The sequence below is a fragment of the Heterocephalus glaber genome, unplaced genomic scaffold (genome assembly GCF_053883595.1).
Source record: "Heterocephalus glaber isolate CG9 unplaced genomic scaffold, H.glaber_assembly_v1.0 deba00001458, whole genome shotgun sequence".
Lineage (NCBI taxonomy): Eukaryota > Metazoa > Chordata > Mammalia > Rodentia > Bathyergidae > Heterocephalus > Heterocephalus glaber.
The window spans coordinates 3137-146779 of NW_028258306.1; the positions used below are offsets into that span (position 1 = coordinate 3137).

At 43.4% G+C, this 143643-nt stretch overlaps 5 protein-coding genes and 2 long non-coding RNA genes across 9 annotated transcripts; 2 read left to right on the forward strand and 5 right to left on the reverse strand.

The window, feature by feature from the left end:
• Positions 1–4424: 4424 nt before the first annotated feature.
• Positions 4425–6780, reverse strand: LOC147826908 (defensin alpha 5-like). Its single transcript, XM_087216692.1, has 3 exons — positions 6593–6780; positions 5393–5576; positions 4425–4768 (listed from the first exon to the last, which is right to left on the reverse strand). The coding sequence occupies exons 2-3, from the start codon at positions 5562–5564 to the stop codon at positions 4659–4661; spliced, it is 282 nt and encodes a 93-aa protein (XP_087072818.1). The 5' UTR covers positions 5565–5576; positions 6593–6780; the 3' UTR covers positions 4425–4658.
• A 26318-nt stretch (positions 6781–33098) lies between these two features.
• LOC147826909 (uncharacterized) lies at positions 33099–42358 on the forward strand. The gene is made up of 3 exons (XR_015453329.1): positions 33099–33676; positions 39906–39996; positions 42308–42358. It is a non-coding gene; the product is annotated as an uncharacterized LOC147826909 (long non-coding RNA).
• Positions 42359–48582: 6224 nt separating this feature from the next.
• On the reverse strand, positions 48583–54282 carry LOC101705326 (beta-defensin 33-like). 3 transcript variants are annotated; one of them, XM_004875431.4, is made up of 4 exons: positions 54160–54242; positions 53498–53598; positions 50982–51142; positions 48583–48809 (listed from the first exon to the last, which is right to left on the reverse strand). In XM_004875431.4, exons 3-4 carry the CDS (start codon positions 51037–51039, stop codon positions 48679–48681), a joined length of 189 nt encoding a protein of 62 aa, XP_004875488.1. In that variant the 5' UTR covers positions 51040–51142; positions 53498–53598; positions 54160–54242; the 3' UTR covers positions 48583–48678. The 3 variants fall into 3 exon arrangements, with proteins under 3 accessions (XP_004875488.1, XP_004875490.1, XP_004875489.1); XM_004875433.4 differs by lacking the exon at positions 54160–54242 and adding an exon at positions 53802–53864; XM_004875432.2 differs by lacking the exon at positions 53498–53598 and having other exon boundaries at positions 54160–54282.
• A 3-nt stretch (positions 54283–54285) lies between these two features.
• Positions 54286–57709, forward strand: LOC110347580 (uncharacterized). Its single transcript, XR_002392273.2, has 4 exons — positions 54286–55644; positions 55740–56019; positions 56725–56889; positions 57545–57709. It is a non-coding gene; the product is annotated as an uncharacterized LOC110347580 (long non-coding RNA).
• A 7489-nt stretch (positions 57710–65198) lies between these two features.
• Positions 65199–76966, reverse strand: LOC110347581 (beta-defensin 8-like). The gene is made up of 2 exons (XM_021252566.2): positions 76680–76966; positions 65199–65421 (listed from the first exon to the last, which is right to left on the reverse strand). The coding sequence occupies exons 1-2, from the start codon at positions 76735–76737 to the stop codon at positions 65294–65296; spliced, it is 186 nt and encodes a 61-aa protein (XP_021108225.1). The 5' UTR covers positions 76738–76966; the 3' UTR covers positions 65199–65293.
• A 21375-nt stretch (positions 76967–98341) lies between these two features.
• Positions 98342–105730, reverse strand: LOC101704958 (beta-defensin 1). The gene is made up of 3 exons (XM_004875430.3): positions 105574–105730; positions 100631–104856; positions 98342–100098 (listed from the first exon to the last, which is right to left on the reverse strand). Exons 1-2 carry the CDS (start codon positions 105629–105631, stop codon positions 104711–104713), a joined length of 204 nt encoding a protein of 67 aa, XP_004875487.1. The 5' UTR covers positions 105632–105730; the 3' UTR covers positions 98342–100098; positions 100631–104710.
• A 26704-nt stretch (positions 105731–132434) lies between these two features.
• LOC101704602 (sperm-associated antigen 11A) lies at positions 132435–134104 on the reverse strand. The gene is given in 3 exon segments (XM_004921233.3): positions 132435–132643; positions 132645–132699; positions 134050–134104. Coding segments are annotated over 3 exon segments (198 nt in total). The 3' UTR covers positions 132435–132555.
• Between the last annotated feature and the right edge of the window lie 9539 nt (positions 134105–143643).

Genomic DNA, 143643 nt, shown 5'->3' on the forward strand with positions numbered 1-143643 from the left:
AGATCCAATAAAAATGGGCAAATGATGTGAATAGACACTTCTGAAAAGACGTACAATTGTCCAGTAAACATATACTTCAAATATTATCACAGATAATGATTCCATAAATAAGGTTTCATTAGTTCAAAAAAAGTTAATAAATGTAATTGTAAGACATTAAAAAGTTTTGTGCAGCAAAGGAAAGAGCCAGCAAAATGAAGAGAAAGCCTATAGAATAAGAAACAATCTTTACAATAGTTCATCTGTCAAACAGTTCATGTGTCAGAGTATTAAGTGCCAGAATACAAAAAGAACTGAAAGATTTCACCCTCAAAAGAACTTGTAATACAACTCAAATGCACAAATGATTTGAACAGACATTTTTCAAAAGAAGTACAAATGGCCAGTAATTGTACGAAAAATGCTCAATGTATTTAGCCAGAGGGAACTTGCAATTCAAACTGCATGGAAATTCCATCAAATTCTAGCCAGAAATACTATTATTAAACAAAATAAAGAAATAAAAAAAATAGCAGCAGAAATCACCAAAAACAATAAAGACTGGTGAGAATGTGGAGAAAAAAGAATCTTACAAATAGTTAATGGGAATATAAATTAGTGTAGCCATTGTAGAAAACAGCATTGAGGCTCTTCAGAAATGAACAGTAAAAATATCACACTTTCTGAGTATCCCAGTCCTGAGTACATATCTAAAGGAATGATGTGAGCTTGGACAGCCTGTGTGCTGATATTTATTGTTGCACTACTCATAATAGCTAAGATATGGAATCAGCCTAAGTGCCCCAAGTAGACGAATGGGTAAAGAGAATGCAGAATATTGACCAATGGAATATTATTTGGCCACGCAGAGAACAAAATCTTTCACAGGAAGATGGATACAACTGGTGAATGTTAGGGTATACTAAGCCAGACATAGAATGGCGGTAAGGTAAGTATCACTGAATTATTTCATGTGTGAAAACTGAAGTCATTCAACCAATCTGAAAACCTGAAAGAAGGACTTGGAGTGTTGCAAGGGGAACAAAGGGATGGGGAAGACCTGAGGAAGAAAAGGAGGTAGAAGGGAAAGTAGACATGAAGAACACATGATGTAGACGAGTATGGGAATGTCACAATGAAGATTTTAAATTGTGCAACTAATATGTATTGGTATTTATAATGGTGATAAATAATAAATACCTGATATAGATGGAACAATCTATGGATTATACATACTGACGCAAAGAGTTTTATGGACATGTATGCATGTATAATATGAAACAATATGGAATGGATTCAGTATACACCATAGTATTTCCACAATAATACATAGTATCCATTTGATGTGTACAAAACCCTAACATCCACATTAACTACTTAATTTGTTATATTTATTAGCAGTATCTTTGTATATATTTTATAAAGTAAGAATTATCAAAATATTTGTATGAAAGTGGCTTCTGGCCATAAATAATGGAAATTGTATTTTCAGGAAGAAAATTCAGAGATAATTTCAGATAGTGAGAAAGAAAGGAATCTCCAGAAAACCCCTGTGTTAGGCAGCTTTCCTATTGCTGAGCCACAATGCCTGACCAGCAGAACCTAACAGGAAATGGCTTTGGCTCATGGCTTCAGCCCATGGGCAGTGGAGGCGAGCGAGGCAGAAGCAGCATGGTGGAAGGGTGGGCGGAGCAAAGCTGCTCAGTTCATGGAGCACAGGAAACAGAGCAGAGGAGCAGAGGCAGAGAGGCAGAGGCCAGGGCCGGATACGGTTCCCAAGCTCAAGCCTCCGTGACAGCCCAGACTCCCTCAGAAGGGTGCTTCTGAGCATGCTCCCCCGGGAGGCTCCCCCGCCAACAGTCCAACAGTCCACCCTGACCGGCGTAACTGTAAAGCAGGACCCTGGTCAAGGCAGCCACCCCCTCACCAGCACTCCCAGGTCGCCTGTGGTCGGTAGCAAGGCAGACCTCCATGCACTATGTGCACTCTCGCAATTGCTACTCTCTCTGACTGCTGCAAGCACCGTGGCTCCCAGAGAGCACGCGTGACGCTCCTTTCTTCCTTTTTATATTATGAAAATGTAAGACAGAATTTCCTAATAACATAATAACCAAATAACAGCAGTGAATATGCTGTGTACCATCATCTTCAAAGTAGTTACTCAAAGTGCAAGGCATAAAGGAAAGATCCCTACAAAGAGGAAGAAACAGAAAATAGCACGAAACTTTCTTCTCAATGAACTAAGAGAAATTAGTAGCATAGATGAAACAAATTGGCATACACATTAAGATGTTTTTGGAACAATGGAAGAGGTAACTTGGGGAGTTATTTGAAGTTCTCCCTACTTGCTCTTTAGCTATCATATTCTCATATAAAAGAAACCATATGATGTTTAAGCTTGTGTGTCTGACTTATCTTACCTAACATTGTATTTTCAAATTGCATCCATGTATTCATAAATGCCTGAATTTCATCTTATTTATGGCAGAGTGGTCCTCCATTATGCATACATACAACACTTTCCTTGTCCATTCATCTGCGGAGGGGTATACATGCTGTTTCCAGAATGTAGCTATTATAAATTGCGCTGCGATAAACATGGGCATTCATGGAATCCTAGATTACGATGATATTAACTCTTCTGGGAAGATACCTAGAAGGAATGCTGGATTAAATGGAATTCCAATGTCCGTTTTATGAGGGATCTCCACACTGATTTCCATAGTGGTTATACTAATTTCCATTCTGAACAAAATATGGAAGAGTGCCCCTCATACACACTTCCTTGCCAGCATTTGTTATTATTAGATGTTTTGATTTGGTGAAAGCCATTCTTTCTGGGGTAAGATGCTATCTGGGTGTAATTCTAATTTGCATATCTCTAAAGGCCAGTGACGTTGAATATTATTTTATGTATTTGTTGACCATTTGTACTTCTTTTCCTTAGAAATGTCTACTCATTTTTGGTTGCCTATTTTTTGAATGAGTCTTTTACTTGGGGAAGGTGAATTTTTTTGAGTTCTGTATATATTCTAGGTATCACTGCTCTGTCAAAGGAATAGCTGGCAAAATTGTTTTCCTAGTCTGTAGGCTGTCTCTTCACTCTGCTGGTTGCGTCTTTCACTGTGCAGCTTTTCATTTGATATGGTTACATTTGCTGGTTCTTGGTGTTATCTTGTGCCATTGAGATTCTGTTCAAGAAGTCCTTGCCTGTGCTTATGTCTTTGAGAGTTTCACCTATTTATTTTCCAGCTGATTGTTTCTGTTTTAACTTTTAGATCTTTGGTTTATTTTGAGTGTAGTTTAGTACATGGTGAGACACTATTTGCTAAAAAGGCTCTCTTTCCTCAAGTGTACATTTTTGGCCCCTTTGTCAAAGGTCGGGTTGCTGTGTGTCAGGTTGTTTCTGCACTCTTTATTCTGTTCCATTAATCCACAGGCCTGTTTTTGTGCCAGTATGATCCTGTCTTAAATCCTGTTTTAATCACTGTAAATCTATAGTATAATTTCAAGTGTGTGTGTGTGTGTGGCTGAGCATGTGTGTGTTGGGGTTGATAGCACGGTATATACAGCAGGGGTAGCTGTTGCTGTCCCAGCTCGGTCCCTGCTGACCTAAGATGTTCTGCTTCTGTTGTTGCCATTCTTTCCTCAGCCCCGATTTTCCTGGCTGCCGTTGTTGATCAGTCTGAGGTTCTGCGTGTTTTAACACCCAGCCCCCGGCAACATCTTAGTGTCTCTAGGTTGCTGAGACCATTTTGCCCAGGGACAGACACATTATTTTCCAGGCAGTCTCGGGTGTTCAGCACCTGAAGGCAACTCCAAGGAACACTTTTGGAGCAATGTCCAAAGTGTGGTGGAAGAATTTTCCTTGTATACTTCTTATTTTTGAAAATCACCTTTGTATGTACAAAACCCTGCTTCACTACCTGTGGGTGGAAGATAATAATAATGAATACACCTCAGTCTGTGGCTCCTTGCTTTTCATCTTGCCCATCACGTTTTTCCCAAGAACCTTTGCTAATGTTACTTCAAGTTGTCTTAGTGAAGCTGATACCACCCCTTGCCAAAAAGGCACATGCAGCAGCTGGGCCAGTTCAAGAACCTCCAGTTCTTTTGGAAAACACTGGTCATTGTTCTCAGGGGTGGAGGCGTCTTGACTTTGTAAACTTGAGCCTGACAATAATTGCTTTGTCTATGACATGGGAAATGTCCTTGAGAGTCACTTCTAGTGAAGGCAGATTTCCCAGAGAAGAGCAATAGGTACCAGAAAGTGCATCCTCTTGTGAGGTTTCATATCACTATGTGGACAGAGCCTGTGTTCATCACTGTAATTCCTGGTATTTGACCCCGATTTTGTTTTCAAGGAGGCCATTTAACATTCTAACCATTGCAACTCAGGGTCCTGACAAAGCTACCAAGGAATCATGGCAGAAGCACAGTAAAAGGAGGCTTGCAACAAGGAATTTATTTGAGATAGAGAAAGAAAATTAAGGACATGGCTCAGGGTCAACAGCTACTACCTTTTAGTTTTCGATGCAATTTTTATTTTTATTTTTATTTTTTTGGTACTGGGAATCAAACTCAGGGCCTTGCGCTTGCTAGGCAAGCAGTGCACTGCTGAGCTACATCCCTGGCCCTCAGTGAAATTTTTAGAATCTTTTTTTTACAGCTTTGGATCCTCAGCGGCAGCAGCGACTGTAGAAAAAAAGGCCTACTCGGCAGAATCCGCGGCGCCGTTCCCCTCTCCCGCAGAAGAATCTGCAGCGGCAGATCTCACTTCTCCATACACCTGTGGACACAGAGGGAGCATCAGGAGTCCAGAACAGGGACATCCAGCAACGAGAGTCAATCAAGTTGTGGAGCAGGTGCCTTCTGGGTGGACATTGGCTTCTCTGTCTTACTACGGTGCAGACAGCACAATGAAGAGCCACAGTCAAAGCCTACGAATGCATCTTCCACCTGGAGGCCACACACCAGTGAGAGACCCACTGTCATGTGTCCTTACTTCTGCTTCCCCTGCCCCATCACGCATTATGTGGACAAACCCTTCCACAGATCTCCAATTTCTGAAGCTCTTATTATTAGAGCTTACAATAGAGAATAAGATGTTACAGAATAAGATAATTATTTCAGGTCAGAGAATAGGATATTCTTCTAATTACTGAGCCTTTGCGTGAGATTCGGCTAGAACTAGGCAGTAGGTCTCTCCACACACTGACGCTGGTGATCTTTGCCTTCATGTTTGGAATCAAGTCTATTTCAGAGAACACATCATGGATTCACTTAGCTCTTAATGTTCAGAGATGAAACCCAGGCACAGGTTAAATAAAGTCAGCTAAATCTAAACTCAATTCCAGAACCTGTCTCCCATCCTCTCTCAACCCCAAGCATCTGTCCTGTTGACTTCTCTCACCTGCATCTTGAAGAGCGGAGCTTTCCTCCCCTGGAAAGGAGATGACTGTGACCTGCTCCTCTTCCTCCGCTTGCACCTCGGGCTCAGCCTGGTCAGCTCTTCCTGGGAGACGCTCAGCCTGGGCCTGCAGGGCCAGCAGGAGAATGGCAGCGAGGAGGGCGAGGGTCCTCATGTCTGGGAGTCACTGGAGGGTGGAGAGCAGGATCCCGGTGTGTGGGAGGGAGGAATGAGGCTGTATTTATGGGTTTGTTAGGAGAAGGCTGAGAGGCAAAGGGGCAGTGAGGAAAGGTGTATTTGATGGTCTGGGGCAGAGCTGCCATTGCTCTAGTGTCCCCTGGATGTCCCATGTTCTCCTGGCTTCCACAAGGCTGTGCCTGTGTATTCAATGTCTCTCTTAGTTCAAGCGCATAATGATGATGGACAATGCTATCCTTTTTTGTTGTTACTTATTTTGGTTGAATATTTACTTTTTAGTTATAAAAATAATAGTGCTTTCATTCATTGCTCTAGGATAATATTTGGGTTTAAATTTCGGAATATGGGCCCTTGTACATGGTAGGATACAGACTCTGTATCAAAGCATGACACTGGTGAAGTAGATAGTTGTCTCTTTGAGACCTGCAACCATAGAGGTATAAGAGTCACACACAGAAAGTTCTGGACACGGATCTTGGCCGTCATTTCCTACAAAGGATGCCGAAGGCCCAGGCCACCAAAGCAAAAGCATACAAATGGGGTCACTTTCCACTAGGAAAGCTGCCTAGCAGAGAACACAATCGGCTGAATGAAAGCTCACACCAGGAAATCATAGAATATTTGCCAAGGGTCCATTGGACAAGGGGCTAATACCCAGAGTATGCAAGCAGCTAACACAACTCAGTAGCAAAACAAATAGCCAGATTAAAAAGTGTGCCAAGAACCTGAAGAGACACTTCTTACATTAAAGGAATATTTACAAACCTATTGCTGATTCTCCTGGGCAGGATGTGTAGGTCACCTGTGCTCTGAAGAAAACCTTTCTGTTTATGAGCTTAGCAAGCAGCAACTGTCCTCAGTGGTCACAGAAGTCCCACATGGACGAGCTCTGCAGGGGACCCACCCTGATGGGGTCCTAGGAGCAGAGTCCCTGTATGGCTCAGGTGGCTTCTCAGCTCCAAAGACAGGCACAGCAAGAAGGCACAAGACCATTTCGTTACTTACAGATCCCTGAGCCAGGCAGCGCAGCCAGAGGTGGTGAGAGAGCAGTCCCCCGGCCCAGCTCTCAAGAGGCGACTGTGACTGCTCAGTGGCAGGACAGACTTCTCATATTTATAGGACGCTTGAAAAGGTGCACTTATTTGGGATTCTGTTTTCAAGGCTTCTCTCCTTTGCATCCTTCAACCAACAGTGGTGCAAGGGCAGTTGAGCAATTTGGTGTGGAGCTGGGTCCCTCAGGGCTGCATAACCGTCTCAGGGAGCCGTTTCTGACCTCAGCAGCCCTTGCCCTTATCTCTTCATTACTCCAAATACAGTGGACACGTGGTGTCCAGGCCATTGGCCGAGGCCGAGTGACCCGGAGCAGGGAAGTATTAAAAGCCAGCAGGACACTCCAGCTAGAAGTCATACTTCACCCCTGGTTAATGTGACTGGGACAGACACAGCAGTGGGGATGCAGAGGAGGGAGGGATCGAAATCCAGTGCTCGGTTAGTATCCTCAAGACCTGGGGTCTCATTAGGACATCAAACCAAAACTGTTGGACAGAGCAGTGGTTTTGGACCCCAGATGAGAGTCTGTATTGCTTCCATGTGTGCTGGGCAGCCGGCAGGATTTGGTGGAATCTCCCTGAGAAGCTGATGTGCCTACAGCATGTGGTCTCCTGAAGGGAAGAAAGGCCTCCTGCATGGATGGAAGGGTGAAGGCTAAAGGATTATACAGTAGCATCTGAGCCAAGCACCCCTGAGAATGTGCATGGGGATTAATGTCCTCTGGATGTCCCTCATCCAGGTGGCTCACACTGCAGTGAGATTGCAGTGTGTCACACCTGCTCATGTTTGGCCAAGATTCTGTACCCAAACCAACACAGGTCAGGCTTAGGAGCCACCCTGGGCCTATCATGACCAGCATAAACACTGCTGCACAACATGTGGCCCCTCTTGCTTTGTTTTTATTTTTATCATCTTTTTCCTCAGAGTGAGGTTTCCAGACCTAGTTTGTGCAAAAGAAAAAATGAAAATAGCCTTCCAAGGCAATAAATACCTACGATGAGGTTGCTGACCTCAGTGCTGGAGGTGGCGGGTCACTATGGCCACAGGGATGGTTGTGACTTCTGTTCTCACTGCAGGGTGGTGTCAGATCCATGGTTACGTTGGTCTCGAGGAGCAAGTGTAACACTGTGGATTGACAGCGAGTGGTAAATGGAGGAGCCTCCTCATTTTCAATAATGCACACTGGAAATGTGGAAACTACCAAACAGCCCTCATGACGCAGACCTTTCATTGAACAAGGAAGAAAATTAAGAGCAGATTCTGGTTACTGAGGTGTAGCATGGGCATCAGGCTCCCCAGGGGACTCTGCTGTGGGGTGAGAATGAGACACAGCACTGAAGCTGACTGGCAGGAAACCGGACAGCTGAGTGAGAGAACCAAGGGACAGGGGCTCAGGGCAGGGACCAGGGCTGTGAAGCTGACATTCAGAGAGGAAAGAGTCCAGGTCCCGGCAAGAATTAGAGTGTTGCCAGGGGCAGAGGCTTCAAAACAGTGAAAGAAAAGCCACCGTCGTGGATGGCGCCAAAGAACTAAGAAGCTGGGGAGGTGAGGATGCAGACCATATTGGACCTGAGAGCTTTTCTCCATCATCTGTAGGTTTCTGAAATAAATCATGTGTCTCTAAGGGACAAAGAAACAACCTAGAAGCCTGGATAAAGCAGCACCTGCGCTTTAGGGTGCAGTAATAAATGTAGTACAGAAAACCAAGCACACAAACAATGGACAATGGAAGTAATATCTGTGTGTTGGAGAGAGCACTGTATTCCTGTGTTCATGGAAGTTCTGTTCCCAGTAGGCAAGAGACAATATCAACCTAGGTGTCCATCTGTAGATGATAGGTAAAGGAAATGTAAGGTGTGGATGAATATGTAACACACACACACACACACACACACACACACAGTGGAGTACTAATGAGTCATAAAAAAGATGGAATCCTGTCATTTGCTACAACTTAAATAAAGGTGGAGGACATTATCTTAGGTGAAACAAGCCAGACACAGAATGGTAAAGACCACATCTTACTTAGCTGTGGAAGCTAAAACGTCAGGCTCATGGAAGGAGGCAGTATGCTTGCATGACCACGAGGTGATGGCTTTAACTCCAACTCATAACAGCTAATAAATTTCAGAAGGGGGCTATATGCCAATCAAGAGATGAGTGGCTATATGGCTACAGCTGTAGATATCCACAAAGAAAGATGAATTTAAGCCATGTGTAGGAAAACAGATGGATCTTGAGATAATAAAGCTAAGTGAAATAAATCAGACACAGAAGGTTAAATGTCACATGGTTACTCTTCTATGAAAACTTCAAAATATAATTCAGTGAGAAAAATAAAAGACAAATAATAGGAAACAGGGAGGTAGATGTGGGGGGATATTGGAGGGGATCTGGGGATGGGGGAGGGAAGGATCAGAGGGGAAGGGAAGGTGAAGCGCTTAAGGTGTAACGTCTATGTGCACCATTCTCCAGGATGGATGTAATTACGCACCTCACACATACACCAATAAAAGCTACAGAGAGCAGGACGGTGACTGCAGAGACTGGACATGGGAGAGGGACTGTTCAGAGAGGTTGGTCAGTGGCTCCACGATGACAGTGAGAGAGCAGGAATGAGTTCCGGTGTACTGTTGCACATACATGACTGTAGCCAATAATAAAGTCGTTTATATTTCCTAATAACTAAAAGAGAACATTGTGAACATTTCATCACAACTGAGTGATAAATGTTTGAGGTTATGGTTATGCTAGTTACCCTGATTTGATAATTTCACAATGTAGACATGCATCAAAACTTTACTTTGTACACCATTGTGATAGGTCAACTTGAAATGAATAAATAAATTCTTGCATTTTATAAGAAAAGTTGCAACAAAGACTTCAGAAATGGGAAGGAAAAATGTATGAGACTATTGCAATAGGGGTCAGGAATTTGCAACATTGAGAGAGGTTGGAATCGACTCCCAGGAAACAAACACCGGCAAGGTTATAAGCACAGGGGTAGCTGGTGGAAAGATATCAGAGGACGTTAAGGGAAGGTTGTTCAATGTGATTGTGCCACTGGGTTTGCTAATTGGTACTTATTGAAATTAGGCCCATAACTGTCCACAGAGACACAGAAGCTGTCTCCTTGGAAATTGTATTTTGAAGGGATGAATCTCCATCTGGTGTTGTCTTTCCTTTTTTTCTTAGTACATGAACAACTTCTTTAAAATGAAAGCTGTCTTGCTGGCCATCAGTAAATGTACTGCATATTTGCATTGCATGGTTAAATCTGTGTCCCATTTGAGGCTTAGAAGGCTGCCCTGGTTGGTTTGAGACACTCACCTCTCTACCATCTCTGTCCCTCAGGTTGGCATGTGTCATGGCCCAACCCAGATTGTCCTAGCAACCACCAGATGTGCTGCTCCAGGCATCCCTCCATCCACACGGAGTAGCCAGGGATGTTCCCTCCAGTACAGTTGCTCACGATGGGGCTGCTTCTGAGTGATCTGCTGTGAATTCCATTTTATCCTGTTATCTCGCATCGCCACTTCCTTGAATCTAATGAAGTTAGACCCTAACCTTATGTGTCCTTGTCCTTATGCCACTGCCTAAAATGCTGCTCAGCCTCAATTTTACTCTCCTAAAATTGTCAACAGCTGTTGGGGCCACACGTGTTAGGACTGGCCGTAAAATTTTCCTCGAAATTCCACTCTCTCTCCTCCTGAAGTTCTAACACTCCGTGAAGTCAAAATTACCCATTATACTTCTCTATGTGCCAGTTAGTTTCTTAATGGTTTTAGTTAGTTTTTAAAGGTAAACAGTCTCAGTGTCTGGTTATGCAGATGGAGTTTGCTCTGTAGGTTTCGGTTTTCTTCAGTGAAGTTCAGTGGTAATTTTATATTTTTGTGAGAAATTGGATAGAATAATTCATTTCTCTTCCACCTACTATATGTCAGGCAGTTATCTAGAACTAGGTACTAACGTTCTGGTTTAAGGATACAAATGCTATGTAAAGCATATATGTAAGATCTTGAGATGGTTTGAATCCATACAGAAAAATAGAAGAAGTTGGATAGAGACCAGCAGAGAGAAGGTGATACAATTTAAAATACGAAAATCAGGACAAAACTGAGTGACAAAGCAACATTTTAAAAGAGACCATAGGGCATGTGCCCTGTGAAGGAAGTTAGGACAGCCCTGTTTGCAGCTTGGGGATACAAATAGTTGTATAAAGTTAATGGCATTTGCAGTGACCCCACAAGGCTGCCCTGATCTTCCCAGCCCAAATCCCAGCCTGAGACCCCTATGTACAGAGGGGAAGGTGGGCCAGGCTGTGCCAGACCCAGACTCCTCTGCTCTCCCTGAGGTCCCCGTGGTGTGTCCCCAGCTCAGGTCTGTCAGGGGACTGGACAGACAGATAGATAGACAGGCAGTGTGGGGCTGAGACTCCCATCAGAGTCTGAATGGGGAAAGAAGACCTGCACCCCTACTTGGGTTTTTAGCCTTGTGGGTTTTCATAGTCACTTCCATGCCTGAACCCATTGTTTTCATCCTTGAAATTCCTACTATTTGGAGTGAGGATTTCATTTAAAAGTGTATTATTTAAGATTCGGGGACCTCCATCCTAAAGATCCTGACTAAGAACTTACCAGTATAGGGTAGTGGTTAAGTATATAAGATTTGGAACAATTCTTGGCTGAAACTTTAATGAGGTTAAGTACGATGACTCAACTCTTTAGGTTCCTTTTCTACCACAACTTAGTTAATCAAAGAACCAGTGTCTTCACAATACACTGCAATAACTTGGAAAGCTGCTAAGGTTGTGATCTTTTGTCAATACTGAACTTGTCAGTGCCGCAAACTTCTGTAAGTAGAAGACCTGGGTTCCTATGACATTATTAATTCTGGTTACATTTTTATTTTTATTGACATATACTTACAGGTTACATTCCTCACGGGGAGCTGGTATAATGCATATCACATCTTAGTTCTTTTTTCATCCTTCCTTCCGCCTTCATCCATCTCTTTCCTCCTTCCTTTTTGCAAAAGATCTAGCTCCCTATTTTTCCATTATCGATCTTTCATTTTGTTCTTTACATCTATATTTCAGATTATCCATATGAAAGAAACCATGAGATATTTACACTTGTATGTCTGATTTATTTCACTTAACATTATGGTCTCAAGGTGAATCTGTTTTCCTACTAATGACTCCAGTTTATCTTTCTCTATGGCAGAGTAGCAACAAGCCATGCACTCTTAGAAATGAAATTTCAATTCTATAGACTTCATCTTCTCTTAGCAAAGAAGAATGCTAGTGGACTTTTCTTATTTGTTGTGGGAGGAAGACAGTGTAATGTGACTTCAGAGATACACTGGTAATTGAAAAACTACCTAGGAAAGGGGACTACTTAGGAGATGTAAAAATATTCACTTTGACTAATATTTAGTGATTAGCAAGCACTTTTCATCCATTGTAATAATAAATTTGCACAATAATTTCACCAAGTAGCTGTTTTCAGGACGTAATTTTTGTCATTTGAGAAGGAACTTTAGAGAGGTTAATTATCTTACTCAAAGTCACATACATACAGCAACCAGGCTGTTGTGCAATCCACCGACTTTACCACCACCCCACGTTCTCACCCGATGGCCTGTTCTCTGCAGTGCTGACCACTGTCAGTTGTTGGGCTGATTTGTGTTCTGAGTGCAGAACCTGACAGCCACTGATGGTGGGCACACATTTGCTGATTGTTGATCTTACATGGGCTTCATGGCCTTTCCTTAATATATGTCTTGTTGCTTCCTTCATTTGGGATTTGGTCTAAAGACACTGGGATCTGATGGTTTTCCACACTTTAGGAATAATTGAAGGAAAGCTTGTACCAGACCTCACAGTCATCGTTCACATGCACAGTCATTATTGAGTAAAGAGAGATTATTTTTGCTATGAAATGGTACACGGGAGTCATACCGATCTTTCCACGGACTGGCCTGTGGTACCCTACAGAGCAGAAGGGATCAGCCCGTCAGGGGGTCCAGGATGCAGGGGACTGTGAGCAGAAACAAGTCCTCAAGGCTGTGATTCAACTTTGGGTTCAAGAGCTAATGCAGGACACCAGGATCTGAATATCTGTGAGGAGAGAAGGGAGATTGGACTCTTGTCTGAAAAAAATCAGTCAGGAGCAAAATTCAATAAAGTATTGGGCCATTGGACCTACATTTATGTGCTTTCATGTCAATGTTTTCTCTTTTGCTTATTCTTAAAGAAAAATCATGACACAACTGGACAGAAGAGAAGGAGGAATAACCCAAGAAGTGGCCCTCAGCTGCTCCAGGGTTCCTTTGGTATTGCTCGGACCCCACCCCTCCACTCAGCCCCATTCCTCACCTGCCTCCAGGGCATCTGTGTGCATCATCTTGTGTGAGATGATAAAGATGCTCATCATCCTTCCCAGGGAAGGGTCACCTCCTGTGAGCGAGGCAGGAAAGTGCAAACATGCAGAACAGAGTTGCACAGATTTAACAGAAAACCACAGAGAACTCAGAGACCATGAAAGAAATGAAAAACCTACATAAATATTTAGAACAAACGAAAAAGAACAAAATGCTTGAATGAAATGACAATTTAAAAAATAGTAATGCCTATGACAAATAATAGCTTCCTGAATTTATGAAGAGCTCTAAGCTATCAATAAAAATGTGAGGCCCAAAATGATAAGAAAATACAATTCAACTTCAAAAAGACTAACTGCATATGCTCCTCAGGCATGCACACTTTTCTCTCTGATTTTGGTGGGAAAAGTAAATCAGCACTAATCTGGAATATCAATTTTAACTTATCAGATTGGGAAAGGAAGCAGCCTCACTCACCTCTTTCTGTTTTGAGAAGTATCAAAACAATTTAGGTGAGACAGCACACTTCCGAGAATTAGTTTGGGAACATTTTAGTTCATGCACCTGAACAAAATGTAAAACAGAAAGATTGAGGAGCTCATATCCCTGTCCCTTGCTATTCCAGGAAATGTTTTCACTCAAGGAAAAGACCACAATTTACAAATACATATTATCTTGCACCGTTTTCCCCTTTTTACCAAGTAATGTTATAACCGAGCACTTTGCATGTAAAAACATTAAGAATGATATCAATCTGAATATCTATATTTCATTCCAGTGTTTATGTGTACTATCACTTAAGTATTTACATATTGGTAAATATGATAAAATAAAATATTGTTCAATTGTTACAATTTGATTATTTCTGAACGTTTGTTATAACTAGGAAAATAGCAACAAATATGTTATGTACATATTCATATATATTTATATCTGCCATAAGTATATGTACATATAGATATATATTTATATATGGCATATATAAGGCCTCAAAAATATGTTATATATATTGTATATTAGTTACTCTTCTTTGCTGGGTAAAATACCTGGCATTCACAACTTGGAAGAGGAGAGATACATTTTGGTTCATGGTTTCAGAGGGTTTAGTCCATGTTTGGCTGGTTCCACAGCAGAAACTCATGGCTCAGGGCCACGATGGAAGAAAGCTGCTCACCCAACCTGTACTTTTTTATGTTTTTATCTTTTTGGCCAATTTATGCTTACTGATTTGTAGATGTTCATTATAAACTCGGAAATTAGAAATCTTTTGAAAGTTTGTTATTTCACTTTGTTAGCAGAAACATTTGTGTAGTTTTAACATTTCTTGTACTGTCTTTGAGGTTCCCCTTCAAAATATTTCCCCCCTCACTTCAAACACTGTTATCTCATGATTCTTGCCACTGTCTGAAGCAGTTTACCTTTATGGCAATTTCTGCCAAATAAACACATGACATTGGTCCTTCATTTACCTTACTGTCTGTGGCACTCTGCAACTTCTGGTTCTCTCCCAAAGTCAAACTGACCACGAGCAGGAAACACGATGACTCACTTCAAGATATCTAGCAGATATAGCAGCACAACTAAAATCTTCTATGAGAAAAGACTTCCAGAACCGCTTCAGAAAGCGGCAAGAAAAATGGAACAAGTGCGGGTGAAGTGAGAGGAGTATTTTGAGAGAGAGTGGCGGCCATGGGCCTTTTGTTGTAATAATTTTGTAAAAAACTAGACATTCACCTTATGTTTTGATCACACCCTGTACAGATGCTCAGCGAGTAGAGGAGAAATCTTGCTGTGGGTGGAGCTGCTGGGTCAGAACAGCACCAAAGTGGCACGGGCCCAAAGATGGAGCTGTCTCTGCCTTGTTTGTGCTTCTCTTCTGTCCCTCTGTCATGATTTTCAAGGATAAGCAAATACCGAAACATTGAAATTAAAGCACAGGGGTCTAGTATTTCTGATTTGCATATGACTGGCTTCTTTACTCAAGAGACCGATTTCCCTTCCCACCTCATGGACACTCAGGGCCAGCTGCCCTATACTAGCTGCTGAACTCCACGGTGCAGCACAGCTTTGAGAAACCATTCCTTCACACAGACTCCCATACCCAGGAGCCCTGACTTGCTGATCCCTCCCTCCCCTGTATTATACAGCAGGCCACCTGCCCCGGGAGCCTGCACCTTCCTAGGAAGGGTGGTCAGGATCTTTATGTGTCTGACCTAGGCTGATGCATGTGGAAACCCAGCAAGCACATGGGAAGCAGGCTGTGCATGGAGCTGCTGGTCATAGACAACACAGTGACACTGGAACAACAGAGGGCTTCTGTGTGGCTTGCTCTTGCCTCTCTGCAGCGCCTCTGTGCCATGATCTTCCTTCAAGAATACTCATGTGCAGAAACATTGCAATGCTAGGACAGACGTTTACATCCAATTACCCAGGACTTTGGACCTTGCACCTTATTGGTTTCCCAAACAGGAGATGGATCCCTTCTGCTCTTTCGCCAGTGTTCATATCTTGCTGTCCCACCAGAGGTGCTACACTCCAAGATAAATCACAACCACGAGGACTTGTATTTTCATAATTTTTTGCACGCTGGCACCTTTGATGGACTGATCCTTTTATCCCTCTGTTGTACCCTAACCCAGTCTGTGGCCAAGGCAGCAATACTGCTGGACACAGTTTCCTAACAATGAAATTTCTCTACTCAGTAATCATAGTGCATATAGATTATGACCTGTGATGACTGCTAGCAAGTTTGATCTAGTATTAGATTGTGGAGAACAATCAGGTCCCAATTGGTTCATATTAAGAAAGGAATATAGGGCTGGTGATTTAGCTCAGTGGTGGCACTGCCTGCCTCCAAAGTGCAAAGCCCCAAGTTCTATCCCCGGTCCTTCCTGTAAGACCGAGGGCCTTACCAAACGCTCCGAGGAGCTGACTAGTGAAGCACACCCAGGAATCCCAGCGGTGTCTTCAGAATGTAAGACCAAGAGCCTTACCAAACGTTCCAAAGAGCTGACTACAGCGAAGAACACCCGGGAAGGAACACACTGGACAAGTTGGGAAACAGACCTTTATTAGTCTGGCCAGACGGCACTCCCGAAGCAAAATAGCTTAGAGAGGCAACTGGCTCAGAATCTGAGGCTGTTTTTATAGGGGGTTGAGGGGGAAGTTAACATATTAAAGAAAAGGGGACAAAGGTTAGTGGTCGACTGTCACATATTGATGGTTAGCAGACATCTGCAGCTTGTGCTAACAATTGTGGTGCCTGGAATATCAGTTCCGGATAAACAAAGAGTTGAGTAGTTTACTCTGGGACTCTAGGTCTGTTACAGATCCCTATCTAGTGTCCCTAGACTATCTGGGACTCTAGGTCTGTTACAGATCCCTATCTAGTGTCCCTAGACTATCTGGGACTCTAGGTCTGTTACAGATCCCTATCTAGTGTCCCTAGACTAACAAGCATCTCCATCCATTAACTCACATTTTAATCACAATGGGGCTGGAGAAAAAGGAACAAAGGTTATGCAGTCCCACACTCCCCCTCCCAAAAAAGAAAGGAATATGACAAGGCACACACTAAGGAGGGGCTATGAAACCCACGTGAGATCACCAGTCAGCACTGTCTGTCCACCATCAGCAGTTGTCAGGTTCTGGGTTCATGATAAAAATTATCTCAACAATTTAGATTACCTCACACTTTAGACTGCAGAATAATTAACAGACAGTATATGGTAGTGGTTAAATTATGGGATTTGGCAACAGTCCTGTTGCTTTATTGTTAGTGACTTTGAGTAAGACAATTATCCTCTCTAAAGTTCCCTTTCCAAACCACAAAAATTACTTCATGAAAGCAGCTACTTGATGAGGTTGTTGTGAAAATTTATGATCAGAATGAATGAAATATGCTTATAGGAAATGAATATTAGTTCATATGAGGACAGTGCATATTTTATATCAACCCTAACTGGTCCATCTAGATTTGGCAGTTTTCCAATTAACAAGACATTTCCAAAGTCACACAACATCATCTTCCTCCCACAATACAGAAAGCAACCCCATTAGCATTTTTCTTTTGCATGAGAAGATGTTGAAGCCAATAGGATGGAAATGTCACATCCAAGAGTGGGTGGGTCACTTTCATTAATGCTGTTGGAAACCTAGGACTTCTGTTTCCAACTCTGAGGCAGGTTATGGCACTGGTGTGATCGATGTGGACAAAAGTCCATAGCATAAGCAGTTTTCCATGTTAGTGCACAAAGTCAGCTAAATGACATTGTCGGAGGGTGAGGCTTCGAGTCCTTCTTGGCAGACAAACATGATTTGGCCAAGGAGAAAGGCAAGAGAGCAAATCCCAAGGATGGGCAATGAACAGAGGGAGCTGGAAGGCAGAAAAGAATTCAGTAGGCCAGTGTGTGGGCTGGGCTGACTGGAAAGCAAGGTTGTTGGGAGGATGTTGGAACCTTTGGAGCTGGGGATCTTCTAGTAGACTTTATGGAGAGCCCTCCTTCTTGAAGATGAGCCCGGGACACTGGGAGAGGGTACACTGCACTCATTCCTTCAGAGCCAGATCACCACGGAGTTGTTCTTTGCATTCCAGTTTTTACACAGGGGACTTTGCCCTCCCTGAAGTCCATATGGCTTATTGTTTTTATTTTTATTTTTTGATACCAGGGATCGAACTCGGGTCCTTGTGCTTGTGAAGCAGGTGGTGGAACCACTGAGCTAAGTCCCTGGCCCCATATGGCTTACTTTATACATTGTAAAGGACACCTTCTTCTTTCTTTGTTTTTCTCACATGAATGATAGCTGCTTGTATTTTCCTTACAAATAGAAGAAGAAATACCAAAAACTTCCCATCGGTAAACATTACATTACTGTAAAGATGAAGACTTTAAATATATGTAGTGGGTAAAAAAGAAATTTCTTTCAGAGAAAGTAGACTTTTGAATGGAAATCTACAAGATAAACGTACAGTCAAGACACCCTACTCGAGGGCAGGTCAGAGAGCTTAGCGTTTGTGAAAGAAAACGCCACGTCATTTACCACTGACTAAGACAATTAACCTCACTGAGCTTCATGTTTGCACTAGGAAAAGAAAAACAAAGGTTTTTGTTCTTCTTTTTATAAAAAAGTTTCTTAGTTTGGAATGAGTCACTATAAACTCAAATGATACCTTACAATTGACCTTTGACAGAGAGCACAGAACTGCCAGTTTATATAAAAACTAAGAATCGTTGCAGCTTGGGTTATTTATAGGATGCATCCATATTCAAAGAACATCGCCATCAAAGCAACCTGGGTGTTGACCACCTAAGCAGTTGTCATCACTTATTGTCACAGTGAACTTATGAAGACTGTCCCTTGAGCACTGTATACTACCATGTTATGAAAATCTGCACTGTGGATACTTGAGAAAAATCTTGTCTGAACATCCCATTGATCAAGAAACCCATGTGGAAAATACACACTGGCTCCTACCACCCAGCTGTGGCCCAGCCCACTTTTCAGACTTTGGATTTCTGACAGTGCACGTGAGAATGGAGGAAAAAAGTTTAAACCTGGGTTTAATTCCAGACCCTGGGTTCACTTGACAAACTAATTTCAAGTGCTCATCTTCAGATGAGGAATTTTCTCTCCAAGGTCTGCAAGAAGAACCCCAGCCCAACATCCACTCCAACGCACCCGTCACTGCCCACCCCAACAGCCTTGCTTTCTGGCCGTCACAGCCCACACATTGCCCTACTGAATTCTTTTCTGCTTTCCAGGTCCCTGCATTCATTTAGTAGCACATTTCGGGGCGAAATGAAGGAAGGGACAAGAAAAATGTGAAAATAGAAGGAAAAAGGGAAGCAAAGCTTTTGCACGGGGGAGGGGTGCTTGAGGGGAGGAAGGGGACAAAATGTATTAAAGAAATAAGTCCATTTGATTCATTCGGATAATGAATTTTCACAACAACCTCATCAAGTAGCTGCTTTCATGAAGTAATGTTTGTGGTTTAGAAAGGGAACTTTAGGGAGGTTAATTGTCTTACTCAAAGTCACTAAAAATAAAGCAACAGGACTGTTGCCAAATCCCATAATTTAACCACTACCGTTTCTTATCTGTTAATTGTTCTGTACTCTAGAATGCTTACTACTGGGAACTGCTGGGTTCCTATGTGTTTCGAGCCCACAGTCTCTAAGAGCTGTTGCTAGTGCACTGGCGCTTGTGACTGGTGATATTTCATTTTTTATTAATGTCTGTTTGTGATACCAGCAAGTGCATCTGGCTGGAGAGTTGGCTCACAGGCATACGGACTCGTGGGCCTTTTACTCCCCTCTCCCTTGCCTTCCTCCTGTCTCCCCCATTCCCTGACCCATTCCCCATCTCCTTAGAAGGTTTCTTGTCATCTATTTTTAAAAATTATTTACACTTTGGCTTTTTCATATAAGACAAACCAAGTGGTACTTTATCTTCTTTGATTTATTTCACTTGACTGGTGATCTTACATGGGTTTCATGTCAGATACTCCTTAGAGTATGGCTTGGTACATTCCTTTCTTTTGGATTTCATATAATACCTTGGACCTGTTTCTTTCCCACCCCTTGGAATGGTTGAAGGAAAGCTCCTTGCTAGATAGCACAAGTCAGAGTTTACAGCACGGTTATTACTGAGAAAGGAATGCACACCCTTAGTGGTGGCTGTGCCTGCTTGTGACCCGCCCACGGACTGCCTCTTGGTGCAGCACAGGGTCCGGGGAGATCAGCTCATCAAGGGACCCGGCATGCAGGAGACTGTGTAAAGAAACAAGTTCTCAAGGCTGTGGTCCTTCTTGGGGTTCAAGCTCGGCTAGGGCAGCAGGGTCTGAATGTCTGTGAGGAAAGAGACATTGGCCTCTTTTGTGAAAAGGTGAGTCAGGTGCAAGGTCAAAAGGAATGGGCAACTAGAGAGAAATATTTCTGACCTTCAATTGCAATATTTTCGTATTTGCTTACTTTTCAAGGAAGATCATGACACAGAGGATGGAAGACAAGTAGGAATAAACCACAAGATGCTTTTCCACTGTCCCACATCACTTTGTGTCAGTCTGACCCAACAGCTCCATGCACAACCTAGTTTCCTATCTCTTGCCGGGCATCTGTCTGTGCCGTTGAATGTCGCAGTAATAAAGATCCCAACTGTCATGCAGAATGCATGGCCCCCGGGGGAGGTCAGCAGTGGCCAGGAAAGGCAACACGGACTCAGGCACGGACATGGTAGGAGTTACGTTCCTGCCAGGGAAGCCAGAACACGTGCAGTTCCAAGCTTTACATGTTCAGTTGGGAACGGCATAGAAGTTAGAGATCTAAAAAAACCCTTAAAACTATGTAAACATTTCTGTACAGGAAAAAATGAAAGCCAAAATGAAATAACAAGCTTTAAAAAGGTTTGTAATATGAATGACTGTGGGAAATGGTAGAATTCAGCTATCTAGTTGTAAGAATAGGTCACAAGAAGTTTGTTAACTAAGAGAATGAAGTCGTTTCTGGGAAATTCCACAAGTCTGTTTGTTAAAAGAATGCCAGAAAACTTTGAGACCTTGAAAAAGTCTCACAGAAGAAAAACAGGTTTTCCTAGTTTGCTTATTTACCATTTTCTGGGACCAGAGGACGGCAACCCAATGACTCTATGGGTGAGACTCACTATGCACATCTGTGATGTTTATGGTGGGCCGGTGGGCTTGATTTTTGGCTAAAGTCGTCCTGCTCTCTTGATACTGTCTGATAAAAAGAGGGCTGTGGTGTGCTCTTTGATGTACGGGATTGGTGAACGGAAACAGGGGACTTGTGAATTCGCCTGTAGCTTTTATGAGTCACTTAAAGTCATTTGTCACCAGAGGTGAAAATCAGAAAGGCGATAGCCAGAACAACTAAGCTGCTTTCCTACATGTATAAAAGCCTTGCTTCTTTCCTTTGTGATTGTCGAGCAGTGCCAGAGGAATTAAATTGCCTTTAGTCCCCAGGCTGTCTCCTTTTCTTTCTTTAAAAGTCGGTGCTTTCCAGGATTCCAGGTCTCCCTCAAGAGAGACCTTTATTAAAATAAAAATCAACAGATGACAAAGACGTAACTTCCAGAATTTACAAGAAGGTCCTTCAAATAAGCAAAAATAAATGAACCAAGACAAACAGAAAAGGGTGAGCTTCAAAAACTCAAGTAGAAAAACAAGTAAACCTTTGACCCAAATTCATAAGGAAAATGCAAACCAGCCCTCACTCCGGGTATTAATTTTTAATGATCAGATTGGGAAAGATGATAACAGCTGCACAACACATGCAGAAGGCTGAAGCCACAAACACCAGGAAACTCCCAACCAGCAGAAAATGGGGACCATTAGACACTAGGGCCTTCTGAAATAGTATATATATACCGAAACCAAATCTATGAAGGTCATGTCATAATATCTCTAAGTGTAATACATGCTCTTAGACCCTATCAGCCTATTCCAAGAAATGTACTGAAAGTGTATTGTCACTTACGGGCAATATAACATACAAATATATACAAGTGTCATAGGAAATACAGACCTGAATGTACGTCTATTTAGACTATACATAAGCATGTATATATGATTATATACAGAATGTGGTATCCATTGTTATTTCTCTAGTTACCGCAAAAGTTCAGAAATAACCAAATTGGTATAGTTAAACAATACTTTATTTTCTCTATAAATTGTCTATTTGAGATAGTTACCTTAATATACACAAGCAGTAGGGTAGCATACCCCTATTAAAATTACACTGTTGTTTGTGTTTTAGTATAAAAAGTAGCAAAATATAATACTAACTAAAAAAAGAGAAAAATCACGGAATAATGTGTCCTTGTAAACTACACTGGAGCTTCTTCCTAGCAGAAACAGTGCCTGAAATGGCTGAAGACAGAAGCAGGAGCCCCTCAGTCTGTGCTTTGAACTTCCTTTTGCTTTTTGAATAGCTACTTGAGTAGTTTTGACTGTTCTGTTTTTGAATTTATTCATTGTATCTTGTGAAAGAAAAATTTTAAGTCTCATTTTATTTGTCATTATATTCTTTATATGAGATGTACTTGCTTTTCTCATTGTCAAGTTTTCACATTCATTCATACATTATTTTACAAATTTCACTTAATCTTTTACTTGTAAAACTTTTGAAATTCACTGGCCCTCTTTAGGAGGATCATCCTGAATTCCTTTTGCACTGTTTCAGAAATCTTCCTCCTTGGAGGTCCAGCGTTGTTGGAGCTTTGGTATTTGTTTTGGAGTTGGGATGCTCTCCTCTAATCACTGTTACTCTTGTGTCCTCTTACTGGTATTTGCACATTTGTGGAGCTGGCCATCTTTTAGGACTTTTTGGGTGTTCTCTGGAGGGAGTGGACCCTCGTGGCTCAGTCTCGTCTGTGGGTGTGGACTAAGCAGGAGGTAAGGTCCCTGGGCAGCAGAGCTTTCTTTCAGGTGCTCTGCGTGGCTGGGCTACAGCCTTTGCTCAGAGTTTGGGTGGCCCAGAGAGTCATGGTATGCTACTTTGCAGGACCCTCGTCTGAGCTGCTGTACTGACATCGCAGTCACCTCTGGTCTGGCATGTCCATGGTGTCTTCCCTGGTCCTCAGGCACGTTCATTAAGTTCAGCAGTTGGATTGCTTCTTAGGAGGAGCCCTGAGATTTATGGCCCAGAAAGGGCGAACCAGCAGCTTTGGTTAGCATAAATTCCTGCTTCAGATTTGCTTTCCTCGTGGAGCATGGTCTGGGGTGGGATTTGAAATCATGAGAAATGCTGTTTCACTTCCCAGAGGTTGCCAAATTAATCCCTGCTTCCTGTTGAGATTCACTTGTGTAGTCACCTCCCTCAATAGGTGAGGTCTGAGGGTGGGATCTGAGGGAAGGAAGAAATGTAGCGGAAGCCTTGAGTCAGTGCTGGATTCTGACTTGGGTCTGGTGTAATTTTGTATAACTCACATGACTTCAACACACCTCTATAGAGATACGGGGTTTTCAGTTGCACTTTATAGAGATAAGGGTTTGAGATTATAAATTTCATTTCATTTTCTTCTTAAACAGAACTTAACTCAACTTTGCTTGCACACTTAAGCAATTCATTATGATTATACATTATTGTCCTGTGGATGTCTAAGTCTGTGAGTCTCTCTCATAGTGTCACAATTCCTAGCTTGGGTTTATTGTTTTTCTACATAACCAGTGCGTGAGGCTTCATTTGCCCCAGCCAGAGCACTGAAAATTCCCCTAAATATGTTGCTTAGCATGTAACTTGAGAAGATAAGTAGACACTTTAAAATAGTTATAAAGGCCATCTATCAGGCCTCTGAAGACCAAGCAGGCACAGGAATTTCCCAGCTTGTTCTCCTGCACGCCTTCCTAGATTACCTACACCAACTTCCACGTGAAACACTGGGCCATTAAGCATCACCACATCCTTCATTTCTCATTAGTCAAAAACACTGGTGACAGACCTATCCCCACTGCACAGAGGAGACGAGGAGATGAGCTGGGGCAATGAGACTTCGGGCCGGAAGGCTTTCAGAGAAAGGCTGGGTGGGGTATTTTTAGTGCCTACATGTCATGCGTGAGAAAGTGCTAAAGTGAGTTTGGTTTTTAGTTTATTCATGTATTCAAAGTCTAACGATAAATTGGCTGACTTCAGCAGGGGATTTTAGAAGCAGCCGTGTTATCTTCTCAGGCAGGTTAGACAGCAGAGGCAGACTGGCAGCTGTGGGGTTTGCGGAAGAGCCTGCTGCACATGATGTGTGTGTTTCTCAGCCCACTTTTGTCATCTCTTCTTTTTACTATGGATGTGTGAGGCCCTTGTCACATGGAAACAAGTGAGCCTGAGCCTTTCTGTTACACAAATTGCCAGTTTCCTCTTCTTGGTTTCATTTTCAATCCTAATTTATATGTGGTGTGTTGTAGAAAAAAGGTTTCTAAGTTTTAGGTTGTCCAAGTTATGGATCCTTTTTCTATGAATATCTGCAATTTTAGAACAATCTAAATTATTCCACCCTAAACTCCTGTGTGGATTTAAAATCGGCCTCTGGTTGGTTCTTTCTCCCTGGGTGCATCAGTAAGAGTGGATGACCAAGAGTAGCCCTGGATTCTGAGACGGCATCCCAGGAGCTACTTTAGTTAAAACCACATAGTACTGGCACGGGAAGAGAGGAAACAGAAGAATGTAGGCGGATGTCCCCCGCTCCGTGACCGAGGAGTCACTGGGCAGCTGACCCCGGGAAGGCTGGCCCTGAGAGCTGACATGTGCAGAGCGTCCTGCTGCTCCTTGGACTCCCTGCCGGCCGCTGCTCATTTGTCCCCGCCTTTGCCCCGCGGGTCTGCGCCGCGGTGGTCGCAAGGAGGCTGCGCGTCCTCCTCGCTGCCCGCCCGCCTCGCCGTCTGCCGGGTGCGGCCCGGTAAATACAGCTGTCTCGCCCCTTCGTGGCCCTGCTCTGCTTTTCCCTTTCCCTCACTCCACAGCTGTTGGAAAGTGAAGCTTTGGGTGGCTTCTTAGGGTCACTGCTGTGCCCCAGAAACTGTTGAAAGGTCTGGTGAGAGACTCTGGCCTGGATCCCTAGCATCAGGGGGGCGGACTGGGGGCGGGGAGGGCCGCCCAGCGTTCTCCAGGTCCCGTGGACAGCCAGCTGCCCTGTGCTGGGACGTTAGAAGTCTCGGTAGGTAGCTGTCTTCCACCCCACCCCTCCCACAGGTGAACTGGGTGGTTTTGGATCCAAGTCTGTCGAATGACTTGCTTGGCATCAAACAGAGAGGCCAAGTCTGTCTTAGCAGCCTGAGCTCTGCGCTGTCAGCACAGCAGTGAGCTTGAGCTGCCCAAGGCTGCATACAAACACCTCCTCTTTCCTTAGCCATCACCAGGGGCCTCCAATTTGAAAGACCCTGCAACCTTCGGGGCGGAATCTGCCTGGAGCTGGGAACCCCCAAACGTGAGCCGTTCAGAGGCCCCTGCAGAGCTTTCGCTGTCTGCTGCAGGATGAGGAGAGGCTGATGGGAGCAGGCTGCGCGGCTCTGCAGCTGCTCCTCCTCGCCAAGGACAGCAAGATGCTCCGCGGAGTCCACAGATCACTGTGCTCTTAGGACGGATTGAGGGGAGATTTGTTTCCAATCAAGGGGTAGCCAGTGAGAGGAAAAAGCTGTAGGGATTAAGCTTATATTATGTGTTAAAGCTTACAAGGCATATTTTTATCCACATAACATGTGCCGTGAGAGTAGTAGTGAATTTAATTTTTGAGAAAATCTACTACAATAAAAGACACATTGCCATTAATCTTCCAGAATACTCTCCCGTCCTTCAAGTGCACTTATTGCGCTGTCCTTGGCACTTTCTTAAAGAATCAGAATTTGGAATATGCTGACCTTTGACCTTCCTCAATTCCCTTTGGTCTTCATTAGATAGCTCTATTATTGCTACTTTTTATTCACTCATTTACTTCAACTTATTTATTCATTTGTTTAAATCATCAAATAAAAATATATAGCCTATGGTTTAGGATATGATGTTTTGACACAAATACATTGTGGGATGGCTGAATCAAGCTATTTAGCATATATTCCTGACTTTTTGTTTTGTTTTGTTTTGTGTTTTGGTACCAGGGATCGAACTCAGGACCTTGCACTTGAGAGGCAGGCGGCAGCACCACTGAGCTAAATCCCCGGCTCTTTGTTTTATTTTTTAAACCTACTAACTTATTAAGTAGAAGTTTGTGAAATATCTCTGTTGCATAATTTCTTAATGTAAACTTGTTTACACTTAAATTCTCAGAGGCAGTTGCTTAAAATAACTTACTGCAGTCCAACCCCTAGAGTGTCAGTTTCACAAAAACTCCATTGCTATGTTGTGTAGATCAGAAACATGCTGAGACCCAGTGACATTCTAAACCAGGTGGAAAGCTCTCCTGGAGGAAGTCCTCCACACGTCAGATGACGCAGGAGCTCCCTCTGCTGGCATGGTTTCTTTGGGGCAGATGTTCACGGGGAAGTCCCAGTTTACTCTTTTACTGGCACAAAAGCCCAAGAGCTCATGCTATGAGCTCCAGATTACAATAAGGAAGTCCTCAAGAAGATGGAAGCCAGCAGACCTGTCCTCTGGTTCATGGTTGTCTGTCATGTTTGGTTGTGCTAAGCCAACCTGGGCAGTTGACTTAGCCAGAGCACATGTAGTGAAATTTCTTTCCTCACATGAACCCAAATCCCTTGCAGCTGGAGGGTAGGAAAAGTAAGACCTGGGGCTGTGCTTTGGGGACCTGCTACTCAGGGCTCCAGTTCTGTCCCCGGTAATGGGTACCATAGTAGCATGGAGGAGCCAGCAGGGATGAGGGTAATGGTACCAGGCAAGGCACATATTTTTAACTTCTCTGTCCACACCAGAGATCAGGAATGTTTGAAGTCTATATTCACTGTGTGCTTAGCCTCAAAGATATACTACCTTTACATTGACTGTCCTTTCTATATTCTCTACAGCTGCTTGGCTCCTCCATCCTTGTTCTCAGATGGAAGAGTCAGTTGATCTCAGGGCTCATCTTGCTGGAGAAACAGGGCTGGGCATAGAAGCTGGCAGAGGCACTGGACATAAGTAGGCTTTCGAGGAGCCCATCAAGGAGCTCCAGGTTTCCGGCTCAGGGTTATTGTGCCCGCTTGGGACAGAGGGGTACATCACACCCACCTGCAGCCGCCAGGAGGATGGGAGTGGAGTGACAAAGAGAATCCTCCGACTAGAACTGGGTTCAACAGAAAAAGAACCATGTGTTACAGTGGATTTACAGTAATTGATCCAATACAGCTGTGTTAAAACCAAAACAAAACTCCCCTAGTAGGGAAGAGCCATGGGATGGGAATGAAAGAGTGGTGAGGGGTTTGTAAGGAGTGAGAGATTCCGGGTAAGTGTTGCACTACTGTAATCCAGCATTGTGGGGGGCTGAGGCAGGAGGACTGAAAGTTCAAGTCCGGCCTTAGCAACAAATTAGTGACTTAGCAAGGCCTTGTTTCAAAATAAAAGGGGCTGGGGGCGTAGCTCAGTGCTAAGGCCTTGGATTCGATCCCCAAAACTGCAAAATAAAAATAACATGTGAGACACTCGTTTTCAATTTTGTCAACACATCAAGTAAGCTATGGTTGGGGACAGAATGCCAAGAGCCTAGGTCGTCTTGGTTCATTGATACCACTTCTACCTAACCTCTGCCCTCTGGACATAGAAGAAGTGCGGTAGCCATGTCCTTGTAAAGAAAGAGGAGTCAGGTGTTCTCATAAGCACAGCCTTCTCTTTTTGCCACATCCTTTCCGAAAGTGTAGAGAGCTTTACTGCCTCTTCCACCTGGGATTCTTCAGCCTGGAGGAGTCTGCAGCACCTAGAGGAGGGCACGGAGCAGAAAATGTCGCCACCTCCTGGCAGTTTTACAAGAGGGCATTTTGAGGGAAAAGGAAATTTCAAAGCTCAGTCTCTAAATCATTGTTTGTAATACTTGGGGTAAAGTTATAATAATAAAAATGGATTGTTTACCTGAAGAGCAAATTTAATTGGGTATATTTTATTTTATTAGGCAAAACTAAATCCACATTTTACAGATGAAAACGTGTTCCAAAGAGTGGGAAAATATTGAGGGAGAAGATAAAAATAGAAAGTGGTTTTTATTCTAAAATTGCAATGGAAAGGAACAAACAGAATGAAAAACTCTCGAGTCGGTCAGGCATGGTAATGCATGCCCACAGTGGAGAGACACTTTGGAGGCTGACACAGCAGGCTCTCATGTTGGGGCCCAGTCTGGGTAAACTAGTGACCTAGAGAGACCCTATCTCAAAATTTAGAAACAAAACAATACAAATGGAGGGGGTGTATCTTGGTATAAAGGCCTTGGGTTCAGTCCTCAGGACTGCAAAGCAAAGCCAAGCCAAACAACATGAAACAAAGCAGAAGTATCTATGCAGGCATTTTAAAGTCTTGTGCTCGTGACTACATGGGCAGAACAGAAAGGAGCAGCTGTGAAGCTGAAAGCTGCAGAACTGGAGGTGGTTGTGGCCGAGTGTGTATGGCGCTGGGTTGGGAGGATGTTGGCGGAATGGAGGGATGGTGACCACTGTCACCAACTGAATCGTGGTAGCTCTCAGTGTATTTCAAGTTGCCAGCCTGACTGGAGGTTGTGTTGACCACCACACATGGAGGCAAGTGGAAATGAAAACTCAGAGATCTCCTTTGTGCAAGGCGGGGACTCCAACATGGGTGTTCCTAAGGGCAGGACAGAATATATTGGCATATACATTTCTACTGATTTTCATTGACTCATTTTTTCATTTTTTATTGTTTTAAAACACACACAATGTGAAATTTACCACCCCGAGTATCCAAGTGTGCAATGGCGTTAGGGACATTTGCATTGTTAAGTGATCATTACTACCACTATCCATCTCCAGAACCTTTCTCAGCCAACTTGCAAAAGCAAAACCCTGTACACACTGCACAGTAATTCCCCACTACATGCTCTTCATAGCCCCCCGGCAACCTCTTTTCCACTCTCTGGCTCCATGAATTGCCTGTTCTGTGTCCTTCATTCACCTGCGTCCTGTAACATTAACCCTGTGGCGTCTGGCTTATTTCGCTGAGCACAATGTCCTCAAGTTTCATCCATGCTGTCCCAGGTGGGAGGATTCCCTTTCTTATGGCCGAACGTTATTCAACCATAAAGATTACAATCACATACCTTGGCTATTTTGAATAATGTTGTCAGGAGCATGGGCGTACAAAAGAATCCATTCCAGTCTTTGCTTTCACTTCTTTTGGACGTATATCTAAAGAGCAGAATCGCTGGATAATATGGCAGTGCTATGTCTCGTGTTTTCAGGAATCTCCGTGCTGTTTTTGATAGTGGGTTCACCATTGCACATTATCATCAGCAACGCACAGGGATTCCAATTTCCCTACATCCTAACCAACATTTTTTGTATGCTATTTATTTTTTTTAAATATTAATTGTTATCTGAGTGGACTTGATGTGGTATCGAATTGAGGTATCTAATCAGTTTGGGATAGCTAAGTATATATTTTCCAGTAGGAGCATGTCAATACATCATGTGGTACGGTTGTCAGTCGGTGACTAAATATAGATGTGGCGCTCCGACTTCTGGTGAGGCGGAACAACGAGAGTGTGGTGAGGTCTAAGGAGTAAGCCTGCTTATCCCTACTGAGCCACCTGCCCGGCCGTATCCAGGCTTCCCCTCCCAGCCCGGGCTGCTGCTTTGTATAAATATTTTGCAGCACTCACTCCCTGAGCTACGTGTGTTTTGTCACCCTGACACCTCTCCTCAACATGACTCTTATGACCTGGCACAGTTACTATATAATTACCATATCAACTTAATACTGCCTTCTCAAAGAATCTAGGAATCGGTCAATGCCTCAAGCTTTCCTTCTGCTGCTGTCTCTTGGTCTGATTTATTCTAACAGTAGTGCCTTCCACTTTTTATTTCTTAAAACTATACAAGTCTGTTTTCTTTTAGAATATCTGATAACAGGATTTGTCTGAATATTTCACTCTGATTAGGCTCACATTAAATATTCTTGGCAACAATGTAGGACAATAGTGCCATGTTTCCCCAGCTAATCCCATGCAAGGGACACATAATAGCTGTTCAGTTCATTGTTGCTGAGGCTAAGTTGAACACTTGGCTGTATGTGAAGGAAATTTTTCTTCTGCACAATCAGTAGATAGAAGTTAATGAGGTAAAGGGAAAAGCCATTGCCACTCATTGCTGGCAGTGGCTTCTGACTTGGTGTGAACCATGGTACATGGAGAAGCAGCTTTAATTGAGCTTGCATGGCTGCCCTGTCTTCTAGCTCCTGTAACTCACCATGAAAAACCCATTTGCAGGCCACTCTTTCTACACCCTGGATTCTGGGATAAGACAATGCAGCCGAGACGAGCTGAGCTGAACTGAGCCCAGGAGGGCTGCACTCCAAATACACAAAAGATGAGGAACAAAAGCTTGTTTTAATAATCTCCTGAGCGACCTGGGCTAAATGTTGCCCCAGCAAGAGCTGAAGAATGCACGTGGTAGGCTGGATTATAAAATGTCTAAATGTGCATACACGTGTGCACACACATATGTATAGGAGTGTGTGTACATGAGTATGTGCATAGAGTCACCCAGCTAAACCCTCAGTTCCACACCCATGAGTGCTCCATTCACAGATCTAATTGACCACAGATACAAAATATTCAGCAAAAAGTGCACCTACACTGAACATGCACAGTAGAGTACGATAGCTATTTATGCAGCATTTACATGGATTAGGTATTATAAGTAAGCCAGAGATGACTTAAAGTACTGCCATTTATATGAGGGACTTCAGCGTTCTCAAATTTTGATATACGTGGTGGTTGTGAGACCCATTCCCTGAGTACCCAGGGGTGAATGTATAGCACACATACACACGTGTGTGTAAGTCCATATGCTCAATTTTGCAAAAAGAAGCACAGAAGTAACCAGAAATTAGTGAAAATAATTCACTTAGCTCATAAAGAAAGAATGCATTTGACCAGAAGAAGCCAGAAGACGGTAACGTTCTGCAGTGTTCATACTGTTCTCTCTGAGGCCCATACGGAGGTGGGGACCTGACTTCTCTGGGCTTCACCAGCTGTCAGCCTTTGCTACCTGAGCCGTGACTTTCAGTAATGCCATTCTGTGTGCCTGTGCTCTGCCTTGAGCAGCAGCTCATGCTCCTGTTCCAAACTCTGAGTTAGTTAAGTGACAAAGGAAAATGCAAATGGCAGTGGCTTGAGAAGGTAAAGCTTGGATATCTCCAAAGTAAAGGAAATCTTCATGCACATGGCTGGAGGTGGCATGCTGCAGCTCTCAGGGCAGAGTGAAGCTGCATCTACCCTGTTGCTCCACAGAAGACGGCTTCAGCCTCACGACCCAGCAGGATCTGCAGGCTCCGTGCTGTCCAGATTTCGGCACAGGAAGGAGGAGCTGCTTTGAGCTGCATGCGGCTGAAATGTTGGAGCAGGAACCACAAATCTGTCTGCGTCTGTCTTGAGAGCTTATGTGTTTCCACATGTGCACTTCATGTATGTCCTATCATTCTACCTCTGAGTTGTAATTAATTTATAGAAGAGCTTTATTTAATTGGCTTAAATAAGCATTGACACAATTTAAATATACTTTCAGAAAATAAAGCTAATCTTCATGTTTCCCAGTTTATGGTGTAAGTAATAATTTATAAGTAAGAATTGAGTAAAAAGGAGGTCTGCCTTCAGAGTTATTACACTAAATATATTGCAAGTACACAGGGTGTTAATAATTCTACCTGAAAACAGTTCCCAAATTCTCTTGATGACTTAAAGTTAAAATTAAACTAACTTGAATTAAATAAGAGATAATTTGCTGCTAAGGTAAACTACCAAAACTAAAATTGCTAAATATAAGCCAAAGCTCATTTATTTTTGGAGGAACTGAAGATACACGGGCTGCTAGTAAATGTGTCCTGTGCTACATAACAAAGTACTATGAGGAAATTATCCTTTATGAAGATAATGAAATCCTGTACTTCCTAGTTTTCAATAGCAATTAAGGTTCCAAAAGTTAAAATCATAATTATTATATGTGGATAAAGATACTAGATGATAAGGATGAAAGAAAATAATTATTTATGAAAATGTACATAGAATGAAAGATATTTTTTAAAAGTAAACATGTTATTTATTTTCTTTAGATAAAAAAGGGAGTAATTTTATCCTAAAACAAGATAAATGGTTATTCCAGAAAAGAAAAAAAAGTAAGACTAGAACTAACTGGAAAAGGAAAGTTGTAAAATGTTGGTGGAAAGTTGATTTTATGTCTGGTTATATTATTAAGATAAGAGCTTTTAAAAAATGAGCTCAGTGTACTGATAAAAAGCTAGAATTTGGTTTTCTTTCTCATAAAAGGACAAAGTTTTCTTGGATTATTAGTCTGGTCCTACTTAGAGATTATATATAAAATATTTTGCCCTATCTGGTAAATAATTATATCTCCAATGTTTGCTTTCTCTTCTTAAAGAAAGAGACCTGTTACCCTAATTAGGCTTGCTGGCTGTACTAAGCCGCGGGCTGAGCATCGTTAGGACCGCTGAGATCTGACAGATGCCTCAGGCCCTTAGCCAGGGCCACGGGAAGCCCTCTGTCCCCCCAGACACCCACTTTACCCTCAGGCTTTTCTGAAAGCTTTTGTGAGCAGTTTTGATAGAAATGGCAACAGATCCCTGAGAAGTACTGGAAAGTACACATTTCTGGTAACGTTAAGACTGTACTATTGGACTAGATGAGAATTTTCATCTCTAATGGAAAAGGGATGGGTTCATAAAACTGATAACTCAATATCAAGCCAAACAAAATTAATTTCATGGGATCGAATGAAGTAATGAAGATAACTATGATTTTTATGACTTTGTATTTGAAACATTGTTTATCCTTTAATGTCTCTTCCCTTTTTCTTTTAAACTGCATATGACAAAGTAACAATAAAACATTTTCTAAATTAAAATAAAATTTTTATCTTTTTCTCTATACCCGATTACTCCAGAATCTGGAAATGCTTATTGAATATTCTTATTGTCATCACAATATGAATGCTTGCATAAGTTTAGCAAGATTCTAAACTCCATATACAGTATAATGACATAATTAGGGAAGCCCTTGACTTGCTTTCTTAGTGTAGATAGCTTGTGAAGGATCTAATCTGAGATAGTATCACATACTTAAAAAAATACTAAGGTTCATGTTAGGAGGTAGTAAGGTCTCTTGCGTATTACTAAAGTTTGACTGAAGTGTAATATTTAAAAATATGCACGGGAACTATTGTTGTGTTGCACTTATGTGAAGAATCAACTCAAATTTTATGAGCTAATGTTTATTTTACAAAGAAAATCAAGCTTGCTGCGGTTATTTTTTATGAAAGTGTGAGTGTAGCAATACACTTCTTCTATAGAAAACTGCAGTGTACTCATTGTCAAATTCTAGTTATACTCATTTTTGGGGTTTTCTTATTTTTCTATAAACTTGAGTCCTCAATTCTTCTAGATTCACTGAAAACTAAAACTGCTCTTTTCCCAAGCCCCACAAGCTGAAACTGTACAACTTGGTAAAACTGCAGGTAAATAACCACCACAGGTCATGTGCATACAACCTTCCCACACGAAGCTGCACAGTTCACCCAGAATTCACCAAAACCCTTACGACCTGGTAAGACCTTCCACCTGCTGACCAGAGGTCTGTTAGATGTGCACACTTGCTCATCACGTCGTTGAAAGCCAGTCAATTAAGTGCCCTCCACACTAGAAACCTAACATGATGATCTGTTCCCACATTTAGCCTTTGTCTCTTTTGCTTTTATAGAAGGATGCCTTGAATTTCTTTAGGAAACACAGTGAGAAATGAGCAATTAACCTCAGTAGTATTTGAAAAAAAAGCTTAAGAGCTCAACAAGGAGCAGTTTGTACTTTTACTAATTAAAAACATATTGTTTCTGTGTTAATAAATCAGGAATGATTGCCCCCAGTTTCGAAGTTCTTCAGGAAGAGAGATATCTTCTTCCAAGATGAAATGAACTAATAAAAGTGTATGGTGGGGGTCATGAATCACTTTGCATGGTCTTCCCACATTGAATTTCCACATTCACAGGTATGTCTTTCTGGGCTATGGAGATTATGAAGATTTCTAGGATTGGGCCTAGGAGCTATGTGCCATATACAGCAGGGAGTTGTGTGCAGCAGAACTGTGTACTCTCTGCAGTTTATGGAGTAAGAAGTTCACTGAGGATATTGGTGAGCCTGCAGAGTTCGGAGGAGCATGCAAATGCTCTGTTTCTTGGTATAACTGAGCAGACAAGGCAGCTTCTTTGGGTCCCAGAACTGCATTGCTGCTCCCCACATCAAAGAGCTGCCCCAGCGGAGGCCTTAGGAGCCATTGTCTTTAGATGATGAGATACCATAGCCATGGGTGCCCAGAGACACAAGGGCCTTTGCTTCTGCACTGCCTGGTAGTTCTCAGATGCTGCCACTTTTCTGTGAACTGTACGGTGAGTGAGTACATCTACTTGAGGTATTGTAGTCTGTACCAAGAAGGTGTGAGGTTGTCCTGGAAAAGTGAGGTTCAGCTTTCCCATTAGTGGAGCTCAGGAAGATGTGGTGATTCGTGTGCAGGTTTGTATCTTTAGCCACTTGTAACCTTGAGTGAACTTTTCCATGTGAATTGCCGTAAGTCTTGGTGGGAAACATTTTTGAAAAACAGTCTGTGTACACAATGACTCATATCCAATCCATGCATTTATTTAAGCAATCATTCGACCATATATTCACTGGGTACATTATCAGTAACAGGCCCAGGTTACAAAAAGTTAGTCAAGAACTTTATTTTATCCTGATATTTGATGGAGTTGGTCGGGGAGAGAGACCGAGAGAAGCAGATGGCTATTCTGCTGCTCACTTAGAGCTATGACAGAGCCCAGTATAAATTACTTTGGCAAATATCTTTTCACTTTAAATATAAGAGCATTTTATTTATTTTTTTCCTCATATACATAAGGCAGTTGGATAAAAACTAAAAGTTTTCTTGGAATAGTACAGGGCTTTAAAAATAATTTTGTGTTAAAATATTCCAAAATAATGAAACAATTCTGGATGATTCAAAATCATTATTAAAGTTAAGAACTAGAGCAGAGAATCATAGATTGTCATTTGCTCATTTGTGTGTGGAAATAGAAAATATGAAGAAGGAAAAGGGCTCTGAGGGTGCTTTCAAACGTTGCACATTCTACTTTGGGAGTCCAGACGATAATTATTCCAATCTACATTTTCTTCTGCATCTTTGATTTGTACTTTGATCTTCGGCTAAAACTAGACATAAAGATCTTGATCTCAGTTGCTCCAAGGGTTTGGGGAGATAAAACTACAATCTACGAGATGTCTCCTCTGGTTATATTATTGCTAACAGAATTGTAAGCATATTTTAGAATTCTTCAATTTTCCAAATTTATTGCATATTTCATTCATTTCTCATGACCACATCGCATCACAGCTAGGCAGCCTGAGAAGGAGACAGCAATTTACCCAGATCCCAAGACGCTCATGGCCCCAAGCCTCCCGACTCCTCAGGGTGGTGTGGTGCATGTGAGAAGGCACAGTTTTGGAATAGACAGAACTGGATTTTAATTTGGGCCGCACCACTTATTTGCTGAGCAACATGGGGGCAGGATATTTCACCTTTTAAATTCCCTTACACATGTATGGCCCTCAGATTGTTAAAAAAAAATGCACTAACATAATGTGCTGAATTTACACCAGAAGGCTTTCACCGATGACAGGCTGTTGAACTATGTTGAACTTTCACAGATGACAGGCTGTGGAACTATGTGACCAGATCAGGCTTCCTGCTGTGAAACCACTGGTCTCTGCATGAGACTCTCTCCTTGGGAGCCTTCTGGACGTACAGGAAAGCCTCAAGACTGGAGAGTGAGGTCAACAGGGAGCAAGCACAGAGCAGGGATTCCCCTGAAGAGTCACTGCTGCCCTAGCATTACAGCAACTCGCTGCGACTATCATCATGTCCTACCCCAGGGGTGGGGAACCCATGGCGTGCGTGCTGCAGTGGGCTGCATGTATCACTGAAAGCTCTTAAACCTTTGCCATCACTGCCCTGGGACCATGAAGATGCAGGGAAGTCACCTACCAAGGTTAAGAAGGCTAGTTAGAGTAACCTGAAGGTTGTTAATACCCTGTGGGTTCCTAAGAAGGAATCATTCTCAACCGTGAGATATAAAATTTATAGGTTAAAACCATTCGTGACTTATCATTCAAAGATTACCAAACAGAAATATATCACCATAAAAGAGTCAATAGGAACAACACAAATAAGATTTAGATCTCATTAGACCACAAAAATCTTAAAATTGTAGAGTTTAAAATGTAAGCCAATTATCTATTACATGTTTAAATTTTTAAAATATGAAGTCTCCAAAACCAGAAACCCATAAGAGATGATGAAATGATCAAAAATATTTGATTAATAATAAATGCAATCATGAATTAGAAATTTAGTTTACCAGCTAAACATTTTTGATGCAGCTAAGGACAGAATCCCTTGACAGATCTGAAGGAGCTTCAGTATCCAGCTTAGAGCCCAGAGAAACAAGATTAAGAACAGGAAACAAAAACGTGAAAGTTGGAATGAGAATGTCTAATGTTGTTACAAAGAAATAAAGAATGGCAGAGACAACCAATGTAATGCTATTATAGTATTTTATGTTTTTAAATGTTTAGCTTATCATTGAGTTTTATACCTTCATGTACTTTAATGATGCTATTTATTTTCCTTTCATTTGAACTTTAGGAATTCTCTTTATCATTATATTGTAAGGCAGGCCTGGTGTTGATTAATTCTCTATTTTGCTTGGGTAAATCTTCACTTTTGAAGAAAAATTTTCTAGGCACAGCATTTTTGATTGGCAATGAAGGCTGAGTCTTTACTTCAAGGAGAACATGGAAGAAAAAATTCAATGGTATGTTTTAGAATAGTGGCTCTCCAACTTTTTGTTTGAGAATTCTCTGGACAATATATTCTTTTAAAAATGATTGAGAACTTTAAGTCACTTTAATTTATAGTAGTACTATTTGTTGACCTTTGTCAAAATTAAAATTAAAACTGTAAAATATTTGAAATTATTTGATTATGTTCTTTAAAATAATAACAAACCTATTACAGTTTTATATAAATGTCTTCACAAAATAACTGTATTTTCAAAAAGGAAAATTTTTTGAGAATACTGTTGGTTTTCATTTTTGTAAGTCCCTTCATTGCCTGATTTATTGAAAGATAGCTGGATTCTTATATTTGTCTTTGCAGTCAATCTTTTAATTTCCATGACATTTTATTTATTTTAATAATAAGTATTAGGTCTCTTAATTTTTCATTATGGAAGTATACTTAATCACCCTTTTTAAAACATTCAAAATCTAAATAATATAATGGAATGAAAAGTCAAAATCTTTTTCATCTTCTACTTGGAATATAAGATCATTTTTCTCTAGATGTATGGTCAATAAACCCTGCCTGATATATTGGAGAAACAATCTACTGCTCTCCCTCCTCAATATTGGAAAGTAGTTACTCTCGACTAAATTTTAGTGTCCACATGCATCTGTTCATGGTTCCTCCTTTCTTTTTAAAGCGCTTTTATCCTAATTTTGTGACAATGTCTCATATTTTGAGCCTCAACGTCATTATCTGTAATCACAGATATTATGTTTCTTTATTATATTCTTGTTTACCTTGGACATTTTCTTTGTACTGTGACTTTTAAAACCAAGTCGTTAACATACTAAAAATCTGTATTTTTAAACTCAAATTTCCAAATTATCACACCTCCAAATGTAACTATTAGCTAACCTATCATTCTTTTGAATTGCACAAAGATTTTAAGTAGCCTTGTAAATAGGGAAGGGTGGAGGGCATGAAGGGAGGGCTAGGAATGGGGCAAAAAATAAGAACCAAGATGCATTATGTAAAGGTACAATTCCCAATGAGAAATGTAATTGTGTTGTATACCTACAATGTACCAATAAAAGAATTTAATAAAAAAAAGATTTTAAGTAGCCAATTCCTATGAAAAGAGATCAGTAAAATATCTGACAGGAAGGAAAAACCCAGGATCTGGAGCCAGATTCCTGATTGTAGATTTAATTTCACCGTGTATGATAGTTATCACCGTAATCAATAGCTCCACATGTGTTTTCCTCTTAATTCAAGGAAAATATCAGTACCTTGATAAGATACAAGTAATTGTTTCTGGCTGTAAGAATGCTACATTTTCACATGACTATCTTGTTCATGATTGGTCCTAAACAAAAGATAATTGGTAATCAGTCATGTTTTAGGGACAAGATGGAAAGGCACAAGAATCCTTGAGTCAGCCACTTCTAGAGACAATTCTTACTGGAAATGCTTTATTAAGGAGGAAAGTCCCTGGGCTTTTACTTACCTCGGGGCTGTGCTTTGCAATACAAGAGCCCAGGGCATGAGGTTGTGTGGGTCACAAGACACCATTGTTATCTGAATGGGACCAGTGGGTCCTCCCAGGGACACTTGCCAACTTTGATTGGTTGGTGTAAGTGGGACCAGTCCTCCCCAGGAACAAATGGCAAGGAGGTTCAAAGGCAGCTGGGTGTGGATGATTTCAGATATCTCTAGAGACCAGAGCAACTAACTGCATATCATTGGAGAGAAGAGCCCTTGGAGGGACGTTCATAAGAGGTAGGCATGGTGTTCTTTCTGCTAAGGTGTGTGAGTCTTAATCTATTAAGAGCTAACAAAAGAAATCTCTCCAAATGTGCATTAAATGTTGTTAAGCAATGCCCTTGATTATTCTATAGGCATCCATTGTTCATTACACATTTTTAAATTTATATATTAATTGGTACATTTTAGATATACAATACATTTACATTTATCATTGGGTGTTTGTACCTGAACATGGTGTATCTCAGTTCTTATTTTTTTCCCCATTACCTGTGCGCCCTTCACCCCCACCAACCTTCCCTATTTACATAGACTTTGTTTCCTTTTTTTTTCTTTCTCATAATTTTTCCTTTCCTTTCTTCCCTTTCCTCTTCCCATCCCACCTCCCCTCCACCTTTGGACCTTTTCCTATTTCAAATTATCAATTATTCGTTTTAATCATTTTCATCCTTATTTACACTTTCAGTTTCTCACACTAGAGAAACTGTCCGGTATTTACACATGTGTGTCCTATTTATTTCACTGAAGAGAATGGTCTCAATATGCATCCATTTAGCTATAAATGACTCTAATTTCTCATTCTTTATGGCTGAGTAGTACATCATTTTATAAAAAAACCAGTATTCTGATCACAAGTAGGCATTCTCTTCCACCTTTTTCTTTTCTTTTTTTTAATTAAATTCTTTTATTGGTACATTGTAGGTAAACAACGTAACTACATTTCTTATTGGGAATTGTACTTTTACATGACTCATCTTGGTTCTTGTTTTTTCCCCATTCCTAGCCCTCCCTTCATGCCCTCCACCCTTCCCTATTTTCAAAGACTTTATTTCCATTTTTTCCGTTTCTCATCATTTTTCCTTTCCCTTCTTTCCTTTCCCCTGCCCCTCCCACTACCCCTACCCCTTTGGACCTTTTCTTCCTATTTTACATTACCGATAATTCATTCTAATCATTGGTACATTTTAGGTATACAATATAGTGACATTCATCACTGGAAATTTGCACCTTTACATAGTCTCTCTTGCTTCTTATTTTTCACCCTTGCCCAGCCCTCCCTTCAACTCCTCCAGTCCTCCCTATTTACAAAGATTTTGTTTCTATTTTTCCATTTTCTCATATTAATCCCATTCCCTTCTATCCTTTCCCCTAGCCCTCCCACTTCCTTCCCCTTTGCCCCTTTTCTTCCTATTTCACATTACCTATTATACATTTAGACCTTATTTACACTTTCAGTTTCTCACATCAGAGAAACTATTCAGTATTTACACATGTGTGTCCTATTTATTTCACTTAAGAGTATTGCCTCAATGTGCATCCACTTAGCTATAAACGTCTCTAATTTCTCACTTTTTATGGCTGAGTAGTACTCCATTTTATAAAAAAAACCACATTTTCTTTATCCAGTCTCCAGTTGATGGGCATTTGGGCTGTTTCCAAGTTTTAGCTATCACAGTCTGTGCTGCTATGAACATGGGTGCACATACATCACTGTGGTATGATTCTTTTAATTCTTTAGGGAAGATCTATTCCACCTTTATACATGCTGATCAAACCTATAAAAGAGAAGCTTTATTTTGTTTCCAATACTATCGTGCCTCTGTTTCCTTTTGTCCAGGAAGTTCAAGGGGGTCTCCACACAACTGGCACCATGAAATTATTTTTCCTTCTCATCTTTGTTGTCTTCTTTATCTCCCAAACCATGCCAGGTAAGCCCAACTTTGCATCTCCCCTTCACATCTATGGTTTCTCTCCAACCTGTTATCTTTTCAAATGGATACCCTTGGTTACTGAGAACCAGAGTAGGATGGAAGGTCATCCAAGGGAGTCTCCAGTGCTCCATGGAATTTGCATATTCCAGCTCACTTCATTTGAAGTGCTATGAAGAAATGCTGAGACATAGGAGGGAAGAAAGGGGGAAAAACTGGCCTTTCTTGACCAATCTGATGACCCCTTACAGATCTGCTCTCTGTCCCCCTCATGTGTCCTTGAGCTGATGGCAATCTCTAAAGTTGATTGTTCGCCTCCTCCTACAGGCGTTGTGTTTAAAGACTGTGTGTAAACTCAGGAAAAGAAGGAGGGTACAGGATTTTAGGAGGCATTAATGTATTTGGAACCATTGCATTTTGAAGGAAACATGAGACATACTCTGCTCCATATCTTGAGCAAAGGATGCCAAGAATGATACGGTAGAGGAGACCGAGGTGTGGCTTTCTGCCCGGGCTTCATCTCTTGCATCTCAAGGCTGGGCTGAGGGCCGAAGCAGAGCTCAGAGGACATCAGAGCACTCTGACAACTTGGCTTTTCAGATCGCTGAGAAATGCAGGGATCACCCACCCACCTTACCCTGCCTATTTCTTCACTCTTTACCTGCATTGTGATATTTTACATGTAAACTCATATAGTCAAGTATTCACAGTCTGTGTCTCTCTGCTCAGGGCTTCTTTGGCCTCAGAATGTCAGTCATGAGACTGATGGACACTGAGCTGAGGACTCTGGTGCTGAGTGAAGTGGTGAGCTCCCTCAGCACGGTCCTTTTGTCCTCTGTTAGTTAGCAAGAGCTGCTGACTGTGAGCACTGGGCATGAGCAATGGCTTTGTTTCACCGTTCAGAACAGTGATGCCAAGTTACTTTCATCAGTGAGATGACTTCTGATCAAATAGGAGAGTTGAGCTTCTTTCTTTCTTTCTTTCTTTCTTTCTTCTTTATTCCTATTTCCTCTTTCTTCCTCTTGATCCTCTTCTCCCTCTTCTTCCTCTTCTCTTCTTTCTTCCCCTTCCCCTTTCCCTTCCCTTTCTCTTCTCTCTTCTCCTCTCCCTCCTCCTCCTCTCTCTTCTCGATTTTCTTCTCCTCCTCCTTCTTCCACTCCTCTCTTCTCCCGTCTGCCCTCTCTTTTCCTCTCTCCTTTCCTCCCTCTGTTGCCAAAGACTCCCGCAGCAAGTCTCTAGTCCCCACCTGCCCAGTGTGCAATGCAAGGTTGAAGAAAAACTTAAGGCTGAGTTAAAGAGAAGGTGTGAACTGGGAAGGCCAATGCTCCTTTGGCAAAAGGCACTGACCCGTCTCTCCTACCAAATTTTATTATTCATCAATCAGAGCAAAGGTGCATGTGTACATGTGCAGTACGTGAAATGACCATGGAAACTAATGCAGGCAAGGCTTTAAAGAGAAGTCAAAGCATTTTCAAATTAGAAGCAAGATAGACAAAATATATGGTTGTAATTAGAGCATTGTCCTTCAAGCTATGAAGGCGCTAATTGTGGGGATGGAGTTTGGGTGTGATCACTCCAACCTCAGCTATGGATGTTATCTCGTATCAGCTCCACAGCTTCATAGGCCATAACTCTGGCCTGGGCCGTGGCCGTTGGCAGGGAGGTCATGTTGACCTGCGCGCTACTGCAGTGCTCATGAGGCGCTTCTGTGAGTCACGAAGCTTCAGTCAGACTCGATTCTTGAAGTAAGCCAGTCGAGGGAGTTAACTGTTTGCAGCCTACACTGCTTACAGAATATTTTGGGCATAATCAGTATTGCTGGCTCTGGCACTCTGTCCTTCTCTCCCTCTCTTTGGAGAAGAATAAGGAAGAACTTCCAGAAGTTCTCATAATAAGACACCTGGTTGTAACACTGAGGTCCATGTGAATTGTCCCCAGGGAAAGGTGGCCCAGATGTCAGTTTCTTGGAAGCACTAGAGGCACTATGCTAAAGCCCGGCAGAGAAGGCTGCTCATCAGCACCTCATTATGAGTGAAGATGGGGATACAGGACCTCCTGAGAGACAAGTTTGTGAAATATCTGCTAAAAGCACAGTTCCAACCACATTTCTTGCACTGTGTAGGTTGAACAAGATACCTAAATAAGTTAAAATAGTGTTGAGGTTCATGGGTGGGATGAAGTCGGCTTGGTGTTGGTTACATGCATGGTGGGCATAACCTTGACAGCCCCTACAAGGACAATGAGAGCCTCTCTCTGCACAGCAAGATTGAATATGTCTGCATAAAACAAGTACTTTTCATTCTCTCCACAGGTTATGGTGATGGACTTCACAAAATCCCTTATTATTGTGACTCACTTACCAGTGTGTGCCTGAGGAGGAAAAAAAATTGTGTTTTTCCCATGCCAGGGCTATGCCCTGGCAGAAGCTTCTGTTGTTTGAGAACATGGTGATCTGAAGAAGTCATGCTTCATAGATCTATCTTGAATTATATTAAAACCTGATATGTCATTTGCTTCATTCAGTGACTTTGTCATTTCTTTAATGTCTACTGAGAAACCACCATGTTTCGGGATATGTGTTTGTGGCTGGGGATATGCTAATGGTTACTTTACTAAGAAGCTTACACACATGAAATTCTATCCAGGCCGGTTGTGTCAAAGACGTATTTCCAAAAAGAGCCACATCTGAGCAAAGGCTTAAAAATGAGTAAGAATTATCCAGGAAGGGTAAAAATGGTATAAATGTGTTCCAAGGTGTAGGAAAAATATGCAAGGCCTTTATGCCAGAAGTATCCCTTCCATAATATTAGGGGCAATCTGGAAGCTAGATGGTGGTTACAGAGGAAATTTGGGAAATAATGACCAAACTTTGGGGGACTTTAGAATCTCAGGATGTTTTAATTTGCCTTTTAAGCTACATGGAAACACCGAGAAACTTAAGGAAGTATGAAGGGGACTAGGAAGTAGGGAGACTAGAAGCACAGATAAAAATGTTAGGAGTTACAGTGTACGGGTTAAGACAGTGACGCAAACATGGCAGGGTTAGGAGGTTAGGTATCTATAAGACATTCAGGAGATGGAAGCAGGCAGTGTTAGTCTTTGGATGTGGAAAATGGAGGGAGGAAGATTTCCACTTATGGCTCACTGGATGATAAACAGTCCAAGAGTTTCTGGTCTGGATTTTTTAGGAGAGATCAAAGCTGGAGGGAGTGATTTCTCAGACACCGCTGCTCACTCTGGGTGGGGATGAAGCCTCCTTAGCTATGAGGACACTGGACCAGAGGGAGGGAGAATAGAGGGGGAACAAAGCCCTTAGAGCACTAGCATTCAAGGGTGGACATGGCCAGGGCCAAGAAGACCCTGCAGAGCCAGAGTCAGGGATGAAACAGCACCTGAAGCCCGGGAGGCCAAGGTGAGAAGTGAAATTCGGCCAGCAGGCAAGGGTACAACCGTAAGTGGCAATACCACCATCAACTCAAACTTGCCAAAGATCTCTGGGATTAAAATCGTTCCACTTACAATTGCAACTCTGTTGTCTAGTGCAGCAGTAATATCCAACTTAAACCTAGAGCTTTAAATACTGCATTTGTCTGTCCTCTGATAATCTACCTGCTCAATGGGCTGATTCCAAGCAGGGAGCTTTCTCTACTAATCCCATGCAATGAAAGCAGGCAGGGCAGATCTGCACACATTCTGTTGTTCCTCAGTCTGATGAATTTCCTAATGCTGTGAGGAAGGCAGAGCCCTGTGGGAGAATGTATCTCTGAGTCACAGAAAATGAATGATTGTCAACATTTTTAGCTCTCCCTGCTGTTAACTCCTTCCTGTAAGACGTATTTTGGAGAATTCTGGCTTTACAACCCTGTTTGTCATGTCACTGACCTCAAAGTTAAGGTAACCAAGCATTCATTAAAGCCAGTCCTGGCAGAGTAACTCAGCACCACTGATTACTTTATATAGACCCATGTATTTGGTCCAATCCAATGCTTCTTTACTTCTATGACTCTCATAGTAGACATTCAGAAACATATTCCTTATGTTTATGCTAATGAACCTTTCAAAACCTTCAGTACTTTCATATGTAGGTAAATCGTGCTTCACTGTCAGAAACCTTATGGTCTGTGAAGATTTTCCTGGCCATGCACACAAGTTGACAAGTGAAGTTGATAAGCTATGTCTTGAGAAACATTAGCAGGTACCTGAAAGGCACCTGCATTATCAAGTCAGGTTCATTGGCAAGAAACACTAAGATCTGGGTGTTCAAGGTACTTATAACTGTCAAAACTTAGAGAAAGGACCCCATTCCAGTTTCAGGTCCCATTCCTTAGTGAGCTTTGCATTGTTCATGTGACACCAGTGAGACTCAACTGAGGCTGACTTCAGCGATCTTGAGTACCACCGAGAACACTAGCCCGACAGCTGCAAGAGCAAAGAAGTGGCCCATTGCTTGGGCTCGGTGCTACCAGAGGGGCATGGGACTCCCCACCAGAGCTGAGCCTGGAGGAGAAGTGGATGCCAGTGATTTCACCTTAAACATTACAAATTTTCACTTCCTTTACCTGGTTCAGATCAGAGCCACATTGCCACCCTCACTTGGCTGTGACTTCCAGACCCAAAGCCTTTCTGGATGGACCTTTCCCAAAAGTAACCCCCCCCGCCCCCCAGGTTTCTGAGACTTCCTGAGAAACTTCTCCTCATTCAGACCTGCGTCTGCTTCCCCTGCTCTCAGCCCACCCCACCCCCCCAGGCTCCCAGTCCCTCGTATTCCTCTGTCTTCTGGTCCTCTGGACACAGGTGGGTTTCCTTCCTTTCAACTAGCTTTCATTTTTGCAAGCAGTTGAGCTGCTTTTCTTTCTTGTGCCTTCAGGGCCATGTATATATCCACCTTTGCAACATTTAAACAAACTTACATTTTAGTTAAAATGCTTACTTACAGAAAAGTTGTAAGTTTAGTACACCGTTCCTATACATCCTGGACCATTTATTTATTATACTATAATAATTAAAGATTACATTATCATGATGCCTTTGTCCTAGCTAAAGAACTAATGCTCACATATTATTAACCAAACTCTATTCACATTTGGATTCCATTAGTTTTTCCCTAGTACCATTTTCTACTATAAGAGTCCATCTGGGATATCACTTTAACATTAGTAATCATTTTTCCTTACTTTCTTGGCTATGAAAAAATTCACAGGCTATATGTGTTTTTTTTTTTAATTAATTTTTTTGGTACATTTTAGGTATTAAAACAATATAATGACATTCATCATTGGAAATTTGCACCTTTACATAATCTCTCTTGGTTCTTATTTTTTCCCCATTCCCCATTCCCTTCAACCCCTCCATCCCTCCCTATTTACAGAGACTTTGTTTCCAATTTTTCATTTTCTCATATTAATTCCATTCCCTTCTTTGCTTTCCCCTACCCCTCCCACTTCCCCTTCCCCTTTGCCCCTTTTCTTCCTATTTCACATTATCTATTATACCTTTTAGTCCTTATTTACACTTTCAGTTTCTCACACCAGAGAAACTATTCGATATTTACACGTGCATGTTCTATTTATTACACTTAAGAGTATAGCTTCAATGTATATCCATTTAGCTATAAATGTCTCTAATTTCTCATTTTTTAATGGCTGAGGAGTACTCCATTTTATTTAAAAAAAAACACATTTTCTTTATCCAGTCTCCAGTTGATGGCCAATTGGGCTGCTTCCAAGTTTTAGCTATTATAAATTGCGCTGCTATGAACATGGGTGCACATATATTACTGTGGTATGATTCTTTTAATTCTTTGGGGAAGATACCCAGCAGGGGAATACTGGGTCAAATGGGACTTCCAGTCCTAGTTCTTTGAGGTATCTCCATACTGATTTCCACAGTGGTTGCATCAGTCTACACTCCCACCAGCAGTGGAGCAGGGTTCCTCTTTCCCCACAGCCCTGCCAGCATTTGTTATTGGTTGGTTTCCTGATAGCAGCCATTCTTTCTGGAGTGTGGTGGAATCTCAGCATTGTTTTCATTTGCATCTCTTGAATGATCAGTGATGTTCAACATTTCTTCATATGTTTATTTGCTATTTCTACTTCTTTGAGAAATGTCTGTTCATTTCAGAGGTCCATGTTTGGATTGGGTCTTTAAATTTGGGAGGTCTGATTTTTTAAAGTTCTTCATAGATTATAGATAGTAGACCTTTGTCTGAGGAACAACAGGTGAACATTTTTCCCCACATTGTGGGTTTTGTCTTCACACTTGTGGTTTCTCTTGCTGTGCAAAAGACTTTTAATAAGAAGAGATCCCATTTGTTGATTGTGCTAGTTCACAGGCAACTGAGGTTTTGTTCATAAAATCTTTTCCTACACCAATATCTTCAAGAGTTCTACCTAACCTCTGTTCCAGCCAGTTCAATGTTTCTGTTTTAATATTTAGATCTTTAATCCATTTCAATTTTAATTTAGTGCATGGTGAGAGATATAGGCCTACTTTTAATCTTTGGCAAGCTGAAACCCAATTTTTTCAGCACCATTCATTAAAGAGGCTATCTTTCCTCCAGTGAGGGTATTTGGCTTTTTTGTCAAAGATGAGGTGGCTGAGTGTGTCTGTAGTTGTTTCTGCATTGTCTAATCTGTTCCACTGGTCCTCAGGTCTGTTTCTTTTCCAGTACCATGCTGTTTTTATCATGGTGGCTTTGTAGTATAATTTCTAGTTGGGTGTAGTGATGCCCCCTGCTATATGTGTGTTTTTAAGAATTTGGCAATTTCACGTAATACTGGAACAGTTAATTCTTGAAAAACTGAGCTTGTAGAGTCATGTAATTGAAGAATGAAAACACAAACCGAAAGGAGAAAGTTTGATGAGTATTTATTGGATATAATAATAAGAATAGCTCCTGGTTTGGCTGGGGATTTAGCTCAGTGGTTCCACTTCCTGCCTTGCAAGCGCAGTTCCCAAGTTCAATCCCTGAAGAGGGGCTGGGAAGAAAGAAAGAAAAGAATAGCTCCTGGATTTTGAATATCTAGGAAGGGATTCCTAATGGAGGTCCAAGCTATATTCTTTGTCCTGCCTATAGGAAGAGCATGGAGCATGTGTGGGGTATCCTTTCAAAGAAAAGAAATTCAAAGGAAACATTATCTTGCATTTCTAATGTGCTCCAAGTCCAGTCCAGAGTAGGGAGGAGCTGTCAAGAAACTTAGCATATCCATAAGAACCTTTTGTCCTGTGAGGAAAGGTCCTTGTCTCTCCATTCTTATCCTAACCTTTTATCTTTTGTTGTGTATTTGTTTTTACATTTCTAAGCATAATTAGCTGCTTGAATTGACTTTACTTGGTGTGTGCTATTTTCTTTTATCCAACTCTATCTTTAGGCTGCCCTGATTGCTTACTCATAGGTTTAATAACTATGGCTATAGTATTGGGACTTGTAGAATATTTCTCAATTTTTGTATTTCTGATATATTTCTCATGATTAGTTTGAGGTTATGAATAATCAAAAGTACACAGTGAGATGGTGATTGGAGGGCAAGGAACACCTCCATCTCCTTGGAGATAGCTTTGAATAAACCCTTTTTACCAAAATATATGGCCTCGCAGACAGGGATTTAGCTCAGTGGTTTGGCCGGCTGCCTCAAAAGTACAAGGTCCTGAGTTTGAACCCCGGTACCAAAAAAACCCCCTTTGATTTGATCTGTGGTAAGCAAGTGAACATATGTATATAAATCTAAATGTATGAACCTAAGTGGACAGTAACAATTTGAGTTTGGCAAAGCAAAAATGACCCTAAATGGTAAATATTTTTAACCAATTCAGGACATTGAAGCAGCCATGATCGCATAAAGACATTCACAGAAGAGGACTTCTAAAACTGCTTCAGACAGTGGAAAGAATGGTTGGATAACAGTGCTTGAAGAAAGAGGAGGTATTTTAGGGGGATAGTGAGCAGTGATAATGTGTCTTCTATTGTAATGATTTTTTTTAAAAATTTAAGCATTTCAGCTGTGTTCTGACCACACCCCTAAAACTGTCAATATCACTTGAAATGAATTTACCTTGATCCTCGGGCTCGGTCACTGCTTTCCTTCTAAAAAGCTCTCTTTTATAAAATTCAAATCTCAGCTGTGTGGACAAGGATTCCTTGGGTCCTAAGGAGATGGTTCCAAAGCAAGCTGCCATTTGGAAAGGTGTCTTTTGGGAGCAGAAAATAAGTAACCACTGTCTTGTAAGACTTGGTAATGGGGTTGGTTTCGATAACCTGTGAGTTCTGATTCCGTGGGTTGGGGTCTCAGGACCAGCAAATCATGACTAAGTAGCATAGGGCACAACACAGAGACATGAGCTTAAAATGTGTTGAACTCTTTCCATGCATATTCAACACACACACGCACACGCACACGCACGCACACGTCACAGAACGTTTGCCACAAGTCAGATGGGAAGACACATTACGTAGCTTGCAGAGGTCTTGAAGAATAGCCACTCACAGTGAGACCAAGAGAAAGCAGCTCCCTGGCCAAATCAATCCCCCCACTCCCCTCTCCAGCCCGGTGGCCTGTCACTCAGGCTCCCCCTCAGGAAGACCAGATGCAGGGTGCGCAAGGGCAGCAGGGCTGTCTTTATTAAGATGGAGTCAGGGAAACTGAGCTCCTGCCAACCCTCTCCCGCGTGGTCTGGGTGCTGCAGCTACAGTCTGCAGCAGTGCTTGTGGCGACTCTTACACTCCGCGGGCAGGATGGAGCAGCCTTGGGTTTTTTGGTGTTTGCAGGCTCCGCCCATCTTCCCACATTCCAGGTAGATATTGTTTCTTCTGTACCCTGTGGAGGGAGGGGCAAGGTGAGAGAGCAAAGATGCAAACATACTAGAATTTACCTAGGTCAGCAGGGGTGAGCAAACAAATGCCAAGAGGGCCAAAAGAAAGTGCCAACTGGAGCATGACCTGCGAAATCAGAGTGGTTTTCACACTGGTAAATGTTTGAAAAAAATTCAGAAGAAGAATATTTGGTAATATCTTAAAATGATATGAAAGCTAAATGTCGGTGTCCCTTAATAAAGTTTAATAGGCAGATAGCCACTCACACATGCACACCTTCTCCACGGCCGCTGTTGAGCTAAACGCAGACATGGGTTGCTATGTCAGAGAGCTTATGGGCCCCAGAACCCCAAATTTCTGATTCTTTATAAGGAAAACTCATGGCCCACTGTACAACAGGCCCCTTCCTTTTCAGATAAAGAGGCTCTGAATCAGAGAAAGCACTTAATTTGACTGTGTCTCAAGATTTGAATTGTATTTCACTTCTGCTCACATGTTCTCAAAAAGTTTCCTGAAGTGCCTGCCTCCTCCTTTAAAGAGCAAGCTTCACAAGTGTGCAGCACAAATTAGGCAATAAATGTTGGGGGGAGTGATTAACTGGAGGGGTGATCTGGCTGTGAACACTGGGTCTCCCTTACTTTATGCAGTATGTGTGGTTTCACATACTGCATAAAGGATTTAAATGTCGAAGTCATGGCACATAACAGGCACCAGTCTTCTGTGCTCTAGTGAGTGCGTCCGGGAAAGAAATGATATGTGATGCAGAAGGTTGACTAGAGCAGTTGTGACAGCAACGGGAGAGTAGCGAGAGCTTGAGCCATCTCTACGGTCCAAGGAGCCAGAGCGGTAATGCCAGATCACCAGCAGGAAACCATGACAATGAAAGGTTTCCATCAGAGTAGATGGCTTCTAAATGCAAAGCATACTCAGGTAGGAATTAGGGGATGTTGCTTCTAATTCCTGCCACCATAACTATAGTTGTGGGAGAGCAGATTGTTTTCATAAAACGGGAAGGATAAATACAGACCTGTAGATGTATGCCCAGTCTGTATTTATATCCACAACTCTTTCAGTCTGCTCTCTCTCGCTCTCTCTGTCTCTCTCTCTCCTTATCTAACCAATCTATCACCCATCTCTCACATCAGGCTGCTGAACATACACCTCTCACTTTAGGTTTTCTTTATACCAAATAGCATTCTCTTCTGATCCTTAACTGGGGACAGCCATGACACTGCTTGGTAATGAATTTTGAACAGAAGTGACATGTCCTTTCAGAGGTGAAATATGTCCCTAACTGCCAGCGCGAGACTCCTCAGAGTCTTTCTTTTGCACTGACCAGCAACCTGGCCGCAGGGGCCTCATTGGCTGAGTATGATCAGCTCCAGAGAGCAGGGAATCCTTGTGGCCTTGATGCATTTGGACCACAAATCACAAATCAACGGCTAAATCTCCTTTTCAAAAAATCTCCTTTTCAAAATGCTGAGTTTTGAACATTGTTTTCACTAGAGCAGTGCAGAGCCAGAGCCAACACGCGAAGCATCAGGTGAAACTGGGGCCTCTTCAATTTGCATTCCAATGAAATATTGATGATCTTTAGGGTACGCATGTGCCAGACGTTGTCTGAGCCACACTCACACAGCAAGGCACTCACTGCTTATGTAAAACACAGTGAGGAAATTTATTCTTAGGAATTGTTGGGTGTTTAGTAAGAACATTGTCTGCTGTTCTAATCCAACATGCGCTTAAGTCTGGGGTACATTACGTTTAATCTGTGTGGCTCGGAACCTGTTTTGCCATTTCTAAGTCTCACACGTGAGGCGCTGTACGTGCATGTTCAAGTCTGATTTGTGATTTTACTAAGGGAAAGATGGCCGACATTTGCTCTAATTATATTTTTCTAGTTGCTGTTATTTTTATTCACATGGAAATGCTTTGTAATCTCTGGAGCCCACAGTAAATATAATAGATTACAATTTGAAACTATGTCAGTAATCTATTAGGACTCATCAGAGGTGATCTTGGGCAAGTCTTTTTCTCCAAGCTTTTCTTTCCTCATCTGTGAGGTGGAATGTGCTTCACATTCTGTGCCTCCCCAGCTCTGGTCTTGTTCTCTTACACACTGTGGTGCTGCAATGGGTTGAGAGCCAACGTGGCACACTGTGGATTTGCAGCTCACCTGATGCTGCCTGGGTAAGGCAAACCGGAAGGAGAACCAGAAGGGAGAGCAGCCTCATGATGGGAAGCGAGTCTCAGGGTTCCAGGAGGGCCCGGAAGTGTTTGAGGCTGGCCCGGAAGTTTGAGCTGGATTGATCCTCAGTGCACAGTGGCCACAGGAGTCTGGAAGAGATTGCAAAGCTCAGCTGATGAGGAAAGCTTACATTGGGTGGACTGATACTCAGCTCAGGGCCTGAGAATGTCTCGTGATTGAAACCGTGATTACAGATCCAAGTTTCTTCCTGTGAAAAAAGGAAGGGCTTTATAGTATTGGATTTTTATTTTGAATAATGTTTTTAGAAGAGAACTTTACAAAAGAATGTTATTTGTGAATCCCCACTTATTCATCCATCCTTCTTGTATGACCCTGCTTTTGGCTTTCCCTTTAGAAATACAAAATAATTAAAATAAATCCTCCCTTATTAAAATCTACAAAAGGAGAAGCGGGTTTGTAACTAAAATTACCTTCACTCCTTATTCACTCTCAGTTACTTTTTTGCTGCCCGATTAAAGGACAGACTCTACCCACAGGCAAGGGAAGCTCTGACGATGAGGAGCTCTTGCATAGACCCCAGGCATTAGCAAGCGGGGAATTTCTTAACAGAGATGTCGCAGCAATACTGTCTTGGAGTAAAATGAGTTAAATAGCAGAGTGCATAGAAATAAACCACTGACATGCCGCTTCATCTCTTCTTCTATTTTGCATTTTCCCCTTAAATTATGTCTCCCTCCTTCACTGTAGTATGAATTTCTAAAATAACAAGTCCTGTTTCATTATCTTTCACACACAGCACCTTGAATAGTAGTTGGTATAAAGAATGTACTTAAATAACATGGTTTTAAAAATGAGTACATTTTATGAAGGACTCAATGAATGGATGAATAAATGGATTATGGAGAAGGAAGAAAGGAAGTGTGTTATGATCTGCATGTTTGTATGCCTCCAAAGTTTATGTGTTGTAATGCGAATCCCCAGGGTGATGGCCTTAGGAGCTGAGGTCTGAGGTGGAATTAGGTGACAGAGTAAGACCCCTCAAAATGGGATCAGTGACCTTAGGAAAGAGCCAGCGACACTCATTCATTCCTTCTGCCATATGAGGGAACACCAGGAAGGCATCATCTATGAGCAGAAAGCTCTCAGCAGATGCTTTGATCTTGGAATTCTCAAACTCTAGGAGTCTGAGAAATCAATTTCTGGTTTTACAGATTGCCCAGTTGATGGTATTTTGTTGCAGTAGCTTGAAGGGACCAAGACCAGAAGGAAGGATAAAAGGAAGAAAAAGACTGAGGAGGTAGAGAGAGAGGGAACTCAGGGACCCAGGCCTCTCTATTTATCTGAAATTGGTTCCCGGAATTGAGTAACCAGTGCAACTCTTGAGGCAGAAGTAGATTGTGGCTGATATTTGAGATCAGAGAAATCACACAGTGTCTGAAGTAGAGGGATAGAGAAAAAATGAGTTTTGTCTAACAGTTAAAAGATCTCTGGAGTCAGATAAACATAGTTCAGTCTTTGGTTTACCACCCACTGATTGTGCAAATAACATTTTGCAGCCATAGCTCCTCTTGTGTTCACTGGGGATGATTATTTTGCCAGCCTCCTTTCTTGCTGTCAGAAAAATGAGGCTGAGCAGGTTTTCATGGCTGACCTGCAGCATTTCCTAGAAAAGGTCTTGCTGAGTCTAGGATCACCACTGGGACATTCAACCCAAACACTAAACAGGGGCTTTTTAGTCAATTTATGCATCCATAGAATCACACAGGGTGTTAGTGTCTTTCATCCTTTGAAGAATATTGAAATTTGAAAGTAAACAAATGTAAATTCTTCCTTTTTAAGCTCATGAAATTAGACATTTGTATTGAAGGTGTGAAGATTTTTGTTGTAGAAAAAAGTTGGTCTTAGAAAGAACAAATGTTTAGCAATATTCATAAATCCAGATTGAATTTTAGTTTCTAAGTATTAAACCTTAATAAGTTTGCATAATGTTATAAAGTAATATTGACCCTCCTCTTATCACTCCAGTAAGAAAACGTTCTTAAACACCTGGTGTACACTATGAGTATTGAAGATGCTATTTTAGTTCATATAAGTTCCACGTGAGATAGATGATCCCAATCACATTCCCTTCCTAACACACACAGAATCATACACATTATTTGCAATTCCAGAGGGAACCCCAAGAGGGCTTTTCTGGTCACATCAAAATTGACTTGCTGTCCTTATTAAAACTTCATGGCACTAGGGTAAACTCAAATTATTTTTTGAACAAAATTAAGGTATCAGTAAAAGACTTCTTTAACATTTTAGCCCAGGTAACAGCTACTGGGCTTCTGGGGGGTCTGGGGAGGACCCACTAACCTGCTCTGTGTCTCTGAGCACCTGCACCCACTCGTTGCTCCTTCCAAGACCTCACAACCCACAACTCCTCCACCTTCTCCTTGGGAACAACAAGGTGTGCTCAGTACATGAACTAAACTCACTTTTCACATTTTTTCCTGGTCCAGAAGTCACTTAGGGATAAGAAGTTCTCCACTCAGACCTTTCAATCAGCAGGAATCTATTTAATTGAGTGATCTGGAAACTAAAAGTCAAGTGTTTATACTAAAATGTTCAAATGAGTCATACTTAGTTCAATTCAGAAGCTTTGAGGGTTTTATACTCCCTATCTGAGAAACAGCACATTTACAATATGATGACGATAATACTGGTATTTTGGTCCATTCGGGCTCCTACCACAAAATTCCTTGCAGTGAATAATATGCAAAGAACAGAAAGCTATCTCACACAGGTGTGGAAGCTGGGGAACCAGCTGACTTGGTGTCTGGTGGTCACCCATTTTCATAGAGGTGGCTCCTCCTTTGTCCCCAAGGGGTAGAAGTAGCCAACAAGCCTTCTTCATAAAGGTATTATTCCATTCAAGAGTCACTTCCTCAAACCCCACCCTTTAATACCATGATTAGGGTTTGTGTTTCCATGTGAATTTTGGGGACAAAACTAATCAGACAGAAATACTGATGCTGCTGCTGAGAGTGAGAAAGGACACATGGAAAGCTTTTATCCACATTCCTATTTCCTTTACGTGTACAGTGAAAGGAATCCCCTCAACTGTCTCCCACCAAAAATGTCTCTGGGAAAAGCTTACTGTGTGTTGTTCCTCCACATACACAGGCGTACGCTGCTCTTGAGGCAGGGATCCTGAGAGCAGGGACCCATTACCACGTGACTGTGGGGTCATAATGACTTGGGGAGCTGTGTGACATCATACGAGGTGCATTGTGATGCCGCGGGCCACAGTGAGTGCTGAGAAGCACGAAGGCAAAGGAGGCCAAGAGGAAGTGGGGACTGGGTAGACACCATTGCAAAGGCTTTCGCTGAAAATCTGAGCAAAACTGAGAGACACTAGCTCAAGGACGGGTGGTGCAGTGTTAAAGAAGAGGAGCTTGTTTTGGGTTGATTGAGTCAGTAGGGGAAATATGACAGGAGAGATGGTGACAGAGGAGTCACTGGAGCCATGTTCGTAAGGAAACAGGAGAGATTAGCTCCAGAACCCAAGTGTGAAGGGCAGCTACTGCCTAGAATACGTGCAGTTCTTCCTGGGGACCCGCCACCTCCCTGTTCACATAGAAAGCAACTTTCTGCTGCTGGAGTCAGAAAAATATTCCTTCCACACAACACCCTGAAAACAACACCCCGGAATACTACTATGATGAAATATGCATAGATTTTAAAGGATAAAACTTACCCATTAAAAATGAGTAACAATTCCAATAACAATGATGATTGGAAATTAATAATAAAATCAAATTACACTTGAAATCATTGAATAAGAGACTGTGAAATAAGCCAAAAGTAAAGAACAAAATGTAAAGGGGGGACTATGATATGAGATGGGATTCAGAGAGAGTGAATAATGCAACAAACTGAAAAGGTAGAGTCTAAGAGGGAAAGCTTGTTGTTATTAAGGAACAAAAATTCCAAATAGGAGAATTGAAATGCTGTGCATATAAGAAGTGGAGTTAAGATTTTGTAAGGCACGAAAAAGCTTGAGAAGAGACAAGAAGTAAGATCCCTGACTATGAAAAAGGAGAGGCTGCAGAAAAGGGATTACCTTTCCTGTTGTGGATCTTCTATTGGTACCTAGAGGCCATGTCTCTTGCTGGCACAGAATCTAGAAAAATTCCCCACCCCACATTCTCTCCTTGTTGCCAGAAAATTGGGGGAGAAAAGGTCCAAGCAAAGTATCCTGGCATTTTCTAAAAAGCATGACAAGACCAGAGTGGATGGATGTGTAGAAACAGAAGGGATGCTGAAGATGCAGCCACCTGATGGAAGATCCAGACAGTGCCAAGTCTAGAGGCTGCCCCGGTGGAAGGGCCTGCTGCAGAAAGAAGGCTCCTGAGCTGGGCCTCATCCACAGCCCCTTTTCTATCAGCTTCTGCTAGGCCTCCCTTCACCCTGGTCTCCTCACGTGTTCTCTTCTTTCTTCTCTTTCCTGCTGACATCTTTCTTCTCTCTTTCAAGCCAGCAGTCAATTATCTTGGGGCTCTAGACTAGTTTTGATATCACAGTCCTGTGAATGGACAGAAGGTAGCCATCATTCCAGTTCTGTATCTGTTAAATAGTTGAGGTAAATGCTTTCACTTTTCCTTCCCTCATCACTTTCTCTTTTCTGTGTTTACTAACTTCTTCCTTCACTGACTCTTTCCTATTTTTATTCAACAGATATTACTGAAAAATTTACTTTTACCAACCACTTTACTAGGCATTAAAACGTTAAAGTAAGCTTCAAGAGATGAGTATCTTATCCCATGAGACTCACCGATGGCAATTCTGACACTGAACAGACAATTACACCAAGGGATAAATAAGAACAAGGAGAGTGGAGAACAAGCCATTCGGGCAATGTCAGCTCCTGTTTGAAGGAGTCTGGAGAAGTCACATCCTGAGGAAACAGGGCCAGCAGGAGGAGCAGAAGCTGTGGCTGGGAGGCAGCAGCCACATGGTGAGAGCAGGTAGCTGGAGGGAGGCAATGCAGGGGCCGCTGGCAGATGTGTCAAAGCCCAGGTATCTGAGTGCACTTGAGGGCAGCTGAGGACACAACTCTGTTGTTCAGTGCAGGCGCATGATGGACTTTGTGATAATAATAATGAATCAGTATGGATGACCACGTATGTACCTCATGGCTATGCAAGGTGGCTGTTTTGTCTTACTGTGTCTCAGAAAAACTGATAATGGCCATTATAAGTGGTATGTTGTAAAATTAAAGTTTGGTTCTTGTTCTTTTGTGATGTCTGCTCCACATGTGTTCTTTACTTTGGGAACCTCATCTAACTGTGCCTCCTTTCAGCCCACTGGCCCAATAGGCAGGTACCAGGCTATACCTGCTATGTTAGCATTTTGATTATTTCTGAGCCAAGGAAACTATTGGACGGCTCTAGGAAGATTTGTTTTCAAATATGATCTGTAAAAGTTTTTGAAGCTGTCACAGAATAATTTTCTATGTAAATGAGAAAGGGCCCAGGATTTAGCTCAGTGGTGCTGCGCCTGCTTTGCAAGCTCAAGATCCTGAGTTCAAACCCTGGTACTGGAATAAAAAAGAGGTGACTACATAAAATGAGAAACTTTGATAAAAATTAATATAATTCTTCGGGCAATAGTGCCTTGTTTGCCAGGAATAAAAATCTAATGGTGTGATTTTATTCCTCAGGAGCTTCCCGGCCTGGTCCCCTGAAATCATAAAATGCACACAGCATGAGCTGCTCCTCAGCCCATGGGCAGCCTATGCAGCACAAACCCTGGTGTACAACTTGAAGTAAGAAATTTTCACAGGACATCAAGTCTGGGATCACCTTGAGGGGCAAGAGTGTAACAGGTGCACCGGGGAATTTTGTGAATAACATAAAATCATGCATATCCTTCAAAAATATTGTCACTTTAAAAAATGTTAGTTTAATTTTATTTCTATGCACTTGCGGTACATAAAGCTGACATTCATCTTAGGGAGCAGGTGCATGTACATAGCACAGCTTGATTCTTTTTTATCCCCTTCCAACCACCTTCATCTTTAAATCCCCTTTCCTCATTTTCATTGTTATTGTTATTATTATTTTTAGCTCATATATATGACATATAGTGTTAAATACCATATGGTATCTCTAATTTGAGTAAGGCAAAGTACAAATAATGAGCACAATGTTGTCACTTTTATATTATCTTTGTGGCTCATTAAAAATATCTAAGTTTTAGATCTTTGGTACTAGTACCTTTTATGGTCACAACATACACATTTTAAGCAATCAAATAAAACTGAATGGCTTGAGAAGTAAATATTTGAACAAAAGCACAACCAATACAGAAACATTGAAATGACTTGACCTTCAAAATCAAAAGCATGCATTTAAGGATGTGCTTTGCCAAATAGGAAGAATAAGATGATAGCATGTAAATTGTGGTTTCAGTAGAATATTTAAGGCTATGGTGTAGGGCTTTGTTTAAAGCAGCACTATGTTTCTGCATTCTTTCCACAGTGTAACTCTGGCACACTGTTCTGTCTCATGGAAACGAGGTGATCCACCCTGCCACTTAGGGTTACCAGAGAGGATGGAGACGCTCCGGAACCGAGTCCAGCACTGCAGCCCCTGACCACACATTTCTCCTGAGCACGTGCAGTGGGGCTGGTGAATGAGGAAGAGGATTTTAATTTTTATTTAATTAATAAATATTCTGTTTCCTTACATTAACTCTTTTTTTATTTTTAAAAATTTTTTTCCATTAAGTTTATTGGTACATTTTAGGTACACAATACAGTTACATTCATCATTGGGATCTTGTACCTGTACATGAGTATCTTAGTTCTTATTTTTTCCCCATTCCTCTGCCCTCCCTTCACCCCCTCCACCCCTCTCTATTTACAAAGGCTTTGTTTCCATTTTTTCCTTTTCTCATGTTTTTTTCTTTTCCCTTTCCTTTCCCCCACCCCTCCCACTTCCCCTGCTCCTTTAGACCTTTGCTTTCTATTTCTGGGTAAGTGCGGTGAGGATTCAAAATAATACCTTAGATTTTCTAAAGTCTCAAGACAGAGAAAAGAAATGACACCTTGTTAGGGTAAAAGTATTTTTCTGTGGATTGATGGATTTAGTTGCATGACCAGGGGAGGGGATCATTGGCCACAGATACAAATTAAATTACCAAAGTGTTTTGCATTAAAAATGATATCATAATGCCATACTTTTAAAATTAAATAAAAATATAAGAAAATAAATTTTGGATCTTACCCTTAAATTGTACTACACAAACCAATAGCTTCACTTTGATCTCAACCAATCATATCCCATCTTTCACCACGTACTTTTAAGTGTTTTTTATTCAAATGTAGATGTGTGTAGATGTGTTGTTTCTAGTGTTTGGAAATATCTATCTTTAATTGTAGTGTAGAGATTAAGTTTAGTATAGTAAACAAAGCAGTCACTATGAGAGAGAGAGAGAGAGAGAGAAAGAGAGAAAGATTGATTATCTCCTTGAAAGGCATACCCCAAATGATGTAATTTCACCTAACCAGGTTGATTTCCAAATAATAAAATCCCCTTCCAACAGCACCACAGTATGGTGACCAAGGCTTTAATATACGGCCTTCAGTGAACATGTAAGACCCAAATAACAGCACATCATGATATTTCACTCTAATTATCTCAGTTGATCTTAGCCAAAAGGCCAAGAAGTGATGCTCTAATTATCTCAGTGAACATTTTTAAGGAACAATGGAAAATTCTCATATATTTCACAGTAGCATCTGCACACTTTAAAAAGGATGAGTGCTAGTAGCATCGAGCATATAGTATTCAGTATTCACATTTCCCCTCTTGTTCCAAGTATAGGCTCCATAGTCATTGTTGTTGCTATTTTTCCTTTTTAAATCTAGAGTTTCACATTAAACATGCTGTTCTGTCTCTATTACAACAAGCTTTTTAAGAACTAATTGTAAATGTTTTTGGAAAGGGGCTTTATTGGATTTCAAAGGTTGAACAGAGATAGTAATTTTTGTATTTCTCATGTTTAGCATTAAACCTTACTTATTTTTAAAGACTCATATGCTTACAATTATTTAAAAAGTAATGCACTCTCATTTAAAAATCCTCCCACAAAAAAGGATGAATTTCCCCTGGACACACAGAGAACAACTGAACAACCAACAGTTCTGTGTGTGTGTGTGTGTGTGTGTGTGTGTGTGTGTGTGTGTACTTTTGCTTTGCCTTGATCTCAGATCACTTGCAGCTTCCTTCTAGAGAATGTTATAGTTTAGATTTACAGGGTTTTCCAAAAGTTTCATGTGTCTAGAAGAGGGGATGTTGGAGGATGCTTTGATGATAGTGGCATTGTTCATTAGTGGATTGATTCATAGCTGAATGTGCTTTCGGAGGTGGAGCCAGGTTGGGGGAAGTGAGTCACTGTGACCTCCACCTAGGAGTGTGTATTGGTGCCCCCAGCTCCTCTCTCTCTCTTTTTCCTGACTGTAGGTGAGCAATATCCTTCTTCCACATCTTCTGCTGGGCCATTCCTGTCTTAGAGCCAACCAAACTGGGAATGCAGCCTCTAAAATTCGAGGCAGTGATGGGTTTCAAGTATTTTGTCATAGTGACAGAAAAGTTGACTAATGCAGAAAATCCTTAACTGAAGTGAGGCTATTGTTGTGACTGTACCTGCAGGTGACTCAAAAGCCTTTGGAGCTGTCCTGTGGGACAAGTTTGAAAAGGTGTGGAAATGCCAGCTGGAGAGGCCCCAGAATGTTGTAAGCACAGCTCGATGGGTAATTCTGGTCAGACCTCAGAAAACCACAGTGACAGTAAGATTGCTAAGGCCAGGCTCATGAGGTTTCAGATGGGAATGAGGACTTTATTGGAAACTCTACTACATCCCATATGTGTTGCAATCTGGAAAAGAGTTTGTCTATGTCCTGCTGATGTCTTTAGACTTTCTGCAAAGTCGAATTTAAAGGTAAAAGGTGAATTGCTCTGATGGACAAAATTTCAAACCATCTCAATATTCAAGCTGTGGTATGAGTTCTGCTGGCTATTTTCTTCCAGACCTGCAGTGAGAATCAGGAGTCAGGAGGACAAATAATTTGAAAATTTTGAAGCATCACTAAAAAGGAAGTGTCTACAAACTTGGGGCAAAGGAGAGCATGGTGGCTGAAAAGTTAATACTGTTTAGGTGTCTTCTCATTTCTATTTTGTTGTTGTTGTTTTTGATTTATTTCCTGGATTGATGCTTGAATACTGCTTATTATGAGTATCTTTACTGCTAGCATTTAGATCCCTTAGAGAATGGCTATTTATGAGATTGTCTTTCAGGTACAGCTGGCCTTTGGGTTGCCCTTAGGCAATCTAGTTTTGGTATACCAGGAAGGATAACTGACTAGAATAATCAAGTCACCTTGGCCAAAGTAATACAATCACCATCAACAACAGCTTCAGACACAGCCTAGAAGGTGACAAACTATGGGAACTATTGATCTACCACCTTTGATCCTATCAACTAGTCTTATGGTTGTACACCAAAATCTAGTAGAGGGCTGGGGATTTAGCTCAGTGGTTTTGCCGTCTGCTGCGCAAGTGCAAGGACCTGAGTTTGATCCCTGGTACCCTCCCTCCAAAATCTAGAACCAACCAGAAATATGTTTGCAGTAAATATGAGCTTCAATATAGTGAGTTTGCCCTCAGGGGGAAGACTTTGAAGGAATTTGGGGGTGGTTAGATAAATAGAAGGAGAGAGAAAGGTTAGAAGTAAGGCTAGAGGACACAGGAAGATGATGCAAACTTTGGGAAACTGGTGAGGACAACAGGAAAAGAGAGAAGGAAGGAACAAAAACAAGAACAGAAGAAATGAGCAACAACAGGAAAACTAGAAACTGTATTCATGCTTCTATAAAAGTAAGAATCGAGAAAACAAAATAAGACAAAAGCAGGAAAAAGACAAGAAACGAAGAAGAGAAAAAGAAAGAGAAGAGAAAAATAAAACAATGTTCCCTTCAAGGTGTGTCTCTGCTCTCAGCTGTGCACAATGTGGCAATGATGGCCTTTCTGCTGCCTCTCACCTGAGGTCTAGATCCCAGTGGTGGCAGGTCCCTCAGGGCGGGGCTCAGCAGAGCGGTTTTCCCCAGGTGGGCTTCTCCAGGCTGGTCTCAGGCCAAGTGCCTCTGAAAAGTGAGTACTAAAAAGAAGAAAATACCTTGCATCAGCACAATAGAAAAGATGGGTTGATGGTATCTTAGGAGATGGCCAGACTCTTTCCTGCATAGGCTCAAAGATGTAATAAGGCAAAGAACTTTGGAAGACTTTGTTCTGAGAAGATATGGAAGAACAGGATGCTCTGTTCATTCAGTTGCCATATTTACTTGAGTTCAGCCACCCAGCTCTCACAGGCACCTGAAACCATGGACTAAGGGGCAAGGCTACTGCTTACATTGGCAGCAAACCTGTGTGCTGTCCACATGAACTTTTAGGCATATAGAATGAAACAATTGCCAGGTCCTGGTGGCTTCCACGCAGATTTCAAAGGAAGGCCTGCAGAGCTGGCAATCTATCCCTGAAAGAGTGATATATGAAATGGGAGAGTGAAGAAAAAGGTGTCCTGAAGACTCCAGGAACATGTGCTCTAGTTAGGGTTTGCAAAGGAATAGATTTAATACAGGGCACATAATTTATAGGATTATTTTATAACATTCACCCAAAATCTTCACCCAGTGAAAGAGATCTGACAACACACTAGAGACCTGAAGAATCCAGCCGAAGGCCTTGATCCCACAGCAGTGTCTTGCACAAGTCCAGGTGAAGGCCTAGAGCCCTAGGTAGAGTCCTCCAGGAATCCAGCCAAAGGCCTGGAGCCCACAGCGATGTGTCTTGCAAGTCTGTATCAAGGATCTGAACTGAGAAGGCCCAAAGGCCAGGGGTGGAAGCTAGATGGCTTGTGCTGGCAGGGTGAAGGCTCTGTGTCACTAGGCTGAGGGAGCTGCACTGGAGTCAGGAGGCACTGCTCAAGGTGATGACCAGAGCTCCCCTGATGAGAACAGCAGCCATCCTCAGTGACTGCAAGGACTTGAGCCAAGTTCACATCAACAAAACCAACCAGGGCAAGCTTCTTCAGGAAAATCAACAGTGTACAATCTTCCCCTCCAGTTCTCCTTTTATTCTGTAGGCAAAATTCTCAGGTGGGTCTTCCATGCCTAGAACCATGCCTGGAACCACTCAGCTCAGCTGTGCATCCCAAGTTGACCATTAGTTACTTCACCATAACATGAAACTGAGGGAGTGGAAAACAAGTGGACAGAATCAGCCTCAGAGAGAGGCTAGAAGAGCTGCAACCAGCAACCCTATATGTGGAAGGTCACCAAAGCCCTTCAGAACTTAAATGGTACCCCAATCTACCCCAGGCACTGAGCCAGGAGCTCCAGAGTTTTCTGTTTACCCTGCTGCACTTCAGACTTGCTTTAGCTCCACTCTTCTTCCTTTTGGAAAAGGGAGTGTTTGCCTTGTGCCATTGAATGTTGGAATTATTTGACTTTCATTTTTGAGTTTTACAGGGACTCACAGCTAAGTTTGCTTTGAGTCTCAAGGAAGATGCTGTTCTTTCTTTGTTTTTTGGTTTTTTTTTTGGTACCAGGGATCGAACTCAGGAACTTGCACTTGTGAGGCAGGCACCAGAACCACTGAGCTAAATCTCCGGCCCTCTTGGACTTTTCAACAATGCTGGAGCTATTAAGATTGTTGGGCACTTAGAACTGGGCTAAAGGAATTTTGGATAATGAAACGGGCATGAGACATTTGGGTGCCAGGGTTGGAATGCTATGGCTTGGGTGTGAAATATTTCCAGAACGTCTCTTGTGTTTGGAAGGTGATGGGATCATGAGAGTGCTTAACTCATGAGTAGATTCATCCTGTGTTGAGTGGAGTAAATGGTGACACAGTTATGGAGTGGTACCTGCTTGGATTTCAGTCTATGGGAGTTGGACCCGGAAGGGTACAGTCTTGTCCCAGATTGCTCCTCTATTGTGCTTCCTGGATGCCGTGAGGTGAGCAGCTTTCCACTGCATGTCCTTCTAACATGTCATTACTAACTTCAGTACAACCAATCAAGGTCTGAATTCTCTAAAACATGAGTCAAAATAAACCTCTCCTTTAAGTTGCAAATGTTGGTCATTTTGTTACAGTAATTGGAAAGCTAACTACTACCAAAATGTTTCCCCAAGAAAAGAGCAGTTTCTTCCTCAGTTTTATTATCCACTGCCAGAGCCCACAGTGTTAGTTATGCCCAAAGCATGCCGTAAGCAGTGCAGGCTGCAGAGTTAACTTCCTCAGTTGGCTTCCTTTAAGTAGCGAGTCTGACTGAAGCTTCGTGACTCACAGAAGTGCCTCATGAGCACTGCAGTACTGCACAGGTCAACATGACCTCCCTGCTAACGACCACAGTGGAGGTCAGAGTAATGGCCTATGAGATAACATCTGTAGCCGAGGTCAGAGTAATCGCATCCAAATTCCATTCCCACAATTAGTGCCTTCATAGCTTTGAAGGACAATACTCTAATTACAACCATATATTTTGTCTATCTTGCTTCTAATTTGAAAATGCTTTGACTTCTCTTTAAAGCCTTGGCTGCATTAGTTTCCATGGTAATTTCACCTACTGCACATCTATACATGGACCTCTACCCTGATTGATGAATAATAAAATTCGGTGGGAGAGACGGGCCAGTGCCTTTTGCCAAAGGAGCGTTGGCCTTCCCAGTTCACACCTTCTCTTTAACTCAGCCTTAAGTTTTTCTTCAACCTTGCATCGCACATTGGGCAGGTGGGGACTAGAGACTTGCTGCGGGAGTCTCTGGCAAACCACTTGGAGAATAAGAATGAATGAGATAATCACAGTGACTGGTTTATTCACTGTACTAAATTTCAACTGTACTGTATAGTCTTCGTAGATTGTAACAAGCCCCGGAAAACAAACCATCTATTTTGAATGAAAAAAATACTTCAATTACCAAAAGTACATGAATAAAGACAGAATCTGATTGCCTGGGGTGGAAGTGGGGCTGAGTAGTGAAATGTCAGGGTTAGATCTGGTCTGTAGCTGAAATCTTGATATTTAATTGATCATGAGTTTTTGGTGCATTAGATTAAATTCATTAAATAATATTGCATTATACTAACATCTATCTTTTGGTAACTTAATTTGAACGTGTGACCAGACCCTCTTGTCAGATGTATCTACCTAGATTAAAAGATTTTTACTCTTACAAGGTTTCATTTCTTTTTTTCTTCCCGAGGCTTTAAGGAATCCATGACATTGCCTGGGATCACAATTCCATACACCCAGAAGGAGATTATATGCCCACTGAATGAAGAGTTAATATAAAGAGACAAGAGCTGTACACAAGTGTGACAGATCAGGACTTAGCCAAGAATGACCTTGGAATGAAGGTCAGGGCGTTTTAAATACCTGGATTCTTTTTACTGCCAATGACCTTTTGCTTTTTGATCTTGGCTCCCATTTCCCTGGATTCCATGTTTCATTGTTGTCCTTAGTGTCTTCCTTAAAGACATATTTTCCCATTTCATTAGCTTATGACATACGTTTTCAACATTAAGAAAAGTTGATGCTACCCAGCTTTGGCATTCAATTTGTAATCATTTGTAATCAATTTGAATTAAGGTCTCCTCTCAGTGGTGAGTGCATAAATGAATAAGAAAAAGTCCACACCCATTGAGAGCTTCCACCCAAGGCGAGAACTCTAGTTCTACCAACATGTGAACAAGGTATCAATGAGAATGATCAGTGGCTGGAGAGAAATGAGGAATTGTGAAGCATGGAGGATGTAGAGTCTGCCTCTTCTGGCTCTGGGAAGCAGTGGACTCAGTGCCAGGACATGAAAGTGGGGACAGAGTGCTCAGGGTAGGGTAGGCTGAGCAACGGGAGGCAGTGGGAGAACAAAGGCCATGTGGTAGGAAAGCACCGAGCATACCTGGAAAGCTTGGAGGACCAGAGGGGAAAGAGGCTCATAAATCTGGAAGTCCCCATGAGCCAACTACAGTGTCCCTGGTCATCCTATATAGTGCTTAAGGGTGACCTGCAAAGATTTCAGATATGGATTTTTGTGAATTAAACTTCAAGAGTACCACAATTATAAAAGGCGTGATTCTTTAATTTCAGCAAAGTGGTTTAATTTGATAGGTCTTTATACAGGGACAAATTTCTGGGTCCATGTCTGTCATGATGGTCTTTCTTTACTATCATCTACAGCATTTGGAGAAAGGAAAGCCACAGGTGCCAATCAATTTCTGACGCTGACCACATTTGAATGTGCACGAGCCTCCATTTTGGTAGCAACTGACAGGATTGTTTACAGCTTCAGAAAAACCTAAAAAAAGAAAAAGAAAAGAGAAAAGTAACTGAGTTTTACACCTTAAATACAACATCAGAACAGGCACAAATCCTAGTGGGTTTCACTGTTAAAGTCGTGTTATTGCAGGAGAATGGAACACCACTCAAGGGTGATTTGCATCCAATTCTTGCCTTTGCAGGGCACCTGCACTTTCCTAGAACCACAGCAATGAAGGCCTTGATCAATCTGCACCAGGCAGGGGCTCTGCAAGCCAGCCTGCCCTGGAGGAGTTCACCTCTTGGGGACTCCACTTATGCCTGCATACACAAGCCAACAGTTTCAGCACTAGAATAGCCAGCAGTGGTCTGTTTTAAATGTCTGTTTTGCAACGTTTAGTTCATCAAACTGAGATGGGAGAAAAACGTACATCTGAAGTACTGGAATTGTTTAAAGAGCTCTTGATGCCTCAGGAAATTTACAGTTGAAAAAAATGAAGTCAACCTAAAGTTCTTGAATATTGTTTCTAGTATCTAATTTCTGGCTGCAACCTCATCCTTCCTTCCTTCATCTTTTTCTCTGTCTCTTTCTCTCCCTCTGTATTTGCTGTTGTTGTAAACACTGGCACATACTAAGGTCCATGGTATTTCTCAAAACCTGTTTGTTCTGTTTATATTTTAGGCTTCTTACATAAGAGAAACTGTGAGATGCTTAAGCGCGTGTGCCTGATTTATTTCACCTAACAGTATGGTCTCAAGGTGCATCCATTTCCCTTCAAATGACTCAAGTTTATCTTTCTTTAAGGCAGTGTAGTACTCCATAGCATGTAAATACCACCTTTTCTTTATCCATTCATCTTTTGATGGACATATAGGCCACTTCCAAGATTCAGCTATTATGAGTTGTGCTACTATAAATATGGATATGCATATATTACTATAATGTGATGTCTTTAGTGCTTTTGGAAAGACACCTAGAAGGGGAATAGCTGAGTTAAATGGAATTTCTAGTTTCAGGTTTTTGAAGAATCTCCACAATAGTACTGGTTGTACTATGTGGGGGGCCTTGCCCCCCTGCTAGAACTCTTGAGTGCCTTTTACGGACATATCCGGGCCTGCTGCAAATCCACCTGGCAACAAGGAAGTAGCCCCAGTACCCTCCTCTTGCTCCTCCCCTCTAGCCCTACGGTATATATGTTGTAGCAGCTTCCGCAATAAACGAGACTTGATCAGAAACCTGTCTTGTCTCCATCTCTCGTGTCCCCTGTCCTTTGTCATTCTCACCCCCCCCCTAGGGTCTCCGTTGACTTACCCGCGGGCCGGGACAAGTGGCGCCCAACGTGGGGCCAGAGAACGGGGGGATCCAGTGAAGAACGCTGCTCGGGGGCCCAATAAAATAAAATAGAAAAAAGAGGATTGCGTCTGACGTGAACCTGCCGTCTTTCCTGCACCTCGGTGAGTTGAGCAGCGATTATGGGACAGGGCATTAGCCAGCATGAGTTATTTGTACAAGGTCTTAAAGAAACTTTACAGGCACGAGGGGTAAAGGTTACAGTCAAACAGTTGTTAAAATTTTTTGATTATATTAGAGATCTCTGCCCTTGGTTTCCCGCCGAGGGTACTATTGATGAGAGGAGATGAAAAAGAGTAGGGGAGGCCCTTAAGGATTACTATGCTACTTGCGGACCAGGAAAGGTCCCGATCACTGCATTTTCTTATTGGAATCTTATTAATGACATTATCTCTCAAAAAACCAAAGATCCGGTGGTGGCTCAAGCCATCCAGGTCAGGGAGATAGCTCTCCGATCGGAGGAAGGGTTGATCACTCTCCCTCGGAGTGAGGAGTTTGTAAATACCCTGCAGGATGCCAAGATGGCGCCGAGGCCCGAGCCCCTGCGGGACGGGACTCCCTCAAAGGATGAAGGAGAAGACTTGATGTCTTTTGATAGCGACGATAACTTAGACAAGAAAAAACAAAATGTTCTTGATGAGGGCTTACAGGCGGGCTCTGCCTCTTCCAAGCCTTTTAAAGAAAAGCTTCGGCGCTCCTCAGCTTCTGCCTCCGCTCTTTCAGCCCCTGCCTCTGACCCTGCCCCGCCTGTTAAGGAGGTACCAGCCTTGTATCCTTCCCTCCGACATTTCAGAAACCCCCCCTTTTCACAGAACGGTCCGGGGGAGGCTGGCTGGGCCAACCTCGAGGAGGAGGCAACCAGATATCGCAATCCTGATTGGCCACCCGTAGTTCAATGTCCGCCTCCTTATCTTCCAGAACCCAACACTCCCATTGCGCCCGCTCTAGCATGCCCTGTTGTTGATCCCCAAAAGGAACTCTGGGACAAAATAGAATTTCTAAAAGAACAGATAAGGTTAGAAAAGGAACATCAAGAACTTATTACCCAGCTTGAAGGCTTAAGAACAGGCAAAGCCCATGAAAATGTCCCTAGAGAAGACACCCTTAAGCCACGACCCCCCATTAGAGGGGCGACCCCCAGGGTGCCATCTGGATCAAGGGTACCCCTAGAACTTGAAACTGTGGAAGTCTTTCCTGTAACTGAGACTGCTGACGCACAGGGACAGGCGTGGAGACACCATAGTGGTTTTGATTTCAAGGTTATTAAAGAACTTAAAATGGCCGCAGCTCAATACGGGGCCACTGCACCTTACACCATGGCTATTTTAGAATCGGTGGCAGAAAATTGGCTCACCCCAATTGATTGGCAGACTCTGGCCCATGCCACCCTTACAGGAGGTGATTATTTATTATGGAAATCTGAATATGTTGAAAATTGCCGAGATACTGCTAGACGCAATGCTCAGGCGGGTAATGGTTGGATACTTGATATGCTTCTAGGGGATGGGGCCTATGCTACCAGCGATCAGTAGATGCAATTTGATGCGGGGTTATATGCCCAGATTCAGACCGCAGCCACTAGAGCCTGGAGAAAGCTCCCTTCTAAAGGGGATGTGAGTGCTTCTCTCACCAATATCCGACAGGGGCCTGATGAACCCTTCGCGGATTTTGTTCACCGCCTGCTCACAGCAGCAGGTCAGATTTTTGGGAGCGCAGAAACCGGGACAGATTTTGTTAAACAGCTTGCTTTTGAAAATGCAAATACTGCTTGCCAGGCCGCCATCCGCCCTTATAAAAAGAAAACTGATCTCTCAGGTTACATTCGCCTTTGCTCAGAAATTGGGACCGCCTACCAACAGGGACTTGCTATGGCTGCTGCCATGCAGGGTTACATGGTCAAACAGTTTTTGTCGCGCTGCCCAGGCAACAAGTGTTTCCGGTGGGGGACAACGGGTCATTTTGCCAAGGAATGTCAGGCCCCTAGGGCGTTGGCCCCTGGGGCCTCACTTCCGGGGCCTTGCCCTCGATGCAATAGAGGAAGACATTGGGCGAGAGAATGTAGGTCCAAGACGGATGCTCAGGGCCGGCCCCTCCCGCTTGTCCATAACCCGGATCAGGGAAACGGGAGAGGGGGCCAGCCCCAGGCCCCCGCACCCAAACAAATTTACGGGGCTCTCAATTTTGCTCCAGCAAGCAACAATCCATTTCAGACCTCTTCAGAGCAACAACGGGAAGTGCCAGACTGGACCTCAGTTCCACCGCCCACACAGTATTGACTCCAGAAATGGGGGTACAGGCCCTTTCTACAGGGGTCTTTGGGCCCCTGCCTAAGGAGACCTTTGGGCTTGTAATAGGCAGAAGCAGCAGCACTATGGATGGGCTGCTGATCTACCTGGGGGTGATTGATAGTGATTATTCCGGAGAGATTAGAGTTACAGTTTCTTCCCCCAAAGTCATTAACACCATTCAATCAGGCCAAAGATTTGCTCAATTGTTACTCCTTCCCCTTCTCTCTACCTCTAATAAGGCTCTTAACAATGCCCGAGGCAGCCAGGGATTCGGCTCATCCGATGTCTACTGGTTGGAGATGCTTTCAGCCCAGAAGCCTCTCATGACCTTGTGGTTGGATGGGAGACAATTTTCTGGATTGGTAGACACTGGTGCTGATGTAACTGTCATCAAGGGAAAAATTTGGCCTCAGGCATGGCCATTAAAAGACACCCTCACCCATCTCAGGGGTATAGGTCAGAGTCAAAATCCTAAACAAAGTGCCAAAGCTCTGACCTGGAGAGACCAAGATGGTAATCAAGGCACCATTCAACCTTATATCATCTCAGGGTTACCCATTAATCTATGGGGGAGAGACCTATTATCACAAATGGGGATGATTATTTCTAGCCCTAATGAAATTGTCACTATGCAGATGTTTAAAAATGGGTACATTCCAGGCAAAGGGCTAGGTAAACACTCTACAGGTATTGTACAGCCCATTGAGCCAGTCCTTTGTAGCTTCAGCTATTCAGGCCATATGTAAATCTTGGGCCCAAATCTATGTTATACACTATATGGATGTCACACATTACCCTAAATTTGGAAATCTTAAATATATACATGTCAACATTAATACATATAGTGGATTTGTATTTGCCACCCTACAATCCAGGGAGGCTACTAAACATGTAATTGCCCACCTTCTAGTTGCCTTCTCAGTACTTGGATGTCCACAGCAAATTAAGACAGACAATGGTCCAGGCTATACCCGTTCTGGCTTCTCAAAGTTTTGCAAACAATTAGAAATAACACACATAATGGGAATCCCATATAATCCACAGGGACAAGGCATTATAAAAAGAGCCAACCTCACACTCAAACTTACATTAGATAAAATAAAAAGAGGGGAATGGTACCCTATCAAGGGGTCACCTAGAAACCTGATATCACATGCACTATTTATTCTTAACTTCTTAAATTTGGATGCCAAAGGTTTATCTGCAGCCAACCATTTCTGGCAACCAGAGATGCAAAAACAATTTGCCTCTGTGATGTGGAGAGACCCCCTGGACCACTCATGGCATGGGCCTGACCCCGTACTCGTCTGGGGCCGAGGGTCAGTGTGTGTTTACTCCAAGGAAATGAAGTCAGCCAGGTGGCTTCCAGAACGCTTAGTAAAACAAGTTGATAAGCGTGTTGGTGATGCCGATGATCCAACATTGTCCAATTTCAACCAGTTAACAATGGCGTCTACAATTACAATCTAATAATCATAAAGAGAATAGTATAATTCAATTTGGCTAGTTATATTTGGGTGCACCCTAATTTATACACTGTATCATATGTTTGTCTATTGTCTGTTGTTTGTGTTCGTACAGTTGAGCTCAATGTTTCCCTTCCTCTTCAAAGGATATTCACCTATTGTTAAATTGACTTATAGATAAATATTATTAAACTAAAGACATGCTTTTCTTCCCAGGTTGTTAATTGATCAAAGTACCACTGAAATTTATTTTATGAAAGTGACGTGCATTGTCACCCACATGCAACAATCAAATTGCAATTAACAGTTACAAAATAAAAAGATATATATTCTTAATTGTTTGTCAAAACGATTATAGATGGGAACTCCCTTTGATGAATATAGAAGTGGCCACCCAGAAAATGATTATTCTGGTCTTAATTCATTAAAGGGACCCCCTAGTAAATTTTATATTATATAATCTTATGGGAGACATATCACAATGAATATTATCTAAATATGTTATAAATTGATTGTATTGGTTGTCCTTGATATTTAAGCACTGAATATGTTGTTACAAAATGTTTACATTGGTTAAGTTCTGAATATGTTATTGTAATATGCCCACATTGGTTATCTTCAAAAGCTTAATCAGGTTAGCCTAACCCTCTCATCTACAGCCCAGCCTTGTTTACATCGCAGGATGAAATTTTGCTTACAGGTTAAGAAGGTGACATCCCTGATTCCGTTGCATGGTCTGTTGCTGTTCCTGGCATCGACAACAAAAAGTGGATTTCAACCAGTTAACAAACAACAATTGCTCATTGCCCTGTATGGTAACCCCTGTGACTGTACTGGGGGTTCTGGCAGGGCTGCACCCACAAGTTACACTCATAGTACTGATTGCAGTGACAAGATTGCCTACTTAGTTTATGAGGCCACATTAGTGGGAGGATATAACCAAAAATGGAAATGTGTCACTAAGCCTAAAATCATACCAACTGTCAATGGCAAACCAGGGCCATGCCCTGCCAGTTGTGTCATGGCCTCAGAGATGCATTCTACCTGTTACACTGAAGCCCAACAATGTACATATTCCGATGGAAAAATATATTTAACTGCTGTTCTACAAAGAACTTACAGGGGCTCCGTCGGAGGTGACTGGGATTTTCCCAGCCCCACTGGATATTCTAAATTTGGCCAAGCCTCTTGCAATGGCGGTCTCGGCAAAGATGTCTGCTGGCCGCCACAGGCCCCAACCCATATATCTGATGGTGGTGGGCCTTCAGATCAGCTCAGGGAAGAGCGAGTGCAAAAACAACTTGAGACTATCATCCAAGAGATGTATCCCTCCCTAAATTATCATCCACTGGTCCTTCCCAAACCTCGAGGCCCAGACCCTGACGCCCAAATCCTGAGTGTCCTAGAGGCCACTTATCATTTGATCAATACATCCAACCCAGACTTTGCTGCGGATTGTTGGCTATGCTTGACTCTTGACACACCCCTGCCCCTTGCCTTGCCAGTTGTTGACCAAACTAACTATGCCAACAGTTCTAGTTATAATTGCAGTTTTTCTCTGCCCTTCAGGGTCCAGCCAGTACAGTTCAATGCCTCAGTTTGCTATCTAAATACGGGCCACAACAATAGTTTCGATATACGTGTTGGAGTCCAAAATTTCTCTCTCTGCTCAGTAGTGCTTAATGGCCCTGCTGCCATTTGCCCTGCCCCAGGTCACGTGCTCATCTGTGGAGGGAGCTTGGCATTCACCTCCCTCCCTACTAATTGGACTGGGCTGTGCGTGGTGGCGACTGTCCTCCAAGACATCTCCCTTATTCCTGGAGATGAGCCAGTGCCCTTGCCCAGCTTTGACTATATCGCTGGGTGACATAAAAGGGCCATCTCACTGGTCCCCTTGCTCGTGGGGCTAGGGGTGTCCAGCGCCCTTGCCACTGGCTCTGCTGGCGTCGGAGTGGCGATACATTCCTATGCCAAATTATCCAACCAATTGATTAATGATGTTCAAGCTCTCTCCAACACTCTTACAGATATACAAGATCAGATTGATTCTCTGGCTGAGGTGGTCCTTCAAAATAGAAGGGGTCTGGACCTCCTCACGGCGGAACAAGGAGGGATTTGCATAGCCCTAAATGAACATTGTTGTTTCTATGCCAATAAATCTGGGATCGTCAGGGGAAAAATTTGCGAACTTCAGGAAGATTTAAACAGATGACGACAAGAATTCACTCAAAATCCCCTCTGGACTGGCCTCAATGGTTTCCTCCCTTATCTCCTCCCTTTGCTGGGACCCTTATTGGGTCTACTCTTGCTCATTTCTTTAGGGCCCATACTTTATAACAGAATCATGGCCTTTCTTAGAGCCCAGATAGAGACAATAAAAACAGCGCCCATACAGGTCTACTATAATAGATTGGCAATGGCTGACCAGGACAAATGTCAGACCATCGATTAGGTCCTTGCCATGGCGAAGTGTTCTCGCCCCACCTGGTGAGTGGGCTGGCAAGCCAATGACGGGCAACTGAGCAAGCGTGCCATGCAATGAGAGAGCCCTTGTGTGCCGCCTAAGACAGGTGCCAGAGCCTTGATTCTCTGGTTAACCGATGACGGGTAAGGTGCACGTTGCAGACACGTATGTTGCTCTGACCCAAGACAGGCTCAGCCCCCGCAGGCTTGGCTCTCCTGACGCCTTTCTTATAATTATAATTTTAAAGGGAGGACCTGTGGGGGGCCTTGCCCCCCCGCTAGAACTCTTGAGTGCCTTTTACGGACATATCCGGGCCTGCTGCAAATCCACCTGGCAACAAGGAAGTAGCCCCAGTACCCTCCTCTTGCTCCTCCCCTCTAGCCCTACGGTATATATGTTGTAGCAGCTTCCGCAATAAACGAGACTTGATCAGAAACCTGTCTTGTCTCCATCTCTCGTGTCCCCTGTCCTTTGTCATTCTCACCCCCCCTCTAGGGTCTCCGTTGACTTACCCGCGGGCCGGGACAGTACTAGTTTACATTCCCACCAAAATGTAGACAGGTTCTTTTTTTCCAGTAGCCTCTCCAGCACGTGCTATTGTTTGATTTCTGGATGATAGAAAACTGATGATAAGAAGTAGGGAGAGATATAGAAACAGAATTTATCAGGAAAGAAGAAAAGGAATATTCTTTCTTACACAACTCAAAAGAAAATGCACCAGCAATTCAGCAACAGAAAAACAGTTACTCTAGAGAAGGAGCTAAAACACTAAGTTTAATAAAAATACATCCTTATTCCAACACTCTCCAGGAAATTCCATTAAATAAGTCATCAGAAAGACTGACAGGTACATTGCTTAAGAAACACAAGAAAGAATATGTTTTCATACAGCCTCCTCAAGCAGAAGTCTCTGTGTATAAAGCAGAGACTCGAGACCCATATAGTAGGTATGGTAAATTAAAAACAAATTTTTTCAAAAGCTTGCTTTGAAACAACACTGAAAGTGAATCCTCTTGAAAAAAAGGAATATGTCAACACTTATAAACTGACTCTTCAAAAAAAACCCTGAAGCAATGTCATCACCATTTCCAAGAATTCCTTATTGCTGTATGCCTAGGGACAATGAAGGTTATTTAAATAGCTCTGCTTTCCCTTTATGCCAGGCTAACACTTTAACTCATTTCAATTTTAAGGCTAAAGAACAAGCAACATTTGACCAGTGTTTTCAGAGATTGAAAGAAAATAATAACAACAACAAAAACCACCTAGTAACATTTGGGCAATACCAAAAGGACACACAAACTCTGTATCTGAGCCAAAATGAAATTTGCAATGAAAATTGTGTCAAGTTTCCTGAATCACAATCATTTAAATATAACGAAGATGAGAAAAATTCTCAGCCATTCTTCTTCCCAGAAGTATTGAAGAGAGAAAATATAAAACTCAAGATTCAGAAAGAAAGAAAATATACTGGTAAACCAAAAAAGTTATCTAACAACATAGGAAGGCTGTTACCAACTGCTCTTCCCACCTTGACCATTCATCTAAGGAAATCTGTTCCAAAGACTTTCCTTCACTGGACTCCAAAAACATCCATACATGATTGTTTGGATGAATATGGGGATTTATATGTGACCCCAGTTAAGCATCCTACAAAAACAAAATCAAGAGCAAGACATGAAGGAAAGAACCCAGATGATATCCATAATCAGGGAAAACATGTTGCAAGACCTTATACTGCTCCAGAGCCTAACAAACAAGAAAGCTACACTAGAAAATTTCCAAGTCCTCGAATGGTTTCAGCAGGCTTAATCCACATCAATGATTCAACTCTAGACCACACTATGCATAAAATGTGGCCCCCCCAAATGAAAAGAAGACATTGAAAAATGTTTACTCATTTGCGATGTTAAAATATTAATGTTAAGTGGATCAGAATGATATGTGAGTCAAAATATTCACTAACAAAATGGTCTGGAGATTGTTCTTGTATATTATTGATTAGAAGTTAGCAACCAAATTCCATCTTATGAGAATCATTTTGTTATGACTAAAATGAAAAATAAACACATTTGAAGTAAAAAAAAAAAAAAGAAGAAGTAGGGAGATACCTGTTTCTCAAAGTGGAAGGGCATCAGGAGATGGAGGTCGGAAGGGTGGGGGATGAGAAAAGGAATCAAGATGTGCTAGGTGTTGGGTGCATGTGCCGACTCCGCGAAGGAATGTAAGCGCTCTGCACCGCCAACATTTTCCAAAAGCAGGAAAGAAGAAGCGGGGCCAAGAGATGCGTGGACGCGAAGTGAGGGACGGGAAAGCGAGGTGGACGGGGGTTAGGCTGCACGGTGCACGAGTTCCAGCTCCCCACGCTCAGCGCAAGCGCCGTGTACTGTAAACGCGGGCTGACAAACATTGAAAAAGCCGCCTGGTTCTTACAAACAAAACCAAAAATGAAGCGGGTTTTCCCAATATAATTTCTATCTGATTCACGATCTCAGGTCCTGGCCTCACACCTTCCTTCCTCTCTCTGTGCCTCCCTCAAACCCACGGTGCTCTCCCCTCCGTTTGCTCCTTCCTTGCGCTGTTACCATGGTAGGAAGGGTGAACTAAAGCTCAGACGCGCAGTCTGGGAAACGGCCCAGTGCGGGGCAGGAGCTGTGTCCAGGGCTGCCCTGAAAACACCCAGGATCCGCGAGTCCTGAGCTCCCTGCCCTCCACTCCCTGTGAGAACAGCTGAAGTACAGGAAGGTACAGCTGCAGCCTTTAGATGTCTGTAGGGTAATGGTCTGCATTTCTTTATATCAATGTAAAATTTCTTTTAAAAAAACCTGGAAAGAAAGAAAGAAAATAAGTCACCACAGGTTTCACCCAAAATGAGCAGTTTTAGCATGCAGAGCAGTGAGGACACACAACTAAAAGCTGCAGGTTGGCTGAGGAGCTGTGAATCCAACTGAGATATTTTTTATGAAACAAATAAAAGTTTTATAACAAAGTAATAAGAGAATAACAAGAGTTAGTACAGTGTGTATCATTATCTTCAAAGTAGTCAGAGAATGAGGCATAGACAGAAAAGATTCTCTTACAAAGAAGGAACAAAAGATAATCTCACAAAATTTTCCTTTCAACAAACTAAGAGAAACTGGTAGTATAAATGAAACAAATTAGCATCAATATTAAAATATCCCCCTTCTAGGTACCTTCCCCCAAAGAGTTAAAATCATCATATTCCAGGGATACATGGATACTCATGTGTACAGCAGCACAATTTATAATGGCTAGATCTTAGACAGAGGGTATGTGTCCATCAACGGAAAATGGTTAAGGAAAGTGCAGAATTTACACACAGTGGGGTACTACTCTGCCATAAAGAAGCACACCGAGATTCTTAAACAACTTTCAACTTCTGGGAAATGGGGATCAGTTCTATCGTGCAATCCATACAATCCAACTGGTCTAAAATGCACTGAGAGAATGTAGAGGAAGGAAGAGGAGAGGGAGGAGAGAGAGAAAAAGGATGACAAGCTGACTGTTCAAAACAATAAGAGACAGGAGAAGCAGCTGGAGACAAAAAGAGATACAGAGAATGCAAAAGAGAATGACACTAATGAGAGAGAGAGAGAGGGAGGGAGAGGGAGAGGGAGAGGGAGAGAGGGAGAGAGGGAGAGAAACAAGAGAGAAAATCTGATTCAGCTCCATTGTGGATTTTGAACTGTTTACCACTTGCCTTCTTACCTGGCAGCATCAAGAAGAATACCAGGAGGATGGAGAAGAGGAAATGCAGGATCCTCATGATGATGGCAGGCAACAGGTGACTTCTGAAGCAGACTGGGACAGGAGGGAAGAGAGCTGCCTTATAAAGGTCCTGGAGCCCGGAGTGGATTCGACAGTGGAGGTGCCCTTGCTGGGCGTGTCAGAGAAAATCCCAAGGACAACAAAGAATGTCCAGTCACCAATATGCAAATTCTCCACAGCCTGGAATGAGGAGTTTCTTCCTTCCTTGCCACTTCAGGATTTGGAGAGGAGGGCCCAAAGGGGTGAGCCTGCTCCTGGGGCACAGGCTTAGGCTGGGACACCTTCGGCTCACTTGTTGCTCTGAGGAGCTCCAGCTCTGCCAGTTTTCTGCTGTTTCTGAGGATCTGGGGACAGTTTCCAACTCATCCTTCCTTGCCTGTGTGTATTTAATGTCTGTGGCTAAACTGGGCAGGCTGAGTTTCTGATTTCCTGGCTACAGAGATACACAGAGGGAAGGGGCTCATCTCCCCAGCTTGTCACAAGATGGTAAAATTCATGGAAAAGCTTTAAAAATTTGCCTTCCACCCAATGGATAGGCACTGAGTCAGGTGGGTGTGCCGTTTCCTTCCTCAGAGAAACACACGGGAAAGACACAACTGAGCATGGCAGGTCTCTCTGGGTTCACACAGGGCAATGTGAGTGATTCATCCGCCATTCTGGCCATGATGAGTTCCAGGAATCTTCTAAACATCCTAGTCCAAGTTTCCAAGACTTCTGTTGATGTCAATGATGACAATCTTGTTTGTCCTTTGGATGTTGTTGCTCAACCCTCAGTGGGGTTCCCAGTCCTTGCACTCAAAGGAGATGCTTTTGTTGGTGCTGTTTCTGGAGGTTCCCTGTAGCTCAAGGCTGTGCAAGTCCTCGGGCCTCAGAATGCCCATGTTCCTTTGTAACAAGGTAAATCCATTGCTGGCCATGGCAATGGACAGAGCTTGTGCAGGAGCTCAGAGGTGAGGCTTTTAGAGAGGAACTAAGAGGTGTGATGCTCCTTCCCTTGAATGAAGCTTACAGAGAGAAGCCCACAGGCAGAAATCTGTATCAGATCATCATTTTTAATTAGAACTATGAGGGAGGTCTAAGCAAAGTCCTGGGAGCATGGACAAAAGGGGAGGTCCTCTTTATGTACAGTGGCCATGCATTAGAGGCCCATGGTTTTCTGCTAGTCAGACTTATTTTTCAGTACTGGAGATTGAACTCAGGACCTTGCGTTTGCTAGGCAGGCGTGGTGCCACTGACCTAAACCCATGGCCCTCAGAGACTTTTTTTAAAAATTGAAGCATAGTAATTATATATCCTTAGGTAATTTAGTGTGATGTTTCAATCACATACACAATATGCAATGATCAAATCAGTTTCATCATTTGTTCATTTGGGAGTATCCCAAATCTCGTCTCTTAGCTATTTTGAAATATACAATGAACCACTGTTAACTGTAATAACCGTAGTGTGCAATGGAATGCTAGGACTTAATCCTCCTGTCTACATTTCCTTCCTCCTTGGCCACATCTCCTCTCCCCCTCTGATGCCCTCCCACCCCAGCCTCTGGTAACCACTGTTCTACTCTCCAGTCTCAGATATGTCCTAGATATGTCCACAGGCATGGAAGGTGATCACGCTGTGTCATTAGGACTGGTAATGGCATTGTGATTCAAAGAGGAAATTTCTGATGGAGTAAGAAACAGGAGGGAATGTTGGGGTGCTCTGGGAAGTAAAGGAGGAAGTCCCATGACTTGAGAGCTACAGTCACCAGGGCACCTCCCCTCATCAGGACTCTGTTTCCCAGTTCCTGAGGAGGCCTGGGGTGACAGAGATACACACTCATTCTTGACTCTAACAGCATTCATTCCAGGCCAAGGAAATATAAAGAAAACTGAATGTGAAAAAAAGCCTCTATATGCTCCATTATTTTGAAGTAAGCAAACATCATGTGTTACTAAGCTTTCTATCACTGTGACAAAATACTTGAGAGAATCAACTTACAAGGTGGAAAGTTTTATTAGCTCACAATTTCAGAGTTTTTAGTCTGTTTTTCATTGACCTCACTGCTTTTGAGCCTGAGGGGAAGCAGAACATCGTGTTGGGGAGGACATAATGGGCTGACTGCTCAGCTCATGGCAACTGGAACAAAAGACAGAGAATGGAAATAAATAAGTGTGTGCCTCAATGTCCCCTTCAGTGGTACCCCTGCTGACAGAACTTCCTTCAACTAGGCTCCTTCTCCAACACTTCTGTCACTGCCCAACAGCACTTTAAGATAAAGATAGCAATCAATCTTTAGCACATGGCTCTCAGTGGACTTCAATATCCAAGGCACAATAAATACATCATGACATTTCACTCAAATTATCGCGGTGAGCATTTCTTAAGAATAAGGGAAAATTGCTATAAAAACCAGAGTAAAATTCATAAAAGTAAATGAAATGAATGTTAGTATAATTTAGTGTACTCTTAATATTGACATTTCTCCTTTGTTCCAAGTAGAAGCTTCTTAATTGTTGTTTTCATCCCCACAGGTCCATTTTAAATCTAAAGTCACACACAGAATCAGGTTGTTCTGTCTGTATTTATTAGTAAGCCATCTTAACAAGGAATCTTAAGGCACTGCTTGGATAAGGCCTTTATTGGATTTCAAACGTTGAACTAAATTAGTAGTTCTTTTCTTTCTCATCTTTTGCACTAATATTTACTCATCCATTTTTTAATGACTCATGTGCTTACAATTATTATAAAAATAATATGCTGTCATTTAAAAATCCTCCCACACAAAAGTATGAGTTTCTTCTCCACTCCTACTGGGACCCCAGAGAATCACCAACAGCACTTTTGTTTGTGCACTTTTAGTTCTGTCTCAAATCTCAGGGCATTTGTAGAGTTCGTGTGAGAGAAAGTTATGGTTAGATCTAAATGTCCCACAAAAGTTTCATGCATTCAGAGGTTTGGAAAGGTGATAGGGTGGTGGTGAGAGTATTATCATTGGTGGATTTCTCCATCGATGAGTGAACACAGATGTGCTTTTGTGAGTCACTGAGGTCTTGATCTGGAAGGATGGAAATAGTATTGTCCCCAAGACCTGTCTCACCCTTCTTGCTCTCCATAATGAAGTGAGCAGCATTCATCTACTATATATTTCCACCAGTCCCTGTCTTGTTTGGGAGCCAACCCATCATGGATTGAATTTTCTGAAACATGAGCCAAAATAAACCTCTTCCTTTACATTGCAGGTTTCAGGTGTTTTTGTTACAGTGACAGGAAAGTTGACTAATGCTGAAAATTGGTACTTGGGTGGGGCCATTGGTATGATTGGCTATACCAGACCATGTGTTTCAGGAAACGTTGGATATGTTCTAGGAGCCAAGATTGAGTCATTTTGGAGATGCCAGCTGGAGAAGCCTGTGATGCTGTATGGAGAGCTCAGTGGGCACTTCTGGTCAGAGTTCAGAAGACCCTCCTGTCAGATCCATTTATCCAGATGAAAATACTTTTATTATAACAGGGTCTCATTTCTTTTTCCCATCTTGAATGCTTAAAAAATCCAAGGTATTATTATGGATCAGAATTGCATTTACCCAGAAGAGGCTTCTATGAAGAGTTAATAAGTGAAGAATTAATGAAAAGAAAGAAATGAGACTCATCCTGCATTAACTCAGACAGGACTTGGAATAAATTGTTTTTTATCCTGTTCCACTTTATATCAGAGTTACGCATTCAGCCAGGTCGTTCTCTTTCTACTTATGTCAGCAAGCCATCTTAAAAATGAATCAATCTTAAGCTTCTTCTTAGAAAGGAACTTTATTAGATTTCAAAGGTTTAATTAAGTTAGCAGTTCTTATTTTTCTTGTGTGTGGGGGGGGTTGGTACTGGGGATCGAACTCTGGACCTTGTGCTTGTGAGACAGGCGGCAGAACCACTGAGCTAAATCCCCAGGCCATTTTTTTGTGTTTGTCATTAATCCTTACTCATCCTTTCTTAATGACTCATATGCTTAAAATTATTATGAAAGTGAAGGACTGTCATTTAGGAATTCACCATACAAGAGTATGAATTTCACCTCCACTCCTATTCCAGCCTCAGAGAGTTACCGCCAGCACTTTTATTTGTGTCCTTCTCGTCCAGCCTGGACCTCAGGGCATTTGCAGTGTTCATGCTGGAGAATGTTGTGGAGATTCAGGCCTCCATACATGAGGCCTTGGGAAGATGTTTGGATGATGCTGGCACCATACTCCTCAGTGGATAAGTTGGTTGGTGAGTTAATAGCAGAATGCACTTTTAGGAGGTGGGGCCTGATAGAAGTTGGGTCCGGGCATCTTTACCTGGAAGGTTGGTCATATTCTGGTCCACCACTCTTCTCTCATTGGGCTTCCTAGCTATGATGATGTTGGTCATATTACTCTGCCATGTCTTTCAGCCAGGCTGTTTCTTTCTTAGGATTAACCAGTCATGGACCAAATCTTTGGAAACATGGGACAAAATAAATTACTCTTGTTTCAAGTTGCAGGAGTTGAGAGTATATTGTCTCAGTGACAGGAAAGTTGACTAATGCTGGGAATTGGTACCGTGAGTGGGGCTTTTGGTGTGACTGATTATACCTGAACATGTGGTTCCTGAATCTATTGAACTAGTTTATGGCATAGCTTTGCATAGATTTAGCCATGCCAGCTAGAGGGGTTGTATAATACCGTATGCAGAGGTCGAAGGGCCCTTCTGGTCAGAGTTCAGAGGACCAGAATGCTAAAATTAAAGGCCAGGCTCATGAGGTTTCAGATAGGAATGAGGACTTTATTGGAAACTAGACTACATGCCATATGGGTTTCATTCTAGAACACAGTTTTTCTATATTTTGTTCATGTCCTAAAACTTTGTGTTGAACTTAAAAGTGGCAGACTAACTGATCTGGAGGAAGAAACTTCAAGGAATCCCAGTGTTCAAATGGTGGCATGGAATTTGTGGGCAATTTTCATCCAAATGTACAGTAAAAATCAGGAGAAAATAGAAGAAGTAATGATTTTAAAATTTGCATCTTTATTAGATAAGAAGTGCCTACAAAGTTGGGAAAAAAGAGAATGGTTTCTAGAAAGCTTAACATTATAAAAGAAATGAAATACTTCACAATGGACAATAGATAAAATGGGTAAAAACTTCTCAGGAATTAGTCTCCTTACTTCACAGTGTCAGGTGTGGAAAAGGGTAAAATGTTTGAAAGACATTGCTTCGAGAAAGTAATCTCAGGGTGTTCTGCTCCTTCAGGGTTGCCTACTGAAGTGTAGCCCTGAGTTCGGCCTCACAGCTCACAGTGGCTGCTGTTGCCAGGGTCAGGGGGGCAGGGTACTGCTTTAGCTGACAGCAGACCTAGCATCATCCACACATTTTGCAAGCATGCAGAATGAAATGGTTGCTTGGTCCTAGTGGCTTCCATCCATATTTCAAAGGATGGGCCGAGAATCCTGGCAATCTACCCCCTAGGGCATGCGTGAAGCTGTGAGAGAGGGGAAAGGCAGGGTAGTAAAGATCCTAGGGAATTAGACAAGCCAGAAACCCAAAACCTTTGCAGATGAAGCCTGCAGGCCATGAGTGGAGCCAGCCTATGAGAGAGGCCACCAGTACAGGGGAGGTCCACGCCAGCCGTTCAGAGCTCAGATCTTGCCACAGTTGGCTCCAGGTTCTAGACAGGGAGCTGCCAAATGTCATGTTTGCCTTTCTGCATGAAGGTCTTGCTTTTGGGCCATTACTTTCCAATCTACTACTTCTCATTTGTTAGCCTGGAGTATTTGCCCTGTGCCACTGTATGTTGAATGTATTTGATGTTTTTCATTGATGTTTGCTGTGGCTTACAGCTGAGTTTGCCTTCAGCCTCAAGGAAGTCATATTTGCATTTTCAGCAGTGCTAGAGCTCTTAAGATTATAAGACTTGTAGACACGGATTTAATGGATTCTGCATAATGAAGTGGACATGAGACTTTTGAAGCAAGGATGAGAAAGTTATTGTTTGGATATAAACTGTTCTCCCAAACTCTCACGTGTTTGCAAGGTGTCAGGATATTTCTGGGGTCATGGAGGCTCTGTACTTGTCAGTGGATTCACCCGTTTGTGAGTGTGATGAGTGGATGTGCTGGTCAGGACTGAGAACTTTTTGGAGTCGGGTCAATGACGGTGTGAGCTGGAAGGGTGGATTCTTGTCCCAGGCTCCACCTCTGTGTCCTCCTTCCCAGATGCCATGAGCTAAGCGGCTTTCTCTGCCTAATTACCTAATTACTAACTTGATGCCAACCAACTATGGATTGAATGCTCCAAGATATGAGGTAAAACAGACTGCTCTTTCTTTAAGTTGCAAGGGTTGGGTATTTTGTCACAGCATCAAGAAACCTGACTACTCCCAAAATATTTCTCAAGAAAGAGCATTTTCTACTAAAGAATGATTTACCATCCTCTGAGAGCTCAAGAGTGAATGAGATGCCAGGAATTTAGCTCAGTGGTGCCACACCTGCCGTGCAAGCACAAGGTCTTGAGTTCAATCCCTGGTACTGCCAAAAAACCCCAAAACAACAACAAAAACCAAGGAGTAATGAGATAATCACAACAACTGATTTATTTAGTGCACTAAACTTCATCTCTGTGCTACAAAGACAGTTACTTCTGGGCATTGGAAAGCAGCTGATCAATTTTGAATAGAAAATACTTCAATTATCAAAGATACATGATTAAAGACAAGCTCTGACCCACTATGTTTGATGTCAAGCAAGTTTATTTGAGTCATGCAATTTCAGGGTGAAATTGAGTCCTGATTTGAAATTTTGATATATTCTTGATCATGAGTTTTTTTTTTTAAAGATGGAAAAAATAATATTTTATTTTTTATTTTATATTTTCTTATTTTTTCCCCTTCGCTTGCCCTCCCTTCACCCCCTCCACCCTTTCCTATTTGCAAAGACCTTGTTTCCATTTTCTTCTCTTCTCATATTTTTTCCATTCCCTTTTTTCCCTTCTCCTACACCTCCCAATTCCCCTGCTCTTTTAGACCTGTTCTTCCTGTTACACAATATCAGTTATACATTTTTTAAATTACAGTATTAAGATCTAGGAGACATTACCACAGATTTTTCAGAATTTAAAAGGATATAGAAAGCATATTACAAAAATGTTTTTGAAATAACTTTGACAACTTTGAAGAAGTAACTTAGAAGACAAATTAATGAAACTAACTCTGGAGGAAATATAAAATTTGAATAGCACCTATTAAAGAAAGTATATTCCTAGATTGAAAATCTACCTATATGACAACAGCAGGCTCATAAACATTTTAACTGATAAATTATATCAAACAATTAAAGCAGAAAAAAGAAGGAACACTTCTCCCCTCATTTTAGGAAATCAACATTGTGCTAATCCTAAAACTGGATAAAGATAATAGAAGAAAAAAGTATGAACATAGATAGAAATTTGTTTAACAAAACAAACTCTTAGAAGTCAGATCTGGCAGGATGTAGAAAGTGGTTTTGTTATAGGGATGGCAGTGTTGGCTCAGCATTGGAAGATCCGTTTCCAAAAGTCATCATTTTAACAGAGGAAAGGAGAAAGCCATATGATCCTGTCACTAGTTGGAGAAAAAGTATTGGACTAAATTCTACAGCTGTTCATGGTAAAAACTATCAGGAGACTAGAAGTAGAACAGAACCTTCTCAACAGATCAAAGACATGTACTCCATACTTCCAACAAAAACTCCTTCTATGAATGGAGATGATACAATGCTTTCTCCCTAAAGTGGGGAACAAGGGAATACATTCCTACTCTTCATCTGTCCAAAATAGTCTGGCAATAAAATGACATAACTAGGATAGGATTGGCACGGCAGAAGCAAAATCTTTATATGTAGATGGAATGATCATCTACAGAGAAAATACTAAGAAATCTCTAGGAGCCCTTAGAACTTGTACTTGAATTTAGCAGGATTAGAAAACACAAGGTATATATAAAAATTCAGGTCTGTGTATACTTGCTATAAATGAAGAACTGGATATTGAAATTGTAAAGTTATGTAGGAGTACAAAGGACCCAGAAAAGCCAAAAACAAAAACAAAAACAATGTTGGAAGACGTTTAGCACCCAATTTTAAGACTTCTTCTAAAGCTACAGTAATCAAGGCACTGTTGGTGTAAGGAAAGACATATAGATCATTGGAATAAAACAGAGAATCTAGAAATAGAACCACACATATATGGTCCACTGAGTTTTGAAAGATTATTTAACATTAGCATGTTATAGAATATAAACTCGATTCAAGAGCTGAGGAAGAGATAGTGTCTTCAGCAAATGGCACTAGAACACCTGGTATCCATATATAAAAAATTAACCTCAACCATTTTTTCCATACATGAAAATAACTTGAAGGGATCTATGAACCTAAATAAAAAAGCCTAAAAGTGTAAAACTTTAAGAAGAAATTATAAGGGAAAATATTTATGAATTCAGGGTAGGCAAGAACTACCTAGGATACAAAAACCATGATGTATAAAAGAAAAAAAATTGGTGAGTTTCCATCAAAATTTAGAACTTTAAATGACATCATTAAAATGAAAAGTAGTCCTTGAACAGACCATATTTACAATGCATATAACCTATGAGCAGAATATATAATGAATTCTTAGAGCTCATTAATAGACAACCCAATTAAAATGTAGACATAAGAAGATGATGATAAATAGCCAGTATAGCACAAGGAATGGTGTGCAATTCTAGAATCAGAAAAATACTAATCAGTATAATAATAAGATTGAATTATACACTCATTAGAGAGATGAAGTCAAAAGTTTTAAAAGCCTTGTCATGACTTTTTCTTTTTGTTGAATTCTCCCCCTTTGTGTTTAACTTGTCGTGACCAATGGATTCATTCTGCTGGGTTTCCTGGGGTTGTGATCCTCATTGTCTTTTCCTAGGGTATTGTCTAAAATTTTTTGGAGTGCCGGTTTGGTGTTCATGAAGTTCCTGAGGTGCTCTTTATCATGAAAGCATCTTATTTCTCCATCAATTTTGAAAGATAGTTTTGCAGGGTACATCAATCTGGGTTGGAGGCTGTTTTCCTTTAGGGTTTGAAATACATCACTCCAAGCTCTTCTTGCCTTGAGGGGTTGCATTGAGAAGTCTGCTGTGATTCTGATGGGCTTTCCTTTGTATGTGATTTGTTTCTTTTCTCTCACTGCTTATAGAATTTTATTCTTCTGTTGGATTTCTGGAATCCTAACTATTATATGCCTATGTGTAGATTTTTTTGATTAAGGTTAGCAGGAGTCCGATATGCCTCATTTATCTGTATGTCAAGTTCTTCTCCCCTCCTTGGGAAGTTTTCTGCCATCACTTCTGTGAAGAGTTTTTTTTATGTCATCTGCACTCTCTCCTCTTTCTTCATTGACTCCAATCAGTCTTATGTTATTCTTCTTTGCATCGTCTAGGAGCTGCTGGATTGATTTCTCATGTTCCCTTACAATTTTAAAGCAATTTTTCTTTTCCTCCTCACTAATTGCAATCTTATCTTCTATATGTGAAATTCTATCCTCACATTGGTTCATTCTGCTGCGTAGACTTTCAATGGAGGTTTTAATCTCCTGGAAATCTGTTTGTATCTGTTTTATGAATTCCATTTGTTTCCTATGTTGGGATTCCATCATGTTCCTCAGATCCTCTATTTTTTTTATCTATGTCCTCTCTAGATTTATTAATCATGTTTTGCACCATGAGCAAAACCTTCACTGTTATCTGAGTAATTATTTCTGATTTCATTTTTCCCAGATCCTCTTTTGTTGCCAGTTCAGAGAGTCCAGGTGGTTGAACATCAGATTTTCCATCTTGTTTCCCTTTGGGGTTGCTGTAGGTGATCTGGAAGTCTGTTTTTGAGGCTTGTTTATGTGTTTTCTCATTTCCAGGTGGGGGGAGGTGCTTCTGGCACCCACGCGGCTCACCTTCTCTGCCCTAGGAGCTTGGGATGGCAGCGGGGGAGCTTCCTTCTGGGTGCTGGGACCAGCTGAGCTTCACTGCCCTACGAGTCTGGGATGGAGATCATGAGATGTTTTTGACAATTGGTTTGAATTTATAAAAAAAAAGTATTGCACTAACCTATCATTAATGTTTTGGTAATATAATTTGAATCTGTGGACAGACCTTCTTATGATTTAGATCTATTGAGATAAAAACATTTAAACTCTAACAAGGCCTCATTTCTTTTCTTCATCTTGAATCCTTGTGAAATTCAAGGTATTATTATGGATCAGAATTACATTGACCCAAATGTAGTTTATATGGATGTTCATTGAAGTGTTATATAAAGAAAGAGGGCTATACACAGATGAGACACCTCATGATTGAGCAAAGAAAGGCTTTGGAATGAAGGTGAGGGCTCTTTCAATATCTGCTTTCTTCTTCCCATTGAAAGACCTTTTCTTTTTAACCTAGACTCCCATTTTCCTGGATTGCATGCTTTATTGTTGTCTTTAGTCAGTGCCTTCAATAAGGACATGGTTTTCTACATCACTAGCTTATATAAGATTCTGCATTTAAGAAAAACTTAGTGATTCAGCCTTGGCATTCAATTTACAATGACTTGTGAAATAAGGTTTCCACTGAGGGTGAGTGCATTAGTGGATAACACAAAATTCACATCCCCTGAGAGCTTCCATCCAAGGAGAGAACTACAATTCTACCCACAGGTGAACAAGGTAGCAGCTTAAGTCTGAGCCCCAAAGACTTCAGATATTGGTTTGTGTGACTCAAACTGCAAGACCACAAGTACTAAAGGCAACATTCCTTGTTTTGTGCAAAGAGGTTTAATATTATTATATTATATAGGTAGTTACTAAGAGAGCAGTTTCTGACTCCTCATTTGTCACGCTGATCTCTGCTTTCTCAATATCATTTACAGCAATCTGCTAGAGCAAGACAGTAGCCAGTCTTCTTCTGGTTTTTCTTGCATCTGAATATACATTTGCCTCCATGTTTGTAGCAACTGTAAGGATTGCTTATAGCTGTAGTAGAATCTAAAAGAAAAAAAAGTTGTTATACCATAAGCACCATGGCAGGAAAAACATAAACCCATGTGCTGCTGTGACCTTCTGTACACCTTATTGAGTTTCTTTCCCAGTGCTGTGGTTATTTTTTCAGGGTAATGCAACATCACCCAAGGGTGATTTTCATCCCATTTTGACCAGGCATGCACTGGTACCTTTGCAAAGGACATGCATTTTTCTAGAGCCAGAACACTCTAGAACCAGAATGTTCTAGATCCAGAATGTCCTAGAAGTCTCTGATCTGTGACCCCCAGTTTGGGTCAGACAAAAGCTCCACAAGGCAGCCTTCCTAGAAAAATGTTGCCTTTCATTGATCTCACCTCCTTCTGTTCACACAGGTCTACCTTTCCAGCATGAGAATAGCCAGTAGGGAACTATTTTAACTGTTTCTTTTCTAAGTAATTTAATTCACCATTTGAACTGAGGTGAGAGAACAACCAAGTACCTCAAAGATTAGACATTGTTTTATGACTCTTGACACCTAAAGTTATGTACAGTTGGAAATAAAACTAACTGCAAACTCGAACTTCTCAAACATTGTACTTAGTATCTGGTTTCTGGTCCTACTCCTATCCTTCCTTCCTTTGCTCCTCCTTCCCTCGTTCTTTCTCTCTTCCTGGCATTGTTTTAAGCATTGGCACATAGCAAGCTATCTGGTGTCTCTCAAAAACTCAGTTTTCTTCAGTTAACACAGAACCATAAACAAGCTGACAAAATGAAGCTTTTTCAATATAATTTCTATGTGATTCATGATCTCAGGTTTAGTTTCCCAGTTTCATTTCCCCATCACTATCTCATCCACTGTGCTCTTCCACTTTTTCATTCCTTTTATTCCATTTCCACAATGTCAAGGGTGAAATAAGGCTCAGACAGGCAATGTCTGACATGCCACTTGAAGGGAGCCTAGAGCAGCTAACTCACAAGAGACCTGTCCACAAGAGCCCCCCTCTGCAAAGACAAAAGAATAGAGAATTCCACAAGTATAGGCTGGGCTTGATTATTCTACAGGATTCTCCAGGGTACCCAATGACTCCACTGTTTGGTGATCTATAAAATATGTTCATCATTTCTATACATGAATGTGAAAGTGCTTACTATTACTGAAAATGTCCTAAGGAAAAAACAAAACATCACCCCAGCCTTTAGTCATAGTAAGCTGTCTTGGCTAGAGGAATAGTGAGGACACAAGACAACAAGTGCAGTTTGGCTTAGATGTAGCTGTGCGTTGACACTTAGACTCTGAAACATTTTTTTATGTTGTTGCAAATGGTGTTCAGTTCCATCAAGTAATCCATACAATCAAATTGGTAAAAAAAAAATCTGCTTAGGGAAGAAGAGGAGGAGGCAGGGAAAGAAGGAAGAGAGAGAAAGGGAGAAGCAAAGGGAGAAGGGAGAAGAATGTAGAGGGAGGAGTGGGAAGGGGAGGAGAGAAGGAGGGAGAGAGAAGAAGGAAGTAAAAGGAGAGAAAGGTGCCATGGTGACAGAGTCAGGGAAAGAATGAGAAAGAAGTAAAAGGAGTTAGAGACAGGAGGAAAGAAAGACAGAGACAAAGAACAAGACTGGCTTGAGGCCAAGGGAGTGGGACAGAGAGAGAGAAAGAAAGAGAGAGAGAGAGAGAATATCAACTCCACCTTATATTGTGAACTCTTCTGTTTCTCTTCCCACCTTACCTGGAAGCATCAGTAAAAATACGATGAGGATGGAGAAGAGAAAATGAAGAATCCTCATTGCTGATAGCTGACAGCTGCTGAACTTGGAGGCAGAGACACATGAGGCAGTGGAGCACAGTCTGCTTTGAAAGGTGCTGGCCCCTGGGGTAGATTTCTGCACTGGCTGCAGGTTTTAACTGGTGTGTCAGGCGAACACCACTTAGAGAACGAAGCACATGCAGGGCTCTTTATGCAAACTCTCTCCTGCCTGGAACCAGAAGCTTCTTCCTGCTTTGTTTGTTCAGGCTTTGGAGATGATGGGGTGTGGGGCTGGGCTTGACCCATGGTGGCATAGATTTAGGGCAGGTGATGGCAAGCTCACTTGTCGAGCTGCTCTCCAGTTGTCTGCTATTCCTGAGACTCAGATGATGGATTCAAGCTCATTCTTCCATCCCTGTGTGCATTTAACAGCAAGGATGAATCTGGGCTTGCTGAGTTCCTGAGTTCCAAAAGGTGATCCTGGCTATGGTTGCAGAGAAAGGGAGATGAGTCCGCATCGTTCCAGTTTACCACAAGATGGTGAAATTCATATGAAAGGTCTTCAGAAATTCATCCATGGTGCAGGGACTGAGTTAGATGTGTGTGCAGCTTCCTTTCATAGAGAAATGCTGGGAAAACACCATTGTCTTTGGATAGGTGTTCCTGGGTTACGTAGGGCAAGGTGAATGAGAGATGCGTGCAGTCATTCTGGCCACATCCAGCTCCAGAAATCTTCCACATTTCCTAATCAAAGTTTCTTAGATTTATGCTGACGTCAATGCTGAGGGGTATGGTTGTCCTTTCGATGCTGCATCCCAACACTGAGTGGGGTTCCCAGCACTTCCACACACTTTCAGACTCTATCGCTGGAGTCAGTTCTGGAGGTGCCCTGTGGGTCAGGGGGTTGCAGCTTCCCTGGGGTCCCCCAGAACCTCTGTAAAATGGAAAAGCCATTGCTGGCCACAACAATGGACAGAGTTTGTGCTACAGGGCAGGGCGAGGGTTTTCTAAGAGAAGCTAAGAGGTCTGATATGCTTTCTACATAAAGGAAGTTTAAAGAGACAAGCACTTAGGAAAAACATCTATTAGTAATGGTCATTTAATTAGAAATATGATGGAGGTCCATGCAAAGTGCTGGGAGAATAGATAAAGTAGGAGAACCTCTTAATTTACAGTTCCATGCATTAGAGGCCGGTCATGGTTTTCTGCTGGTCAGAGATTTTTTTTTTAATCAAAGCGTAGTAATTGTATATACTTATCGAGTTTAGTGTGATATTTCATTGCACACATACAGTATCCAATTACAAAATCAGCATAATTGTTTCTTTGTACTGGATCATCTAGAACCTTCTCTTGTAAATACTTTGAAATATGTCATGGATTACTGCTAACTGTAGAAAAGCTATAGATTGAGTTCACAATGCTCAGCAATCCAGAAACTCGGCTCCTATAGCCAAGAGAGAAGGAAGCCTGGCTACTGCTCCTGCTGGCAGCAGAACTTGATGTTACTGAACTTGATGGTGCTGGTTTTAGGTACATGTAGAACGCAAGAGTTGTGGTATGAGGAAGGTTTCCAGTCAGATTTCAGAACATGGCCTGAGAGGCCAGGCAGCATTCCCCTGAGAGGGCAGTGGGTAAAGTTGTGAGTATGAGGCTGAAGGTGGAGTGGAGACCCCAGAAGGTTGGAGAAGCGAGGCACATGGATCATCTGAAAAAGAGCTTCAAGGAGGGAGCAGAGCGGGGCCAGAGAGAAGCCATGGGAGCTGCAACCACTGATAGTGGCATAGGGGGAGAGCCACCAAGTCCTTTGGAGTTCACATCTTACGACAGATCCCTCTGGATGCTGGACTTGGACTTCACATTTGCCCTGTGGATTCTGTACTTGCTTTGGTCCCATTCCTTTCAATTCCCCTGTTTATACCTTTTGGAATGGAAATATTTATCTTATGCCACTGTATGTTGAAAGCGACTTTCTTTTCATTTGTACAGAGGCTCACAGCTAAGTTCACCTTAAATCTCAGAGGAGATGTTGGACGTGGACTTTTCAGCAATACTTTTCAGTTAGGGTTTTGGCAACACGTAGAGATGGAGCGAATGCCTTTTGTAGAAAGGGATGCACATGAAACCTTTGGGGGCCAGGGTAAGAATGCGATGGCTTGTATCTAGATGTCCCCTCAAAGCCTCATGCTCTATTAGGTGGGGCTTTTTGGAGGTGGCTGTATTTAGGGTGTGTAAAGTGAATTAAGGGTGTGATATTGAGATTAAGGTGTGGATAATGAATGCCCCACTCTGGGCATGACTGACAATCATCAATAGCTTGTTGCTTGGATAGAACACAAAAGGAAAGAAAGAAGACAGGCTGCTGCTCCTGCTTGCTGCTCACTGCCTTCTGCCTGCCATGCTTATGGACTGTGATCCCCATTTGCTATGCTGACTATGGACTGAAACGTCTACAAACTGAGCTGAAATAAACCTTTCCTCCTCTAAGCTTGGGTGTTGAGTATTTTGCCTCAGTCATGCAAAAAGTAACCAGGGTATCATCATTAGTTTATATCATATTATAACTAAATTTAAGGAAAACTTGGTACAACTCAACTATGTTATTTAACATGTAATAATCATTGAGCTAAGGTCTCCACTGAATGGTGAGTGCATGAAGGAATAAGAAACTCAGTACCCACTGACAGCTTCCATCCAAGGAGGGGACTACAATTCACCCACATGTGAACGATGTGTCACTGAGCAAGAAGCAGTGCCTGAAGGAAAATGAGCAGTTGTGAAGCACGGAGGATGGGGGTGGGGGGGGCTCCTCTGGCTCTGGGAGGAGGTGGACTTGGAGTTGGGCAGAGTGTACAGTGTGGATAAGGGTTTGCAAGGGGAAGGAACAGGAGGAGAGCAAGCTATGCATCAGGAAAGCACCAAGACTATCAGAAGAAGATCTGGGGACCAGAGGGGATGATGTTCGTCAACCTGGAAGCACACAGAAGTCCAGCCATGGTGGCCTGGTCACCTTGTGGAGAGATTAGAGCTGGCTCCCAGATGCAGACATTGTGTGAGTCAAACTGCAAGACCAGCACAGTTACTAAAAGGCAAGATTTTTTTGTTTTCAGCAAAGTGGTTTAATCTCATTTGATTTTACAGGTTGTTTTTCAGGGCGAAGATTCTGGCTCCACATCGGTCAAGATGGGCTCTTAGCATCTGTACTATTATCCGAAGCACTTGGTTAGAAGCAGGCTGCAGGTGCAGATCCATGCCTGGTGTTTATCACACTTGAATGTGCGCGAGCCTCCCTTTTTGTAGCAAGTAAGGATCACTTATAGCTTTAATAGAATCTAAAAGAAAACAATAAAAATCAAAGGTAACTGAGTTTCATTCCTGCAACACCATTTCAGAAAAGACACAGCCCCATGTGGTTAGGCCTTTTGTTTACACTAGTGCGTGTCATTATCCGGGCTGGGGTTTATTCCACCAGGACAATGCAACATGACTCAGGGATTGTTTGCACCTTTACCAACAGCCTGACGTTGCTGCTTTGCAGGAGATACTTTTCTCTTAGGATCAGGCTGTGAAGGCTCTGATGCATGCCACGCAGTTCAGGTCGGAGAGCAGCTGTCCAAGGCAGTCTGAGCAGAGGCCGTTTACCTGTCAGTGGCCCCAGTCCTGGACACACAGGCTAGCAGTTTCCACCTTGAAATGGTCAGCGATGACCTATTTTAACTTTTTGTTGTCCTGCTCATTTGATTTATTAGTTATTTGACCTGGGGCGGGAACAAAGGAATGCAACTCCAAATAGAGAAGTTGTTTCATGAGAATTTAGTGTATATGTAATTTATAGCTGTAAGTATTCACTTACAAAACATAAATCTCAATGAGATTGTTTCTTATATGTGACATGTGGTTTAACGGCCTTGCCCCTCCTGCCTCCTCCCTCCCTCTTTGTCTTGCTCCACTCCTGGTATCTTCTAAGTGTTGGCACCACTCAAAGTTTCTGATGTCTCTCAGAACCTCGGAATACTGAGGCCACAGGTGCAGCTGACAGAAGGAGACTTTCCCATGGAAGTTCATCTGATTCACAACCTCAGGTTGTAGCCTCACATCTTCCTTCTGTCTCTCTCAATCCCATCCTCCCTTCCACTTCCTCTTCCACTTGCTCATCCCTTTTATTCTACGTCCATAATGTCAAGGATTAAATAAAGATCAGACATGCAGTTTGGGAAGCCATCCTGCTCAGTGAGACCAGGAGAGCTCTGCATCGAGTGTGTCCACAGGACGACTTCTGCAAAGTCCTGTGAAGTACAATAGATTTGGTCTAAAATTGTGCTTAGAAGAGAGAGAGAATAAGGTACAGAAAGAAGGGAGTGCAGAACTAATAATGTAGAAGACAGCAGAGTGGGGGCGTGGAGGAGACAGGTAGAGGGAGAAGGAGAAGAAAGAAAAATGAGAGATAGAAAGACAGAGAGAGAGACAGACAGAGACAGAGAGAGAGAGAGAGACTCTCCCTCGTCTCCATGGTGAGCAGTCTTATTCCCTAGCTGTCCTACCTGGAAGGGGGAGCAGGAACACCAAGAAGAATGTGAAGATGACATGCAGGACCCTCGTGGCTATAGCTGGTGATCTTCTCCAGCAGGGACTAGAGAGGTAGCCGAAACAGGTCCCCTGCTATAGGTCCAGGTGTGTGGTTCAGGGGTGGCTGCAATTCTAAGCATTACAGGGATTAAAAACTTGATACCTTTTCTGCTGTCAGAAGAACGGCCTTTAGAGAGCGGGGAGCACAGTCTAACTCAGACTCCTGCCGATTTGCCCTGCTGCTGGGGCCGGGGGCTCCTTCCTTCCTGTTCCTTTGGGTCCTGGTGTGAGTGGAGTGGGGGTTTGGCCAGTGGTGGGGGCTTTGGGCTCACTGCCTGCTCAGTGGACTTTTAGCTGTGCTAGATTTTGCTGCTCCTGCAGCCCTGTCGAGTTTCGGTCTCATTGCTCCATCTCTGCTCATATCCAGTGCCATGAAACTATACTTTCTAAATCCAAAAGTTCCCAACCATTGCCCCAGCTTTGGGGTCTGAGGGAATAAAGACAGGAGCCCATCTCCCCACATTATCAAAGATTCATAAAATTCATGTGAAAATTCTCAGAATTTCACCACCCACCCAATGGGACAGGCACCAAGTCAGTTAGGTCTGCTTTTTGTTTCTGTAGAAAAAGAAGCCAGGAGGACACCAGTGTGGCCCAAAGGATCCCCCATTTCCTTGCAGGACAGAGGTGAGCAGATTGTCCTATCCCCTGGCTGCATCCAGCCCTAGGAATCCTCCACACCACAGGGCCACGGTTTCTTGGATTTCCACGGGCATCAATGCCGAGGGCTTGGTTGCACTGAATGCTGTGGGGATTCTGAGGGGAGTCACAGAGCTCTTTCTGTCCCCCAGATGAGGGCTGCTCTGAGGACCAGTTCTGAGCCACCCCACGGTTGGGCTGGAGGAGGCTAGGCTCCCTCAGTCCCCCTGCTGCTCTGTGACATGCAGAAGCCATCTCAGCCCTGGCAGCGTGCAGTCTGTGCTGGAGCTCAGGGGTGAGGATGTTCAGAGAGAAACTAAAGGTCATTTCCTCCTTTCATCTAAGTGATGTTCAGACAGAGCATGGCATAGACAGAAATCTCTCACTTAGGGTCAATTTTGATTTGGACAGTGATAGAGATTTGAGCAGATTATTTGGTAGTAGAGGAAGGAGGAAGAACTCTCCATTTACAGCTTTACACTTTAAAAACACGTTTTTCCATGGGTCAGACACATTTATTTTAAAGTGGTACAGAGTAATCCTGTGTATGCTCATATGCACTACATTGTGGTATTTCAATGGGTGCATTCACTAATGAATGTGACAAAATCAATGTGACCATTTCTTTGTGCTGTGGACATCAGAAACCCTCTCTTCTAGCCGTTTTGAAGTAGGTAGTGAATTAGTGTAAGCGGTACTGGCCCTACTGTGCAGTACAACATCAAAGCTTAATCCTTCCACCTGCATGTTGCCTCTCAACTCCCTTTTCTCGTCAGCACACACACTGCCTTTCCTGGCCTTGTAACCACTTTTCTACTCTCAGATCAGAAATATTTCTAAAGGAAGTTGGGATGACGCTGTGTGTCCGCAAGATGGGCAGTGGCCTCCTGATTCAGAGGGGCTGTTGGAACTTACAGACAAATTCCCACTGGACCAGAGCTGTAGTCAACAGAGCACCTCGGCCTTCGCCAGGGCCCTGGTTCCCCATGAGCTGAGCAGATCGGTATTGGGAAGCTTGAACATTGTACCCAGAATCCAACACCATGTCTTGCAGCCCAAGGGGGCTCATAGAGCAAAGAAGGCGAATCCAGTCTACACGTGCTGAACTCTTTCACTCAGGTTTTGGGGCAAGAAGCAAACATCATCTGCTTGTCAGTTTTCTGTCGCTATGACAAAATAGATGAGAAGATTTACTTAAATGAGGAGGTTCATTGGATCAGGGTTTCAGAGGTGTCCATCTTTTGTTAATTGGCTTCATTGCTTTTGTTCCTGAAGCCTGGAAGGGAGGCAGAACATCAAGTTGGGGGGGCAGATGGTGGGGCAGGGCTGCTCATCTCATGGCAGCTGGGAAGGAGAGAGGGACAGAGACAGAGACAGAGAGAGACAGAGACAGAGAGAGAGACAGAGAGAGACAGAGATAGAGAGACAGACAGAGATACAGAGAGAGTCAGAGACAAAGAGATAGAAAGAGAGACAGAGACAGAGAGAGTCAGAAACAGAGACAGAGAGAGTCAGAAACAGAGAGAGACAGAGACAGAGAGAGACAGAGAGAGTCAGAGACAGAGAGACAGAGACAGAGAGAGAGACAGAGACAGAGAGAGAGACAGAGAGACAGAGAGAGTCAGAGACAGAGAGAGAGACAGAGAGACAGAGAGAGTCAGAGACAGAGATAGACAGAGACAGAGAGAGTCAGAAACAGAGAGAGACAAAAACAGAGAGAGACAGAGAGAGATAGAGACACAGAGAGAGAGACAGAGAGAAGGAAATTCAGGGTCTCAATGTCCCCTTTCAGGGCAGCACCCCAGTGACTTAACCTGCTACAATTAGGATCCAATTCCAGAAGTTTTAATCACCTCTCAACAGCAGCAAAAGATGGCAACCAAGCATAGCACATGACCTTCAGGGGTCATTGAGATAGATCTAAACCACAGCACATCATGACCTGCACCCTGAATACCTCGTGAGCATACTGAAGAATAAGAGCCCCACATGTATAACAATGACGCACCGATGAAAGAATGGCTTTAATATTATTTAGTATGCAATCGATATTCTCAGTCCCTCTGATGCTTCAATAGGGGCTTCATAGTTATTGACATTTTCCTGTCCATTTTAAATCTTCAGTCACACAATGAATCAGATTTTGTCTCTATCTTTTTCAACAATGAATCTTTTTTAAAATTATTTTTTTGCTACAGTTTTGCTATACATAATGATCACATTCATCACAGGGAATTTGTACCTGTACATAATAAGTCTTAATTATTTTTTCCCATTTCCCTCCCCTCCCTTCAATCCCTCTTCTCTTCCCCATTTACAAAACTTTGTTTCCATGATTTTCCTTCCAATCTTTTTTTTTAAACCCTAGTCCCTTCCCCTTCCTTGTTCCTCTTTTTATTTGAACATTTTCTTCCTATTTCTCAGTATCTATCATCCATTTTGCTCCTTATTTACCCTTTGGATTTCTCACATGAGAAAAACAATGTGATATTTAAACACGTGCATCCATTTTATTTCACTAAAAATTACATTGCAAGATGCATCCATTTACCTATAAGTAAGTGTCTTAAGTTTATCCCTCTTTAGGGCGGAGCAGTACTCCATTGTATATAAAAACTACATTTTCTTTATCCATTCATCTTTGGATGCTCATATACAATCCTGGCTGCTCCCAAAATTTAGCCATTATAAATTGTGCTGCTAAAAATACAGGTGTGCATAAATAACTGTGATACGCTGCTTTTAACTCTTTTGGGAAGAGACCTAGAAAGGGAATCAGTGGGTCAAATGGAACTTTCAGTTTCAGTTTTTTGAGGACTGTCCATATTGACTTCCATAGTGGTTGCACCAATTTACACTCTCACCAGAAGTGGGAGCTTATAGCCTTGCCGGAATTTGTTATTGGCTGATTTCTTGGTAAGAACCATTCTTTGTGGAGTGAGATGGAATCTCAGTGTCATTTTAATTTGCATCTCTCAAATTACTAGTGGTGCTGAACATTTTTCATATATTTCTTTGCCATTTCTACTTCTTCATCTGAGAAGTGCCTATTCACTTTGATGTCCATTTTTGGATTGGGTCTTTAAATATGGGGGAGGGCCTGATTTTTGGAGTTCTTTATATATTCTAAATATTAGTCATGTGTCCGAGGAGAACCTGGTAAATTTTTTCCCCATTCTATGGGTTGCCTCTGTACATTGCTGGTTGTTTCTTTTGCTGTGCAAAAGATTTCTAATATCATGTGACCTCAGCTGTTGATTCTTACAGGAGTGAATGCCTCAGCAGCATCTTAATCCCTTTCATGAAAAGGAGCTTCATTGAGTTTCAGAAGTTGAATTAACTTAACTTAGTAGTTCCTATTTTTTATGTTTTATGTTTTTTATTTTTTATGTTTCTTTTTTATGGCATTAATTCTAATTCATCCTTCCTAAATGACTCATGAGCTTGCAATTATTAAAAAATGCATTGCCATGTAAAGATTTGACCACTCAAGGAGGTAAATTTCTCCTCGCCTCTGTTCTGACCCCAGGGAATGACCCACAGCACTGGAGCATGGACCTTTTGTCCCACCTGGGTCTCAGTGGACATTGCAGCCTGTTGCAGTGTTAAGGCTTAGGTCCAAACTGTCCCAGCATGCTCCAGTGTTCAGAGGCGGGGCTACTGGGGGGTAAGTGCTCCCTGGAAATGGCTCATCAGTGGGCTAATCTGTTACTGAGTCCTAGCTTACTGTGCTGTTGGAGGTGGGGCCTGGTGGGGGAGGTGGTCAAGGGGTGCGACCTGGAGGCTGCATTCTGTCCGCCCCCCACTTTGCATCTTGACTGCTCTGCACTGTCTTCTGGCTACACCTTCTCTGCCCTGGAGCAGCTGACCCTCTGAAACCCTGCAGACTCCTTTAAATTGTAGGTGTCAGGTATGTTGTCCTGGTGACAAGGAATCTGGCTAATAATGCAGAGGAGGCAAAGTTGATCTGAAATGTGAAGATCGCTGAGAAGCACACAATCTACCCAGAAGACTCATGACCTCAGCATGGCTTCGCAGGGACTGGGCTGAGTTCTCCTCGGGAGTTCTGGGGGTGCAACTGCTGCTTTTGGCATTGTGTAAGGTGACTCTCTGCCCTGACAACCAAGCTCACTGGAGACAGTTTCCCAGAGGGAACTATTTGTCCCTCAAAGGATGGGTTAGTAGCTTGACTCAGCCACGCACAGCCTTACCATAAACCAGAGGACAGGAATTACAGGATTTGAGGACTTGTACACTTTAATGAAAATCTAAGTTAATTGGTTCTCATAAGCTCGAGGCCATGCAAGGCTGTGAGAGAATGTCCCCACTGGCCCTGGGTTGGGGAGAAACCTCACGGTCGGTTCCTTCACCCGGAGGTAGACGCTGTGTCTCCAGATGTTCCCTTGCGACAGGTGACAGAATGGAGCCCGTGTGTCTGTTACAAGGTGGCTCAGGACACCAGGCAAGAGGGAGAAGTCTCCTTCACACTGAGAGACTTTCAAAAAGCAAAGTCTTTCACATCTTGGATTTTGGAAACTGACTTTTCTCAGTAGCAAGCATGCAGTTAAGAAAAGCAACTTCTAGTGGTTCCCATTTTGTGGCCAGGGTGGTCCTCAGGGCTCACATGGGGACCCGTCCTCGGGGGGCAGGGGCCATGCTGGGACACATTCCTCTGTCACCATCGCGTCCTTCTCCATAGTGCTTCCTCCCAGCTGGTGTTTGGTAAGTGTAACCCGGAGACAGCAATGCAGGTACGTGCGGAGGGTGAGCGAGTCAGGGACAAGGTGTCCAGGCTCACGCCCAGGGCCCGGGGAGGCTGGCCTGGCTGCCTGGAGCAGCCCCGGGTAGCTGGGCAGCTGGGAAGAAGGCTGCTGGCAGTGACAGCTGAAGGAGCAGCAGCAGCCGTGACCTGAACCCAGCAGGGAAAGGGGCGTCTCCGTGTAAGAAAGCCTGGGACTCCACATCTTTTCATCTCCAGAGCAGCTCAGAACCCTCATTCACACCTGGCCCGGACTCCAGGACAAACCCAGGGTTCAGGCAGCAAAATGTGGGAAAAGCACAGACCAAGTGCGGCACCTGGGCCAGGCAGGGGAGTGCTGGGAGGTACCAGAGCTCTCCAGGGGCTCAGAACCCCAAGGAGGTTAGCCAGTCTCAGAGTGGACACGAACTTACAGGCAGGAGCGCACAGCAGCAAAGCGCTACTTCCACGGGAAGCTTCAGATAAATCAAGGACGATTTTACAGTTGAATTTTGCTTCTTACCGAAGACACAGCCATTGAATGCATCAACAGGAGTTTTGAATTAATAACAAATCATGAAGGCGTTTTCACTCTTAGTGTGTGGGCCTCCACATTTTCCTGGAAACATCAGAAGAAATGTTAAAATTCTGCTGTATAAGTAACAATTTAAAATTCAGTTTGGTGTTACATGAACCTGATGTTTAAATAGTTAAATCTTTTAATAACTTTTTCATAAAAAATTTCTAATTCTAGCTACATTAAGATTTATGTTTCAAAATTATCTTAATGCACTGCCTGTGCAATACTCTTTATCCAGCTGCATCAGCAGATTTCTGTAAAAAAAAATGCCGCTCCAAGTCTGTTGGTGAGATAACAGATGAATTTGCAATTCTGCTAATAAAATATTATTATTTAGTCTACTAAAATTATGACACCAAAACTATCATCTTACAATTTGAAAGCTTATGTTGTTATTTCTCTGTAACTGTTATCCCTTTTATAAAATTATAAATTTTTTAAAAGAAAAAGCTTATCACTCACTGCCTCTAACACATTTCTTTTCTTGGTCTTTGCACAAGCAGCTCCCATGTTTTCATTTTGATTTTAGCTTTGCAAATTCTATAGCCAGCCCTCTTTTGGCCGCTGTTACCTAAGTGACACCATTCAGTCCTCGTCTGCAGACCGCGGGATAGCGCGGCTCAGTTTCACAGGATCCTCCAAGCACTAGGAGACACGTCCAAGGTCATCTCAAGGTCACGTGGCTGCCATGTCCCTGCCAAGGAAACCAGCCTCTCTTCCAAGTCCTGTTGCTCTCTTCCCTTCTGCAGCCACCACGGTGTTGAAACGACTTTGCCCCTTTGCTCCCCACTGCCTCAGAGCTGGAACAACTCTGCAAACGCCAGCCTCCCCTGGTACTGCTGGCATCCTCCCCAACCTACAGAAAACAGCAGGATCCAGAACACGGGGGCTTTGTAAGGGAGGAGCGTGGCCGCTCACGACTGCCACCGTGTGGTAGTTCCTTGTCTATGGCGCCGCGAGGTGTGGGTTCTTATCCCATTTGCCGGAAGCCAGCGCCTACACCCAAGGCATCTGGGAATTATATTTTTCTCCTTAATGAACACAGTGAGAGTTACAGTGTTTTTACTGATCTTCTCAAAATCAGCTTTTATTTTTAAAAATTTTATTGGGTGCCTATTTTATTTATCTACTTGTATCTTTTCTATTTACTTTAACTTCTTTTTTCTAGTTTCTAGTGGAGTGTCATTTGTGAGTTTTCCTACTTTATTTTACAGAAATATCTGTTGCTATAAAATTCCCTCTCAGCACTGTTGTAGCTGTATTTCTATAAACTTGGCAATACTCTTTTCCTTTTTGATCACTTCAAAATATTTTATAATTTCTCTTGTGATTTATTCTTGAATGGTTAAAAGCAAGCTGATTAATTTCTAAATAGTTGGGAATTTTTTCAAGATGTCTGTTTATCAATATTGTGTAAATTCCACTGTGACCAGATGACCTATTTTGTATGCTTTTAAATTGTTTGGGGTGTTTTGAAACTTGTTTTATAACTCAGTCAGGACTATGTTGAGTGACACTTTAATGCATTCCACTCTTCTGGGTGGAGTACTCTATAAATTTCAAAAGGTCACGTTGAATGATACTGTTGTTCAAGTCTTCCTTAAGTTCTCTTGTATTTTGTTTATTCATGACAATAAAAATTGCTGACATATCCAATTGTAATTATTAATTTTTCCATTCTTTCATTTTTACTGTTTTTCTTTAAGAATTTTGAAATCCTGTTAGTAGGTACACGCAGATTTAGTATTTATTTGTGTTCTTGGTGACTTAAGCATTTTTCATTAGGAAAAATACCTCCTGCTATCCCTGGTAATATTCTTTACTCTAAAGCCTATTTTGATTTATAGTCAAAAAGCCAATAAAGTCCATTCTGCTTGCTCTAATGCATGTGCACATATTCATGTGTTTCCCTCTTTTCATCTTTAACCTCTCTTCGTGCTCATGGTTGACGTACAAAGTGGGGGATCATAGGCAGCCTGAGCTGAGTGTTGGCTTTTCTTGACCTGACATCTCTGCCTCTCCAGAGTGTGGGCAACATGCTCCAACCATCCCTCAGAGTCAAGTTTCTCATGAATAGTTTTCTTATTGCCTGAATGTTATAGTGCCAGGGAGGAATTCCTTTAAATTTTCCCTGTTGTTATTGTCAGAAAACGTTGCTACCTTCACTTCTGAAATGCATGTTTGCTGGTATGGAACTCCAGGTCCACACAGCTGGCTGCATAGATTCTGCAGAGCCTGATCCATTCCTCATTCCATTCTTCTCTATGGAATGTGTGTTTCCTTATCCTGCTTTCAGCTGTTTCTTTTCATCATTGATGTAAGAGAATTTGATTGCGAAAGGCTTGCTGTGGTTTTGTGTGCATTGTGTTGGATTACTTTAGATCCTAAGTTTGTGTGTTTGGAGCCTCCTCAAATTTGGAAAACAATTCACCATTGATTCCTTGGCTGTTTCTCCCTCCCCAAATTTTCTTCTTACTTCACCCACACATACGTGTGAAACTGCTTGAGGTTTCTGTCACTGTGAGTTTGTTTTCGTCCTTTTTCTCTCTCTTTGATTTATTTGTTTTTTGGGGGAGTCATAAAGATGTTGGCCTGTAGATCTTTTCTTCTTTTATGTCATACACTCCGAGTCCAATTTAGCATATATTTTTCGAATGTTATTTTTCATATCCAAAAGTCTCATTTGGTTCTTTTGTTTCTTTGTTTTGTTTTTGGTACCGGGGATTGAACTTGGGACCTTGAGCTTGCGAGGCAGGCGCCAGAACCACTGAGCTAAATCCCCAGGCCTCATTTGGTTCTTTGTATCTTTCATCTCTTTCCTTGTTGTGAACAAGTTTTCCTTTCAGCTTTAGACAAGTTATAAAGCTGGTGATCGCTCCTTTTCTTTGTACCCCTCTGGCTAACAGTAATGTCTCTGCCAACCCTAGGTCTGTTTTACCGAGTGACTTTCCTCCTGATTGTCCCCGAATTCCTGCTTCTTCTCATGGGACAAGGTTTGATTGGATTCTGCACCCCAGGAGCCTAAATTAATAAGTGATGGATTTTGCCCTCAAAGAAAGACAGGATTTATTTCCATTCACATTTAGGTTTTGCGCAGGTCACTTTGGTCCTTTGAAGAAAGATTTTCACAGCCTCATTAGAGTTGCAGACAATTTCCTACAGACCCAAAGGCAGCACTGATGAGGCGATTTCTTTCAGAGGATGAAGCTCTCTGTTCTGCTGGTGGGGATGCACCCTCTTCCAGCCCTGTCTGCACTACTGCACTTGACACCCAACCTCTTTTGGGTTTTGCTCCCCTCCAGCCTTATGAATTTTTACCCTAAGTGCACCAAGCCCAGCACTGAGGCCAAGATCAAAGCCTCCTCCCAACCCCAAGGCCCTCAGCAGCTCTGCCCCTCCCAGTGCTGCCCCTACCCCAGGAATTCTGCCCTGGAAACCTGGGTGTCCCCTGCCTGCCGTCTGGTTTCTGTCCCTTCTGCACTGTGGCATTGCTGCTTGTGCGAATTCTGCTCCCTGTGCCTTGGCTGTGGGCAGGGGCAGTCATGAGCCTCGCTGCTTTTCCTTCCCTTCTGCAGCCCCGGTCTGGCTCCAGTGCCTGATGTGTGAAAACAACCATTTCACATCTTGCATCAGGTTCCATCCCTAAGCCCCGTCAGAGCGCAACTCCCACAGCAGTAAATCCTTGTGGTGGAAGATGAGGTTCAGCTCTTATTTGAGGTTCCTTGCTCTCCTCTTCCTGTGAGCTCAGTTGCACTGCCTTCCACCCTTGGCCCTTTGTCCGGATGCTGGTGTCAGAGAGCACAGACCCCCACCTAGCTGAACGGTGAACAAGCAGATGGCTCGAGTGCTCCTCCATCCAACAAGCACCTGCTGAGCAGCTCTCCTGCTCGGGTGCTGTCCCGAGTGGCCCACAAGAGACAGGACAAGGTCCTTGGTCCTGAGCCTCTTGCAGCCAGATGTGGGGACTGACAATGTGCAGAAACCAAGCAAGATCTGGAGCGGAGGACTCAAGTGCGAACCACGTCAGAGGGAAGACTGCTTGTACTGGAAAACCAGCTGTGTCTTCAAGACGGAGGGAGACTATGAGACAGCCCAGGCTGGGGTAGGTTAAACGTCAGAGACAACATGGGAGGGTCAAGTATACATCAGCTGTGAGACCAGCAGAGGACGCGCAGGAGACGGACTCACAACGGGAGTGTTTCAGGCAGAGTCAGGATCCATTTCTCTGAGGAGCGAAGGGTTCAGAAGGATGTGGGAGGCCCTGAGGGCTGCACTGAAGTTGTCGAGATAGATCTGAAGAGCTGAAGTCCTCAGTAGAAGGCCTGGAAAGTGCGAAGGCACAGTGATAGGAAGCAGAGGAGTGTTTCAGGACAAAGGGGCTGGGGCGGAAGTTACAAAGATGAGATCGATCCTGATAACGCATGGAAAATAATGATAGGCACCTTTGCAGATTCCCGGAGCGATTCTGCTTCGTCTGAATGAAAGGGGAGTCGTTGGTGGAATCTATTCGGTAACAACTACCACAAGGGCCGGGAGTATTTTTTAAATCAAATTTTTAATTTTTTGAAAAAAATATTTAATTCACTTTTATCTTTATATATGTTAAGAAAGCATCTCCCCACTGTCCATGTTCATGATGTTTCTGGATCTTCTATTTTCTCCTTCGGCAGCATTTCCGGCCCCTGACAGAGCAGTGGCCTATCTGGGTCTCCCGGGGAAGGCAGGTGAGGGCAGCACAGCGGCCGCCTCTCACCCTGCAGAAGTATCTCTGCACTGTGTTTATGAGCCCTCCTTCACCTGTGGGGAAAACACATGAGAACAGTTTGGAATCAGTACAGGGCCTTTGGAGTTCCTCACATAACTCATGTACGGTGTTTCTTTTACATTTTTTATCTATAGTTTTCGTTTTCCAGTAAAAATCAAGAGAACAGTCAAGGTACAGGTAAGCGACTGCTAGACCAGGTCTCAGTGGGTGCATCTCAGCTGTCAGCCCCCTCGGGACCTCGGAAGCGACCTTCCGTGGGAGCTCAAGGGACCCAGGCCACGGAGGTCCTTGGGCCTCTCAAGTGGTCCTGCCACGCCAGCGCTAACCACTAAACATAGTAAAATGGACCCATGCATCTGTTCTCAGGATAAATCAGTCTTTCCTGTTGGAATTAAAATTTCATATCATTTTTGTTCATGTTTTTCTAATAGTTGTCCTATGAAAAGATCAGGCAAGAGACAGCTTTTGTGAGTTATTTAGAATAGAACAAAAAAGACCAAGACATCTGCTTGAGGGTTCCTGGTGATTCTTGTCAGGAAGAAAAGTTAATGAAGCGATGGCAGGTCTCCTGCGCGCCCACGCCAGCCCCATCTGCATCCACAGCCAGACCCGAGCCTGACACGGAGATGCCCTTGGAGGGAGGTCTCACGCCTCACTGTATTTCCTCTAAAGCTCCCTGAAGGAAGGACAGGGACCGACTGATAACCCTGGCTTCTGTCCCTCTGTCTCTTACTGCCCAACCGTCTCACCTGGAGCAGGCATCAAGAACAGGAAGAGCAGCGCAAACAGGAGATAATGGATCCTCATGGCTGACAGCTTGGCGTCCCAGTGAGCCTGCACCGAACAGGGTGCTGGCACAGCCTTATAAGCTCTGAGCCTTGGTGCGATTCCTGTAATATCACAGTGATGACAACACGGCTTCCTGCTGTGTCACCCGTGCCTCTCCACAGCGGGCACGCCCCTGACCAGCAGTTGGCTGCACCGGAGCGTGAGGCTCCTCCGTGTCATGTCCTCCAGCACAGGGGAGGAGGAGCTGGTCCGTGTCCGGCTCAGGTCTGGTTGAGGATGTACGGGGAGCTGCTGTGGGCTGGCTTGTCCCCACTCTCGGGCTTTAACCTTTCTGTCTCTTCCTAAAAGCCTGGGAGCATCTGAGACCCTCCTGGGAACCAAACCAGTCAGGAACTGGATGCAGTCAGAAGGAGGGACCAGGAGTGGCTATTGGCTAGGGAGGAAAAAGGGACAATAGGTTAAACAGACATTCCTCATTTAACGACCTATCCATTTAGTGACTGTTCAGAATTATGACCTGTCTGTTTTGGGCAGTTCTGTATGTCTGCTTTGTAGAGCCTCAATGTCGTTTTTGTGTAGTGCACCTTGTTTATACAGTACTGTAATTTTTGCTGATTGCACTGTACAGTACGGTACAGTACTGTACTTTCATGTTCTGTAATACATTACAATACTGTATGTAAGAATTATGCAAGTGAAAGCAGAGTCATCAAGTTGGAGTTTGTCTTGGCCATTTCTTTGCTCGTAATATTGTACATGTCATATACAATTCTGTATGTAGTGACCAATTTATCTGGAGACCTAGTCGCAGGAACAGAAGTTGGTCTTCATTAAGCAAGGAATGGCTGCATTGAGAAGCCCTTGCCTGGGGTCCTTGCCTGACGTGAGGCGCCTCAGCTAGAGTAAAACACAGGTATTCTGTGACTCTCTGAAAGCTACCCAAACTTAAGAATGAGGATGTTTGGTTTTTTTAAACTTCATCAGGGAAAAAGCACGCTGTGATGACACATTTCCTGGACTGGCGTCCTCATGGAGGACACTTTCTACACCCTACAGGGCTTTGGGAGGCAATGCTGGACCTCATGATCAAGTTCTTGACTCATGAGCTTTCAAGAGAGTCCAGGATTCAGGTGAAATTCAAAAGTACAGATTGCATTTTTGAAATGACTAGACTTAAATGTTAAGGAGTCTAATCAGTGGGTTCTATTTGTTGATTGACTACTTAACTGGGAACTAAAGTCACCATGATGCTGCCTGGCTGCTGCATTGTGTCAGTGCCATCATAACAGATCCACTGAGGTTCTGGGTGTGTATTCAGGGTACTGGGGTGCCCAGTGGATTCAGCAAGCAAAGAGAACACCTCCGGTAGCGTGGAAACCAGCTCATGTGCTCAGTGTGGGTTGGGGACTGATCGGGTAAGTTAAGAAACCAGGGAGTCTTGGTTTCTTTTCTTGAGAAGCTCCAGGTGGGTTTGGGCAGATAGGCAGGGGGGACTGGAAATGTGGCCTAGTGATAGAGCGCTTGCCTAGCATGCAGAAGGTTCAATGTTCAATGTTCAATGTTCAAAATGTTCACACAAAAAAGAAAGAAAGAAAGACAGAAAGACAGACAGACAGACCTGAAAAACAAGCATGTATAGGATAGATGCTAATTAAGTGTCATGGTAAGGGTTCAAGCCCAGGGCTGCTGGGTTGTGCCTAAACAGTGAGTCATGGTGAAGAACTCAACAGGGATTTAGCTCTGCATATTTAAGAAGACCTTGGAGCTGTCGATATTTTCATCTCTTAAAAATATAGCTAAAATTTTATCTTCAGTTCAGAATTGAAGACAGAGATATTTTAATGGAGGAGGGGGTGAGTGTGAGGTGCTGCGGGCGTTGCCTTTGCAGCCTCTCCGCATTCTAGGGAGTACAGGAGAGACTCGAGCTGGGGCTGGGTGTGGTGAATTAAACCAGCTCCTAGCACAGGGTGCAGGAGCAGCGTCAGCAGACTGTCACGGCACTGCAGGGAACTCGTTTTTCCACATTGGAAAAAAAACCCAACACCCCCAAAAGCAAATCTTTGCTTTGAATGTGTTCTCACAAGAGGCTTTTCTAAGGCAACACCACTCTTCACAAAATGTTCTTTGGGAATGAAACCTACTTCACATTTTAGTACTCTGGAAGCTATCGCTGGCACTTTGCTCTGTGTGCTATGCTTCCTGCAGCCCCGGGATGTTCATCTCCTAGGGACAGCTGAGCTGTGACTGGGAGAAGATACTGTCTTCTCCTTACCTCCAATCTATACAGCCGCTTCATAGCAAGTGGGCAGGGCAACAGATTTCACTGCACCAGGTAACTGAGTGGTCTGTCTCCACCACACTATATGGTGTGGACTAACCCAGGCAGCACATTTTCTTGGCATTTTTGCAGCTAGCAGGCAGGAACACACATTGAGGGCCCTTTGGCTTCCTGTAAATCCTGATGAATTTTGAAGATATTTTGATATTGTGCTCCATCTAGTGTATGGAGGCGGATTGATAGAAAGGCAGGAGACGGTGTGCAAAGGGACGAATGTTAAACACAAGGACTCCTGTCTCTCTGTGAGTCAGAGGACTCGAGATGAGTCAGAGCTGATGCAGCAGCCAGTGGAGAGAGGAGCACACTGTCCAGCAGCAGGGCCTAGAGGTAGGGAGCCCAGCATGGGGCTCTGGCCCAAGGGTAGTGTGCATATTTCAGACAATTTTGCATTTCATTTGATAGACAAGGAGGAGACATGAATTCATGAAAACCAGGCTAACACTTAAATCTCCCAATGTTCCAGCCTGGCCAACTGGTCCTCCCATAAAGACTGAAGAGAAGGCCTGGGAAAGATGCATAACATTGTGGTGATGAGCCTGGTGGTTACTTTTTCAAAAACCCTTCGTGCTTTAAGGACATTTATGCAATCCACCTGCAAATGTCCATCAGTATCTCGGGGGCACTGTGAGGCAGGCTGCTGACACCCAGGGACACCGTGGTTCCCAGCCACTCTGCCCTCCTGTGGCTCTCAGAGCAGCTCAACAGAATCTGAAGGGAAGAGAATCTCTGCCCGGGATGACTAAGAACCCAATCCAACAACAGCTGGATGACAGCAGGGAAGAGCTTCTCAGGGATCTCACACCAGAAGGCCCGAGGCTCAGCTGAGGTGGTGTCCTGCACTACTGTTTCGAGGCTGTCTTTCTCACGAGCAAAGTAATGAATTTGTGAAGTTGATACTTAAATTCCTCTTTGCCCTTCTGTGCAAGGTTCTCCAGACCTGGCGTAGCCTGCCTTGCTCCAGCTGTTCCTGTTCTGACCCAGACACTACTGCAGCCAGACTCCCAGTCTCCCTACCGCCACTGCTCACAGCTTCCCTCTGCCTCCCACTCGCACACCAGCAAACACACAGGCACCGCTTCACTTTGGGGAGCGGGGATAACTTGGCCCAGTGGTTCCATGTCCACGTTCTGTACCAAACCTGGCTTCCCTTCAAGAGAGCATCAGGACCACTGGATGCTGCCTGGGGGGGGGGGGGGGGCAAGGGACACTGGGGAGAAGGGCATGGTGCAGTGGGGCCTCCTGGGGCCTCGGAAGAAGAGGGCACGTGGACCGCTGTCTCCATGGGGAGTCCCTGGGCAGCACCCATCGTGTGGAGAGCTGGGAGGGAGAGAGGGCACCAGTCACTAAAGGAAGGCCTCAGGTCCACAGAGAGGGTGTTCACGCCATGCTCAGGCCGGGGCTTGAGTGGTGAACTCTGGGTGGACATCAGTTGTCTCCTGCCAGGAAAGATGGAAAAATTATCCCCTGAATCCATGGAGCTTCTCTTTTGGACTTGCACTGCTTGGTATTGTTTTCAAGTAAGAGAATGCCTAAGTTAAAGAGCGAACACTCAGGAAGAGATGAAGGAAGCACATACAGGGCTCCAAGAGCCAGTGTTTTCTGTCTGGCTCCTGGTGGCCAGCCTGTGTTGTGTGCTCAAGGTTAAAAGGCAGGCAAGGGCCACCCAGGGAAGAGAGAGGCTGGGAAGTTCTCTGGGAATAAATATGCGTACAGGGCCTCCATGACCTTGGCAGCCCATGGGCCCCGCACTGCCCCTCCCGCTGCAGTAGAAGGAACAAACCCCACTGGCTGGGTCTGCAGTGCACATCCTCCTGAGGCCGCTGGTGCACACCCAGGCTGGGACAGGGCAGGAGGGAGGCCCTGCTCTGGCTGCCTGGGCTCCCTGGCTGTCACTGAGGCCCTGGTGCCATGTTTTCACGGAATTAGATGGGAGCAGGGACAAGCTGCTGCCCAGCCGAGTCTCCGAATCTCAGATGCCTCCTCGAGTGTCTCCCTGCCACCTGCTTCTTTGCTCCCACTGTAGAGGGACTCTCCTTTCTGACACTCGTCTCTGCACCTCGGCACCCACGTCTCTAAGGCACGCACTGCTGCCCATCTCCCTCTCACCCCTCTCCAGTTGGATCCTTCGTGGGCTCCACAATCAGTCCAGCTCTTTATTTAGAAATAACCTGTCCTTGACTCCCTTTTCCTTTCCAGACCACAACCACACTCCTTTCATCCGTTATTAATTTCCTGAAACTTGTTCTTCTGATTGCTGATTTTTGATTCATCATGAACTTTTCTTTCTCTACCCAAAGTTCCTAAAGGGATCAACTTCAAGAATTTAGCATTATCATAAAAATGAGGACGATAAAGGTTTTACTCCCTTTCTCCTCTTCTTCCTCTTCCTCCTCACCATATTTTCTATGCCGGGCACTGCTAAACAATTTGCACGCATACATCTTATTTGAATCATATAATAAAGTGGAGAGAACGTCCTGCATTTTACAGACGAGGCCAGAGCTCGGAGGAGGTAACAGACCTCATGCTCTAAGTTCGGTGAGAAGTTCTCCCGCTTGCCCCTCTTGTTTAACACAGCCCTTAACTGCCTCTCTGAAGATGCTACCACCTCTCTCTCTAGTCTGGATCACTCTCTCCCAATTTTCCTGGATGACAGTTACATCTTCTTGAGCATTGTTATGACTTCCGCCACCTTGATAACATCCAGCATGTTGTGGTCACCTCAGCTTGGAATCAAATCGTTCCTCTTTTTGTAACTATCACCTCCACTTTCCAAATTGCTTGGTGATAGAGGCTGAAAGTTAGATTCTTTTTTATCATTAATTAGGTTTATTGGTACGTTTTAGATATACATAATTATTACATTCATCATATGAATATGCACCCGTACATGATATATCTTGATTTTTATTTTTTCCCATCTCTCTTCTACTCTTTTCTTATTTTCAAGAGCTTTGTTTCCATTTTGTCTTTCTTTTCTCATTTTTCCCTTCCTTTCCTTCCCTCTCCTCCCTCCCTTGTGCTCCTTCTCATTTGAATATTTTCTTCCTATTTCACAGTACTTATTTGCACATTTTGGTCCTTATTTACACTTTCAGTTTTTCACACCAGAGAAAAAAATGTCATATTTACACACATTTGTCTGATTTATTTCACTTTAGAGTATGGCCTCTAGGTGAAACCATTCAGCTATAAATGTCTCAAATTTATCCTTTTTTATGGCTGAGTAGTACTCTATTGTATAAAAAAACCACATCTTCTTTATCAATTCATTGGTTGATGGCATTTGGGTTGTTTCCAAGATTTAGCTATTACAAACTGTGCCTCTGTAAACATAGATGTGCGTATATTACTGTGTTATGATGCTTTTAATTTTTTTAGGAAGATACCAAGAAGTGGGACAGCTGGGTCAAACGGAACCTCTATTCCTAGTTCTTTGAGGAATCTCCACACAGATTCCACAATGGTTGCACCAGTCTGCACTCCCACCAGCAGTGGGAGCATTTATTATTAGTTGATTTCTTGATGATAGCCATTCTTTCTGGAGTGAGATGGAACCTCAGAGTTGTTTTAATTTGCATCTCTCAAATGACCAGTGATGCTCAACTTTTTTTTTCGTGTATTTGTTTGCTGTTTGTACTTCTTAATCTGAGAAGTGTATATTCACCTCAGGTGCCCATTTTTATTTTGGGTTTTTAAATTTGGGGGAGGGTTAGAAATTTTCATTTCTTTATATATTCTAAATATCAGTCTTTTTTCTGAGGAACAGCTGGAAATTTTTTTTCCCTCTTGGTTGTCTCTTTACTCTGTTAGTGATTTCTTTTGCTGTGCAAAAGCTTTTTAATAAGATGAGATCCCAGTTGTTGATTCTTTGTAATATTTCCTGTACAATCAGAGTTTTGTTCATAAAGTCTTTGCCTACACCTGCCAGAGACTCCCACAGTAAGTCTCTAGTCCCCACCTGCCCAATGTGTGATTCAAGGTTGAAGAAAAACTTAAGACAGAGTTAAAGAGAAAGTGTGAACTGGGTCAGCCAATGCTCCTTTGGCAAAAGGCACTGGCCTTTCTCTCCCACCTAATTTTATTATTCATCAATCAGGGTAAAGGTCCATGTATAGATGTGCAGTGCGTGAAATTACCATGGAAACTAATGCAGGCAAGGCTTTAAAGAGAAGTCAACACATTTTCAAATTAGAAGTAAGATAGGCAAAATATAGCATTGTCCTTCAAGCTATGAAGGCGCTAATTGTGGGAATGGAATTTGGGTGTGATTTACTCCCACCTCAGCTATGGATGTTACCTCGTATCAGCTCCACAGCTTCATAGACCATAACTCTGGCCTGGGCCGTGGCCGTTGGCAGGGAGGTCATGTTGACCTGCGCGCTACTGCAGTGCTCATGAGGCGCTTCTGTGAGTCACGAAGCTTCAGTCAGACTCGCTTCTTAAAGGAAGCCAACTGAGGGAGTTAACTCTGCACTGCTCATGGCATGCTTATGCATAATCAATATTGTGGGCTCTGGCATACACCTATGTCTGCAAGAGTTCTACCTATTCTATCTTCCAGCAGACTTCGTGTTTCTGTTTTAATATTTAGTTTCATCCAGTTTAATTTTAGTTTAGTGCATGGTGAGGGATATGGGTCTAGTTTTAGCCTTTAGCATGCGGAAAACATTTACAAAGTCCAACACCATTTGTGGTACAAACCCCAACACCATTTGTGGTACAAACCCTACAGAAACTTGGTATAGGTGGTCTTTATCTCAATCTGATAAAATCCTTCTATCACAAATCAACAGCCAACATCATACTAAATGGTCAAAAAGAGAAAGCTTGCACTCTAAGATCAGGGACAAAACAAGGATGCCCACTGTCACCACTCCTATTCAACATAGTTCTGGAAGCATTATCCAGAGCAATTAGACAAGAGAAAGAAATGAAAGGAATAAAGATAAGAAAGGAAGAAGTTAAATTGTCATTATTTGCAGGTGACATGATACTCTATAGAAAAGACCCCAAGAACTCCACCAAAAGACTTCCGGGTTTAATAACCAAATTCAGTAGCATAGCTGGATACAAGGTCAACACCCCAAAATCAGTAGCTTTCCTGTACACAAATAACCATCTTACTGACAGAGAAACAGGGGAAACCACACCTTTCACAATAGCATTGTTTTTAAAAAGGAAAGAAATACTTAGGAATCAATCTAGCAAAGGAAGTAAAAGATCTTTACATTGAAAACTACAGTATTCTGAAAAAGGAAATTGAAGAGAATATCAGAAAATGGAAAGATATCCCTTGGTCTTAGGTAAGAAGAACCAATATAGTAAAAGCGAATATACTTCCAAAATTGTTGTACAGATTTAATGCCATCCCAATGAAAATACTAATAGCATACCTCACAGAACTAGAGAAATCATTCCTAAAATTCATTTAGAACCAGAAGAGACCTAGAATAGCAAAACAACTCTGGTCAACAAAGGCAAGGCAGGGGACATCACAGTCCTTGACTTGAAACTATACTACAGAGCTACTGTGATAAAAACAGATGGTACTGGGAACAAAACAGACCCCAGTATCCATGGAACAGATTAGAAGATGCAGAAACAACTCCAAACACACTCAGCCACCTCATCTTCGAGAAAGGGGCCAAACACCCTCACTGGAGGAAAGACAGCTTCTTTAATAAATGGTGCTGGAAAAATTAGATTCTTTTTGACTCTTCTCTTTTCCTAATTGCTCAAATGCAATCACTCACTGCCTCCAGTTAATTATTCTTACATTGTGCTTTTTTTTTTTTTTTGGTAACAGGGATCGAACTCGGGTCCTTGTGCTTGTGCAGCAGGCAGCAGCTAAACCACTGCCCCCCCCCAGTTAATTATTCTTTTACAATGGTTTGCATAATCTACAGAGTCCAGTCTAAGCACCCAGTCCCCAGGATCTGGGTCACCCTGGTTGAGAGTAGGAGATTCCTCCTCTGTAGTTTGATGGGGCTTAATTTGCATCACGGTTGGAACTTCTGCCCAATTCCATGGTGAATGTCACGTGCTATTGTGAATATTTACCACAAGTTTTATACATGGTATCTTTTTTGCATTTGTTTTCTTATGTTAACATGAAAGTAAATATCCAAGTACTCTCTCTTCACTCTGAATTATGGGAAGTATTTTCCTTCTAGGACACTCAGAACAGTCATGATGAGGAAGAGTGAGGCACTGGAGCATTGAATGAAAGGCTGCGCAGTTCCAGGGCCAGTAGGATAAAAGCAGAATGGCTTGAGAGGCTCAGACATCTACGCACTGAAGTGTAAAGTTGACATAATGGTTGGTCATGTCACGAGCAAAGGATTAGGACTGAGAGGAAGCAGGCTATGAAGACTGCTGGGCTCTGCCCTGGGACAGGGCAGATGGTGGTACCATTCATAGAATTAAAGTGATGAGATCTGGCGAGACACAAGGCTCGGGTTATGTCACCTCTTAGTTGGCTCAGACAAGTTCAGGAATGTGAAGTCTTGGCATGTTGTGTGTGCCACATACCTTTCTCACAGTCTCCAAAATCACACTCAACTCAGCCAGGGGGTGGCCTCTCCAGACTCCTCAAGGTAAAATCAAGAGCAAGAGAGGTCTAATAAAAATTCAGATGAGGTCACACTAAGGACTTCCGGCAGCGATGGAGTCATTCCAAGCAGAGTGAAGTGCACAGTGACATCTTTCCATTTACACTGCTACACTCTAATCAGACCCTTTGAGTGCATTTCACAGCCAGCCCAGGGAAAACTCACCTTACAGCAGCACTTGCAACTTGTTTATGTAGCCTTCTTTCTGGCAGTGTGCTTGCCCAAGAGTTGCGAGGTACAGGTGGCTCTTACAAAACTATCACGAGGTCAACATAGCAATGGCCTGGGAACTAGGGCAGGGGAAATGATATGTCCAAGGGCAAGAAATGGGCCTTGAGGTGTGGATTTTAATGACTTCTGCCGCTGTCATTTAATCAGAACTGATGATGGAAGTGAAGCTACTGGCTCTGCCTCGGTAGGCAGTATGGAACTATTAAATGTCTTCTGTAGGATGGAGGGCATCGATGTAGCTACTATCATACCCACCCCTGTAGTTGAAGCTTAATGTATTTTTCTGACAACAGAGGGCATAAAGTTAGTAGTATAAATCAGTATTTTAAAAGTAAGGAAACTGAGGCCAAGAGAGGTGAAAGAACTTTTTGTTATTTGAATCTGGAACCTGGGCTCATCTGTCTTACAGGTTATTGTGCTAAATATCCAATCCTTTGCTTGAGATCATTAGAATTAGAATTATGTTGTTTGTCCATCTTTTTACCAAAAGTTTCCAAGAAGGTGAACGACCATATGTGAAGGAAAATGAATGAGGTGGATTCGGGGCACTGAGTCCACATGTTGACTACTAGACTGGACTCAGAGCTCACCCTGTTGTGAGAATTCCTAGCTAACCGACTTATGAAACTGTGCTCCACTGAGGCACCAAGAGAAACTCAATCGAAAAGGGGATTTATGATTGTACCTACCAGTAACCAGCAACCTCTTTCTTATAAAGAGTTAGACAGTAAATACACTTAGGGTTCTCTGGCCATGTGATTTCTGTTGCAGCTACTCAACTCTGCAGATATGGTGCAAAATGCAGCCATAAACAATATATGAACAAATGGCCAAGACTTAGTTTCAATAAAGCTTTATTTACAAAAACAGGTAGCAGCTTGATTTAGCCAGGGGCTGTAGCTTGCAGATTCCTGGCACGTGCTTATGAGACAATGGGGGGCCAAGCAGTCTCTAGCATGGTCCTGGAGGCCACATCTTTTGGTGTGCATGCTTTTGTGTGAGCTGCTTCTTTGGATCGTGAGCTGGCCACACTGATTCTTACCTAATGATTAGAATTGGGCAGAAGGGATGGGATGTTATTTCTGAGGTTAGGTAATAAAAAGACTATGGGTTCACTTTGCTTGTTCGCTGACTCAGTTGCCCGAGGAAAGCTCTTTACCATGCTTTGAGCTCTCTGGGGAGAGGCCCACATGAAAGGGCACTTTGGGAGGCTGCTAGCCTTTAGCCAGTGAACAACTGAGACCCTCAGTCTAGCATCCCACAAGGGACACTGCTGCAACAACCACATGAATAAGTGTACAGGCGCTCCCTCTCTGCAGTCTCCAGGAGGAACTGCAGCTCTGGTCCATGACTGGACTCCATCTTCATGGCAGGAGCACCCAGCCAGGCCATTCCTGGTGTCCACGACCCACAGAGTGCATGAGATAACCTATGTTTACTGTTTTCTGTCGTTAAGCTTTGGGCTGGTTTGTTATGCAGCAGAGGATAATTTATATTGTACATACAAAGCTCTGTAAGGAATCTGGAGAACTGTTTTCGAGTCCCAATTTTTTGACAAGATTGCCATGTGAATTTAGGCTAGCTGTTGAACCAAGCTGGGCCTTCCATTTCCTCATTTTCCTAGAAAGGGGATGGAGATCATGGAATTCTGATGTGATTTCAGGTCTCAGGCTTCACAGTTCCCAAGGGAGTTAACCACATTCCTGCATCTATACCAGAGATTAATTAGAAGCTTACGGGTAACCTATTTTGTTATTAATTGCTGACATTCAGAGGACTAAAGATTTTGCATAAAAATCTAGATCTCTGGATTCTTCAGAAAAATATGATGACTTGACTATGGGGTCCACATTCCATATGCTAATACCCCTTTGACTTTTTCCTCCTTCTCTGTCTCCTCTTTGCACTGATTGCATTTGGTCCTTGGTTTTCTCTTTGACTGCACTGTTGTGTCTTTCATCTCACCCTGCTCTGGCTGTCCCTCTCCGTGTGTGGGGGGAGCTGCTTGCTGGCATCTGGATAATGCCCCGTCTCAGTGCCTCCAGTCACCAGCCTCCTCCAGAGGAGCTGCAGTGTTCACAGCTCTCAGATCCACCCTGTGCTGCCAAACCAGGGTGCTTCCTGGTGGGAGCTCTGCCCCTTCTGCCTTTGCAGATTCCACCAAGGGTGGGGGAGCAGCTGAGGAGAGGCAGGGCTGAGTGCTTCCTCCAAGGACAATGGGAGTGAGACATTCGACTTGTTCCCCTCTCTGACCATTGCCAATGATGCTGCTGCGAGCACAGAGGTGCAGGTGACCCTGTGAGACACTGATTTCCCTTCCTTTGGCAAATACCAGAAGTAGGATTGCTAGACTGTGTGGTAACTCTGTTTTTAGTTTTGGGGTGATCACCATGCGGTTTTCCTGGTGACAACAGTGAACATTCCCTCCAACAGTACAGCACAGTTCCTTTCTGTCTACATCTTCGCCAGCACACACACACACACGCACACACACACACATGCACACCGCTAGACATTCAAACAGGAGAGAAATGATATCTCACTGTGTTTTCAGGGAGTTTTTCACTAGTCCATGTTTACAGTACATAATGATTACACTCAATGGGGAGTTAGTACACATACATAACACATCTTAATTCTTTTTCCATCCCCTTTCTCTCCCTCTGTTCTCCCTCATTTTCTTGGTCTCCTTCCTTTTTGGAAAATATCTATCTTCCTATTTCCTATTATCTATGCTGTATTTTCATTCTTTATATTTCAGGGTTTTCATATAAGTAAAACTACACAATATTTAAGCTTGTGTGCCTGCCTTATTTTACTCAACATCATATTCTGAAGGGGCATCCATTTTCCTACAAAGGACTCAATTTAGTCCTTCTTGATGGCAGAGTAGTACTCCAATGTGTACAACCACATTTTCTTTATCCATTCATGTGTTGATAAACATATAGGCCTCTTGCAATATTTTTTTTTGTACCAGGGATCGAACTCGGGACCTTGTGCTTGTGAGTCAGGTGGTGGAACCACTGCTCTACAACCCCAGCCCCTCTTGCAATATTTAGTCCTTATGAATTGTGCTGCTGTAGACAACCCAGCCGTTCCCCTTCTAGCTATCTCCCTGAAACAGTTGAAGATACCATATTACAGTGGAACACACATACTCACTGGGGTTTTGATTTGCATTTCTTTGATAATTAGTAGTGTTGAACATCTTTTTTTTTCTTTTTCTGGCAACAGGGATCGAACTCAGGACCTTGCACTTGCCAGGAAGGCACAGTGCCACTGCTACATCCCTGGCCCTGCACATCTTATTTTTATATACCTGCTGGATATCTGTATACGCTCTTTGGAAAAATCCCCTTTGCCTGTTTTTAAAGTTTGCTTATTCAGTTTTGTTTTGATGTTGACTTGTGTGAATTGCTTACATACTCTATCAGATATGTGGCTTGCAAATGTTTGCCTCATTCTACAAGTTGTTTTTTCCTGTCATTCTTTATTTCCTGCACAGTTTGACTTATTTTTCCTTTTGTTTCCTGTGCCTTTGGTGTCATAGCTAAAGGATCATTGCCAGGACTAACACTAAGGAACTTTCCCCGTTCTTTAGCTTTGTGCTTTCAGCTCTGACATTTCAGTCATGTTTTGTGTTGACTATTGATGTCTAATGAAAGACAAGTATAGAATCCCTCTGTACATGTGATTTTCTAGTGCAATTCATTAAAGAGACTCTCCTTTCCCTGTTGTGTGTTCTTAGCACATTTACTAGAGATTAGTGAACAGATATGTATGGATTTATTTCTGGGCTTTCCAGTCTTTTATGTTGATCTGTGTGTCTGTTTTTGTGCCAATACCCTATGTTTTCATTACTGTAGCCTTTTAACATGCTTTGGCATTGATAGTGTAATAATTTCAGCTTTATTCTTCTTTCATTGCTTCAGCTATTTAAGATTTGGATTGTTTTCATATGAATTTGAGGATTGACTTCCTATTTCTGTGGAAATCTTATGGGACTTTGTAGAGATTATATTGAATCTGTATATCATATTGAATTCTATGGCGATTTTAACAATATGGTATTCTAATCTGCACACACTGGGTATCTTTCCATTTACTTGTCTCATAAGTTTTTTCATCAATATTTAATCATTCTATACCTTTTTATTCACTTGTCTAAATTGATTTCTAAGTATATTTTTAAATGTCATGGCTAATTTAATGTAATTATTTTCTTAATGTGCTTTTAGGATAATTTTTAAATGCAACTGACCTTCTCTGTGTTGATCGTACATCTTACAACTAGCTTTACTAAATTCACACATTGGCTTTTGGCTATAGTTCTTAGGATTTCCTATATATTAAATCATGCCATTTGCAAACAGAAAATATTTTACATTTCCCTTTGTGATTTATATGACTTATATTTCTTTTCATTATCTGATCGTCCTGGCTAGGACTTCCAGAGCTACACTGACTAGAAGGGTGAGAGTGAGCATTCTTGTCTGGTTTCTCTTCTCCGGATAAAAATGTTCAGCTTTTCACTGTTGAACATGATATTAGCTGTGTGATTGTTGTTATGTTGAGGTATCTACCTCCTCTACTTCATTTGGTGAAATGTTTTTATGGAGAAAGGATGTTGAATTCTGTCAATTGATTTTTCTGCATCTATTGAATGGTCCTAAGATTTTTATGCTTCATTCTGCTTGTGTGGAATATTACATTGATTAATTTATATATGTTGAACTATTGTTGCATCTGAGAAATTAATAAATACCTCTTGATCATGGTGGCTGATGAGTTCTGCATGCTGTCAGGTTCATTTGCTTAAATTGTAATGAGGTGTTGTGCATTCACATTGATCAGGGATTCTGGCCTATAATTTTCTTTTCTAATGTTGTCTTTAGCTGACTTTGGTTGCAGGGTAATGTTGGCTTCTTAAATGAGTTTGGAAGCATTCCCTTTTTTCATTTTTTGAGAATTTGAGAAAGAGTGACTATAATTCTTCTGTAAATGTTTGGTAGAATTCACCTATGAAACTATCTGCTCTTAGGTTTTCTTTGTCGGGAGACTGCTTTGTATCACTCACTAAGTCCCTACTGGTATATTCAGATTTTCTATTTCTTGATCTTCCAGTCTGATCGCATGGTATGAATCTAGGAATTTATCCATTTTTTCTAGGTTATCCACTTTTTTGGAGTGTAATTATTCATATTAGTTTCATATGATCCTTTGGGTTTTGAAGACACCAATGGTAATGTCTCTTGTCTCATTTCTGATTTTATTTATTTGAGTCTTCCATTTTTCCATTGGTTAGTCTAGTGAAACTTTTGTCAGTTTTGTTCATATTTTCAAAGAATGAATTCTTATTTCTGTTGGTCTTTCCTACCATTTCTGTACACTCTATTTCATCTATTTCTGGTTTATTCTTTGTTACTTTTCTCCTGCTGATTTTGGGCTTAGTTTAATTTTGTCTAGTTTTTTTTAAGTTTAAAGTAAGGTTGCTTATTTGGGACTTGTTCCTTAATGCTATAAACTTCGTTCCTATTATTTCTTCTGCCTCATTCCCTAAGTTTTGATATGTTGTTTCCATTTTCATTTGTCTTAGATATTTTTGGATTGTTTCTTTGAACTACTGGTTATTCCAGAATGTATTGTTTAATTTCCACAGATGTGTCAAGATTTACTTTGTTCCTGCTATGATTTCCAGTTTCATAACATCACAGTTGGAAAAACATAGATAATATGCTTTCAATATTGAATTCATTGAGACTCTTCATGACCCCACACATGGCCTATCTTCAGGTATTAAGAAGAAAGTGCAGCTTCTGCTGCTGAATGAGATGGTCTATATGTGTCTGTTAGGTCTAGCTGGACTATACTGCTGATCTTATTTGTTTTTTATTGGGGTTTTTTATCTGAATTGTCTATGCAATATTGAAAGTGGAGCACTGAGTCCTCCCAAAGTTATGGAACTGCTATGTCTCTCTCCTTTCTGTTCTGCTAAAATTTGCTTTATATATTTACAATTGTTACATCCTCTTGAGGAATTAACCCCTTTATCATTACACAGTTACCTTCTACGCTTCTTGTTTTTACTTAAAATCCATGGAAGGATAGCCGCCTCTATTCTTTCTCAGTTACTATTTGCACGGAATAACTTTTTCCATCCCTCCACCGTCAGCCTTGGGAATCTCTCACAGGCAGCAAACAATTGAACCTTGCATGTGTGGCTCCTCAGCCACTCTCTGTTTTTGCTTGGAAAATTTAATCCATTTACATTCTCCATATGATTGATAGGAAAGGACCCTTCACTGTCATTTTGTTAACCATTGTCTTATCTTTTGTAGTTCCCTTGTGTTATGGTCTGAATGTGTGCCCCACAGTTTGTGTGTTGGAAACTTGATCACCGTGCAGCAACGCGGGGAGGTCAGCAGCCCACAGAGGGCTTTGCTCATGATGGGTTGACTGTGGGAGTGCGTTCCTTGCAAGGGGATGAGTTCTACCACCCCTTGCTTTCTTTCTCTTGCCTTCTGTTTTTTCTTCCACCATGGGGTATGGGATGATGCAATAAGAAGACCCTGGCCAGATGTTAACCCCTGACCTAGAGTTTCCAGCTTCCAGAAGGACCAGTCGAATATATTTCTGCTCATTAGAAGCTAGCCGCCCTGTGCATTGGTTTATAGCAGTTCAAAATGGACTAAGATAATTTGCTTGTAAGATTAAAGTCCTCTGTTTCCTCTTTCTAATGTTCAGATCTCTGAGTACCTTGAACAGTATCACACCATTGAATATTTACTCATTAATAGTTGCTCAACCTCAGTGATAGACATCTTTAAATCAGGTTATGAGTCCTTCAGGGCACTTTATGTATCGACAAGCCACATATGTATTCCAGTTTTTATCTGAAAGATTTTGGAATGTTTTTCTGGAGGTGGAAAGTTGTGGGAGTGGAAATCTACATCCCTCCTCTCCTCTTTGAAGCCCTATCTGTGTCTCACATGAGTACAGGCTCACAGATGCTATGGGGATTCCTCTCTGCTGTGGAGATAAACTCTTTCAAGGGGAAAAATTTTATTTGCTCTGTTTTGAAGGTTTGAACTTCCTCTGTTTACATTTTCTCATCTTCCTAAGGACAACACAATCATTTAATTGGATCCTAACTGGAAGAATCCAGCTTCAACACCTCCTGAGACACAAAGAGAGTATGACAATGATCCCTGGTTATCCCAGAAGACCTGAAGTGGGGTGGGAAAGAAACAGAGGCTGCTTTGTTGAATACTGAGTTTGTAACACACAGGGAAGTGAGAAGCATTTTAGTAATCTGAGGAATATTTCCTCTCTTGCTGTGGGGTAAGACTGGACAACTTTTAAAGTCAAACACCTGTCTTGGGGAGTGGTGTGGATATTCCTCTAACAGGCTGTGGGTAAGGAATAAGCAGCCTGCTCACACTGGCGAGCATGCATGAAGAAGGCCTCTAGCATTCTCGCCCCACTGGTCTGATGTTCTCTGTGGTGAGGTGTCACCATTGTCCCCCTAGCTCTTGGTTCTACTCCAGCCTGTTCAGTTGATGCGGGGCTGGGAAAACAGAGCAGAATCTCTCTGTGCTGGTTGGCATGGGGTTCCCAAGAGGTTGGTAGGGGCAACAAAACATCAAATGGAAGAGGACTGGAGCAAGTGTGACCCACTGGGGAAAATGGCTTCTTAAAGGGATTCTGCAAAGAGTTTCCTTTTCAAATCTGGGAAAAATCATAAATTTGCTTGACTTTAATTTGTGTTCTCCTCTGCACAAAGGCAGAGAAACTGCAGTGAACATTCTCTTTACACTGGGGTGGTCCAGGGAGGGAATGGGGTGCATAAGGAAAGAGGGAGGGGAGCTGTCACTGTCCTCCTTAAGCTGCTGCAGAGGAGGGGTCACCTACTGCGCACAGGTGACAGCTGCAGCACTGGGCCAGCTTCACCGCATGCGGCTCGGGAGGGAGCCTGACTGTTCTTCAGGTGCTGGTTTTCAGCTCCAGTTACTCAATAGTTGCACTCAGCTGTCTTAATAAAAATAGCTCAGGACCCACACTCACAGTCAGATCTCTCCAGGGGGATCTTGGCATCTGAGTGATTTTAAAAGCTGTGGAAAAGGGATTAAGAACCACAGGGTTAGAGGAAGTTGATTCCTCATGGATGAGGACATTAGTCTGGCTGGAGATGCAAAGCCTCAGGAACACTAGCAGGAAGCACCTGCTCAGCTTCAGGCTCCTCCCAACAACACAATGACAGCAACAGAAATGGGAAGCTTTTCTCATTCCTTTGTTTGTGCTCACCTGTGACGTGCACCACACCCACTGCCGAACAGCACACCTGGACATTCAGTCCCGTGAGTCACTGTGACCTGTGTCAGCTGGCTGGACAAAGGTGGATTCCAGGAAGCCCTGAGCTGGCTCATTCAGTGGCTTCCTTCTGCTGGGAAAGCACCAAGCCCAGCTCCCTCTCATGGGGTAAATTTGCTGGGTTTCACAGGTTGCCCTTGTGCCTTTTGGCCCAGTCATGCTGAATCGGTGGTGTTTTCATAACCAGGAGGGAGGGGATGTAGGTCTTGTGAAAGGAACCAGAGACAGTCCTTTCTCAGAGGAAGTGGGGTAAAGACACTTCATGATGCAAAAATTCATATGGAACTAGAAGAGACTCAGAGTAGCAAAAGCAACCCTGGGTAACAAGACCAAAACCTGAGGCATCCCAATCCTGAACTTGAAGTTATGTTACAAGGCTATGGGAATACAAACAGCATGGCATTGGCACAAAAACAGACATGTGGATCAATGGAATGGAACAGAGGATGCAGGAATAACCCCAGGCACATTCAACTAACCTGATCTTTGACAAAGGGACCATAAACATACACCAGAGAACAGAGAACCTCTTTAATAGCTGGTGTTGGAGAAACTGGCTGTCCACATGCAGAAGACTGAATGTAGACCCATATCTCTCACCATGCACTAACCTAAAATAAAAATGGACTGAAGAAATAAATGTTAAAACAGAAACACTTAAACTACAGGAAAATACAATAGGGTGAAACTCTTGAAGTCACAGGAGTAGGCAAGGCCTTTGGAACAGAATTCCAACTGCATAGGGAATATCACTGAGAATCAGCAAATGGGATTCTATCAAATTCATGGGCTTTGTACAACAAAAGAAACAACCAACAGAGTGAAAAGAAAATCTACAGCATGAAAGAAATATTTGCCAGCTATCTTCAGACAGAGGCTAATATCTAGAATATATAAAGAGCTCAGAAAATGAGACCCTCTAAAGCAAATGACTCCATCAAAAAATAGACACTCCACAGAAGTACAAATGTCTGATAAGTACATGAGGAAATGTTCAACATCGCTGGCCATTAGAGAAAGGCCAATTAAAACAATGCTGAGATTCCATCTTACCCCAGATACTCAAGGAATCAAATAATAACAAATGCTGGTGAGGCTTCAGGGGGAAAGGAGCCTTCTACATTGTTGGTGGGAATATAAACTAGTACAACCACTGTAGAAAGCAGTGTGGAGAGTCCTCAAAAAATTAAAACTAGAAATTCCATTCAAATCAGCTATTCTCCTTCTAGGGATCTTCCCAAAAGAGTTAAAGACATCACGTCACAGTGACCCATGCAAACCCATGTTTATAGCAGCACAATTTATAATAGCTAAATCTTGGAAGAGGCATATGTGTTCATCAACAGATGAATGGGTAAAGAAAATGTGGTATTTACACACAATGGAGCACTGCTCTGCCATAAAGCAGGACAACTTGAGTCGTTAATAGGAAAGTGGATGCAGCTTGGTATCATAACATTAAGTGAAATAAATCAGACACACAAGCATAAATATGACAGTTTCTCTTATGTGAGAAACCCAGAGGAAGAATAAAGGACAAAATAGAAGATAACAGGAAGTAGGAAGATAGCTTGTTCTCAAAGAGGAAGGGAATAGTTGGGGAGTGGTATGAGCAATGAACAAAAGGAATCGGGATGTGTTATATGCATGCACCAACTCTATGTGTGTACTGAGAGAGAGAGGGAGAGAGGGAAATAGAAGGGAAGTGGATAGAAAAGAAAGAAAATGTATTGTGTATGTGTAGCAACTGCACTCAGGGAATATAACATTCTGCACTACCAACTTGTACTGATAAATAAACAGACAAACAGCAAGCAAAACCCCGCTGCTTCCGGGACTTCTCCAGCTTAAATGGTTTTCCTTATGTGCACACACCACCTCCCTTTGGGGTGGTCTGCGGCTCTCTTCCTGGCCTGCAGCCAGTGCTTCCCTCTACCCCAGCCCTTGCCCCATGGCCCGGGCAGCTGGGACACGGGCAGGCAGGACGGGTCCCTTCTGTCCTCCCCACATTGTGGTGGGGCCGGTCTAATCATCCTTCTGGATGCCGCCACTGGGCTGGCTCTTCCCTTCCATGCTTCATTACTTCCTTCCTCCTTTATTCCTTCTTTCCACAAGACTAAGGTTAAGGTACATGGAGCTAAGGGTTCAAGAACAAATGCTGCACATGATGCAGCTCTGGGGGTCCAGGGTCACCTGAGGGCTGTGGGCCAGGGGCAGGTGGCCAGGGCAAGGTGGGAGGTGCCTGCCCCAGCTGCCAGGCCCTGAAAGAGCTCGGGAGGGCACCAGCCTGCACCTGGGACCTGAGCATCAGCTTCCCAGAGAAATTACAGCCAAAGCAAAAGGACTATGCAGCTAAAGGGCAAAGAGGACAATGTTCTAGGCACAGGAAATAGAAAGTAAAAACTCTGGGAACTAGAAGATAGCGTGGAGTTCAGAAATAATTAGAACAGTTTGGGCTGCGTGCTGCTTAACAGGTATCTGGCTCTGGCCGGGGGCGGGTGGTGGTGGTGGTGGTTATCAGGAGCGTCCATAGGAGCAGTCTTGGAGCCATGTCAGGCAGTTCCAGCCGGCCATGGGGACAGTGAGCAGCCTTTGATGATGTGAGGCACCAGTGAGGTGGGCACAGGAGCACGCAGCATGCCCGGGGGCTGCTGAGAAGGGCATGGACCCCGAGCCGGCGCCTCTTGCTGCCTGCACAGAGTTTGTCCGGCCCAGGGCCGCCTGGCCTTGGCTGCGAGCCTTTGTCTTGCTTGCAGGCCGTGAGCGGTTCCTGGCTCCGGAGCTGAGGGCTGGGCTAGGCTTTGTCCTCTGTGGACTCCCTCCTCATGCCTGCTGGCCGGAGTCCTCAGTCCTTCTCAAGCCATTTCTGACTTTGGGACCCACTCTACCAGCCCCGCTCAGCAGGGGCCCAGCCCAGTTCCATCGCAGATTCCCCTTCCTCTTCTGTACCAGGCAGACTCACCACAGGCCGGCTATGCCTGCTGCTGCAGATGGAATCATTCTCCTGAGCTTTCTCCTTCTCTGCTGCTGCTCTACAGGGTGGAGACTTAGGCTAAGGAGGCCCAGGACAACCGTTTAAGGACTTGGCGGCAGGCTTCAGTCAAAGGGTTTGCATCTCAGCTCCTTTCAGACAAATGCATACAACAGTTTCAAACAGAGGGAGAAGCCTGTTCTGTGAATGTGGAGAGCTTTAAACGTAAAACCTCTCAGCATCACCTGCCGATATCCCAGGCTGTAATAGAGGTGGACTCCCACTTTTCAGGGCTGTCTTGTCAGGTGCCTGTCTACCGCCTTTCTTGCAAGATCAGACAGAAGTCCGTGTCTCTTGGTTCTAGGGTGACTGTCAGAGACCTAGAGATGATTTCTCAGGGGCTTTAGCAGCATAATGCCAATGGCTCTTTCCTTCTTAGAAATCTAGAAATACTTGAGACTCGGCAAAAACCCCAAAGTCCTTCCACATATTCCCACCGAAAGGAGGAAAAGAAAGTGCTGACTTCAGCCCCTGTGTGCCACTTTATTAGCTGTGTAGTCTTGAGCAGGATGAAGCTTCCACTTCCTCGCCTCTGAAATCTAAGCCGTGATTCAAACCCTGGGCAGACTGGAACAGAGCTTCCTCAGTCAGAGCCCTGTGGCCCTGGGGCAGTGACTCCACACCGCTGGGCCTCAGCAGTCTCATGTCTGCAATGAGCACACCCCCGTGCCAGCCCATGCTCGGGGAGACAAAGCATTGGGAGTACTTACGCAGAGGCTGGGGCACCGAGGAGCTGGTACTACACTTTGAATCTTCAGAGTCCCTCAGAGGCCCAGGTATTCGGGGTTTAGATCCCAGGGGGCGCTGTTGGGTTAGTGGTCCTAGGTCACCAGGAGCCTTCCCAAGAACAGGCCCACCTAATGGTGGGCTGAAACCTCCAAAATCCTGAGCCAAAATAAACATTTTCTTCATGATCTCAGATGCTGCTGTACTGATAAGAAGCTGACTGACACCGGGTGCTGGGCGTGCCTGGAGAGCTTGCCTGCTGTCCTGCAGGTCTGCGCTAGGATTCTGCCCCTACATGCTGGCCAGGCCCAGTCTAAAGGCGGTGTCCCTCGGGCCGTGTGTCCTCCAGACACACCAGTGGGGACCTCAGAGCCCACCAGGCCTCCCTGGCTGTCTGTGGGCCAAGCCACTCCTGCCTCTGAATTCTTGTGACGGCCTCCGGCAGAGTCACCAGAGTAGCTCAGGTGACCTAACATGCACTGGCATCCCTCTGGGAGGCACCCTAACGCTGCATGCTCCCCTGGCACCCAGCCTCCCGAGCGCTGCCAGGACTTCGAGGCTGAGTCATGTCTGGCAAGCGTGGTGACTGCCAGCTCCTCCCTGGAGTGAGGGAGGTGGCCGAGGGGCCCGGCTGGCCTTCTTAAATCCAGGGTCTTCGTATCCTCAGCTGAGGAATAAGTGATCGTGGGCACCTGGCCTCTTTCCGGGAGAAGGACTTGGCAGTCTCCTGCGAGCAGTTTTCCTATTTGGAGCGGGTCCAGCCTCACTGCTAACGCATGTGGCCGGCCAAGGGTCCTCCACGAGGCTGTTAGGGGCTTTCTGATTTTCTCATGCCTCATTTTCTCATCTGTTCATTGCTGCAGAGCCTTGAGAGGCGGCACCACGTCCAGGCAGGAGACACCCAGGAGCCCCCTGCTCCTGGTGGGCCGCTTTGTGAGGAGCAGGCTGTGGCTCAGAGAGTTTCCCAGGTGTTGGCAAACACACAGCCCTTGCAGAGGAGCTCATGGGCAGGGCCAGGTGCCAATACATCACCTTGGGAGACGTGAGGGGATGGGGCGAGCCCCCTCCTTCCTGCTCTGCTAACCTGCGCGCAGGGTGCCCAGGGGGCGCATTTGAAACACTCTGCAGTCGCCTTCGCAACGTCTTACTTAAGCAACCAGACCCAAACATTAGATAGCAGAAGCCTCACCCACACAGTGCACCCCACTCTGCGGCATTGGGTGTTCCCAGACTTCTGTGCCTGCGTTGTCATCTGACACTAACAAAGTTTGTGCCCAGATTCAAAGGAGGCATCAAAGGCTCCCTGTGGCTGCCCGACCATGAGCTCAGAACTCGGCTTCGATTCCAGGTCTTTGCTCCTCTCACAGTGCTGTGCCAGTTTTGCAAGCAAGCGACTCCCTAGACCCCTTTCTCGCTGCGGGCTCTGTGACTGAGGCTCGGAGGGGGAGGGCAGGAGTGTGAGGCTGTCAGAGCGGGAGGCTCAGGACCCAGCCGGGCTCCCAGGCTTCTCCATCCTCATTCTTCTACTCCTACTGCCCCCTGGAGGTGAGCAGCTAAACCCAGGCCGCAACTCTGGGAAATCTGGAGGCCACCGTGCTCCCCTGTGGGACAGTGTCAGGGAGACAGACACAGGGCTTCCTCTCACCTTTGCCTCCTGAGGCACGAGAGGATAGAGCCCTAGGGTCAGAGGCAGGAGATGTGGAAAATCCGCAGGATGAAGGACAGCAATTTAGGCTTTTGCTGGTGACAAGCAAGTCGCTAAGGTCTCAGAGGAAACCCCCGGCCCCTGGTGACGTCCACTGTAGCCACCCCACTGGAAAGGAGGACAGCAGTGCACAGGAGAAGGTCTGGGCTTCGGGCCCAAGCTGAGTTACCTGCTCTTCCCTGTAACTCACTGCTCGGTTGGCCATTAATAATGTAGATATGAGTTCTCATGAGTAGCACACCCTGTCCCTGAGGTGCAAAGTCTGACACCATGTGAGTAACGGGAGCGGACCGACAAGGTCTGTAACCAGACAAATCTTAGGGCCTGCTGGCCATGGAGACAGCAGGGAGGGACGGGGACCTGGAGGACAGAGGTGCCAGGTTGTCATTCTCAGGGTCTGGGTCACCTCAGCAGAGGAAGCAGGGCCCTGGAGCTGCAGTGAGGCTGAACGTACTCAGAAGGCAGCCAGGGCACATATCGGGCTTTGTCTCCAGTGTGGAAGGGTGAGCCGAAACTCAGCTGCCGTACTTTACAAGACTCCGTCTTTGCTTTCGGGGTCCTCAGATGTTGAGTTAAAACAAAGCTTACTAGATCAGTTTCTACCTCTAAAACGCAATTCCCAGGACACCATTCTGGGCCACTGAAGGACCAGACTGGGTCCCTGGGGTCCCTGGATGCCCTCTGGGCTGGGCTGAGGGTCCCTCAGTGAGAGAGGAGGTCCACAAGGCCTGATTTCCCATCTCTGAATCTCTTCCAGCAGTGACCCCGAGCTGGGGCTGTCTCAGAGCAAAGACAGGCTGTCAAATCTGGGAGCTGAGTGGAAAATACATCCTGGTCACGCAAGCACAAATAAAGTGCAAAGTCAAAGCTCCACGTATGGAGGCGAAGCTTTTGCAAATGGGGGGGGGGGTGGCTGAGACAGAGGATGAGGGGAAGAGAAGGGGCTGGGACTTAAAAAGATTTCTGAGGTGTCATGAGCATGTGCTGAACACCCTCAACGGGTGTGAACATTGCATGTTGCACACACAAACTAAATACTACTACTACTACTACTAATGGAAAAGGAATCTGGAGGCCAAGGGAGGGAGGCGGGTGGGGACAGGAAGGGGATAAAAAGAATCAAGATGCACTAAGCACATGTGCCACTCCCTGCGGCGAGCTGAACTTCATGGGCTGCAAAGATGTACTAACACGATTTAAAAAAAAAATCTAAAGACGGCGGCGATGCGGCTCAGTGGCAGAGCACTTGGTTAACATGTTCAATGCCCAGGACTACCCAGGAAGACAACAAAACCAAACCCAGCGTCCTCCCCATCCCCAGGCTGCCTGCAGCTGCTGGGCTGCATCTTCATCTCCAAGAGAGGCGCGGGCCGGAGCTTTGGGTCCTGAAGGACTCCCACAAATTCAGTGACTGGGGCCAGGACTTCCCACACGACCACATTCTGCAGGCGCGGGAGGCGGACGCGCGCCCTCTGCTGGTGCTTCGTGGGATTGACGCGCTGTCCCTTGGCCGAGCTGCCTTCTGGGAGGGAAAAATTACCCGGTCTTTGGGGATTCGCTGGGTCTCAGAACCACACCGGGACCTTAGGACCCAGTTCGAGCCCTTCGTCTTACATGTGGGGAAACAGATGGGCTGGAGCTCGTGAAGGCCTCTGGGAAGAGGCGCAGGGCTCGTGTGCAAAGCTGGCAGCCGCACCGTTTACAGAAGGGAATCGGGCTCAGGTCTGGCTGCGGAGACCCGGAGGACCCTGAGCAGCAAGCTTCCTCCCTCGCCTTCCGCTCATTGCTTGGCCGCCCAGAGGCCTCCGAAGGTGCTCAAGGGGCCGTGGTATGGCACGCACTGTGCAGCCCCACTTTTCCACCTGTGACCCAGGCACACAAAGCACACAAATACTTCGTTCAGAGAAATTTCACAGTAGAGCAAGAGAACATCTTTTCCAGTGTAGGCCCAATTTTGCCTTAAAATACCCAACAGTACAGCGTGAATACACTGTAGGGCCTGGCGCCTTCCTGCGGCTGGGCCTGCAAGATGGAACTTTCAAAATTAGGGATTTTTCCTTTTAGAGAAAATCAACTTCTCCAAACTTCCTCCTGCAGAGCACAGAGCAACTCCGCCTCTGACAGAACATGCAGACCCAGGCTCGAGGCCAGGGAGGGGCTGAGGGTGGTGAGCTGGGGCAGTTACCAGTTCGCAGATCCACCTGGTCTCCCTGTGCCCCTCCCTCTGTTCCTCCCTGGAAAAGGCCCTTGCCCTCCTCAAGGAGATGGTCCTTGGAGGGAACTAGGCCTCGGGTCCTGGGAGCTGGCTTTGAATCAGACCTTTCTCCTTTTTACCCTCATCCGTGGCCTCGCTTTGATTTGTTCAGCGGGAGCAGAAGACCCAGAGCAGCCTGGAACTCCCGGGGCTGGGCTGGACCTGGGCTCTGAGGTTCCTTTTCAGGCTCTCGCGGTGGGGCGGGGCTCTCTTCACTGCTTCCTGGAGATCCCCAGGACCACAGGGGCTGACTCTGCACCCAGGCTAAGATAGGAGAGCTGCCCCAGCCCCCTCATTTAATTGGAGGCCCAGGGCAGGGCCTGTGGCTGTGGCTCATGCTCTGGGGGTGATGTGGGACCTAGCTACAGGCCGCTGTTTCAGGGCACTGGGCACTGGCACCCCTTCCTGTCACAGCTCAGAAAGCATTTGTTGGGCTTGAGCTGAGCTGGCCGACAGCTCTCTGCCTGGCTGGAGAGCAGAACCTAGCACCAGAGCCAGCAGGCCGGGGCACCGGGCAGGCAACAGATAGCATGCATACATACACACACACAAACGAGTGGTGGAGACACTTGTGCCCAAGGAGTTTCCACACTGTGCAGGCCCAGGGCTCTGTCTTACCACACTCAAAGAACAAAACCCAGGAGTGGGTTTAGGAGAGGATGGGCCAAACAGTCTTAGCCAAACAGTTCCTGCAACTGGAGGAGCCATCCAGACAGGAATCCAGAGTTATGTTTTCTCAGGGTATATTTCTTTGTTCAGAGTTGTATTTTCTTAGAGTAGATTCAGTTGACTCATAAACAAACGACTCAGGCAGTGAACAGAAGTACGGAAATGAGAAATCTTGGCACTTGGCATGTGGTCTTTTATATGTTAGCACATTTGTTGCAATTATTTTTGTATTCCTTAACAGTAGTTAACACTCACTGCTCTTGAGATGACTGGCTGAGAGGCGGGGTGTGGACAGCAAATCTGAGCAGGAACCAGCGGAAAACAAACAGCAAATACCAGGCAAGTATTCCAGAGTCTTTTCGGACAAGGCCATTCCTTGGTCTATCTCTTCGGAAACGTGGGCTTTAGGAAAAATGTAAAAGGAGACTTGATAGATTAGCAAACCGAGCATCTCCTGTATGAACTGGTGACTTGGGAGCCTTACAGTATTCATTTTCCCTCCACCCCTAACATGAAGTGCTTTTGCCTAATTTCATACTCATAAGATTGTTGCATCAGTTGGTTTAGATAACGAAAGTAAATGTTTGAAGACAGTGGTGCTGGGTTTGGTAAGGAAAGTGCCACTGGTGGGACACGGCCAGTAGACAGCTGTGTTTCTGTCCCTCCAGAGACAAGACTTGGAGCTTGGCTTCTATTCTACCCCCACCTCTGGGAAAGAGGTAAGAGCGAAGAAAAGAGAAAGTAGCGAAAGAAGCTGGAATACTACAAAACCTGACATGTGTTTCCAAAAAAAAAAAAAAAAAAAGGCAAAGAAAGGAAGTTCTCCAGAAAATTCTTTCATCAGATCTTTGTTGGTGCTAGATTTATTGAACACATGTTTTCTGAGCACCCACTACCATCCACAATTCTTTCAAGCCTTTGGGGTGCTTCAAGGTCTCTGCCATCCTGAAGCCCACAGTTTAGATCCCAAAGTTTCCATCCTCTGAAGGGTTCTCTCCTTTTTATTCCTTTATGTTTGGTATACAGGACTTATTCCAGGGATCAGAGCAAATGTCACTTCTTTTCTCACCAGCATGGCAGAAAAAAAGTGCATCTCCTGCTTTGCATGAGGCAGATTGTATTTCTAATTCCCAATGGAATGTCTCCTGTGGATGTAACAGGGCAGTATGCACAGAGTTCACGCTGCCCAGAGAGGAAAGGACAACCCAGACCAGTACCAGTGGTTTGCCACGTTCTTATCAAACTCCCTGTCTCTGAACAACTCCCAACTACTGAGCTTTGGCTTCTTAGACTTGAAGCAGGAGCAACAGTTCATAGCTCACAGTGTCACCAGGAGAATCGCACAGTGTGCTGTGTGTTGCTCGCCTGGCTCCCCGGAGGCCCTGAGAAAATGCTGTTCTATTCCACCAGGCTCCTCCAGCCTACAGATTGATCAGTAGTTCTATTTCTACAATAAAATGAAGGAAATAAACCCAAGACTTTGGGGCTTATAAGTACAAGCAACTCAAAATCCCATAAGGAGCCACTTTGGAAAGGAAATGGTTGCAAAGAAGATCTTTCTTATGTCTGCAAATGCTATTTATCATTATTATTCAAAACAACAACTGCTGGAGGTGTGGTTTATGCCTATAATCCCAGCACTCTAGGAGGCTGAGGCAGGAGGATTGCAAGTTTGAGCCCAGACAGGGCAACTTAGTGACTTAGCAAGACCTTGTCTCAAAATAAGAAAAAAAGAATGGCTGGGAATACAGCCCCGTGTAAAGGTCCTGCATTCAGTCTGCAGTACCACAAACAACAACACAGTAATGATCTTGCTTGATTATAAAAATAATTCTGTATGCTATCCTGTTGCATAACCACAGGGAGACTCTCTGTGGTCCTGCCACTTCCGCCCTGTCATGGCTGGGAGGGGGCAGCAGTGGAGACCGGGATTCCACCTTTGGTAAAGACAAAGGAGCCGACAGCTAATGGAGTCAGGGATTTGGACTCTAGTTTTGTTCCAATGACCCATTGTCTCTCCTTGGACAATCCTTTTAAAAGGCCAGCTCTTCATGTCCTCATCAGCTGTCTAGGAGAGCTGGAGGACCCTTACTGTAGTGCCAAGGTCTGTGGCCATTGCTCTTCACTGTGCGGCAGTGCACTAGCACTCTCTCTGCTCCCCGGCTCTCTCTGCACCCTGGGCTGCAGCAGAGATCTCTGCTTCCCTCCCAGCTCCGACCCTTGGACGGTCACAGATTCCTCAGAATTTCCTGAAGACTGCAAGGAGCACTCCCTACTTGTATCACAGTGAAGAGGTTATTTTGTCTTGTGTTACAACCCTTGTTTAGCTTTAAATTTTTTTCCTAAAAGAGATCATAGTGGTCCAGGACTGAGCCCCAGCGGGGTCCACCTGCAACCACTATGGGCACACAGATGCCCCACACTGCCCATGCACAGCCACACGCACAGTCCTCCTGCACCCCTTCCTTCACCAGTGCTGTCCAGGAGACGTTTACCTGTGTTCCTTTGGACTAAACAGAAGCAAACTGCAAAAAGCAAAATGCCCCTCATGTTTACAGTTCCCTTGGACCCCCCTACCCTTCTGTGCAGGAAAGAAACTGGGAAATGATGAGGTGGAGTGAGGTGGAAAAGGAGAAAATGTGACCTTTATAGGTTTCTGAGAACACAAATCAGGAATGAGCATATTTATCTGCTCTACTGGGTGAGGCTGTGGGCAGAAGGTACTGGGTAGTCTTCCCTTTCTGCCTAAAAATAGACAGGCTTTTTGATGCTCCCTGGGAACAGGGGCTGAGCAGCAATTTGATAGGTGGAGCATGGACAGGGGAGAAACCCAACCCTGAAGAGTGGTTGAATACTGTGAAACACGGGCTCAGGAGATGGAGACAAGAGTTGTCCAGAGGGGAGCTCGCTCCCTGCCTTCAGGGACCTCGCAGGTGGGCAACATCCTCTGTGGGTGAATTCGCACAGAGGTCAAGGCCCAGGACGTCACTCCGGGTGGATCTGCAACAGAAACAGAGGCCAGGGTGGTTCTTGCTGCATTGTTCATTATGGTCAACAGAGCACACCCTAAACAGCACACTGTGGCAGCAAGGAAAAAATGCATCGCCACACAACCCTGCACATAGGGCAGTGCAAGGACAGCCACGGAGGAGCCTCACAGACACACTGGGAGAGAAAGGGAGATCAGATGCTGCGTACCAGATTGCTCTAAACACTTATAAGACTAATCTAGTGATTTTAAACCAGAGCATTGTCTTCTTTGGGAAAAGAGGACAGATTCTTCTCTCGCTGAGGAGGTTCTCCTGGCTGGGGAGAAGGCTGTCCTGGGGAGGGGCGGGAGCTCCCAGGGCCAGGGACTGCACCAGCCTGAGCCTGCTGGGCCCATGGATGCAGTACGAAGACCCCTCGGTGTGGGGCCCACCGTGTCCCTAGGAGAGGCTGTGAGCAGAGCCTGCAAGGACAGGTCGGGGATACGCAGCAGGAGCTAACCGAGACAGCCATTGGTACAGCTGCACATCTTCCTCTGCTTAACTTAGGCTGAGGATCACTGGGCTTTATTTCTCTTAAAACCCTCTGAATAAAGGTGAAAGTTACATCCCCTTCCCCAAGCCTCTCTGACCACTGAGAATAGTTTTGTATTAATCCTTCCAAGGGTTTTTACACCTACACAGGCATATTTGAATCTCTTTTTATATAAACATTAGCAGGCTTTACATATTATTCCAAACTTGCCTTTTTTGTTTAGTGTATATCTTTCAGAGCTTTGTAAGTATGTGTATGGAAATCTTTCTTATTCTTTATAATGGCATTGTGATATTCTTGTAGGCTGTCTTCTAACTTATTTAACCAGTCAGAAACAAACATATTTGACCTTGACCTTCATGTAGACAATGTGCTTTGAACAAGAGACATGGAGCCTGGCCCCAGGCCTACTGCAGGGGTAAAAAATGCGATCATCTAATAGTGAGAGGCTCTGAGCATGAACAAAGTATCAATCACAAGAAGTCTTGTTTGACAGAAATACTGGCATGTAAATTTCCAAAGATGTAAATTTCCAAAGATGAGTCATTCTTTTAGAAGTCATCTTTGTACACTGGACAATAAAATGCATGTTTTACGCTTTATATTCATTCTTGCTATTTATAGTCTTCTTATTTGGAAAAGTGTCTTTGTTTTGTTTCGTTGGTTGTTATTTTGGTGCTGGGGATCAGACCCAGGGCCTTGCACATGCTGAACAAGTGCTCTACTGCTGAGCTCATTTTCAGCCCTAGAAAAGGATTAAGGTAGAGATCAATTGTGTCTTTTTTCTACAACATAGCCACTAGTAAATTAATTATGGAATTACACTTGAAATTTTTTGTATAGTCTGAAAAACTTAAGAGCTATTTTGGAAAATCAACTCGTTTACGGGGGAGAAAGTTAGGAGCGTTAAGTTTATCTTCCACCTTCTCCTCCAGTCTTAAATCTATTTCCAAATCACACTCTCAGAAACCAACTCCCAAGGAAGAACTTCACAAATCGTTCTGGAGGATAAGGTGCACCAACTCAGGGTGACAAACTTGGAAATTGAGCTCCTTGCCTAGTTTCCTTAATATCTGGCCAGAGGGTCACGCTTCATGTAATTGCAGGGCTGAAGGAGATGCAGCTTGGTGTTTCCCAACACATGAGAGAATCACCAAGCCTGATGTGCGTTCCACTCATGAGTGGGAGAGGACAGGGGAAGGGGGAGAGGAGATAGAGCAGGATTTGCAAACAGCATAAGTGTTATCTAATTAGACACATTGATACAATGCACATGTGATAGCTATATTATGTATATGATGTATGTATATATCTGAAAACTTTGGTACAATTCAATGACAGAAAGACAACCCAATTTTAAAATGGGGCAAATCTGAGCCATTTGTAGGAAAATGGATGCACCTTTTAACCATAAGTTTAAGTAAAATAAATCAGATGCAGAAGCTTAAATATCACATGGTTTTTCATATACAAGTAACAAATTGTAAATAAAGAGCAAAATAAAAGGTAGACAAGAGGAAGCAGGGAGATAGATCTTTCTCAAGGAGGAAAGGAATAAATATGAGAAAAGGGGAAAAAAACATAATGAGGTATCACTTCATATTCGCCAGTATGGCCATACAAAGTTAAAAATTCTAGAAATAGCAATTGTAGATGAGGTTATAGAAATTGGGTTGTTTAAATATTGCTGATGAGACTGTAAAACAATACAGCAGTTGTGTGACAGAGCACTTTTTGGTTCCTTGAAAAGCTAAAAAGAGTTAAAATATGACTTAGAAATTCTCTCCTTGGTTTACCCATATAAACAATGAAAATAATGCATATGAATGTGCATAACAGCACTATTTCCTTAGCCAAAGTGGAAGCACGCAAGTATTAACTGATGGATGGGAGAAACAAACTGTGGTATAATTCACAGAATGGAATACTATTCATCCATAAAATGATACATGATACATGCTACAACATGGAGTAACCTCAGAAAACCGTGATTAAATGAGATAAACCAGGCAAAAATGGTCACATACTGTTTGATTTTACTTATGTGAAATATGGAAAGCTGGCAAATCTTGAGGAACAGAGAGCAGCTTTGTGGCTGCCAGCAGGTGGGAGTAGAGGAATGGGTGTCTACCTAAGGGGTATGGTCTCCTTTTGGGGTGAAGAACTGAGTAACAGGGTGAACTAGTGATGATGATGGTTTACAACATTATTTATTGCACTGAATAGCATACATTAAAATGGTTAAATAGTAAATTTTATGTTATGTATACCTTACCAAAAAAAAAAAAAAAAACACCTTGAGGATTTCTGGAATCATGTAACATCAGCATATTTGTCAAAATCCTCTCAACTTAAGGAAACTGACCACTCTGAGCACATAGGGGAGGTAAATTATAGTTCCAGGACCAAAGCCTTTTATAGTGAGCAAATGCTCTTCCCTCTGTCAATATCATGACTTGTGATGCTTAGCACATGCACATGCACATAAACACCTACACACAGCACTCCACAAACCAGCACAGGAAGTAGAATATACTCTGAAATCAAAATTAAAATGTTTTCAATTCTACCTTTTTGTCTCCAGGTGGCAGTACATGATTATCACTGGGCTTCAAGTCAAATGTCTTCCTGATACAATAGTTTAAAAATCAGCAGAAAGGGGCTGGGGATTTAGCTCAGTGGTTCCGCCGCCTGCCTCGCAAGTGCAAGGTCCCAATTTCAATCCCCGGTACCAAAAATAAAAAAAAATCATCAGAAAGAAAAAGACTGGCTTGCTCCACAACATTTTCAAACAAAATGAAGAATATTTCATAAGGGTTATGCCAGGTCCAGTCGTGTCTGAGTCACCTGGAGCCTCTGATCCACTCTGAGTCTGGACTCTTCCCCTCCCTGGGGGCTCCATCCTGCTATCAGCAGCTTGAAGAACTATGATTTTAAATTACATAGAATCCAGATGTCTTGCAAGTCTTAACTTCTTTCCCTACCACCCACTAATAACAATAAATCATGCTGCACAGTAATGAGCATGAGCTGTGATGAGCTGCCAGAAATATTTCTACTGAAAAGGGAAATCCACAGTGAAGTGGGGTTCCCAGGTGGGTGTTTGTACTTCACAGGCGGAGTAGTGGGAAGTAGGGGCCTGAAAACTTACGTGATGCAAATAAATAAATAGGAAGGTCTTTGCTTTCTACTTTGTGGAATTCTGTCTCACAGAATATGGAATTATATTTTGTAGTCAATTATGATGGTTATATTTTTATAATTTGTAGTGCACAAAATTAATTTGTAGAAGTTTGTCTTTTCTTTAGCACTCCCCATGATCCAGGCTAAGCAATCATTCTGGATTTGAGAGTTAAGGAAGCAGCAACATCGATAGGGCTAAGGATGCATGTATTGTCCAGCTCTGGCTGTGGCACACATGCCCTGAGTCTTTATGAAATGCTTTTTGGTTGTACTGGTAAAAAGTCCACAGTGACATGCATCATATGGCTGCTTACTTTACGTGGTCCCTTAGCTCACAGACCCTCCATGCTGACAGCCACACAGTGGAACTGCGTGGAAGGAAGATGTAACACTGGCTGACCCATACCAACACTCTGTACTTCATTAAGGATGTGACCTGCAATCCTGTGACAGATTACAATAAAGGACCATCCTCCCCGTAGCCCATTTAGGTGCCTGTGTGTGTGTGGTAATGGGGCTTTATTCCGGGGCCTTCACACTGAGCTGTAGCTGCAGCCCTTTATTTATATTTATTTTGAGATGAGGATTTGCTGAGTTGCCCAGGCTAGGATTGGATTTGCAGTCCTCTCACCTCAGCCTCCGAGTGTTGGGATCGCAGCTGTGTGCCACTATGCCTGGCCCCCACTGCCCCAGCCTTAACCATCTAAATTCAGTCTTTTTTCTATTACTTTAGAATTTTTAATGGAGGTTCACATTCACTAAATAACCACACATTGATTTAGCCATTAATTTTCATCTTAGTTTCTGTATCTGGAGTATAAGAACAATGAAAATTACCTCAAGTGATTATTCAGTCCCAAGCACCATGTTTGCCGTAAGGTGTGTTCAGTAAACGACAGCATCTGTAGGGGGCAGCTTTGCTAGCACCTCAGTGCCCTCTCCTGAAGGAATGTGCTGTCACTCTCCAGGCAGACCCAGACCAGTGACACCAGGGCTGAGGAGGGCTGAGGCATGCTCAAGCCCTGCACTATTCTGACACGTGTGGCAGGACAGTGTCTCTGTCCAGGTCTTACTTGGATCTCTTGGAGAATCCTGAGATTGTGCTGCTGCCGCCCAAACATCAAATAAAGCTTTTATTTATAATTTTAGACTAACCAGTTGTACCCAATGAATGATTAGTTATAGTCAGAAAAGGGCTGGCAATAGCATCTACTTCTCACACAGGTGATTCTGAGTTAAGATTCTTCCAACGTCAACTAAGAGATGAGTGAAGAACTCATTTCCTCTTTCTCACTCATTTATTTATTCTTGCACACAGCAAGTTTCATGTGGCCAGGAGTTTTGTCTATTTGGCTCTTGACTGCACCGTTAGCACATAGGATAGACGGTGACACGGAGTGGGTCCTCAGTAATATCTGCCAATGGAACTAATCTATTTGCCAGTGGAGACAGAACTCAAATCAACCTGAAGTGTGTGCTGAACACTGCAAAATAAAGACAAGAGGATGTCACTGGGAACACTCAGTAAAAGAGCTCCCCTGTGGAAAGATTCGTGGAAGGAAACAGGAGGAAGCCCCCCATTTAAAAAATACCTGCTAATTAGAAGCAAGTATCTTTAAGGATAAAATAAGATGAGATCAAAGAACAGGATGCTGAGATGAAAAGGAACAAGAAGAGTGAGGTTTGTCATGGCGAGGAAAGGTGGACGCTTCCCAGTCTGAGTCAGAGTTTAGGATCAAGCTGGAGCTGGCGACCAGATGGAGCAGAAAGAGACACCCTGGGAGCCTCCAGGGCAGGTGGCACCTGAAGCCAGAGGAGAGTGAGTCGAGCTGCAGGCTGTGGGACTCCCGGGCACAACCTGAAGACTTGCAAGGAGGGAATGATGTTAAGACACAATTGTTACCATCATTTGTTAATTTTATAAATCACAGGAGTTGGCCAGTTCACAGGGCTTCATACTTCTCCGATGAAATCAATGAAATGACACTTACAATCACACCACTTTTGGTGCATGGACAAGAAGAAATGGACCTACAAACTGAGGTGTTCCAGAAAAGAACAAGAACAGCATGGCTGCCCACTAGGCTGAATGCTAGAGGAGCAATGGCGTGCTTGAGTTTCAAAGAAGATATTGTGGTGCAAAGATCAGGTTTCATGGCTGATTATCGTTCACAGGTGAAAGAGAAAATCGTTCTGAAATAGTAAGGGCATCAGAGCATACTGCATCCAAATAGCATTTTAAAATATCATAACATTTATTTTAAAATACTGCATTGCTTTTTTGTGGGAAAACAGAAATGCAGATGCTAATTTGTTCTGTTAAATGCATCCCTGTCAAATCCATTTTCTTGTGTCCCAATTACCAAGGTCACAAATTATTCAGATGACAAAAAGCATGGCTATGTCCTTCAATGTTAAATCCCTATGTGTTTGACATTCTGCTCCTTCCTGAAGTTAAGTTTACTAGTGAAAAGCTTACCATGGTTGCTTAAATTATTCCTCCCCTCCTCAAGATCTATTTCATATAACATATTTCACTTGTCTGAGGGGTTCTTTTTTTATCGAGCCATCTCGCTTTCCATTTTTCTTCCTGAATATAGAAGCAGAGCTTTCAGCTTTCACTATCCCATGAAACCATCTCCCATTCTCGCAAAGAAATCCACCAGGGAGTACTTTGCTATGTATACGACCATCTTCTCTGGTCATCAGAGGTGCCTATTATGCGCTTGGCTCTCAGCTATGTGAATGTCATCAGTACAATTTGTGTGATCGGTGAAATCATAAGGTGAGCTCATGCCAGCTGGCTTAACTGAGGGCCCCCAGAGTCTCTGGCTAAGAATTCTAACCACAGCATCCTCACCAATAGCTCTTCCTGCTGATTTCCTCTTATCTCAGAATCCATACCAGGTCATTCTCGTGTGTATTTCTTCTGTTATTATTCCTGTATCTTCAGACACCCGACACGTGCACACATGCACACACATGGGTCAAACAATGACTAATTGGTATGGGCCAAACGATGACTAATTGGTATAGCCCATCTCTCATCCTTTAGCTTGGGGACCTGTAGGGGCTTCCTTCCCACCATCCAAATTCAATTCTTCAGTTTCTTCCTCTGGTTCTGTGTGTTGTGATCCCCTCTACAGCTAGTGATCACTATCCGTGCTTTGAATAAACCAACGAGAAGATCGAGGCAACTATTTATCATTTTCCTGCAATTCAACGCCAAAGTCCTATCCTATTTTGCCTCGCAGATCTTTTTCTTCCACACTTAACATGATTCATCACACGAGAGTACGCCGAGCCCTGGCCACCGTGTTCTCTGCCCCAGGTGAGGCCTGAGCACCTTAGGTCTTAGGATGCACTCCTAGGTGTCTCCACCAGCTGTGGACATGCCGTGTTTTCCACTCATGCAATTCCTCTCTGCAACCAACAAACTCATTGGCTGCAGCAAGTAGCTGTGGGTTAAAAGGATATTTTTGTCCATTGTGCTCACCTGGAGTTGAGCAAATCATCAACACAAATATTACAAGAGTTCTTTAACTCTTTGTCCTTATTTTATTTTGCAGTAAAATAGAAGCAGTGACAGGCCTGTGACATTTGGCTTGATAGGATGGTAGGAGGTTGTGTTGTTCCAGTAGCTGAGAACCAAGTACTCAATGCAAAACTGAGGCATCCATGGGAAGTAGATGGAGGAGCAGAACAGATCCTGTCCAGGACTTTGCTGTCCTGAAATCGTGAAAGGGCAGGCCCCAGTGCCTCAGCACACCACCCACCAAAGACCTTAGCCCCAGCAGAGCCCCGCCCCATGGCAGGTTCCCAGCTCTCCTGTCCTTAGTAGCAGGGTGGCTGCTACTCACCTCACTCTGGAGACTTCGGTCTCATAGGAAAGAGGCAGACCCTGTGCTCAGGAACCCAGTCTCTTCACTGGGACACACTGCCTTCAGTTTGCTCTTATTATTTAGAGGATTCCCTAGAAGCAGCCAGGTCATTTCCCATAGCCCAAGAGATGAGGGTGAGCCGGGCCAGAGCAGGCCGGGCTGCAGGGCTGCAGTGACCACTGCCTGCATGGACAGGGAGGAAAGTGGGGTGTGGCCACCAGGAAGCCAGGTGGAGAGAGGCTAACTGAACCTGTCCCCCTCACCCAGCCCCAGCAGCCTGGGAATGAGAAGAAGCAGGTTTCCTGATGACCAGGGGTGGATGAGGCAGAGGATCAAAGCCACAGGAGGCCTTGGAGGGTGCAGTGGGAGGGAGGACACTGTGTCAAGGGGGCAGGGGGCAGAGGGGAGGCAGTCGGCCGTGGCAGCGGCTCTCCACCCTGGGTGGCTTGCTGGCCGCAGGGCCTTCCCACTGGGCACAGCTCATGTCCGTGAAGCCCGTCACGGCTGAGCACAGTCCACCAGCATCTGCAAGGAGAGCAAAGGCCCTGGGACTGATGGGCTCGCTGGCCAGAGCTGACCTTGAGTCCACTGTGTTCACTTCTGCGTCTCCAAAAAGAAATGCAAAAGTTACCCCAGAAGGAGAAAGTGTCAGTTTTCCTCATTTTTCATGAGTCCTGGCCTAGTCTCCAAACTCTCCCTGGATAACATGTTTTAATGCCACATTTTTTCTTTCATTAGTCCATGTTTGCAGCACATGGCATTTACATTCATCCCAGGGAGTGGGTACATGTACCTAACATGGCGTGCTCCTTTTCTCCTTCCCACCCACCTCCCTCCCCCTGCCTCTGCATCCCCTTTCCCCATTTTCATTCCTGTTGTCACATTACCTTAGTGCCCAGAAAGCTCCTCCTTAGGTTAAATTTATGGCTTTTTTGGTGTGCCTTAAGTCTTCTACAGAATAGCTGCATGATCAAAGAATGCCTTTGTATATACATATGTATTTATCCTTCACTACATTTTGTTTTTTAAGTCCCATTTAAAGTTTAAACATAATGCACTAATTTGTATTTTAAACATCAAATAATTAAAAATCACCAAGAATTTCAACATTGGAGCCTTTATTGCTTTGGGACACATTTTGACAGTTAATTTATATCAAATATAGGAGCATCTGCATCATTTAATTTCTAGGACAGAAAGCAATCGTGTAATTTTTAGCTTATGCACTTCTAAGGGTTTTCAATTTCATTTGTATATACTGTACCTGTGATATATAATACATTTTTAAGTAGAGGCGCCATAGTTCAAAAAGTCATTTCTTTATTTTGAACATTTGGATTTCTTTCAGAATGTTTTTATGATTTTTCTGTGGCTAACTTCTGGGGAGCAGAATAACTGAGGCATTGAGAACAAGTATTTCTGCCTTACATATACACTGACAGATTGGCTGCCAAAGAGGTCGCATAAGTTGCTGTGCTGGCTCTGCGTGAGGTGCTCGCTCTT

Excerpts from the sequence above, each read along its gene's own strand:
- LOC101705326 (XM_004875432.2), bottom strand. The coding sequence starts at position 51,039 with ATGAGGCTGCTCTCCCTTCTGGTTCTCCTTCCGGTTTGCCTTACCCAG. Across the intron at positions 48,810-50,981 it reads CCTTACCCAGGCAGCATCAG|GGTACAGAAGAAACAATATC; the intron begins GTGAGCTGCAAA and ends CTCCCTCCACAG.
- LOC110347581 (XM_021252566.2), bottom strand. The coding sequence starts at position 76,737 with ATGAGGATCCTGCATTTCCTCTTCTCCATCCTCCTGGTATTCTTCTTG. Across the intron at positions 65,422-76,679 it reads ATTCTTCTTGATGCTGCCAG|GTTTTTCTGAAGCTGTAAAC; the intron begins GTAAGAAGGCAA and ends TTCTTTTTTTAG.
- LOC101704958 (XM_004875430.3), bottom strand. The coding sequence starts at position 105,631 with ATGAGGATCCATTATCTCCTGTTTGCGCTGCTCTTCCTGTTCTTGATG. Across the intron at positions 104,857-105,573 it reads GTTCTTGATGCCTGCTCCAG|GTGAAGGAGGGCTCATAAAC; the intron begins GTGAGACGGTTG and ends TTTTCCCCACAG.
- LOC147826908 (XM_087216692.1), bottom strand. The coding sequence starts at position 5,564 with ATGAGGACCCTCGCCCTCCTCGCTGCCATTCTCCTGCTGGCCCTGCAG. Across the intron at positions 4,769-5,392 it reads CTCCGCTCTTCAAGATGCAG|GTGTATGGAGAAGTGAGATC; the intron begins GTGAGAGAAGTC and ends CTGTGTCCACAG.